General features: G+C 42.5%; 2 protein-coding genes across 2 annotated transcripts; one reads left to right on the top strand and one right to left on the bottom strand.

The window, feature by feature from the left end:
* Nucleotides 1-26,269: 26,269 nt before the first annotated feature.
* On the top strand, nt 26,270-30,354 carry LOC311237133 (uncharacterized protein; the record flags this gene model as incomplete). Its single annotated transcript, XM_084324939.1, has 5 exons — nt 26,270-26,406; nt 26,594-26,687; nt 28,481-28,604; nt 28,726-28,856; nt 30,295-30,354. The coding sequence occupies 5 exons, from the start codon at nt 26,270-26,272 to the stop codon at nt 30,352-30,354; spliced, it is 546 nt and encodes a 181-aa protein (XP_084181065.1).
* An 8,029-nt stretch (nt 30,355-38,383) lies between these two features.
* LOC311237132 (myosin heavy chain, fast skeletal muscle-like) lies at nt 38,384-116,488 on the bottom strand (the record flags this gene model as incomplete). Its single annotated transcript, XM_084324938.1, has 39 exons — nt 38,384-38,404; nt 38,567-38,698; nt 101,265-101,360; nt 101,447-101,551; nt 101,638-101,808; nt 101,928-102,053; nt 102,158-102,361; nt 102,698-103,006; nt 103,096-103,220; nt 104,415-104,580; nt 104,667-104,850; nt 104,943-105,139; nt 105,231-105,349; nt 105,450-105,576; nt 105,665-106,054; nt 107,459-107,549; nt 107,702-107,847; nt 108,517-108,693; nt 108,783-109,025; nt 109,151-109,406; nt 109,500-109,636; nt 110,592-110,715; nt 110,811-110,928; nt 111,044-111,131; nt 111,224-111,294; nt 111,511-111,811; nt 111,906-112,076; nt 112,183-112,332; nt 112,542-112,660; nt 114,052-114,190; nt 114,716-114,819; nt 114,947-115,045; nt 115,126-115,189; nt 115,277-115,369; nt 115,473-115,581; nt 115,679-115,706; nt 115,794-115,950; nt 116,048-116,191; nt 116,282-116,488. 39 exons carry the CDS (start codon nt 116,486-116,488, stop codon nt 38,384-38,386), a joined length of 5,808 nt encoding a protein of 1,935 aa, XP_084181064.1.
* Between the last annotated feature and the right edge of the window lie 27,691 nt (nt 116,489-144,179).

Genomic DNA, 144,179 nt, shown 5'->3' with positions numbered 1-144,179 from the left:
TCGAAGACTTGAACCTAGTATTGTGGATTCTCCATCCTCTGTGAACTACCTTTCTCTCTTTTCTAAATCATATGGAGGATATCTAATCCATTGTGCATTGTGACGAACCCGTGAACGGGGGGACCTTGCTCTTACTGACTGTGCCTTTCATTGCAGGCGGGAGGACATTATTGCACGCCTGGTGCTTGGAGTGCCTAAAACCCCCCAGTACAGACAGAACAGTTTTTAGCCCGAAGGCGGGAGGGGCTACGGGAGCGGAAGGGAGTGGCATCCTTCCGGCCCTCACCTTCGGGCCCCGGTCATACTTAAAACCTTTGTTTTTAGTGTTTGTCAACTCAGCCCTTCCACTGCCCAAACCTAGGCTAGGGTATGAGAGGAGTATTCTAGGCCTAGGCCCTACCCCTAGCGGTGAGCAGCCCGTGCTATTTTATCCCAGCCCCCTTAGTTACTGTGTGAACACTTAGTGTGTATTTATCTACCTATATTCTCCCTAATTATTTGCCGTGGCTCCCCGTGGGATGGTGTGATATCGATACCTATTTTAGGCTGTTTACAGTGAACCGTGTGGTGTAGTGTGATTCTAAATTAACTTTTGATAGTCATAGACCCGTGTGCAGGGCAGACCCTTTTTCCTTCACGTGTGTAGTGTCTCAGGGGCGGGGATAGGTGGCGTGGGTGGGAGTAACAGTCTGGGGGTGGGTTTACGGGGCATTGAGCGCTTCCTCCTTTTAACTACCCTAGGCTTAAGAGGCGTGGGTCTTTTAAATAGGCTAACCGACCAATTATTTATATAGGAATATAACCTTGTATTAAATATCTATTTTCATCCAATAAAAGCTTTCTTACTGTTTCTCGACGCATTCTCCCGTGTCTGTTTGTGGTCCTGGGGAAATTCATGGTGGTAGGTCAGCTGGCCCCTTTGGGAAGAGTATCCGTGCATGTGCACACCTTAGCCTTAGACCTGGATGCTTCCCGTGGGGGTCAGGTGACACACAGAGCAGAGCGGACCTTACATTTTAGAAGCTATGACATCTAGCTATTCAGCCATGCGTTCGACAGCTCTGTAACAACTCATCTCGCGAGTCACGCTGTTTCTATGTCCAATGGTCTAACATGCTTTGCATCTTCGCCATTCCTGTATAGTATACCCACGTCGCGCTAAAACGTAACTAATGTTAGCTGCTAACTCTAACTAAGCTAACCTGCTAACGCTAACTACTGTAAGCTATCCCTGGAAACACTCACAGGCATCCAATAATGAGGGAAGGGGGGGCTGAGAGTCTCTCTCAAACTCAAACCTATTTCATATTAAATATGCATACCTACTACTGTACTATTCCCCCAAACCACTACACAGCTGGGTAGTAAGTGCCATGGACAAGTGTACCAGTGTAAGTGGACCAGTGTACTCTTGGCTGAATCTTGTTTTGGGTGGTGATGTAAAAACATCTGCATCATAGCAGGCTCAGGATGGGCAAAGTAGTCTATAGCCTGTTCATCCCTGTCTCTCTCCTCCACACCCTGGCTTGACTAGACATAAGGAGAGAGAGATGATTACAATTAACTGGTACATTCAGGTCCAGAATTGTTGGAATTCCCTGACAAAGATGTGCAAAAAGCTGTACAATTTAAACAATACCATACTGGTAATGAGCAAATAGTTGTTTATTCAATTAATGCATGGAGCTGTTCCATCTTATTTCATTTGATACTAACTACTCAGTTCATACAGATTTCAAGTATTCAAATATCAATGATGAATATTGCATAAGGTTTACACAGTTAATAGATCACCTTCTTGTTTTATATTCATGTTCAGAGAGGAGTAATAGTTAGATCGTTGTATGTGATTTATATGGCAATTAAATCAACGGTGTGCTTGTTTGTTTGGGGAGTTTGACCTATAGTTAATGTGCCTACCATGTGAAGGTGCATGATCAATGGATAGCACAAAAGCAATTTGTGTAGGTGGAGACTAGAGCTACCACAGATAGTAATAAGTTATAAGAGTAAGTAATCCATACCATATATATTCTAATAGTTACCTTATTACCATACTTGGCTGAAAATAAACTTTGCTGCCTGTTGTGAATGTGTTTTTCCCTGTAGGCTAATACATACGTAGGCATACATTTTTGCAGTTGAGCAAAAATGTGCAGTTGAGTAGGCTATATGTGCTGTGTTTTTATGTCTTCCATCGCGGACCACCTTGGAAATAAGTGTTTTAATGAATGCTTTTAGGTGATATCCTAAGGAAAACAAATTGGTCAAGATCATTTGTTTTTATGATGTGTTTTTAATTTCCAAATACAAATCTAATCAAATAAAAAAAGCAGTTTTTGCAGTTGAGCTACAGGTGTTGTATATTATACAGCCTTTTCATGCATCTTTATCAAGGGAACCCTTATCCTAATGATTCTTTAAATAATAGTATGATGATACGATATGGACCTAGTAGTTGGGTCATCTGTGGCACTTCGTTTCTCAATGGATTTGTCATCTAGGAGGGTTAATAAACAAATTTAGCTGGGGTGTATTTTTTAAAAAGGCTGGGGAAATTTGTGAGAGACCAAAATCCAAAATGGCTGCAGTGGAAATTAACTTTTTAATGGTTTGACCTACAATGATGCACAATACATGGTACCAGCCCCCTCTCAGTCATGTACCAGCCAGCCCCCTCTCAGTCATGTACCAGCCTCCTCTCAGTCATGTATACCAGCCCCCTCTCAGTCATGTATACCAGCCCCCTCTCAGTCATATACCAGCCCCCTCTCAGTCATGTACCAGCCCCCTCTCAGTCCTGTATACCAGCCCCCTCTTAGTCATGTACCAGCCCCCTCTCAGTCATGTATACCAGCCCCCTCTCAGTCATGTACCAGCCCCCTGTCAGTCATCTACCAGCCAGTCATGTACCACAGCCCCCTCTCAGTCATGTACCACAGCCCCATCTCAGTCATGTACCACAGCCCCCTCTCAGTCATGTACCACAGCCCCCTCTCAGTCATTTACCACAGCCCCCTCTCAGTCATGTACCACAGCCCCCTCTCAGTCATGTACAAGCCCCCTCTCAGTCTTGTACCAGCCCCCCTCTCAGTCATATACCAGCCCCCTCTCAGTCATGTACCAGCCCCTCTCAGTCCTGTATACCAGCCCCCTCTCAGTCATGTACCTCAGTCATGTACCAGCCCCCCTCTCAGTCATGTACCAGCCAGCCCCCTCTCAGTCATGTACCAGCCCCTTCTCAGTCATGTACCAGCCCCCCTCTCAGTCATGTACCAGCCAGCCCCCTCTCAGTCATGTACCAGCCCCCCTCTCAGTCATGGCGGGGGGAGGTGCTTAGTAGGAGATGTGATTGGGCCAGCCCAGTGTCAGTCAGTACCAATTGGCCGCTCTCCCAGCATAGTAGTGGGCCGGTCATTGACCAAACATTAAAAAATTTAAATTATAAAAATATATATATATATAATTTAATATATATATCAGGGTTTCCATTAGAAAATATTGGGGCCGGTCTCCGTGTCCTGGAAGATTTCAATCTCCCGGACAAATGTGAGAAATTCCGGTCAGTTTATTGAGCTTAAAAACAATTGATAGGCAGGCTATATAAAGAATGACATCCTCAAGGCATGTAGATTTATAATATTTTAACTTAAAACTAGGCTACTTTTGCATATACAGTCATTAATATATTCCAAATAAAATAAGTCCCTCGAGACTTCGTGCTGCTGCTGACTTGAAATCAAATAGGTGTCTGTGGGCAGTCGGCCCGACATACAGCAGTCTGTTATAATCACATTTTTATAAGCTAACGAATTCCGTTATATTGGACATTTGTATTAATTATATCAAGCGAAGAACTGAGAAATTTGGCAGAGAGAGACGGCAACATTATCGTAGGGTTCAACGTTGTGTGATCGCTGAAACCAATGACAATCTCCGCCACCCAACGAAGCGATAAACGAATCCCAATAGTATGCAACTGCAGAGCCGCAGAGCCAGCGGCGCTATCAGGTCCGGTCTGGGGACCGCTCAGCAGCGCCACCCACCCAATGGCTGAATTGCCAATGGCTGAATTGGAGTATTGCACTGTGCGGGCACAACTGTGAGCTCTGCGGCTCTGCAGTTGCATGCTTCTCTCTAATCCACCATCAAGCTCCCGCCCCGCCATTCTCATCAGCAAACCACAGGTCGTGATGTACAGTTTCTACGTCTAATGTATATACTCTTTTCTTTCTGGACTCTTTTTGTATCACAAACAGTACTGTAATTGCAAATCTGGTATGTCATAAATGTATAGATGTAGCAGTACTGTCTATCGGTATGTCATGTATGTCACATATGTTACGATGAATTGAAAATGGGGGACCCTGATGTAAACAAGACGAAAGTCTTTCTCTGGTCTGCATCCCCTTAACAATTGTATGTATTGAGCTGTACTGTACTGTACCCATTCTGCAATCTGTTAATAAAGTTGTCAATCAATCAATCAAGTGAGGGAATTATTTTCACAGGACATTATGACCGGAGATACGGAAACGGAAACCCTGATATATATATTTTTTTTAAACGGCCCAAATATGCGTCGGCCCACCGGGCAAATGCCCGGTATGCCAGATGGCCAGTCCAGGCCTGAATATGCCTTTTCCAGGCAATATACAGCTCCGTGACATTGAATAGGATATAAAAATCGGAAGAAAAGTTAATGAGTTGTGAATGAATGAATGAAAACTTTATTTAACAGATTGCAGAATGGGTACAATACAGTACGGCTCAATACATACAATTGTTAAGGGGATGCAGACCTGAGAAAGACGTTTGTCTTGTTTCCATCAGGGTCCCCCAGTTAATGTCTGTCCGTTAATGTCACACCAGTAACGTCGATTTGCAGCCTCCCGTAGGTGCTCTTTAAGAGCGGTTTTGAATGTGGGTAGGGATTCACATCTTTTTACGGATGTGGGTGGTAAGGCTGAGCCGAAACGTTCAAACGTTCGAACGTTCGTTCGTTACGCTGACATTCGGACTTTAATTAATGGGTTCAAACGTTCGGTGAAAAAAAAATAAAGGAGGCGCACGGGGTTGAGGCGATGTGGAGCGGCGCGTCCCCCACGGCGCTCGGCTCAACCAGTATGGTCTGCCGGCTGTAGCTGGATACTATTGTCTCAACCAGAGCTCTCAACAAATGCAATAGAACAATTTTGATTGACAGGTGATTCTGCCAATTACGTCACACCGATTGCACCCGCCTCTGCTGTTACCACCAATCGGCAAGCGTTTATTAGTTTTTCACTTCCGGCAATGCCGCCATTGCTCTGCTTGCGAGAAGCACAACAGACTTACCGTAGCTAATACGTTAGCTCCCCGCCGAGGAAGTAAAAGTCGTAACAAGGTTTCCGTAGGTGAACCTGAGGAAGGATCATTAATGAATACCAGCCTTTTTCGGCCACGCAGCGCGAGCTTCATGGTGGGAGGTGGTTGCGTTGGAAACAACTCTGGCTGAGGGCGGACGGGCGGCAGGCGTGTTGGGAGCCCGGCGGGACCCCTCCGGGGGCCCCCCCGCCGGTGTCTCTCTGTCTCTCTGCCGTCCCCCGTTCCGAGGTAGACGGTGGACGGGTCTGTTGAGGAGCCGAGGCGCGCGCCTCTCTCCCCTTCCCGTCGACCAAGAGTGAATACCTGTTATTGAACGTGTAACACTAACTATATAACGTTAATGCCACAAAACGAATGCCTTTGTTTATCTAGCCCCTTACGTGACTGCGGTGTGCAAGGGCTATTGTTTATCATAAGTAGTAACTTTGATGCTGTAGCTTGTTTATTTTCTTCTGAGTGCTTTGTTTAATTACATGTTTACATGAACAGCCACCACTGTAAACAACATGTTTTTCACCAATAGACTATGCAATGCCCTCCGTAGGATCTATAATAATACAATATATAAAAAAAAATTGTATTAAAAAAAAAGAAAAAAAATTATTAAAAAAAAAATTTAATTAAAAAATTTAAAAAAAACGAACGTTCGAACGTTCGTTCGATAAACCCTGGCGAACGTTCGAACCCTAAAAACAGGGTTCGGGGACAGCCTTAGTGGGTAGGGCAAACTGTCCATTTAAATTCTTAATTTACCAAATTCAGAAAAGAAGTATACATTTGACGTAGAAACTGTACATTGGAGGAGGTTGGGTAGGTGGGGGGAGGGGGGGGGGTATGAGTGGGGGGGGGGGGGGGGGGTATGAGTGGGGGGGGGGGGGAGGTTGGGTAGGAGGGGTGGGTGGGGGACACTGTACAACTGTACAAAGCAACACTGTACATTGGAATATTGACAAGACCATACTTGGTCATTTTTACTGTACATTGGAGGGGGTTGTGTTAGGACATTTACATGGGCCAGTTTCGAATTGCAGTCTCCCGTAGGTGTTTTTTTAGAGTGTTTTTGAAAGTGGGTAGTGATTCACATTCCTTTACAGCTTTGGGTAGTGCGTTCCACATTGATGTGGCATAATTGCAAAACGTGTTTAGTCCCTTGTTTGAGCCGAATCTGGGTTTAACATGATTTGTGGAGCTCCCTCTGGTGTTGTGATCGTGGTATTCACTGACCTTTGGGAAGTATTTTGACATGTACATGGGTACCTTGGTCGTGTAGTGTATCTTGTAGACCAGGCCCATTGCAAGTTGCTGTACTCTGTCGTCTACTCTAAGCCATCCTAGGTTGTCAAAGTGGGCAGGGGTGAGGTGGGTTCTAGGAGTAAGGTCAAGCAGTAGTCTGACCAGTTTGTTTTGAGGTGTAATTTTGTTTTTAGCGCCTTTGAGGTGCTTTGGTACCATGAGGTGCAAGCATAGTCGTAGTACCCTTGAATGAGTGCTCCTGCCAGAGTCTTCAGGGTATTCTTGTTTACCAGTGAGGAGATCCGGTACAAGAATCAAGTTCGTTGGTTGACTTTTTTTATTACATTGGATGCCATTTTGTCACAGGAAAGATTTGCCTCTAGGATTGAACCCAGGTAGGTAATATCTTCTTTCCTTGTGACAATATTGTCACCCACTGTAACTGAGAAGCCGTCGGTCTTGCTGAGTTTGTTATTTGAACCGAAGAGAATGGGCGTTGGAATTCTTCCGAACGACACTTCCCGAAAGCCTCTTCTGTATGAATTATTTTAATATCTCTTATTACTCGGGATAATAAACCACAAAACTTAACGTTATCGGTATATATTGAAGCGCAGTCGGTTTATCTTCCCTATTTTTAGCATGTAGCAACACTTAGATTTGAATTTTTTTTCAAAATGGTTGCACCCTGGCACAAATAAAAAAGCTACTGTACATACAGTAGATTTCATTATCTGTTCTTATGCACGCCTGGTGATACTAAATCCAAATTTAACTCAGGCATTTGAAATATAAGATTTGGCACAATCCATAAATGTGTTAATTGGCTATAATAAGGTAATTTATAAGCCTGCTATTCTATATTCTATAATACTATTTCAAATTGCATTGATCTGGATGGGAGAATTCAGTACTGTATCTACAAAACCTTCTGTTTAATCATCTTCCCTTTATTCATGTTTGTACACATGATCTCAAGAAGGTACTGAACAAGATCAGTGGCAGTTTTTCATGTCTGCTCATTTTTAGCATGGTGTTATTCACCGTCAAAATGCAAAGAAAAATCATAATTCATATTATCCTTTGTTTCATCACAATTTAAGCAAGCCTAGTAATAGACACAATATTTCTGACACTGGGAATACATTCACTGAGGTCCATAGATGTCCCTAGATACCAAGAATATGCAAATGGCCCTTGTAGAAGTGGAGCAATATTCCATTTACTTAGGTATGTATTTTAGGCGGACTTTCAGAAAACAGGGCTCCGGGCTTAAGAGGTTAACTCCACAATCAGACCATTAATTAACACTTTGGGTGCCGGAGGTTAAATTCATTATATACCATGGGTTGCCAGCTCTATTTGTCTATGGAGAAGTTCCCCTTCTTTGCAGGGCTATAACTTTTTAAATCCTATTGCTAGATTGCCATTATTAGGGCCCATTCAAAGTCCTATATGTATTGTTCAGGGTGAAGCAACGTTAAACTTTTTCATTCACATATTCATACTAAAATATGATCTAATGTATAAGTATGTTTTCATCTCTTTCTGCAGCTTTCTCCAGAACGTGATTTATAGCTCCAAATGCATTATATTGATGATGAAATACAGTTTGATAGCGATCTGTGCCAGATAATAAATTTCAACGGCACGTACTTCTGGAAGTTACTACACGTCATCTGATGTTGACCGGATGGCCGAGGGGGCGTTTATAATTCCGTGGGCAGCGTTATACCATTCATCTAATGTGGGTCAAATGTTCATCATAGCAGTTAGTATCGTACACATTGAAAAATAACGCTGAATCTTACCGTAACTTCCTCGCGCCGTTGGGCGATGAGCGTGGAACAGACATTTTCCTATAATGGGATGTAGAAATATCCGGTCCATTTCCAGGTTGTATAATAATATATACGTCCAAATCATGTTGTTTTTTCGAGTTATTTGCAGCGATCGATGTTCACTGTGTGAAGACTGAGTCTCTCTAACATTAGCGAGTGCCCGGACCACATATGGAGTGAGTCCTGCCGGGTTAAAGGTAACATCCGTTTTTTTCGATCTGCCGATCGGCCACCAGGTGGCGGTCTTGAACCGCTAGAGGATTGAGAGGAGATCACACTTGTGTCTCAGGGCCCCCGGAAAGGAAATATGATTCCGATCACAGATTTTTGAAATATTGATATCAAAGACGAGTTACGGCGTCTTCGGCAACTTGAGCATGGCGGGGAAGGACGCCTAAACTCGTCCTTTGGCAACTAAAGTAATAATAATTATTATTATTATTATTTTACTCCTATATGACTTTTCATGGTCATTCGAAAACTGTATCTTTTAACACTTTGATTGCCTAAGGCTAATTTCATGATATGCCATAGGTTGCCAGCTCTATTTGTCTATGGATAAGTTCCCCTTCTTTGCAGGGCTATAACTTTTTAAATTCTATTGCTAAATTGCCATTATTAGGGCCCATTCAATGTCCTATATGTATTGTTCAGGGTGTATGAACGTTACACTTTTTCATTCACATATTCATACTAAAATATGATCTAAAGTATAAGTATGTTTTCATCTCTTTCTGCAGCTTTCTCCAGAACGTGATTTATAGCCCCAAATGCATTATATTGATGATCAAATACAGTTTGATAGCAATCGGCGCGATATAAAAAAATCCAACTGGACGGACTTCTGGAAGTTACTACGCATCATCTGATGTTGACCGGATGGGCGAGGGGGCGTTTATAATTCCGTGGGCAGCGTTATACCATTCATCTAATGTGGGTCAAATGTTCATCATAGCAGTTAGTATCGTACACATTGAAAAATAACGCTGAATCTTACCGTATCTTCCTCGCGCCGTTGGGCGATGAGCGTGGAACAGACATTTTCCTATTATGGGATATAGAAATATCCGGTCCATTTCCAGGTTGTATAATAATATATACGTCCAAATCATGTTGTTTTTCGAGTTATTTGCAGCGATCGATGTTCACTGTGTGAAGACTGAGTCTCTCTAACATTAGCGAGTGCCCGGACCACATATGGAGTGAGTCCTGCCGGGTTAAAGGTAACATCCGTTTTTTCGATCTGCCTATCGGCCACCAGATGGCGGTCTTGAACCGCTAGAGGATTGAGAGGAGATCACACTTGTGTCTCAGGGCCCCGGAAAGGAAATATGATTCCGATCACAGATTTTTGAAATATTGATATCAAAGACGAGTTACGGCGTCTTCGGCAACTTGAGCATGGCGGGGAAGGACGCCTAAAAGCGTCTTCCGGCAGTTAAAGTGTTAATTAAGCATTACATCACGCTACGGAGTGTGTTATACAAATTAGATCACGCCTATGGGTGGTTGTTAGGCCCGAGGCGCAGCCGAGGGTCGTTAGACCCCCATAGGCGTGATCTAATTTGTATAACACACAACTTCAAGTGATGTAATGTGTTTATACAATGACCGAATTCACCCAACCTTATTGCTATACAATAAACACACAGTAATTGAAGCATAATGGAGATTTATTCACAAAACCATCCACAGAGAAAGTAGATCCAATAGCAGATCCACTAGACACCAGAGGGAGCTCCACAAACCATGTTAAACCCAGATTCGGCTCAAACAAGGGACTAAACGTCCTACCCACAGCCAGGGGTGTAGCTCCTGATTCTGATTCGGAAATTTTTTTGGCCATTTTTTTATTGATGAAAACGCATAATATGGTTTTTACCTATACATTCGGATCAGCAGTTCAGCACCTGCACTGTTGGTGGGTGAGCCTAGTAAAGGATGTCGCATTGCGTTCATCTTCAATGAATGGACCAATGCAATAGTCTACCAAAGCCCCCCCTCTCTATCTCACACACACACACACACACACACACACACACACACACACACACACACACACACACACTTCAGAAACAAACATAGTATCAATGAGAGCATCAATAATACGCCTGAGTGATGTCTAGTAAAAAAAAAAAAAAAAAAAAAAAAAACGTTTTTTTTTTTTGCCCCCCCCCCCCCCAGTGCTGGGCCCTTGGAATCATCCTAAGCTACCCCCCCCCAGCTACGCCCCTGCCCACAGCTGTAAAGGAATGTGAATCACTACCCACTTTCAAAACCAAAAGAGAGCACCTACGGGAGACTGCAATTCGAAACTGACCCCTGTAAATGTCCTAACCCAACCCCCTCCAATGTACAGTAAATGTCCTAACCCAATAATACACAAGACCCTTTTCTTGGGACCAAGTAAGGTTTCGTCGATAATCCAATGTACACTTACCCCCCCCACCTCCAATGTACAGTTTCCCCACCCCACCCCACCTACCCAACCCCCCCCTCCACCCCACCCACCCAACCTCATCCAATGTACCGTTTCTTCGTCAAATGTACTGTATATACTCTCTTTTTTAGACAATTTTTGTATCACAAAACGAAAGCATGTGCATATCGGTGTGTGGAGTGAAGTTGTGGAATAATTTACCCGAATACATCAAAATGAGTAAACATGTGGCACAATTTAAAAAGCAGCTAAAAAAATACACATTAGAAAAATACAGAAATGAGTAGTGAGGATAAACAAAGTTATGGTATATTGTGTATGTAGTGATGTACTATATTCACTGCTGTCAAGTGAATCATGTTTTTTATTGTAAACTTTTAATATAAGTAAAAATAATATTATATATTGTAATATACTAAATTATGTAAATTCTAGTAAAATGAATGGAAGAACAAATACAAATGTAAGGGGGTAGGGATCAATAAGCTAAGCTTCCATCTACTCCTTTTTTTGGACATGTCTGCTAACCAAACACATTGATCTTTTGTTTATAAATGCTGTTATTTTCTTTGTTCTTTTTTAAATGTTTTTTTCCTTTAAGGATTTTTTTTAATTTGTTGTTAAGATTGTTTGGTCTGACGGATCAAGACACTGAGTTGTTTGAAGAAATAAGAAGAATAACATGTCCAAGAAATACACTTTTCATTCATTCATACTGTATTTGTAAATCTGGTATGTCATAAATGTATAGATGTAGCAGTACTGTCTATCTGTATGTCATGTATGTCATATATGTTATGATGAATTGAAAATGGGGGACCCTGATGTAACAGAATAACAGTATTTTAGAAAAAATACACATTAGAAAAATACAGAAATATTTTATTATTATTATTATTATTTTATTTTAATAATATTTTATTTTATAGAAGCATTTATATAGACATTTTAAGATAAGTTAATATACCGTGATATATATCGTTACCGTCTATGCTTCAAATTATACCGTGATATAAATTTTAGACCATACCGTCCAGCCCTAGTTTGACACCAAAATTGATCTTCTATGTTCAACATTCTAACAACAAACCTTAACCCAATGTTCGACACATTTGTACCACATGCACAAACCTGCTTGATTATTGCCCCAAATAGCATGCAAGTTGGACGAAGTGGGTATGTCTGGAAAGAAGAGGCTTGTGGGTACCTATAAAACCAATGTTCACTCTGATATATTCATGTGAACAGCCAAGGGACCTTTTGGAAGATGAGCATGGCAGTTTTTTCTAGGCGAAAATGTTACATAATTTTGAATCATTGCCTATTAAAACCCCCTTCCCAACAGTTGGGCTTAATGAAAATGATACCAATGGAAAGCTTAGCTTCTCTAGTTTACAGGGATACCAATACCTTCGTGTTCGCTCAAATATTGAGCGCGCTATGGACCAAGATATTTATTAATGGGCAGAACCTTGATTTTACATGGCGGCCATCTTGAAATCCATCATGATGACGTGGCCCCTACCCCAAAATGAAAGCTATGATGATGAGGAACACGTGGGGAAAATTTGGTGCTTTTGTCCGGCGCGTCCACATCCTTCTCAAATCTGGTGCTAAGCCACCGCACTATTAACAATTGTGTGTATTGAGCCGTACTGTATTGTACCCATTCTGCAATCTGTTAATAAAAGTTTCAATCAATCAAATCTGACAAAAAAAAATTTAATAAAATGACGGCCATCAGAATTAAGAAATGTGCATGCCATTGTATAAAATGAAATGTTCCCCTTAAATGTTAACCCCCATCTTACACGTTGAACAATCTTTGAATATTTCCAGGGAGTTTATATTTTTTTGCTTTGTACATTATTTGTGCAGTTTGATAATAATAATAATAATAATAATAATAATAATAATAATAATAATAATAATAATAATAATAATAATAATAATAATAATAATAATAATAATAATAATAATAATAATAATAATAATAATAATAATAATAATAATAATAATAATAATAATAATAATAATAATAATAATAATAATAATAATAATAATAATAATAATAATTGTAACTGAGGGGTACAATTCCCTGACTGTATTACTAGATATGATACTTACTACCACTACCTTTGTACTTAATATTCGGCCACCCAGTACTCGGCATAAATATATTATGATGAACACTGTCACGTAGATGAAACGGATCCAACACAAATGTACGAATTAGAAATAGGTATTTATTTCTACACAGCGATGGTGTGTAGAGCAAGCACTTAATCAAATCAATCACATTTATGAATGGGAATTAGTATGCACTTTTATGGCAAGAGTATTCGTCGGTATATCAATAGCGAATGTCCAATCTCTGAAGGCGCAGGTGGTACATATACGACCTGGAATAGTTAAGGAATAACAGCAATGATACTTTAATGATTATAGACTGGATACACTAGGGGGGGGTTAATCCGGTCGCTTGTGAGCCGACAGGAGTAGGAAAGGGGGGGGGGTAGAGTCCGGCTGCCTCATCCGGCCAAGGGTATCCCAGGTGAACCCACTGTAGTGCCGTTCAATGCGCCGGCGATCCTTGGACCGCAGATGAAAGCAGATGGACTCTTTGTGGGCCGGCGTCCTCCGGTCCACGGAGGAGAGACGTGAAGCGACCTCGTCTTGCAGAGCGTCTCCTCACCTTGCGTCCTCTCCAGGGGGGGGGGGGGGTTCCAACACACGGCAGTGTCGGGGGTCTTTATCCATGGAATAATCAACGTATACAAAGCATAATCCGTGCCTGGGAAGGCGGGCTGTCGTCGGTAGAATAATCCGGTATACAGGTCCACTCGCTCGTCGGCTCTGGGGCTCCTCGGGTGCAATCTCACATGGGGTCGATCATCCTGGATAAACAGCCAGTTTTCTGCCCGAAACGATGGGGTGCTGACTACGGTAGTATTCTCACCGCACGAAGCACTATATATTAACAGACTATTATTAGCTTAATAGACTACGTCCAACTCGACGATATAGTGCCAAATATGACTATTCAAATATTAATATACACGATGTCTCAATACCGATGGTAGGCCGAACTTGGCCTTACTCCCACACGTGGCGTCGCGGGGAGGCTTTACGTCTGTCACTCTATTGGAGGGTAAGAAACTGGACTGAAAAGGAAGTCCTACTTTAGTAGCGCAGTATATATACGCACTATGAACAAATAGTCCCATTAGTGGTGCGGTAGCCAGATTCCTACGCGGAACTAGGACTTGTTCGTACATGTTGAGCGGTACGTTTGAACTGGGTCTGGGGGGTATGGCAGCCTGGCACCAAGGTCTCGACCAATAGTAGAATGGAGACTATTATGGGATGTTCAGTAGGCTAGAATGGATATTCAATGCATATTGTACAAGGAATATACAAGGGATATCAAGGAATATTAGAGAATATACAAATACAATTAAATATATATATATAATAAATATATATATTCGGTTTAATCTGGCCCTTCACAACAGCCACCCCCTGATTGGTCCCAGACCTAATCAGTTAAGCAGAGACAGATTAATCGCGTTGTCTATTTACACATAAGGGTTTGCTGTAGGGGTCAGTCAACTTCACAAAGTCATAGGGTTATAGGGTCATGGTCATCATCGATTGTGTCTGGGAGTCGGGGCAGTTCTATGAGCCTCGCCACGGGACGGGTGTAAGTGCGACCCTGGACGAGCACTTCAGCTGCTCGGACCTTGCCGTCGGCACCGGTGATCACTTTGCTTACGCGGCCGGCCGGCCACATAGCTCTGGGCAGTGATTGATCAATAATCATGACGACTGTTCCTTCTGTCAAATTGTCTCTCTCCTTTACCCACTTCTGGCGGGTCTGTAGAGACGGTAGGTAGTGCAGTAGGAAACTGCTCCAAAACTTGTCGGCTAATACTTGGCTGTACCTCCACATTCGTCGGCCGTTCGCTTCTTCAGGCCGGTACATTGTCTGGGGTAATGTGGGATCTAGCCGCCCCATCAGGAGTGTGTTGGGGTCTGCGGAGATAACAGTGCTCAATCCACAGAACACAGGCTTCTTATTCTCAGCCTCCTCCTGACTGGCTTCCCTCGGGATAGGCGTGGGCCACTCTCCTTCCGGGAGCTTTAGGAATGCTGGGCCGTCACTGTAGACATTGCGACGGGTGAGGTCAACCAGGGGCATCCCCCGGGTGATGACGTCAGCTGGGTTCTGTTTTGTATCAACGTAGCGCCACTCTGTTTCTCCGGTTAACTCTTCGGTTAAGTCTTGAATCTCGGTGACTCTGACTCCCACGAAGACTTTGTACTTGCATGAGTCCGATTGGATCCAGGCGAGTACTGTCGTGGAATCTGACCACAGGATTGTTCTAGACACCGGTATGGTGAGCTCACGTTGGATGAGCGTGGTTAGGTGCGCTCCGGCTAGGGCTGCGCAGAGCTCTAGACGTGGGATAGATTGTTGCTTGCGTGGGGCTATTCTCGAGCGGGCGAGGACAAATGCTGTGTAGATCTCTCCCCCCTTTTCTTGGGCCCGCAAGTAGGCTACTGATCCGTATGCGACCTCTGAGGCGTCACTGAAGACGTGTAAGTCCATTTTACATGTCTCTGGCCTCACCGTGGGTGGGAAGTAGCTTCGGCGCATATTAACGCCTGGGAGTGAGTGGAGCTCCATCTCCCACTCTCTCCAGGTGGATGCAAGGTGTGCGGGAATGGGGTCGTCCCAGCCCTAGTCCTTGTCCCACAATGCTCGTACAATCATTTTTGCCCTGGTGGTGTACGGTAGAATACATCCTAGCGGGTCATATTGTCGGGCGAGTGTTGTGTACACACTCCGTCTGGTGGTCGGCGCTGCCGCCGGCCTTCCCTGCTCCGTAGTCAGGGGCTTGTGTCTGTAGTGAAGCGAATCTGTTTTGAATCGCCACACCAATCCCAGGGTCATCTCCTGGGCTTCTCCCGGGATTGTAGCCATCCAGGTCTCGCTGCTGGCTGCCTTGTCCTCGGAGGAGAGGCTGCGCAGTACTTGCGGATCGCTGCTGGCCCACTGCCTGAGATCAAAGCCGCCTTTGATCAATGAGGCGCGGAGTTTAATCAGGAGAGCCTCGGCTTCTTCCTGGGTTGAAAGGCTTTGTAGACAGTTGTCTTCGTAGAAGCTGTTCTTTACGCTGTGTCGGACCTCTTCGTCCGCTGCTGGGTCCTCTGCTACATGTTTCTGTAGTGCAAATGTAGCACAGCAGGGGCTGCACGTCGTTCCGAAGGGGAGGACTTCCCATTGGTAGATGGCTGGGTGCTCATCTCCTGGCTTCTCTCTCCATAGGAACCGTAACAGGGGCTTGTCCTCCTCTACTAATCTCACCTGCAGGAACATTCCTTTAATGTCCCCGCTGATGGCCACCTTTTCCTGGCGGAAGCGGAGTAGAACGCCGAGTAGGGAGGGGCCGAGTGTGGGACCGGGCAGTAACTCTTTATTCAGATTTTGGGATCCGATCTGGTAGCTGCAGTTAAATACTATGCGGTCTTTACCGTTGTGATGGACCTTGTGGTGAGGCACGTACCACGATTCAGTGGTCTGGTCAGCCTCTTTAATGTCCATCTTTGTGACGTGTCCCGCTGTGATGAGCTTCTCAATCTCAGCGCGGTATACACTCTCTTGGGCGGGGTTCTTGGCTAAGCGCCGCTCCGTGTTCAGCAGGTACCGTTCTGTGGCGTCTGTCCTGGCGTGGAAAGTAGGCATTCCCTCTCGCCGCAGGAGTGGCGTGGCGTATCTCAACACGCCGTTGACCGGGACTCTCTTGGTCCCTGTCTCGAGGAGGTGAATGGCGTAAATGTCATCTTTAGAGCGAATGTCTTTCTTTCCGTTCTTAAAGGGCATTTGTTCCAAGGTCCATAACCGCTCTACGTGTTGCAGGAGTGCGGTTTCTCCCTCTGTGACTCGGCAGTGGAGACATCTAGTGGCTGTACTTCGGTTGAGAGATTTGGCGAGCGGGCCTTGGAGAGTCCATCCCAAACGGGTCTCGACTGCTGCAGGACAGCCTCGGGGTCCGGTATGAACCCGGTCTATCGGGACAATGAGGTCTGCATGGTCGGAGCCTATCAACAGGGTCGGCATAGCATTGTCTATGAGCGGGATCGGTAACTTGCGCAGATGTGCATATTTCTCCATCAGCTTGGCGACGGGGTATGTGTACCGCGACAGTCCTATTTCTTGGCTGGTGAAAGCGTCTGTAATCTGGTACCGTCGCTCAGGCTGGCCGCTTGCTGCGATAGAGAATGAGACATTCTCGCCCTTTATCGTCTTCAAATCTCGTCTTATTGTCCGAATTGTCATTTGGGTTTCGGGAGGCGAGCAGAAGGGTCTTCTCTGACCCGTCATCGAGGACGGCGTAAGTGTCCAGGACTTTATTCTGGTAGCTTAGTGTCACACGCACTACTTTTAGGAGTACTCGGGCTCCACTGCTGCTGGCGGGATCGATGTACATGACGCTTGCTTTGCTGCTCTTTAGAGCGAATGTCTTTCTTTCCGTTCTTAAAGGGCATTTGTTCCAAGGTCCATAACCGCTCTACGTGTTGCAGGAGTGCGGTTTCTCCCTCTGTGACTCGGCAGTGGAGACATCTAGTGGCTGTACTTCGGTTGAGAGATTTGGCGAGCGGGCCTTGGAGAGTCCATCCCAAACGGGTCTCGACTGCTGCAGGACAGCCTCGGGGTCCGGTATGAACCCGGTCTATCGGGACAATGAGGTCTGCATGGTCGGAGCCTATCAACAGGGTCGGCATAGCATTGTCTATGAGCGGGATCGGTAACTTGCGCAGATGTGCATATTTCTCCATCAGCTTGGCGACGGGGTATGTGTACCGCGACAGTCCTATTTCTTGGCTGGTGAAAGCGTCTGTAATCTGGTACCGTCGCTCAGGCTGGCCGCTTGCTGCGATAGAGAATGAGACATTCTCGCCCTTTATCGTCTTCAAATCTCGTCTTATTGTCCGAATTGTCATTTGGGTTTCGGGAGGCGAGCAGAAGGGTCTTCTCTGACCCGTCATCGAGGACGGCGTAAGTGTCCAGGACTTTATTCTGGTAGCTTAGTGTCACACGCACTACTTTTAGGAGTACTCGGGCTCCACTATTGCTGGCGGGATCGATGTACATGACGCTTGCTTTGCTGCTGGATGATGCGGGTGAAGGGCGCCGTCTGTTACTGTCGTGAAGTATGTCCAGATGGGCTCCATCGCACTTGGTGCACCTTTTCTTTAAGCGGCATTCGGCTGCCATGTGTGAGCGCGCACAGCGAAAACAGCGCTTGTTGGACTTTATCCATTGACTTGCTTCCTCCGCGTTCAGCTTGGGGAAGGAGTCACATTGCGCTAGCCAGTGTTCTTTCTCACAGTAGGGGCACACTATCTTCCACTTCTCCGTTCTGGAGGGGGTACTGTGGCTCCTGCTGCTCGGTACTGACTCCGATTGGTGCATCACAGTCACCGATCTTCTTCCATCATTTAGTCGTCTGGTTCCTTCTCTGGAGCCAGGGGTGCTCCGTCCGAATGTATCTAGCCGTAGGCTGCTGACTTCTCTCGCCAGGAAGTCTGCTAGATCGAGGAGGTTCGGTTCTGGGCCATTCGGGTCTCGGTGGTCTCTCTGCCGCCTAAAACGCTCCTGTCGAGCGGGCGGCAGCTTCTCCAAGATCCTTTCCACATTTGAGTTGGCGTAAAGTTCATGCCTCCCCTTCTCTCTCTGCGCTCCCAACATCCCTACCAGGGACTGCACTCTGATGGACAGGTCGTCCAGTGCTCGATTGTCTATTGCTGGGGGTAAGCGGTCGATGTGTCGGATCTCCTGGATCACGTAATCCCATATGCGCCCATACCTCTGGTCCAATGCTACCAGCGCTGCTGTGTATGGGGTGGTGGAAGTCGCGTAGGCGAGCGCTATATTATGTGCGCGGGGTACCTTTAAGTGCTTCAGTAGGATGGCGTATTTATGGCGTTCATCCAATACATCCACCAACATGGTCTCCAGACACATGCGGAGTTCTGTATACTGGACCCGGTTCTCTTGGGTGAAGTCGGGTACCATAGGAGTGCCAATGTATGACGCTGACTGTGGATACATCGGCGAGCGTTGGGGGAGAGGCCTCCTAGGCGAGTCTCCTCCCGCTCCTTGGTATGGGCTGGTACCGGCAGTGTACCATGGCCCGCTTGTCCAGGTGCTGTTCCTCGGTGCGGGTCGTGCGTCGTGCTCACCCGGGTATAGAGTCGGGGGTCTGTAGCGCAGCTCCGCGGGAGTATAGCCTGGGCTGTACCGGACCTCCTGGTCCGGTAGAGTACTGTGCTGTCGTCGGGCGTGGTTCTCCTCCTCTTCCTCTTCGTCTTCAGTTAGGTCATCCAGTGCTTGTAGTCTCTGGTTTAGCCTCTCCACAGGATATGCTGCTCCTTCCCGGTTGCTAGGTCTCGCTTGGACCGGTGGGGGGAGGTGGTCTGTGGGGGGTATAGACCTCGTCTGTTGGTCAAGTTCAGGGTTGTTTACTCGGCTAGGGGATGCCGCCCTGGAGGTGTGTCTAGACGAGTTCCTGGAGCCTCTGGCGGAGGGAGAGGGTGTTGTCCGTCTGATCAGCTGTTCTATTAGTTGCGCTTGCTGTCTGTCGCGCTCTGCGTCCCGTAGAGCACCAGCAGCTGCTCGCTGGCTGTCTGCTCGGTCTCGGGCCACATTCTCTTCCCTCTGAATGCGTCTTATTTCTAGACGTATATGCTCTTCTTCGCTCCGCTGCTGGATCTGCAGTCGGTCGCGTTCAGCAGCGGCGTTCAGGCTGATGAGGAAGGCCTGCTGTAGGGTCCTCTCTGCCTCGCTGGGAGAAGGCGGTTGTATAGGGGAGCCTTCCCTCGGGGTACTCCTTGCGGAGCCTTGGAGCTCTATCTCCACGGTGCTCTCCCCGTCTTCTTCCGTGCCGAGTTCTCTCTCGGTAGCGTTGTATTCCTCCCGGGACTCATCGGGGACTACTTCTTCAGTACTGGCGGGGTGTGAAGTCATGTCTGGTTCCCACTGGTCCCCACCGTGAACTTGGTCAGTTACATTAGAACCCGTAGGGGCCTCTATGGTCGGGGTAGTCTGGGCGTTGGGGTTAGACATACTTTTACTTTCTAGTTTTACCGCGTTTACTGTTAGTAGAAGACTAGGTTGTTGACTGACAGCGTAAGCCTCTAAGTACTGAGGGAGCCGTCGTTCGCGCTGCGGGCGTTGGTTAGGAGGATCGTTTCGTGGAGTGTTCATCATAGGCCATTTCAATATTAATAACACTATATTAATATTACACTAATTACCCTCCGGCTCGAAGGACCAATTGTAACTGAGGGGTACAATTCCCTGACTGTATTACTAGATATGATACTTACTACCACTACCTTTGTACTTAATATTCGGCCACCCAGTACTCGGCATAAATATATTATGATGAACACTGTCACGTAGATGAAACGGATCCAACACAAATGTACGAATTAGAAATAGGTCTTTATTTCTACACAGCGATGGTGTGTAGAGCAAGCACTTAATCAAATCAATCACATTTATGAATGGGAATTAGTATGCACTTTTATGGCAAGAGTATTCGTCGGTATATCAATAGCGAATGTCCAATCTCTGAAGGCGCAGGTGGTACATATACGACCTGGAATAGTTAAGGAATAACAGCAATGATACTTTAATGATTATAGACTGGATACACTAGGGGGGGGTTAATCCGGTCGCTTGTAAGCCGACAGGAGTAGGAAAGGGGGGGGGGGTAGAGTCCGGCTGCCTCATCCGGCTAAGGGTATCCCAGGTGAACCCACTGTAGTGCCGTTCAATGCGCCGGCGATCCTTGGACCGCAGATGAAAGCAGATGGACTCTTTGTGGGCCGGCGTCCTCCGGTCCACGGAGGAGAGACGTGAAGCGACCTCGTCTTGCAGAGCGTCTCCTCACCTTGCGTCCTCTCCAGGGGGGGGGGGGGTTCCAACACACGGCAGTGTCGGGGGTCTTTATCCATGGAATAATCAACGTATACAAAGCATAATCCGTGCCTGGGAAGGCGGGCTGTCGTCGGTAGAATAATCCGGTATACAGGTCCACTCGCTCGTCGGCTCTGGGGCTCCTCGGGTGCAATCTCACATGGGGTCGATCATCCTGGATAAACAGCCAGTTTTCTGCCCGAAACGATGGGGTGCTGACTACGGTAGTATTCTCACCGCACGAAGCACTATATATTAACAGACTATTATTAGCTTAATAGACTACGTCCAACTCGACGATATAGTGCCAAATATGACTATTCAAATATTAATATACACGATGTCTCAATACCGATGGTAGGCCGAACTTGGCCTTACTCCCACACGTGGCGTCGCGGGGAGGCTTTACGTCTGTCACTCTATTGGAGGGTAAGAAACTGGACTGAAAAGGAAGTCCTACTTTAGTAGCGCAGTATATATACGCACTATGAACAAATAGTCCCATTAGTGGTGCGGTAGCCAGATTCCTACGCGGAACTAGGACTTGTTCCTACATGTTGAGCGGTACGTTTGAACTGGGTCTGGGGGGTATGGCAGCCTGGCACCAAGGTCTCGACCAATAGTAGAATGGAGACTATTATGGGATGTTCAGTAGGCTAGAATGGATATTCAATGCATATTGTACAAGGAATATACAACGGATATCAAGGAATATTAGAGAATATACAAATACAATTAAATATATATATATAATAAATATATATATTCGGTTTAATCTGGCCCTTCACAACAATAATAATAATAATAATAATAATAATAATAATAATAATAATAATAATAATAATAATAATAATAATAATAATAATAATAATAATAATAATAATAATAATAATAATAATAATAATAATAATAATAATAATAATAATAATAATAATAATAATAATAATAATAATAATAATAATAATAATAATAATAATAATAATAATAATAATAATAATAATAATAATAATAATAATAATAATAATAATAATAATAATACTAATACTAATACTAATACTAATAATAATAATAATAATAATAATAATAATAATAATAATAATAATAATAATAATAATAATAATAATAATAATAATAATAATAATAAATTGTGAATGAGTATGTTCCAGATATCCAACCTTGTGAATGATGCACACAGCTCTTTTCTGTAGGATAGTTAATGGGTGTAATGAGCATTTATAATTATTTCCCCAGACTTCAACGCAGTAAGTTAAATATGGTGAAACTAGTGAACAGTAGATAATGTGAAGTGATTTGTCATCCAGGACCTGCTTTGCTTTGTTTAAGGCTCCTTGCCAATTTAGTTTGAATATGTTTAATGTGATTTCCAAAAATAATTCCGTCAATCTGGGGAGAGACATTTTTATTTCAGACACTCTTTCAATATCCACCCCAACTATTTTTATCTGTACACATATATATTTCCTACAATTTCCAAACAGCATTATTTTTGTCTTGGATAAATGCAATGACAATTTGTTGAAATCAAACCACATTTTAAGTTTCCTTCGAAATGTCCTCCTGCAATTTATTAAAATCATCAGAACAGAACATATTTGTGTCATCGGCAAACAAAACAAATTTCAATAACTTGGACACTTTACATATTGTTACGGTTAATATACAGTATACATAATTTTGGCCCCAACACTGACCCTTGGAGGACACCACAAGCAATGTCCAAACACAATGAAGTTTCAGTTTCACATACTGTTGTCTCTTATTTAGATCCAGTCTAGTACTACTCCCCTGATGCCATACTTTTCCAATTTTTTAATTAATTATAACATGGTTAATCCAGTTGCATATAGTTTTTTGCCTATGGCATTTGTGATTTCCTCTATTGATTCTATTATTGCCAGTGACTTTGATCTGTTTGCTCTGAACCCATATTGGCTATCAGAGAGTAGTTGATGCTTTTCTAAGAAAGCATCTAACCTGTTGGTAAAGAGTTTTTCCAGTATTTTAGAGAATTATGGAAGTAAAGAGACAGGTCTGTAGTTTGTGAAGTGGTGTTTGCTCCCAGTTTTTTTTTACAGAGGTATGACTTTAGTTATTTTCATTTAATCTAGTCTAATCTAGTTTAATCTAGTTTGAAATGATAAATTGCAGATAATGTGCGTATGTAGTTGTAAATATGTATATACAATGGCTAGAGAACCTATACAGGGTAACCTACAGTTTTGGCAAATATGAATTATTCAAAAAACAGTTAAGTTAATTTTTTTCATAATAAGATTGACAATAAAACAAGCAGTTAGTAAAGTATGAATTAGTAAAGTTACTAAAGTATGATCAGATGAGTAAAAAGGGGTGGGATTAAATAAGTGTATACTTCTCCCACTCCTTTTCAAATATGTAAATTACGAAATAAATACATAAAAAATATATAATAATAAAAATAGTATATTTTTTATATATAAAAAGAAATAATACTTATGTTATCCTACTTATGATTAAAAAGGAAATAGATTTAGTTTTTGATTTCATCCAAGTCTCATAACAAACTATGTTTTTCCTCAGGAGTATCAATACAATTACCTGATGGCTAATGGTATTGTACCTGAATGTAATTATATACAAAAGGATAATTGACGATATGAGGATAAAAGTTTTACACATATTCTTTAATCTTGATGAGACAATATATTCTGAGCATATACGTCTAGAAAGTTTACCATCCTTCTTTATAGGCCTACATGAGGAATAATTTATTCAGAATGTCCTGAATATCGCAACGTAATCTATTTTGAAAAATGTATGAAAAAATTTCACCTCACTGGCCCAAGTGTGACCATTAGAGGTTTCCAAATCAAATATAATTTTAGTGAGTCTGTGCTCAGGAATTTTTACCAAATTCAAAGCATCTCTCTCACAAATATTTCCTCTTTCAAATCGGTCAAGGACAAGTATTTTATCTGAATTAATTTCCATAATTTCCCAGTAAGATCAATAATGATGGTAAACATAAATGGTATACTACACAAATCCTGAGCCTCACCTAGACTCCTGTAATCAGATCAGCAACACTGATCAAGTCAGCTTCATATTGTACACAGGAAAAACTGGGGAGTCATTTTCCCAGAGTAATTATTACGGAGTTATTATTTTCCTCTCAAGTAGTCATATTTACTCCATTTGGGGCATAATCATTGCCTGTGGCCAATAGAGTGAGAGTAAAGTTCCAGAAGAGTTTCTATTGGAGTAATACAGCATTGGTCACGCCTACTATCAATATAATTTCCAAATGTGAAGACGCCATCTTTAACTCTCTCAAGAGTTAAATTAACATTGATTTTACAATATAAATTGGGGTCCCAAAGATACAAATGCCATTAAATGGGTGCCCTTGGAATTAAAATGGTTGAGAATCACTGCTAGAGCCGTACAAATATTGTCTTATGGGGGTCCATGGCACATCTTTTCAAATGGGGGTCTGTGGGCTAATTGTCAATTTGGGGGGTCCTTGACATGAAATGTTTGAGAACCACTGCCCTATGCAACAACATACTGGGTATCAGTTTAGGCTTTCCCTGCATGTTAATTTAAGCTGTAGGCCTACAGTACAAAGCACAATCCATTTTATTTAGGATAGAGTGAACCAATCAATGTCTTACACCCCTTCCTGACAGGCAGCGACGCGAGCGAGCGTGATTGCGAAAATGATTAAAATGTATTCGTTTCAATCAGACTATCCTGACCTGCCGCGAGCGACAGCAAACTGAGCGGCGATGTCGTTCCCCCCTCAAATATTCGCTCGCTGTGTCTCTAGTTGAGCGATTACGCGGCCGAGTCACGCCCCTAAACAGTTTTTATTGGTCAAGAATCGCAGGCTGCTTTGCCCCCGTGTGCTTCCAGGTAACACACACACAGACACACCCGGACACGCGCCGCCTCATATCAGGACAGTGTCGCGCACGATTTCGTCTCCAGTTCGCACGCTCGCTGCCTGTCAGGAACCGGTGTTAAGTATGTCAATTAAGGCTGTCAATCTTCCTCATATGATCACATTTTCAGTGGCTATTTTAATATCCCATTTTATGACATTTTAATTAATACAAATTAAATAAATTGCACAACAGATTTATCAATAAGCTTGTGCAATCTTGTTTTGTCTATAGTTGCCAAGAAATTTGAAATTCCTAGTACCTTGGACTTAAAGGTCTATGATGACTCAAACACTGAAGTCGACGACGAGGCGTTTCAATTTCTTCTAAAGAAACCAGACCTGGGTGTGTTGGAGATTTGTTCACCCCAAGACTCAAATCCTGAAGGTGAGTTGCTAACATGGAGCCTTATAGCCTCATCCATACAGTCCTGGCTGCTTGAAGCCTTTTTACAACGCATCCGCGTTTCCGGGTTCCCGTTTTTTTTCACTCTGATTGGCCAGGTCATGTGACATGAGCGGCAATCGTGGGACGGCAAGTTTCTACACTGGTTAAGGGCACTCTTCGAAGTTGGTTAAGGTTAGAGTTTGTCTTAGAGCATGGCGATAGAACGCCAGGTAGTTTGCAGGCTGTTCGACGCGGAAATGGGCAAACACGCTATTGGGCGCACATGTCACATGACCTGGCCAATCAGAGCGCCGGAAACGCGGATGCGTTGTAAAAAGGCTACACGTGTCCTGGCTAACCTAAAATGTCACACAGGTACTGTATATTTTTGTACTTTGAAATGATCTTTGTATATATGCCCAATGTAACGTGTGGATCCTTCCTAATCTAATGTGGCCTTTTTACATTACACTTGTCACAAACATTCCTATCTAATCACACTTATATGTCTACATGATTGTTAGATTCAGTGAGGACCTCTGCAAGCAACTCCAGCCAAAGCTCCGTTCTCAGCTCTGGTGCAGACAATGAGGGGGAGTCTGATGACACCATCATTTTGCAGTCTAGTCCTGCTCCAAGAAACGGTGCTGACCTGACTCGTATCACTCTGGTAAGCTTTGCATATGACTGTTTGAAATGGAGATGGTGACTCTGATAAAGGGGTAGCATGGGCATTGGGGATGGCCAAGTACAATTGGGGAGAAAATGGGGGGGGGGGGGGGTCATGGTTTACATTTGTCACCTTAACCCTTTCACTGCCGCACAACAGCAGGTTAACCATTTCACTGCCGCACTACAGAAGGTTAACCCTTTACTATCACACTACCGACGGTAACCGTCAGTAGTGTGATAGTAAAGGGTTAACCTTCTGTAGTGTGGCAGTGAAAGGGTTAAATATACTTGGCCACCAAATTTAGGGGCCTGTGGGAACAATGCTTAAAAATATGACTGTCTATCCATGTGTGTGTGTGTGTCCCCCCCCCCCCCCCTTTTTACTCCCGCTTAGATGACTGAAAAGATTCTGAGGGACACAGCTGGAGGAGAGAGGATCATTGCCGATTATGCTCGGACAAAAACCCTAACGGATACCAGAAGACGCGACATGGTGAAGATATTGGTTGCGCACATGGCAAAAGAGCATGGGTAATTATGTTGTCATCTAAACATTACGCACCCAATACACATTTTTGGTTTTTACTAAGATCCTCCTTTTTGCAGAATTGGTAAATGATAAATGGTTATCCAAAGCGCTTTACATAGATTGTGCAGAAGGCATTGGCACAGCAATACTTTTGTTTGGATCTCATACTTGTGTATGTGTGCACTGTAGGACGAGTCCTTCAAGGCGTGTTAAAGAAGACTACGCAAAGGGCATCACTGCCTTATTCCCATACCTGGCCGATCCCCAGGGCAATTTGGGATATGTAAGTACATCAGGGAAAAGTGCAGAGAGACATTTCATCGGCGACTCAGTGCATGTGTGTGTGTGTTCCTGTGGGTCGCCCATCTTGCGTGTGTGTGTTAAAACTGCATGACAAATAAAGACTTCTAGTCTAACAATTATTATGTTTATAGGTCATTCTTGTTATATAATTTCTAGGGATGTTCGATATTGGCTTTTTTTTACCGATATCCGATATACCGATATTGTCCAACTCTTTAATTTCCAATACCGATATCAACCGATACCGATATATGCAGGGTTTCCCCCCCCCCCCCCCCCCCCCCCCCCCCAAAAGGAATAATTTCAGGTAATTAACATTAGGCTACATATCTCTTGTCGTGGAATTAACACAACATTATGCATAACATTATCCAATCACATGCATGGTACATAAAACACCAACCCCTTTACTCCTCACTTCTCTGGAATTGCTTAAAAGGGCTGTGCGGAGTACGATTTCAACTAAATATTTGTTAACATTTCTGTATGCTGACCATTTCTCCTAACCTCAACAATTTCAGAACCACAGATGTCCTACCTGTTGACCTTGATTTTAGCAATTCTTCAGAGAAGGGCATGTGTTAAGTTTTAAGGAGAGAAATAAACACATTTACACATGCCCATTTAAACCAAATAACACTTTTTTTTTCTCTTTACTTCTTGTGTTTTAGGAGCAGTATTACAATCCCGTAGATGGGAGTGGGTTTCTGGCATGGAGGGTGAAATCACTTCAAAAGGTAGCATCAGAGGGACAAAAGAAGAGCCGTAATGTTCAGCCACTGATCGGTATGTAATTTTGATTGTCCCAGTCCACTGTTTATCTAGCAACTGTGAAGATGGATCATTATAGTAAATGCATATCACTGGAAAGTATTGCAGCAGTATGTGTGGTTTCTACACTGTTACAGGTGGTCCAAATTCTGGCGACAGAGCCCCCTTCTCTGAGGAAAACCAGCTAACCACAGACACCCAGTTTCGTGAGGCCAGTGCACTGATGAAGCATACAACTGATGAAGCAATCATCAAGGAGAAGATGAAACAGACCTTCACCCATCGCCAAGAAATGATGCATGACCCAATCAAGTCCTCTGAAATATTCACCACCTTTCCACGATTCCTAGACATCACAGGAATGGTATGTGGCTTGCATTAAAGTCTAACTGAAATTAAAAATGACCTTTTTAAACAATTCAGATCACATCCCTGGTCATAGGGTGAACCTATTTAATAGGGCTGTCCCTGACTAAGGATTTGGATGGTCGACTAGGATTAAAAAAAAAAAAAAAAAAAAACGTATATATATATATTTTTTTTTATCATTCCATTTGGGCTGTGGGGGGTGCTTAATGTCTGAAGGAGTCAACTGAAGGCTTCTTGTCCTCTGCAAAAGCATACAATTGGTCCACTGATGAAATCCTCTTTCAGTGCCTCTGTGCCTGTTTTCGTAGGCAGTTAGCCTCTGGTATGCCTGCCATTAGCGTTAGCCACGCTTCTATGCCTCTTTTCTTTTGAAAAAAATTATAATATATATATATATATATATATATATATATATTTTTTTTTTTTATAATATTATATTCGACTAAGAGGTTGGCCAGTCGACTACGGCCCCTTTCGACCGATTAGTCGACTAATCGATTAATAGGGGTCAGCCCTACTATTTAACAATGTATGACAAAAAAATTTCAACCATGTTTTATTCCATCTTGTCTGCAGATTGAGCAGGATTTCAGTCTGATGTTTGGTGATGACATCTCTGCAAAGTTCCTGGAGAAGTGGCCTACTTTCTGCAGGCAGAAAGTCCTTGAACAAAGCTGTGGCCTCACCCAGACCGGCGACCTTCAAGACCTGCTTCAGAATGCTGAATCCACAACAGACACAATAGAACTGAACAATGGTATGCTTGAATTAAAGGAATATAATAATGGAAGGGTGAATTGTTTTTTAAACAAATGGAAACACAGCTTTTAGTCAAATGTATTTCTGATTTTTTTTTATTTAATTTTTTGTATTTTTAGCATGGGACAGTGAGATGTCCTCCCTCTTGCTCCTTGTCCACCTCCTGCCACCATCACCTCAGGGACGCAACAAGAGACCGGGAAAGCTCTCAGCCAGAGAAGCCATTGACTCCCTTGTGAAGTTCATAAAGGTAAGGTTACAGTTGCCTATATTATCGGCCGATATTGGCATTCAAATGTGATATAGGAAAATATCGGTAAAAAAAAAATTCATAATTTTTTTTACATTTCTATAACCAACCTTTATTTACCCAGGCAAGTAAGAACAAATTCTGATTTTATTTATTGTCAAAAGTATGCATAATGTTATGTTAATTCCACAACAAGACATATGTAATGTTAATTACCTGAAATTATTCCGTTTTTTGGGGGGGAAACCCTGCATATATCGGTATCGGTTGATATCGGTATTGGAAATTGGACAATATCGGTATATCGGTAAAAAAGCCAATATCGAGCATCCCTAGTTACAGTTAAATTAAAGTATAAGAAGGATCACTGTTCTGTCTAGGGGTGCACGATATTGATTTGTTGACCCCGATATCGATACCAATAACTTTCTGCTCCTCAAGGTCGATACCGATAACCGATATATATATTTATTGTATTATAATTATTAATTTTTTTATGTATATTCCTGTAGTTTTGACCTAACCAGATTTATCATGACATGAGCGTTACTATATGAACAAAACAAAGCCAAGAGAACAGTTTTGACTCTTCAAATAAAGTGACTATTTATTTTTCCAAATAAATATAATTTGAGTCGATCACAAAATTCACAATCCGTCAATGTCATTAACAATGTGTTTCCCTGAACAACTAAAAACCAACAGGTATTGTGCTTTGTCAGTAGGGATGCTGTTCACATTTGAACCGATACGGTACCGGTACCTGTGAATCGATACCGGTACCCAACGGTACTTTAGTCTCTAAAAATGTAATCTACCTACCTCAGTTGTGAGAAGAAAAAAATCCAAACGTCAAATAACCACATTTTCGACCGTTTTTGGCTTGCCATTGCCCAGACTGCTTTGTTGTTGAATCAAGTCAAATCCTAAATAAGCATATATTGTGCGTGTGAACGTTGACATGAAAAGAAAAAAGTAAAAAAAATATATATATTTTTTTTATTATCAGAGCTATCAATACTTTTATCGGGATGACGTCATAATTGCTGATATCGGCCTGATAATTATCGTGCATCCCTAGTTCTGTCCCTGATATTGACCTGCATGATTGAAATCATGCAAAGACCACGGTTTGCAAACCGTGACTAATTTTAATAGCAAGACTAATGAAGTTCTCTTGTCACAGACTGGGACCAGTATCCAGGGGCATTTGGACAGCATCACGAAGAGCCTTCAACCCTATCTGCTTGCTGTGGGGACCCAGAGGAGTGTGATTCACAAGTACTTCATTGTGATTGACAAACATGCAATCCCTTGTAAGTCACCAGACTCTCTTGCCTCTTTTGATGAGCTTTTCAAAGCTCATTTTGTCTTTGGTACCTCATACAACCGGGATCTGGCCAATATGTACAACTTCTTGCAAACCGCCATTTACAAGATCGATGCTGCTACCACTAATGTCAACCCCACGGTTAAAGAGATGAGGATGCTGCACTGATTTCTTTTTTATACTGAGAGGATATTTTATGTTGAGGCCTCTGATGCTGCACAGACTTTTGATACTGAGAAGATATTTTATCTTGAGGCCTCTGATGCTGCACAGACTTTTGATACTGAGAAGATATTTTATCTTGAGGCCTCTGATGCTGCACAGACTTTTGATACTGAGAAGATATTTTATCTTGAGGCCTCTGATGCTCCAGTGTTTTTTGATAAGATGTTGTGTTTCATTTGCAAAAACTCTCAGGCAAATGCCAATTCACTGATGAGGCACTTGAGGATGATCCACGGACTTTGTTCAGGAAGGACACTTCGTCTTAAATGTGGTCAGCCTGGTTGTTTACATGTCTTTTGCACTTTTTCTGGGTTTCGAAAGCATCTTAAAGCACGTCATCAACCATGTGATGATCCTGGTGAAGGCCGCTCTACAGCTGAACATTTAGCTGAAAGTTATGTTGATGACTTTCCATCAGGCAGTGCCCCTTCTGACCCAGTCCTTCCAGTCCTTCTTAATATTAGTCTTGTAGACAGCTGTGCTGCAACAGTAGCTGAACTTAAAGTGGCAGGTGTAGGTGAAACAATAATCAACTCTTTGGTAACTTCAATGGAAGTGATTGTTGATGATATCCATAATCAAGCAAAACAATATGTGAAGCAGTGTCTATCTTTACAGGAACAAGTGAGGTTGAGTGTAAAATTGATCAGTGTTTTGAAGAAATTGAAAATCCCTTTTGTATCTTAAATTCTGAAACTAAGAGAAGGCAATATTTTACAGAGAAGTGGGGAAGGGTAGACCCAGTTGAATATGTCCTTGGTACAAGATTTGATACCCTGCGCAATCGGACTACTGGAACTTATGATCAGGCTGTTGTTACTGATAAATGTGTTTATATCCCAATTTTGAAAACATTAGACTTTATTTACAAACACCCTAATATAGAAGAGATGATGCAGAGTGATTCCAGTTTAAGGGGAGACACTGCAGGTGAATAGGGTAAAAAAATTAACTAATAGATATCACAATGAAACTTACCCAGTTGATTACTTATATTAAGACAAGACTTTTTTGTATTACAAGTCTTCTGAAATTGTATGTTTAAATATGCAAATGAGGCAAGATCTACTTAAATATGCACTAATTTGCATATAATTCCAGGACAGAAATCTGAACATTGGATAAAGCCATTTTCAAAATTATAGTTTCATTTTGTTGACATATTAGAGCCAAAGGTTATTACAGAGGGGATTTTGGATATCTCTTTTTATCACTCCATAAATCAGAAAATACTCCATTCAGTCCATTTTTATGGTAAAATTCCATATTTCGCCATGTTTTTAGGAATAAAATGTGATATAAATCAGGGTATGAATGCGATATCAACAAACCCTTCTGTAAATACCTTCAGAACATAGATATGAATAGAACTGGAAGGTTTGGTGTATGTGTGTGCTACTGAAGTGGAGATTTCTGGCTCAGAGTATGAGGAAAAACTCTTAAAACTCATTTTTGGGAAAACGCCTTCAAAGTTCTGTATTGTAAAATGCCATACTTTTTTTTTTAAACAGATATTTACAAACACAATACCTAATCAAACCATTAGTAATAGACAACCTAAACACATGCCTGATAACTGAATAATAATAATAATGATGTTATTGAACTGAACAGAACTACACACAGGCTACAAACAGTGTAGTACAGTGTAGTACCCCCTAATAGGCAAAACATATTTGAATAGATATCACTATGAAACTTTCCCAATTTGTTATGTACATATAAACTAAGAAAAAATATATTGCAAGTTTTCTGAAATTTATGTTTATATATGCAAATGAGGCACTTCCCCATTAAATATGTGCACATTTATGGATGCAATAAGGCAAAATGATGTAAAATAAACAACTAAATGTGTGTTATTGACGTTTTATTGTCACTAGTTTCATAGAAGACATGTTTAGGAAGCAAAATATAACAAAATCTCAAAATCAACAAAAAAAGTATATTTGACTATTCACCTGCAGTGTCTCGCCTTAAGAGAAGACCTTCTTAATGACTTGTGTGATGGAGAGTTTTTCAAGAGTCATCCTCTATTTTCAAAACAGAAGCATGCAATTCAGGTGCAGCTTTTCTATGATGATTTTGAATGCGCGAATCCGTTGGGGAGTAAAAAGGGAATACATAAATTAGGAGCAATCTATTTCACCTTGCGTAATTTTTCTCCAAAGTACAACTCAATTCTGCTTAATATTCATTTGGTCGCTTTATTCCATGCCCAAGACATTAAAACACATGGCTTTTCTAAAATACTTGCTCCACTTGTGGAAGATATTAAAATACTGGAGAAGGATGGAATTAAGGTCCCATTGTATGATCAGCCAGTGTATGGAACTATTGTCCAAGTTACAGGTGACAACCTTGGTATTCACGGTTTGTTTGGTTTCGTAGAATCATTCAGTGCCAGATATTGTTGCCGCTTTTGTCTTGCTGAGAAAGAGGACTTTCAGACAGAATTCAAAGAAGATTCACCCAAGATAGTTATGCGAACTCGAGCACTTCATGCAGAACACTGCCACACAATGGAGACTACTATTGGTCTTCCCTATGTGATGGGAGTTAAACGTTCTTGCATTCTAAATTCCTTGCAGTACTTCAATACATGTGACAATTTCTCTGTCGATATTATGCATGATATCTTGGAGGGCGTGGCACAATATGAAATGAAACTGCTAATACTACACTTGATTAAAAACTACACAACATCAAAGGAAATAGACTTGAGAATTAAGAGCTTTAACTATGGTTACCTGGAACAAAACAACAAGCCACCTGCATTGAAGTTAGTAGAGACCTCAAATGACTTGGGGTTAAATGCAATCCAATCTTGGTGTTTACTTCGCAATCTACCACTTATCTTTGGAGACTTGGTTTGTCCAAATGATCAACACTGGTATTTGCTTCTGCTGTTGCTTCAAATAGCAGATATTGTATTTTCTCCCAGGTTATCAACTGGCATTACTATTTATTTAAAACACTTGATTGCAGAGCACCACAGGTTATTCAAGCATTTGTTTCCCAACAGGAGGCTACTACCAAAGCATCATTTTATGGTGCACTATCCTACATGTATTCGTAAAATTGGACCACTTTTGCATGTCTGGTGCATGCGCTATGAAGCGAAGCATAATTTCTTTAAAAAACAACTAAAAAGCTTCAAAAATATAACTAAAACGTTGGCAAAGAAACACCAAAGTCAAGTAGCATACAATTGGCAGACATTTGATCCCAACAGACTGGTGCTTGGTCCAAGTAAAATGGTAGCATTAAATGTGATGGACAGAGGCTGTGAGATAGCGGAGACTCTTCAGGTACCAAGTGACACCAAGGTGTTAAATGTTAGATGGGCCAAACACCATGGAAATATGTATCGTCCAGGTTTAGTTGTTTGTCTTAAAGTTCTTAGTGAGGTTCCAGTTTTTCACAAAATCCACTGTGTTGTTCTTAAAGATGAGAGGTTACTGTTGTTTACATTTTCACTACAAACCGTGTCTCTGGATGACCATTTTTATGCATTTAAAGTTGTGTGTACTACAGATGGACCTCATGTAGTTGATGTCAAAGAGCTTTTGTTTTACAAAGCATTCGATATACAGATGTCATACAGTGATGACGATTCAAGCTCATTTATTGTTCCATACTGTTTCCTGTGATTTAAAAAAGGAAAAGAGAAAATCACTAAGCTCTTGAACTATTGCACTGGGGATGAACACTATTAGTTTTCTTTTATTTCTTTGGGGTGAACAGATGCTGCTGTCACTTTATAGAGGCCAAAATGTAATTGATCGATTACTCTCCCCATGAAGCCTTAATTGAAGTCATGGTGATTTCTTTTTGTTGCATTCCTGAGCCAATAATTTGATGACTGGCTTGAATTATTGGCTCAGGAATGCGACAAACAAACAAATCTCCATGAATTCAAGGATTCATGGGGTGTGTAATTGGTAGATTTCTTTTTTTGGGTGAGCTATCCCTTTTTAAAAGGGTGTACAGATGCTGCTGTCACTTTACAGAGGCCAAAATGTAATTGATCGATTACTCTCCCCATGAAGCCTTAATTGAAGTCATGGTGATTTCTTTTTGTTGCATTCCTGAGCCAATAATTTGATGACTGGCTTGAATTATTGGCTCAGGAATGCGACAAACAAACAAATCTCCATGAATTCAAGGATTCATGGGGTGTGTAATTGGTAGATTTCTTTTTTTGGGTGAGCTATCCCTTTTTAAAAGGGTGTACAGATGCTGCTGTCACTTTACAGAGGCCAAAATGTAATTGATCGATTACTCTCCCCATGAAGCCTTAATTGAAGTCATGGTGATTTCTTTTTGTTGCATTCCTGAGCCAATAATTTGATGACTGGCTTGAATTATTGGCTCAGGAATGCGACAAACAAACAAATCTCCATGAATTCAAGGATTCATGGGGTGTGTAATTGGTAGATTTCTTTTTTTGGGTGAGCTATCCCTTTTTAAAAGGGTGCAGATGCTGCTGTCACTTTACAGAGGCCAAAATGTAATTGTCTTTTATTTATGACCTTTTTTCTATTGATTACTCTCCCCATGAAGCCTTGAAGTCATGGTGATTTTTGTATATAATGGAGTTGTTTGCAGAGGGGCTCACTGAATCTAACAATCACGTAGACATATACCAAGTGTGATTAGCAAGAGAGGAATGTTTGTGACAAGTGTAATGTAAAAAGATTAGGAAGGATCCACACCAAGCAAGTTCTTCCTCAGACGTGTTTTTTTTTTTTTTTTTACTATGTTACATTACATTGGGCGTATAGAAACAAAGATCATTTCAAAGTACAAACATATACAGTACCTGTGTGACATTTTGGATGAGGCTAGGCTCCATGTTAATAAGCAACTTGGGGTGAACAAATCTCCAACACACCCATGTCTGGTTTCTTTAACTGAAACGCCTCCTTGTCGACTTCAGTGTTTTAAGTCATCATAGACCTTTAAGTCCAAGGTACTAGGAATTTCAAATTTCTTGGCAACTGAAAACAAAGATTGCACAAGCTTATTGATGAATCTTATTTTATTAATGACCTTTTTTTTTCTCTATCGATCGCCCCTTGAAGTCATGATTCTCACACGCTGTTGTAAAACTGTTTGCATCCCAAAGGATATGCCTGCATGTTGCAAATAAAAGTGCATTGTTAAATACTGATTTCTGCTTTGCCCCCGTTTATTTTAAATTTATTATTCCAGAGTAAATTATTATTTAATTCTATATTGAGTGAAATATGATATTCTATATTGAGTGAAATCTATTCTATATTGAGTGAACTACAACTCCATATTGAGGGAATTACAACTCTATATTGATTAAAATACCACTCTATATTGAGTGAAATATGATATTCTATATCGAGTGAAATCTATTCTATATTGAGTGAACTACAACTCCATATTGAGGGAATTACAACTCTATATTGATTAAAATACCACTCTATATTGAGTGAAATATAACTTTAAGTATCTCTATATTGAGTGAAATATAACTTAAAATATCTCTATATTGAGTGAAATATAACTCTATTGAGTGAAATATAACTCTATATTGATTAAAATACCACTCTATATTGAGTGAAATATAACTTAAAATATCTCTATATTGAGTGAAAAATAACTCTATAGATTAAAAAAACACTCCATATTGAGGGAATTATAACTCTATATTGAGGCAATTACTGATGGGATCACAACTCTACGGAGTAAATACAACTCTGTGTTGAGTGAAATGATGTTAGAGTTGTTTATACTTTATGCTAAATGGAGTAAATTGGTATTTTGTAGAGTTAAATGTTAACACTAAATGGAGTAGAAATAACTCTGAAGATTTAACTCTGTGACAAGAGTCATTTTCACTCTATTTGGAGTCGGAGCCAATACTGTCTTTTTGGGAGTAACATTTTACTCAATTTGAGTAAATTTGACTCTGCGAATTTTCCTGTGTAGGTGAAACACCTATGCATTAGAAATATTCTTTTCCAAGCTAATCTATTAGATACATCAAAGTTGTGCTGTCAGAACAGTTTATGTTTGTATACCCTCTGTCATCTTGGTATATGCCCATGAAATCTAGTGATCAAAATCGATAATCTTTTACAGCAAATATCTTATAGTTACAGAAAGATGTGTTCGCTAACATTAAGCAACATTGTGTTTTAAACTTTAAAGGTGAAGTACCTGTATACTGTAGAAAGCCTGCTATTTGGCCAAAGAGACGGCTGGTCTAAACTACATAGGGCAGAACACCCAGTCTCTGGTGAAGGAGAGAATCCAAAACAGGATATTTTGTTTTACATCCCTTACAAGTGAAATACAAATAATTGTGCCGATTTAAGAGACATTCATGACAGAAGAAGTAGAATTGGATGTGGTGCATCATCAAGTGCACCATTATTATTCATAAATGGAGACATTCCAGTTGTGAGTGAGTGGTGAAGGAGCACTGTACAGCTGTCAGACAGCAGTAACCAGATAGGTAGGGCTTTGCTTGCTTCTGTAGGCATCTTTCTGAGTGCTATTCGAGGTTCTTATGTGTCCAGTAGTGGCTATTGATATATATCCGGGTGAAAATGTCCCTCCAGGCATCAACAATTAAAGTACTTGCTACAAAAGAAACATATTGAGATAAAGTAATTCAATTTGATGTGATTTTATGTTGAATACAAATATAATTTACTGAATCTTGAGGTGAAATGTGAATTTTAAGCATGTTTTAAATTAATAACGATCTCTGACGAAAGGGCTAAATGTAGTATTCAAATATTATATAAAAAAAATGTAAGCTGATTATCTGTTACTATTGAATGATGAAATGCAGATGTGTAGCAATTTTGAGCAAAATCTTATGTTTCTGATATGTTAACACTTTGAGTGCCAGAAACGCGTTTTGTCGTTAGTTCATGCCGCCAGTTGAGTGCCGGCAACGCTATATAGCGTTTGTTTGTCGTATTTTTTTTTATTGGCAATTTGAATTCATATTTCATCAATCGAGCCTCAGGTTATTGTTGCAGACTCTCTCTGAGCTCAATTGGGAAGATACCGCCCCCTATCATCTCTCCTTGTGTAACTGCACCCCATTACTTTAGACTGATGGGGGGGGGGGGGGCAGGCCAGTTTCCTCATTTTACTTTTCCTTCAAGCCAACTGAAGAATCCATTGTGATCGCCGGCCCGGAAAACGCATGGATTATGTATTTACAGTACCAAATGCTGAATCAATAAACGCAATCGATATTTGGAATGGCGATCAGGAATTGGAATAACTTTTTGGATAACATCTGATCTGAGGTAAGGAATTTATTTTACCTTTTTTACCAGAGCTTTTTTCACAGATATATCAACGTGTCTCATATGTGTGTGTGTGTGTGTGTGTGTGTGTGTGTGTGTGTGTGTGTGTGCGTGTGTGTCTGTGTGTGCTCGCTGATCAGGAAATGAGAGAATCCATATTTCAGCCCGCTTCTATAGCGTGCATAAGTACACATATACTATCGATAATCTAGCGTTTATTTGAAAACGATTCATAAATAGGCCAAAAAATGTCAACGTTTTTGTGTATGCCAGAATGTTCCAGTAAATGCCGATTATCACGGAATCTTTATATTTTCCTTGAAAACGAGGGCTTTTCAAAATGCTATAAAACGGAAATGAAGCGATTAAAAAACAATCCGTTTCAACAATGTTGACTGGAAACAAGTCATTGATAAGCGACGGGCAGATTAGACATATAGCCATAATTTAAGACAGAGATTATGCGTTCTCAACGCTATCATTGAAGTGGGTGGTGGCATTCAACCACGTTTTACCATGTTAACCAGTGGCACTGGAAGTGTTAAGAAAAAAAGGATTTGGAAGGCAAAGAAAGAAACATACAGTGATTTAAGTGGCAAAATAAACACGTTTATTAAAAAGCGCAATTGCCATTATTATATGATGAGAAACAGCCCAAGTGTGATTTACTCAGCTGCTTCTTTTCCCTGAAAAAAGACAGAAAAGACATATATTGTTATTTAAATATATATATATGTTTTTTTTATTAGTATATAATTTGTTAATCGTAAGTATCTGCACTAAAATATTGAATGAGATATGCATTTATTGTTTGTTATTTATGTTTTATTATAGAGTTCCTTAGTTACCTTGCCCGTGTCCCGGGTCTTAGCTCTCAGCTTGTTGACCTGGGACTCAGCGATGTCAGCACGCTCCTCAGCCTCCTCCAGCTCATTCTGAACCTTCCTGCACTTGGACAGGTGAACGTTGGCCTGCTCCTCCTGCAACATCACAGAGATAATTTAGTGTAATTTCTGAGCACAGCATCGGTCTACCTTATTCAGTATTACTATGACAATGTATTATTTCAAGGTGAAAGAAAATCATTATCCTTTTGCCCTTACCGCTTCCTCAGCCGTCCTCTTGTAGGCCTTAACCTTCAGCTGCAGCTTGTCGACCAGATCCTGCAGCCTGCCCAGATTCTTCTTGTCCTCCTCAGTCTAGGGGTAGTAGGCAAATACACAGCGGTAAGATCTTCCATGAAAGCTGTATTTGCTTAATTGAGTTTGATACATCAATTGCCAGTGGCTCTGTACCTGGTAGGTGAGTTCCTTCACTCTCCTCTCGTATTTGCGGACACCTTTAACAGCATCTACTCCATGTCTCTGCTCAGCTTCAACCTCCCCTTCCAGCTCACGCACCTTCAGAATTTAATGAAATATTGAGTCCTGTTTATTCTGTAACTGTCCTAAATCAGTTCAGCAATACATATTTATTTTATCTTACCCTGGACTCGAGTTTCTGGAGCTGCTTCTTGCCTCCCTTCATAGCCAGATTCTCAGCCTCATCCAGGCGGTGCTGCAGGTCCTTGACTGTGACCTCCAGGTTCTTCGTCATCCTCTCCAGGTGAGAGCTGGTGTCCTGCTCCTTCTTCAGCTCCTCAGCCATCAAGGCAGCCTGAAATGCCATGTCACTAGAACTTAACCCAAGTCCTGCTGAAGAGGCTATTTCTTAACACAAACTATGCTTGTAGTTAACCATGACTTACATCAGTAATGGCCCTCTTGACCTTCTCTTCAGCATTCCTGGCTTCTTGGACGGTGTCATCCACTTCACCCTGGATCTGGACCAGGTCAATCTCAATCTTCTTCTTGGTGTTCAGAAGGCTGGTGTTCTGAAAGGAAAAATTCAGTTATATATATATATATATATATATATATATATATATATATATATATATATATATATATATATATATATATATATATATATATATATATATTATATAATACCCCATCCAGTTAATAAAGAATATAATAAAGAATAAAGTATATAATACGCTATACACTATTTGTAGTGATATTATTTTATTTGTTTACCTGAGAGTGCAGCAATCCAACACGCTCACTGGCGTCCACCAGCTCCTGTTCAGCCACTTTGCGGCCTCTTTCTGTCTGCTCCAGACCAGCTCTCAGCTCCTCGATCTCAGCCACCATGAGTCCATTTCTACGGTCAACCATGGCAGCCTGCTCATTCAGGTCTTCCTGTGCTCTGAGAGCATCATCAAGGTGCAGTTGGGCATCCTGATGTTAAAAGATGGTGAAATGGAATTGATCACAAAAGATCAGAAAAGGAATACACTTGTCATAATAATGTAGTACAACTGCTATGTGCCTTACCTTGAGCTGTCCCTGAACATTCCTCAGTGACTTCTGGGCCTCAGCAGCCTGGCGGTTGGCATGACTCAGCTGAATCTCCATCTCATTCAGGTCTCCCTCCATCTTCTTCTTGATTCTCAGGGCATCATTCCTGCTCCTGACCTCAGAGTCCAGAGTTCCCTGCATGGAGTCAATCACCCTCTGGCTGTTCCTCTTGATCTGCTCCATCTCCTCATCCTTCTCTGCCAGCTTCCTGTCAACCTCACCCTTAATCTGGTTGAGCTCCAGCTGGACACGCAGAATCTTGGACTCTTCATGTTCCAGAGTTCCCTAAAATACATACAAAATACACCACATTTGAATATTATGTTTGATATACTGTATACAGTATCTATTGATTTATATACTGTAAGTACATGCTATTGAAAAACAAAGATCTGCATCAAGCTCTCTATAGTATGTTATACCTCAGCTTCCTCAAGGGCTGTCTGCATCTCTGATTTCTCAGTTTCCACTGTCTTCTTGGCCTTCTCCAGCTCATGGATGCTCTTTCCAGTCCCACCAATCTGTTCAGTCAGGTCTGAGATCTCCTCTGTAGATGCCACAAAACAGGGATTAGAAACACTACATTGCAGCTTTCCTATAGTGTTTTCATCTACCTGTAACATGGTATTAAGTAACAGTTATTTTTCTTAATGGACTCACGCTGCAGGTTATTGTACTATACTATGTAAATACTACATTGCAGCTTTCATAGTTGGTGTCTATCATGGTGGTATCTATCATGTAACATGTTTTTTTTGTTAATGGACTCACGCTGCAGGTTCTTGTTCTCGCGTTTCAGGGTCTCCAGCTGATCCAGAGCCTACTCATAGGAGTTCTTCATCTTGAATACCTCAGTGCTGAGAGAACGAGCCTCTTTCTGAGCTCCCTCCAGCTCTGCCTGGCCCTCCTCAAACTTCTGCTTCCACTCTGCCAGGACCTGCAAAGTAATTTAAAGAAATGTAACCTAGTCTTTGAAGGCTAGAATTCTTAACAAAATGTCCTCAGTTAAAGTCATGAATATCAATGTACCTGGTCAAAGTTCCTCTGCTTCTTGTCAAGGTTGGCAGCCAGACCATTGGCCCTCTCCGCATCAATCATGAGGTCCTCCACCTCACCCTGGAGTCTCTGTTTGGTCTTCTCAAGAGAGGCACACTTGGAGTTCACAGCCTCAATCTGCTCCTCAGCCTCCTGAAGGCGCTGGGCCAGCTTTTTCCTGGTGAACAGTTGTTAAATGTAACAATGTTATGAAATGTAATTAACTATGTTTGTTGAGGTGGACAGTAAAAAATAACAATATTGGCTTACTTTCCCTCCTCAAGCTCCTCTGTGCGCTGGATAGCATCAGTTTCATACTTGGCCCTCCACTGGGCTACCTCACTGTTGGCCTTGGACATTCCACGCTGCAGCTCATTTTACATTACATTTTACATTTAGTCATTTAGCTGACGCTTTTATCCAAAGCGACTTACAAGTTCTGTACGACAAGCCATCAGGAAGGGCACAACTCTATCAGCTGAGCAACAATGTTCATCAAAGTGTTGAGTGCTACAGTGTAGGTTAGTTTATTAGGACAAGTGCATGACAGTACGGTTAGTTAGGGTTAGATTTTTTTATTGTTTTTTTTTTTATTTTTTTTTTAATTCAGATAATGGTTGAAGAAGTGCGTCTTTAGTCGACGGCGAAAGATTGGACGTGATTCGGCTGTCCTAACTGGGGTGGGTAGTTCATTCCACCATTGTGGGGCAAGGACTGAGAATAGGCGACTTCTCTTTGATGACCCTCCCGGAGCTTGGATAGGAGTAGGTCTGAGGCGGCCAGAAGATGCAGAGCGTAGGGGTCTTGAGGGTGTGTAGTTAGAGACCATTGACCGGAGGTAGGCGGGAGCGGTTCCCTTTGCCGCACGGTATGCTAGGTCGAGGGCCTTGAAGCGGATTCGTGCAGCAATGGGGAGCCAGTGCAGGTCCCTAAGAAGTGGGGTGACATGGGCCGACTTCGGTAGGTTTGAGATCAGGCGGGCCGCTGCGTTCTGAATGAGTTGAAGAGGCTTAGTGGCAGTGGCCGGGAGGCCAGCGAGCAGTGCATTGCAGTAGTCGAGGCGGGAGATGACTGTTGATTGGACGAGGAGTTGGGTGGCTTCTTTTGTCAGGAAGGGGCGTATCCTTCTGACGTTGCTCAGGAGGAATCGGCAGGTTCTGGTCGTCGCTGCGATGTGAGCAGAGAAGTTCAACTGGTCGTCGAGGACAACACCAAGGTTCTTGGCGGTCGGGGACGCAGTCACAGCTGTATTCTCGACTGTGATTGAAAGGTCGGTTAGGGGGGAGGATTTGGCCGGCAGGTGGAGCAATTCTGTTTTGCTTAGGTTCAGTTTGAGGTGGTTGGACGTCATCCAGGCTGAGATGTCGGACAGACAGGCCGAGATCCGCTCAGAGACGTGGATATCTGAGGGAGGGAAGGAGAGGAAGAGTTGAGTATCGTCGGCATAACAATGGTAGGAGAAGCCATGAGACGTGATAATGTTACCCAGTGATTTAGTGTAGAGGGAGAAGAGAAGGGGTCCTAAAACCGAGCCCTGGGGGACACCCGGCCGACAGGGTCCCTCTCCATGACACTTGGTAGGAGCGGTCATTGAGGTATGATGACAGCCATGTCAGCGCAGAGCCAGCCACTCCCATTCCTGCGAGGGCCGCAAGGAGGATCTGGTGGTTGACTGTGTCGAAGGCTGCAGATAGATCTAGGAGAATCAGGACAGAGGAGAGGCCTTTCGCTTTTGCTAAGTGAAGTGCCTCTGTGACCGCAATGAGGGCTGTCTCTGTGGAGTGACCAGTCCTGAAGCCTGACTGATTAGGGTCTAGGAGGTCATTCTGTAAGAGATAAGCAGTAAGTTGGTTGGATACAGCACGTTCAAGTGTTTTAGAAAGGAAGGAGAGAAGAGAGACAGGACGGTAGTTGCCTATGACGGTAGGGTTCAGGGTTGGTTTTTTTATGAGCGGCGTGACTCTGGCTTGTTTTAGGGAGGTGGGGACCACCCCCGAGTTGAGTGAGGAGTTGATGGTTGCAGTTAGGAATGGGAGGATGTCTGGTGCTATGGTCTGGAGGAGTGGGGAGGGTAGCTGGTCCAGCTGGCAAGTAGTCGGACGGTTTGACGTTACCAGTGTCAGGGTCTCTGCTTCTGTAATGGGAGAGAAAGATGACAGAGTGAAGGATGAGGTTCTCGATTCAGCATTTGGAATGGGTGGGGGTTGGGAGAAGGAGCTGCGGATGTTCTCCACTTTTTCCTCAAAGAAGATCGCAAAGTCTTCGGCAGACAAAGATGAGGGAGGGGGGGGGTGGGGGGGGAGTGAGGAGGGAGGACATGGTAGCATGCAGTTTGCGAAGATTCTTGGCAGAGGCCTCGATCCTATGGTGGAAGAAAGAAGCTTTGGCATTAGTGATGGTTTTGGAGAATGTTAACAAGAGGTTGTGATATGTGTCGATGTCAGCAGTGAGGCGTGACTTTCTATACTTCCTTTCAGCTGCTCTCAGGACCTGTCTTTGTTCTCTCACTGGATCTGTCAGCCATGGACTGGGTGGGGAACGGCGGGCAGGTTTCTCAACGAGGGGACAGAGCTTGTCGAAGGAGGTTGCAAGGGCTGAAAGGAGGGTGGAGGTTGCCATCTCTGTGGAGAGAGCAGAGAAGGTGTCACTCAAAGGTAGAGCGGATAGTATGTCAGAGGAGAGGGTGGAGGGGGATAGGGAGGGCAGGTTGCGTCTGAGTGAGACTGTTTGAGTTGGGGTGAAGACCTTTCGGTTAAGCATGAGAGTTAGTGAGAAGGATATGAAGGAATGGTCAGATACATGTAGGGGAGTTACCGTGGTGTTAATGATGCTGGAGTTACGGGAAAATATGAGATCCAAGGAGTTGCCTGCTTTGTGGGTGGGAGGCATGGCAGTGGGAGTCAGGTCAAACGATTGTAGGAGGGAGACTACTATGACTGACTGAGATGAGTCAGGCAGGTTGAAGTCGCCCAGTAGAAGGAGAGGGGTACCATCTTCCGGTAAGGAGCTAAGAAGCATGTCCAGCTCATCTGTGAAGTGATCGAGTGTACCTGGAGGGCGGTAGAGTGTAACAATGGTGAGATTGAAAGGATTAGAGACAGATACTGCATGATATTCGAGAGAGGAGAGTGACAGTTCTGGGAGTGGTGTTACGTTTGTAGCCCATGAAGGAGATGTCATGAGGGCAGTGCCTCCACCCCGTCTGGAAGGTCGAGGTGTGTGAGTGAAGTTATAGTTTGTAGATAATGCTGCAGGTGTTGATGAGTTATTGGGGGTTATCCAGGTCTCAGTTAGAGCCAGGAGCTGCAGATTTAGACTATGGGCGTAGGCAGTAATGAAGTCAGCTTTCTTGACTGCTGATTGACAATTCCATAAGCCTCCCCGTACTGTGACAGGTGTATTAGTGGCTGTAGGAGGGTAGGAGAGATTAGCCGGGTTGCTAGCAAACTGGCGTGGATGGGTAGAGTCAGTTCTGGAGGAGCAGATTGTGGATATAGGTATGAGACACATTGTCTTGTCAAGAGTGGCAGGGAGGAAGTAGAGAGATAGCAGTGTGGGAGGGAAATATAGGATTATGGTGTACTTAGCACTGGGTGGATCGGTGGATCCCTCGGCGGAGAACTCCAGGAAAACTCCTCCTCTTTGTCCCTCTTCGTTTCTCGACGCTTCGCTGACGCTACACCAGCAAGCCTTTAAATCACTATCACTATCACTATCACTAATTAGTGCTGTCTTAACACCTGGCCCTTAATGGGGGCACTTAACAAAACAAAATGGCCGTTTTAAACACGCCCCTTTAATCAAGTCAGCTGGTTCCTCACTTTTAAGATTCACTAATAAACTTAAAATGGCTTACCCTAGTTTTCAGTATAAAGCAATGTTTCTCAGTGAGTGTGTCCTGTCCTTCCTTAACAGAGCCCAGTACAGAGTGATTTCAACACAGTGTGGACCTCTGCTTTTAAACAGGGCAGGGTCTTAATGGCTCACTCAGCAAATCAGATGCTACTAGTAAACAGGAAACAGTCCCTTAATGGGGGCACTTAACTAAACAAAATGGCCGTTTTAAACACGCCCCTTTAATCAAGTCAGCTGGTTCCTCACTTTTAAGATTCACTAATAAACTTAAAATGGCTTACCCTAGTTTTCAGTATAAAGCAATGTTTCTCAGTGAGTGTGTCCTGTCCTTCCTTAACAGAGCCCAGTACAGAGTGATTTCAACACAGTGTGGACCTCTGCTTTTAAACAGGGCAGGCTCTTAATGGCTCACTCAGCAAATCAGATGCTACTAGTAAACAGGAAACAGTCCCTTAATGGGGGCACTTAACTAAACAAAATGGCCGTTTTAAACACGCCCCTTTAATCAAGTCAGCTGGTTCCTCACTTTTAAGATTCACTAATAAACTTAAAATGGCTTACCCTAGTTTTCAGTATAAAGCAATGTTTCTCAGTGAGTGTGTCCTGTCCTTCCTTAACAGAGCCCAGTACAGAGTGATTTCAACACAGTGTGGACCTCTGCTTTTAAACAGGGCAGGCTCTTAATGGCTCACTCAGCAAATCAGATGCTACTAGTAAACAGGAAACAGTCCCTTAATGGGGGCACTTAACTAAACAAAATGGCCGTTTTAAACACGCCCCTTTAATCAAGTCAGCTGGTTCCTCACTTTTAAGATTCACTAATAAACTTAAAATGGCTTACCCTAGTTTTCAGTATAAAGCAATGTTTCTCAGTGAGTGTGTCCTGTCCTTCCTTAACAGAGCCCAGTACAGAGTGATTTCAACACAGTGTGGACCTCTGCTTTTAAACAGGGCAGGCTCTTAATGGCTCACTCAGCAAATCAGATGCTACTAGTAAACAGGAAACAGTCCCTTAATGGGGGCACTTAACTAAACAAAATGGCCGTTTTAAACACGCCCCTTTAATCAAGTCAGCTGGTTCCTCACTTTTAAGATTCACTAATAAACTTAAAATGGCTTACCCTAGTTTTCAGTATAAAGCAATGTTTCTCAGTGAGTGTGTCCTGTCCTTCCTTAACAGAGCCCAGTACAGAGTGATTTCAACACAGTGTGGACCTCTGCTTTTAAACAGGGCAGGCTCTTAATGGCTCACTCAGCAAATCAGATGCTACTAGTAAACAGGAAACAGTCCCTTAATGGGGGCACTTAACTAAACAAAATGGCCGTTTTAAACACGCCCCTTTAATCAAGTCAGCTGGTTCCTCACTTTTAAGATTCACTAATAAACTTAAAATGGCTTACCCTAGTTTTCAGTATAAAGCAATGTTTCTCAGTGAGTGTGTCCTGTCCTTCCTTAACAGAGCCCAGTACAGAGAGCCTCAGCCTTGGCCTCCTGCTCCTCCTCGAACTGCTCCCTCAGAAGGTCACAGTCATGTCGGGCTGATTGAACACCATGAGCAAGGGCATTCCTGGCCTAAAAAGGTTATTAAAATAAGTACAATTAAATAACAGACAAAACAAGACAAAATAACAGAAATCGATCTGCTTATTTTAAAGAAGATTTTTCTCACCTTAACCTCCTCCTCAACCTGCCTCTTCAGCTCATCAATCTGCTGAGTGAAGGCCTGCTTTCTGGTCAACTGGGATACAAGGGCTTCTTTCTCCTCAAGCTGACGACCAAACTCACCTGGTTTTGAATTTAGATTTATTTTAGATAGAGTAAAAAAAAAAAAAAAAAATCTCAGACATGTATTCTGCACATGGATATGGATGTACTGTGTACATTTATCTGGTACATTTATAATTAGTATACCTTGGCCTTAGCAACAGCTTCCATGTTGCTGGAGTGGTCATCTATCTCCATCTTGTATTCACTCTTCTCCTTCTCCAGCTTCTGCTTGACACGCTGGAGGTTGTCGATCTGCTCTCCCAGCTCTGCAACACTGTCAGCCTGCTTCTTGCGGAGAGCAGCAGCGGTGGCTTCATGCTGCAGGGTGGACTCCACAAGGTCACGACGCAGCTTCTGGAACTCAGCCTCACGCTTCTTGTTCATCTCAATCTGAGCTGCAGTGGCTCCACCAGCCTCCTCAAGCCTCTCACTGATCTCCTCCAGTTCCCTGGAGAGGTCAGCTCTCTGCTTCTCAACCTTGGCACGAGCAGCACGTTCAGCCTCAATCTCCTCCTCCAGCTCTTCAATGCGGGCCTTTAAAATGAATAAAATATCATATAATGAATGCATGCAATTCATACATTTGACAATAAGTTCATTCAAGGAAAATTAAGGAGTGGTCCGGTGTTATACACTTTAATGTCATGGATTCCACATTCAACTGTGTAACTCCTGTGCCCAAGTTTACAGCTTACCATCAAAGAATATAATTTTTACAAAAACCTGGATAATATGGACTTTTTAAATTGAAACCTTTAGCTAGCAATATCTCTGAAGGTCTGACTAATGAATGGAAGATTTTATTATTTTGCAATGGAAACATTATTTACTGTAAATGTTCCAGCTAATAGCTACACATTAGCAATGACATAGTAACTAATGCTTTCACAATCCCCAGCACATTATTGCCTTGGCAATTTTGGACTGAAACTTAGCTACCACATAATACCAAAATTATTAGCACCAGCACTGTTGTATGGCAATAATAACATTTATTATTATAATTGTTAAGGTTAGAGGTTCTATGTAGGATTGTTAGTAACTGTCTAACTGCATATATAACTGTTTCCACTATAGGGCGCTCTAGGCGGAGCCACTCCTGATACCACCAGGTGGCGAGTATAAATAGAGATGTCTCCTCCCCCTCTATCTCTCTCCCCCACCTACCTCTCACGGAGAGGAGGACTCATGTGCTGCTGAATTACCATGTGAATGAATAAACCACACCGTTTAAAGGCTAAAGATAGAAACCATGCCTCTTGACCACATTATTGTCGCCCCATAGCCAGATTCTGTCAACAATAATTATAAGTGAATACAATAGCAAATGAATAGTTAGTTGCATTATTAATGTGGGCATTGTTTTAGAAAGACAACTACTTGTTGGCACTACTTTGATGGATTCTAGGAATATGAGCCATCAGAATCGGATGTTTAGCAAAGATGTACAAAATAGTCAAAATAGAACATTACTCACCTGCAGCTCCTTGATCTTCTTCTGAAGCTGAGCACCCAGGGACTGTTCATCCTCAATCTTGCTAAGCAGCTGGGCGGTTTCAAAGTCCTTCCTATACGATTTGCACAAAAAACAGAATAGTCATATTTCTGTGTGTGTACCTAATCTTCACACACATGATATATGTCATCCATGAGGAAATATACAGTATATAAGTGAAACCCAATCTATATTACTTCTTGATCTTCTCATCAGACTGCTGCTTGTTATTCTCCAGATCCATGATGGATTCTTGAGCCAGTTTCAGGTCACCTTCAAGCTTCCTCTTGGTTCTCTCAAGGTCCATGCGGAGCTTCTTCTCTTGCTCCAGAGAACCTTCAAGCTGTGAATTTAAGTTTAGAAATTGGTCAACAATAGGATTTTTAGATGCAACCAAGCAGCTAGTATAAGTTTGTATATCGGTTGGACCGTCCCAAAATGTTAATAAATAGTTTGCCAAGACATAATGATAGATATTGGTGTGTCAACGCATCACATCACATTTCATGCCAGATCGTGGCGCAACATTCAAAGATAAACACCGTAAATCTGATTGACACTAGACTTTGTGCTCATCGAAGCTATCCTTTTTCTACAACTTCACCAGTAGGACGACCCATGTCTGCCATATTGCATTTTCTGCCATTTAGTATCTTTCCACCACTCTTCCAAGCCTGACTATTCACCTGATTCTCACAATGCTTGCTGTGTATGCCACACAGCAAGCGTTGTGAGAATCACAGCTTCTTGAAATGTGTAATTCTGAACGTTTCTAGGTCTTTCTGTATGATGGCTATTCCTAATCGAATTTGGAAAAGGCATTTTAAACAGGAAGTGCCACCACACTTGACACACATGCTTGCTCCATGATAGTAAAGAGTAATGAGACAATTCAAACTGATGTATAAGGAAATCATGTTCACAAGGTACATGGATGAGGAAGGGACTTGATATTCACGGGTGTTTACATCTTTATTTTATTTCTTTCATGTTTTACATATATAGTTTTTGTTTTTTGTTTGGCATATATATACATATATATATATATATATATATATTTTTTTTTTTTTTTTTTATGTTTTAAAATAGTACACTCATTTGAGTAGTGGAAAAGGGGTAGGATTAAATAAGTGTATACTTCTTCCTACTCCTTTTCGAACATGTAGATTGAGTTGTGTTTCGCTTTTGTTAATGTTTGTTTGTATTCATTGCATGTTCGAAATAAAGATTTCAAATAAAAAAAAATTAAAAAGAGATGTCCAAAGGTTTGTGTGAATCAGTCACATGATGGTGATATTCACGAGAATCATATTATAGAGACATTCAATTTGCCACAGACTTTGTACATATATCCAGCTATCATTAGTCTACAACACTGGTCCACCAATTGCATAATTGCATAAAGATAATGGATCCCGTGTTCAGCATTTCCAGGCAGCAAGAAACTGTAAAAGTAACATTTCCTGAAGACAAATTGGTCACAGCTCATCTCAAATTTCCTGCTTGTTTTCTTCAACATTTTGATAGAACTCATAACTCACATCATCCACTTGCTGCTCAAGCTTGGTCTTGGCCTTGGTCAGAGTGTTGACTTTGTCTTCCTCTGCTTGCAGGTCATCAAGAGTCTGCTGATGTGCCTCTTGGAGCCGCTTTCTTCTCCTTTGTCAGCTTACCAACACTCTCATCCTGAGCGGCCATCTCCTCAGTCAGGTTCTTCACCTGAATAAGGAAAACAAATCATGTTATCAAAAATGAATGATCATCTTGTTATTGTTTGATCATTTAGATAGAGAGAATACTTATTAACCTTATTCTCAGTGGCATGTTTCTCCTTCTCCACTTTGGCCAAGGTGAGCTCCAGGTCATCAATGTCCTTCTTGAGCTCAGAGCATTCATCCTCCAGTTTTCTCTTCTTGGCAGTCAGCTCACCATTCATTTCCTCCTCATCTTCCAGTCTCTCAGTTGTCTCTTTGAGTTTGGCCTCAAGCTGGATCTTACTCTTGATAAGTCCCTCACATCTCTCCTCAGCATCTGACAGAGTATCTGATTCCTAGGGCACAATACAAATGATAATATTATTCTCTATATGACAAAAACAGCAAGACAGTTTATAATTTACATCAACAGTTTCTAGACAGTTGAAGTCTACTTACAGATGCCGCTAGCAGCAACAGATCATTCTTCTCTTGGAGAAGAGACACCATCTTCATCTCCAGCTCCTTCTTCTTAGCCAGAGCAGTGGCCAGGGCCCTCATTCATCAACGTGACGTGGAAAATGTTCTATTTCCACACGTAAGCACAGAATTTAGAATCAGTGCACGCACAGAAATATTGGGATTCATCAACCGTGCGTACACAGGTCCTATGCTCCTCCGTGTTGATGAATACCACTTTGTTCTACCGTCAATGCTCGTGCATGATTATCCATATATGGTCATGAAAGTGATGAAACACCCCCCATGGGATGTGAAATAATGGACTGACCCGAGCGGAACTCTGAGAAACTTCACGGAGATTGTTCACTGCTGTCGAACCAAGAAGACACAACGCGTGTTATGGGATAAATAAAAGGCGGACTTGTAAACGGTGATGTCAGATATCAACGGCTCCCTAAGACCATTGCTGCAATTCTGCCTGGACAGCTCAAAATACTAATAAAGACCGTTTGTTGACCACTGTTTGGCGTTGGTTGTGTGTCATTATAACCGTGCTGTAATATGAATGCCTTTATTAGTTGTGTTCGATTGGCTATATGATTTTTAGAGGCATCTATTTTGTTGTCGGTATTACCGACAACAAAATAGATGCCTCTAAAAATCATATACTATTAGGTAGCCTATATGAATTACATATAATAGCAGCCATAGCCTACATTATGCAACAGTAACTTGCGCATACCAGTGTATGCGACGGACCAGTGTATACCTTATATCATATCATATACATATAATAGTTTACTCTATCAGCATACCAGCATGTAATATGTTCTTTGTTAGAACTCAACTCGTTATTATTTTGCACATAGAATGCAGAAATACGGGAACGTTTTGATTTACATTAAAAGGCTTTGACATTGTAAAACTAAATACGTGGAATTCTGTAAGCATAATACAAGTCATATCACCCACACGATATGCTCTGTGTCCAGAGCATGTATGCTTTTCATTCATTTAAGACACATTATTGCAATGGTTTTGTAATACACATACACCCTGGTGTCATTGCAATGCGTTTTTTATTCTTTCTTATACAGTAAAAAGGGGGAAGAACACTATATCGTGGGTGTTCATATGACTTGTATTCTGCTTACAGCTTCGAAATTCCACTTGTTTCGTTTAACGTAAAGCCTTTTAAATATAATCAAAGCGTTCCCGTGTTTCTGCGGTCTGTGCGCAAAATAATAACGAGTTGAGCTACGCGGAGCGCAGTCAGTCAGTACACCCCGTATATTCCGATAACGCTATATAAACCATGCTGCATTCATTCTGAGAGAAAGATCTATTATTCCAAATGCTATTTATAGGGTTTTGACCATAATTACACTACTGTTGCTATTTTACAATGAACTATAATGAATTACGGTTCATACAGAACATGCCAGTGTTGAAACTAATGCACAGAAGCTCATTTCCTTGTTGTAATAATATATTCTACCACTGGGCGTCAGCTAAGTGTGGTCCGAGCTGTGCGTACACATACGCACGGAGTCAAGTTCAAGTTGAAATTGATGAATCCCACTCTTTGCTTAGAAATGGTCGTACGCACAGGTTAAGCACAAATCTGTGCGTAAGACACGTTGATGAATGAGGGCCCAGGTCTGTCGTCATCTTCTCATAGTTGTCCTTCATGTTAGCCAGCTCCTTCTCAGTCTCAGCAGAGACAAGAAGAGGCTTGATCTTGTAGTAAGATCCATGGCCAGTGTTTGACATTCATGAATGAGCGGATGTTGTATTGGATAGTATAAACAGCATCCCTGTGAATAAAGAGTTATTGTTATTTAATAAAAGCATGTTAGCATGTTTTTTTTAACGTAACAATGTATTTAGAATGTGGCTGTTTTCAACATGCCTTGTCGCCGTCATCTTCACAAACTCCCTCCTCATAAGGAAACCACGGCAAAGAGACTGAGTCATTCCAACCAGACTAGCCAGCTTCTCATCTCTCATCTCTTCAAGGACACCCAGCAGACCCGCTTTGAAGAACACCTGAATAAGAGTCCAGATAAATTACATATTCATATATGACTTTGTTGGTTTTTATTCACGGGATAATGCCAGCATTTTTAAATACAATTTTTCATAGATGACATTATCACTGAAACTGTTATCATGTGATTAATTTCCCTACCTACTCGATGCCATTCATTTCATAATCTTCTCCAACAATGTAAAAAACTAACTTAAGATAATTAAAACGTAGGTTGCTTTCACACCTACGTTTGTTTGAAATTGTCAGAATCAAAAGTGAAATAAAAATTATTTTGGCAATTTGCTTTTGTTTCATGTTGCTAATTAAAAAACAAACATTGGACATCATTTTGAATGCTAATGAACCTATATAATAGTGTGATCTCCGCTTTGGCTTGCACAAAACATGCACAGTTCTGAGCTACTTTGTTTTCCAATTGATCTTTCCCAGCCTTCACCCTCTTTTCTTGACCCTCCAATCACAACTGTTGCTTTCCTTTGACAATTTCTTTTGGTGATTATACACTACTGTGATCTGAATTATGCATGCAAGGTTTGTTTAGTATCACAACATTATATGGCTATTTTAATAATATAATAACAGTGTGATTGGTGTATATTTGAAAATACATGGAAAACTGTCCAATCAGCTTATTAAATGTTCAGTTTTTCAGGTATATTTTTCAGATTGCTTTCAGACCACCTCAAACAGGTGGACCAGGATGTGGTTGTTTGCACCCGAGTTCGATTCCGGTGTTCACACCAACCGAAATTAATCAAGGGGGTAAATTATCCAGCGTTCCATTCAACTGGACTAAACAAACCTGGTGTGATTGCCCTAGTTACATAATTTATGGGGGAGGTTTGTGTGTCAACAAAATCTTCACATGACCTTGCCTTATGGCGCATTAACAGGGGTGACAGTGGCTCAGGAGGTAGAGAGGTTGTCTGGTAATCAGAAGGTCCTTGAGCAAGACACTTAGGGTGTGTTCACATCTGAAAGTCCGGACTTTCCGTGGATAGTCCGGACTTTCTGGTCGACCAAATGTGAAAATGATACATTGTTTGCTTTTGGTCTGCGTTCACACTACCCTGTTTGGTGCGGATCTCATTTGTAAACAAAGGACATGCTGTCGCATCTATTGGACTATAGCACTCACAAACGTAATCAGTTGCCGGCAGCGTAATGAGAGAGATACTATTATGAGCACGGCGCTAGTCGACGAGAGAGAGAGAGAGAGAGAGAGAGAGAGAGAGAGAGAGAGAGAGAGAGAGAGAGAGAGAGAGAGAGAGAGAGAGAGAGAGAGAGAGAGAGAGAGAGACCGACCGACCGACCTTCTCTTCCATTCCTGCGTAAGCTGTCAACTACTAGACAGCTGCATAGAAGCAGCTCGAGATGCGTTGTTGTTACAGAGCTGGTCCACGCTGCTATTATGAAATTACCCAAAAAGTATGTAAGCTTTTTTTTCTTTATCTGAGAGAATGTCCGCAAATGTCCTCCTCATGCAGGAGAAAGTTGGGGGGTGCGCGCGGCGTGAGTCTATAGAGAGAGAGGAAGAGAGAGACTGCGTCTAGAGAGGAGAGAGAGAGAGGGAGGAAGAGAGAGACTGTCCGCGTGCGGCGCCAGTCTAGAGAGGAGTACGCTACTTTGCTTCCTGGATTAGGTACTATAGTTCGATTGAAACGAACCGAGTCCCAACTTTTCAAGAGGACCATGGTTCGGTTGTTTGGTCCTCATTATAGTTCGGTTTGCGTTCACACCTGTACAAACCAAACGGACTATCGATCTAAAGGGACCATGGTCCACTTAAAGGGACCATGGTCCACTTAAAGTGGACCAAACAGAGTAGGTGTGAACGCGCCCTTATTCCCCAGCTCCCAATAAACAGGTTGACACCTTACATGGTTGCCTCTGCCATCGGTGTGTGAATGTGAGTGCATGGATGAATATGAGTATAAATTGTAAAGCACTTTGGATAAAAGCACTATATAATTGCAGTCCATTTACTAGGGCTGTACCCGACTCAGAAATGTCTTCAATGGTAAATACGGTGATGATTTTTTTTTTTTTTTTTTGTATTATTTTTTAAACAAACACATAAACAAACATGACAACACACGATAAGATATACAAGAATTAGTTGACAGTGCACATCCAATGAAATCACCATTTAGTTAATTGTCTTATACAGGATATACCCCTAATACCTGTTATCTAAAAACCTATTCACATATGCTCTAGCTCATACCCCCCCCTCCCGGACCCCCCATTGGATAATCCAACCATTATAACTTGTTCCTAACCATACACTACCATTATATGCTAGCTTTTATTCTCTCCACCACTTCTAACCACATTGTCATTTTGGATTCATTGAGACCCAAAATTCTTGCTGTAGATATGTCTTGATAAATCACATCGAGATATGTAAGAATCCAGACCTTCCGGCAAATTTTTTCCGGTTGAAACCATCATGATGCTATCAGCTTTTTAGCCACTGTGATACCAGATAAAACCAATCTCTTTCGCTGTGGATGTTCTGCATACTCAAAAACATCATTCAGCAGTAATACAGAGGGGTGTACAGGTATATTCAGAATTAAGAGATTTGATAATTGCTGGGTCACTTCTTTCCAGAATATCTTTTTTTTTGTATTTTATTTTTTTATTATTTTTTAAACACACATATAAACAAACATGACAACACACGATAAGATACACAAGCATGAATAACAGTGTATATCCAACGAAATTACCATTTATACCAATGTCTTATACAGGATATACCCCTAATACCTGTTATCTAAAAACCTACACACATATGCTCCAGCTCGAACCCCCCCCCTCCCGGACCCCTCTTTGGATAGTACCTCCATTATCCCTCGCTCCTAACCAGACACTACCATTATAAGCTAGCTTTTATTCTCTCCACCACTTCTAACCACATTGTCATTTTGGATTCATTGAGACCCAGAATTCTTGCTGTAGATATTTCTTGATAAATCACATCGAGATATGTAAGAAACCAAACTTTCCGGCACATTTTTTCCAGTTGAAACCAGCGTGATGCGATCAGCTTTTTAGAATAGAATAGAATAGAAATACTTTTATTATCCCGTGGGAAATTAGACACTGCAAATCGCTCAACATTTAAACATTTAGACAGGACAGGTCACAAATTAGAATAATAACACAATCAAATCAAGTTGCCTAGGATAAGAGTAGAGTAAAATAAAATAGGATAAAATGAAATTAAATGATGCTGATAAATGCCACTATTGAGCTGCTGCTCTGTGCTCAGTGATGCAGTGAGGCACAGTGATGCATTATATAGTCTGATGGCTGTTGGAATGAAGGACTTCCTGTGCCGTTCAGTGCTGCATTTGGGTAGTGTGAGCCTAGCACTGAACATGCTCCTCCTGTCAGACAAGTATGTGTATAGTGGATGGGTGGGGTTTTCCCTGATGGCCTGGAGCTTAGCGAGGCTCCTCCTCTCCGCCACCCTCGCTAGAGAGTCCAGCTCAACCCCAACCACGCTGCTGGCCTTCTTGACCAGCTTATCCAGCCTGGTTGTGTCCACTGCTCTCAGTCCGCTGCCCCAGCAGGTCACAGCGTACAAGAAGGCGCCCGCCACCACCGACTCATAAAACATCCTCAACATCCTTGTACAGACATTAGCTACTGTGATACCCGATAAAACCAATCTCTTTAGCTGTGGATGTGCTGCAAACTCAAAAACATCATTCAATAGTAATACAGAGGGGTGTACAGGTATATTCCAAGATAAGAGTTTTGATAATTGTTGGGTCACATCTTTCCAGAATATCTTAACTGGTGGGCAGTCCCAGTACATGTGCATGGTGCATGGTACATGGTGCCAGGACAACAGCCTGCTCCTGAACATTGGTAAAACCAAGGAGCTGATCGTGGATTATAGGAGAGGACAGCAGGAGACACACACACCACTGATGATTAACAGGGCTACCGTGGACAGGGTGAGCAGCTTCAAGTACCTGGGGGTCCACATCTCAGAGGATCTGACATGGTCAACACACATAGACACAGTAGTAAAGAAAGCGAAGCAGCGCCTCTACCACCTGAGACAGTTAAGGAAGTTCAGAGTATCGGGGAAGATACTCCAGTCCTTCTACTCAGGAGCTGTAGAGAGCATCTTGACCGGAAACATCACTGCCTGGTATGGGAACAGCACGGCACAGGACAAGAAGGCCCTACAGAGAGTGGTGCGCTCAGCCGAGCGTACCACGGGTATTGCGCTACCTCCCCTGCAGGCTCTATACAACAAGAGGTGCAAATCCAGAGCCTGCACGATAATGAAAGACCCCCACCACCCCAATAACAGCCTGTTCCAGCTGCTGAGGTCAGGCAGACGCCTGCGAACCCCAGCTACTAGGACGGAGAGGCTTAGGCTAAGCTTCTTCCCCCAGGCCATCAGAGCCTTGAACAATGAACATTGAGAGACACAGAAACTGAACTATCCACACACAAGCACACACAAGCACATACACGACACGCACGCTGAGCACGCTCACACACTAGCAGCCACTTTAACACTCATGCCGCACACACGCACACTTATGGCCAGAGGAAAGGCCACTTTAAAGTAGTATAACAACAGGAACAGTGTATTGCACTACTAAAGCTACCTAGCATGTCCTATATGCTCTGTAAATACTATGTACAGATACCGAGATGGCACACCATGTTACCTGTTTATTGCACTGTTGTTTTTATTGGATTCTATTATATGTTGTACCACTGTATTTTTATTGGATTCTATTATATGTTGTACCACTGTATTGCACATCGTCGCGGGCAAGACCAGCCGCATTTCATTGTATACCTGTATGCCGTGACAATTAAAACTCTTGACTTGACTTGACTTGACTTGACTAAATGTCCCCTCGTCCCCTGTACATAAGGAGCATTTGGAGTCTTGTTTAAGACCCATTCTGTTCAGTCTTATAGGAGTCAAGTATGTCCTGTGAATATAGTTAAGATTGATTTGTTGATGGTCCGGGTTCCTTGATGTAAGTTGGACATTTGCCCAGGCTTCTTGCCAATCAAAGTCACTTTCCAGGTCTGGTATATCCCTCCTCCAGACAGAGTCTAGTTGGAGGGTTTCATACGAGGACGTTAGTAATTGATGATAAAAATCTGAAACAAAACCTCTCGATGTCTCTCTTTCATAGAAGAATTTGTGGTATCTGTGGTGTTCAATTGGTATGTCTAATGGAACACCGTGAGACTTCAAACATAGCCGTAACTGTATGTAAAAAAGCCATGTGGACTTGGTGAGATACATTTTTTTGCATATTTCTCCATAACTACAAAAACCCTGTTTGTTAAAAACATCCCCTAATGAGTGTATGCCTTGCTCTTCCCATATAGGGAATCTTATAGGTCGTTTTTCAATTAAGAGTGCATTGTTATTAAATAAGGGAGTATGATTGTGCCATTTATGTGGGTTGGGATATTTTTTGTGTTTCACGCCATATCTGGATCGCATGAGTGATTATGGGGCCAAATTTCCGTTCGCATTGCTTAATTGATAATTTGGTGTATACTATGTCCTTCAGCCTATATGGAGCTACTATATTTTCTTCAAAATTTCTCCAGGATACTGATGCTTGGGGATCAAACCATGTTGTTAGTGTTCTTAAAGTGTACGCCTTAAAATAGTCGTAGAAATCTGGAAATGCCATACCACCGTCTGCTTTGTTTACGATGATTTGTTTTATATATTATATTAGTCAGTATTGAGACTTATCTCAGGCCATGCTATCAAATGAAGTTAATCAACATTTAGTATTTTCTTTACCTTAGTGTGCCCAAACTTGTAGTCTTCGTGTTCCACATCAATTGAACCAAGCAGCTTCTCAGAGGCCTTCTTGTTGTCCATGAACTGACCATCAGGGATGACACTGGCATTCAGTATTTTGTACCTTTTGTGAAAGAGTTCAAGGAGTTATATTCATGAATTCATGTTCAGCACTTAGATAGTACGTTTCAAAGTTTGTTGAAAGTTAATGGATACCTCTGCTTTAAGTCAGCATATATAATCCTGCTGGGGAATCCCTTTCTGCAGATTCTGATACCCTCCAGTACACCATTACACCTCAGCTGGTGGATAACCAGGAAGTTCTCCATCAGACCTACAGAGAAGATGTTTTTGATGAAGATGATTATTACAACAATGTAATGAATCATTACCACTACACTACACTAAATCACTAAAGCACATCATATTAAGACACAAACATTATGTTAACTGTTATTGTACCTGGAGTCTTTGACTCATTGGGAATCAGGCAACCCACAAAGTGAGGATGGGTGGCCCTCAAGTTGGTCATCAGCTTGCCCAAGTTCTCCTGTAGATACATATCGAAACCAAATATTATTTATGAAAAGCAATTATTTGTATTTAATTCCAAAAAGTCAATGTTGTTGTTACATCTTACCCTGAACTGGGAGGACACAGTCTGCATGGAGCCACCCTTCTTCTTGCCTCCCTTCTTTGCACCAGCAGCCTCTATTCATTTGATAATACATCATCAGTTTATAGATTCAACATTATTATCTAAATCGAATTATGCTGGACATTTATCTGGACAATGTAATTGAATTCATAGTATTGAAAATTCATGTTGTATGACACAGAGGATACTTAGAAGTTGAGATAATTGTCTCTTAGACCAAAGTAAAAATTGTAATAATCACACTTAAAAGTACATTTCTCATAATGACGTACCTTCAACTACAGCAGGATACAGTACAGGCAGCAGTTTAACGGAAGACTTCTGGTAAAGCTGCATCACCGAATCGTTCAGTGGATCCTTGTTCTTGTCCAGCCATCCAGTGACATTGTAATCCACAGTTCCAGCATAGTGTACCATGGAGAAGTGGGCCTCAGCCTTACCCTTGCCAGGTTTAGGTTTCTCAAATGCTTTGTTCTTGCCCATATGTTGGTCATACAGCTTGTTCTTGAAGCTAGTGTCAGAAGCCTTGGGGAACATGCACTCCTCTTCAAGGATGGAGAAGATGCCCATGGGCTATATAAAAGTGGAAAAGAGATATACAGATCATTTAGACACACCTTGTGGCATTCTAAAGATTATTTTAATAAGTCACAACGTTATGATGTACCTTCTCAATGAGCTCAATGCAGGCAGCCAAGTCCATGCCGAAATCAATGAACTCCCAGATAATACCCTCCTTCTTGTACTCCTCTTGCTCCAGGACAAACATGGTGTGGTTGAAGAACTGTTGCAGTTTCTCATTGGTGAAGTTGATGCAAAGCTGCTCCATGCTGTTGTACTGTCAGTGGGGGAAGCTATATTAGCCTAATCTCCTACATTACTTGAGGAAATGTCTTTCCACGAAATTAGGCAGTCCATATATTGCTATAATTGCATACTTACATTAAAGATCTCAAAACCAGCTATGTCCAGCACACCAATGTAAGACGATCTTGGCATCTTGGTGTCCAGCTGTTGGTTGATACGGATGACCATCCACAAGAACATCCTCTCATAGATGGACTTGGCCAGGGCCATAACAGAGTTATAGACCTGAAAAGTTATTTGATTTAATGTATCTACATTAGCACTCCAATGCTGTCAGTCTGCCACTGGCACACACTCTCCAAAATGTTACTTTGGAAATAGTGTACAGGAAAATGTGAAGCAACATATTTGCTGTGACCTGTGTGTGAAATACATATAAGGGGAAGTAATGTAATGGGGAAGGTATGTAATGTATCTTGCTCGCCTGAGGCACAGTCTGTCCCTTGGTGACAAACTCATTTCCGACCTTGACTCTGGGGTAGCACAGACCCTTCAGCATGTCAGCAGAGTTAATGCCCAAAAGGTAGGCGATTTTGTCAGCCTCTGAAAATTGGTATAAAACGCATTCAGGAGCAATATCCAGGAATATTGGATTCACGATTCATGCCATAGTGTCACACTAGCATAGCAAAGAGAAAAAAGAATGCCATAGAGTCACACTAGCATAGCAAAGAGACACCATAATGCCATAGAGTTTCACTAGCATAAAGTGACATAATAATGCCATAGAGTTACACTAACATAGCAAGGAGACAACATACTGCCAGAGTTACACTAACATAGCCAAGAGACATGTTAGAGGCAAGAAGTGGGGACAGAATGGGTTGGAAAGTGATAGGCAACCTTCGGAACGAAGAAGCCACCTAATGATGATGATGAGTATTGTAACTGAGGGGTACAATTCCCTGACTGTATTGAGAGTATGGTATCATTAAACCACTACTTAGTTATGTACTTTAATTACTGGCCATACAGTACACGGTATATATGGTGAACACCCACACAATAATACGGCTTATCAAAGAAAGTCATATTTAGAAGTATTTATTAGCAGAGCAGCAATAGTAGGTTACAATATTGAGAATTATGAATTGCGCTTATATGGCGAAGAACACTTAAGTAGGTCAAGAGCGTAAGTCCATGAGCATATTAAGATGGGTATAATTAATACCACCTGTAGCATAAGAATTATATAAGGCACACTCGTAGTCAGCTGGAGATACTAAGGGGGTTCCCTCCGGTTGTAAGCCAGCAGGGGAGAGGAATTGTCGGGAGCAAAAGTCTGGATCAACGAGGAATAAAGAGACTCCAGATACAGGAGACGGTGGGTCCGTAGACTAAGCAACAGCTATACTCCGGTATGCATGGCAGCATGGATGAAAGCTAGCCAGCCTCTGTGGGTCCTAGAGGCGGGCTCGACGGTGCTCCTCACAGGGTAGATCCCACACAGAAGTGGGGTAGACGATTCTCTGCTCCAGCAGCCACAGTACCAAAGCAATATAATCCAGCCGGAAAAGGCTCTGCATTCGTCGGTGTAGGTTCTCCGGTGTACATATCCACACGGTTCTCGTCTAGGACTCCTCGGATGGCGGCACGAGGTTAGGCCGCCCAGCCTGGATAAGTGCACTAGCTCGGTACGACGAACCGGTGGTAATGCTGGTCACTGTAGCCGCACGATACACTATACATAATAGACTATTTCTTTACAATAGAATAAGTCGAACTCGACGATACAGCGTTAAACTCTGACACTTTAGCTATCAATTCGCACACGGTTCTCAAGGCTCTATATAGGGGCAAAGGGGGCCCACTTCACGGCACGTTGTATCGTGGTGAAGGCTTCAACGTTTTGGTCTAAGTCACTTTTAGGCTAAGTGCTTCTGTATCCACCTGCGACGTATTTATACGTAGGGTGAATAATCTAGTGCCAACCTCAGTTCTGTCTCGTATTACTGCGCAAACCTGGGCATGTTGAGACATGTCTTAGCGGTAGCTTTGAACTCGACATTGGGGGTATGGTCGTTGGCGCCTAGGGGTCGCTGTCCAATAGGAGAACGAATATTATGGTCTGGCCTGTACCTAGGCAAAGGGATATTCCGTGTAGATGTACAAAGAATATACAAGGGATGTCAGACGATATACAAATATTATACAATATATCTCAAGTAATAAATATATATATTCGGTTTAATCTGACCCTTTGTAACAGCCGCCTCCTAATTAGTCCGCACCTAATTAGATAAGCAGAGACAGATTAACCGTCTTGTCCACTACTCAATGTCCGTTGTGAGGAGTAGGGCAATTCACAAAGTCAGTGGGTCATGGTCGTCATCAAGGGAATCAGGTAGCCTTGGCAACTCTATCAGCCTCGCCACGGGTCGGGTGTATGTCCGTCCCTGGACGAGCACTTCTGCCGCTCTGACCTTTCCGTCGGCACCAGTGATCACTTTGCTTACGCGGCCGGCCGGCCACATAGCTCGGGGTAGTGACTGGTCTATAATCATGACGACTGTGCCCTCCGTCAAATTGTCTCTTTCTTTTACCCATTTCTAGCGGGTCTGTAGAGACGGTAGATAGTGGAGGAGGAAACTGTTCCAAAACTTGTCAGCCAATACTTGACTGTACCTCCACATTCTTCGGCCGTTCGCTTCCTCAGGTCTGTACACTGTCTGTGGGAGCGCGGGGTCCAGCCGCCCCATCAAGAGAGTGTTGAGGGTGACTGGGTCGACATCTGCTACATCACTTGAGACGTAACCGAGGGGCTTTGAGTTCAATACTCCCTCGATCTCCGCGAGGACTGTCGTGAGGACTTCTTCCGCCACGGTCTGGGCCCCAAGCACGGCGTACAGGGCTGTCTTTATTGAACGTACTTCTCGTTCCCAAGTTCCCCCGAAGTGAGGGGCGTTCGAGGGGTTAAACTGGAAATCAATCTGAGAGGGAGCGAGGTGGGTCTTAAGTTCTGGGCCCATAGCTTGGAAGCTCTCTCTCAGCTCTCTTTCTCCGCCTTTGAAGTTTGTCCCGTGATCAGACAATAATATAGACGGTTTTCCTTTCCTCGCTGTGAATCTCCGGAAGGCCATAAGGAATGAGTCCGTGCTCATGGTTGGAAGGAGTTCTATGTGTATCGCTCGGGTGGTCATGCATTTGAATACAATACCCCACCGCTTCTCCGTCCCTCTTCCTTTCTTCACATACAGCGGGCCGAAGCAGTCCATACCGGTGGAGTGAAAGGGCTTGTCGCCGAATCGGAGGCGACAGGGGGGTAGGTCAGCCATCCTGGGTATACTGGGCTGTGCTCGCCACTTGCGACAGTCTAGACATGTCCGCTGGAAGCGTCGTACTGCTTCTCTTCCTTGCAGTATCCAATAGCGACGTCTGATCTCAGCGAAGACTCTCTCTGCCCCAGCGTGGTGCACGTCCTCGTCGTATTTCTTTATGATGAGCTCTGTGACCTTGTGTCGGCTGTTGAGAACTATCGGGAACTTGACGTCATCCGTTAAGTCCGGGGCCCTTCTCAGACGACCACCCACTCTGATGAGATCATGGGCGTCGCGCTCAGGGGCCAAGTGGAGCAGTCTGCTGTCTGACGGGACTGGCTTTGATCCCTGCAGACAGTCTAGCTCGTCGGGGAACGAGTCTCTTTGGGCTCGCTGTAGTAGAAGGAGTTCTGCTTCTTCGTAATTAGCTGCATTAATGTCAGTGGTGGAGGGAACCTCAGGGTGGTGCCACAGGAATGTCTTTAACTGCGCACTCTCAAGGGTAGGGCAGTCGTCTATGTTGGGATCTGTGGGGACTGGTGTGTGCGTCAACCCACAGAACATAGATTTCTTCATCTCTGCCTCCTCTTGACTAGCCTCCCGTGGGGTGGGGTTAGGCCACTCTTCTTCCGGGAGCTTGAGGAACTCGGGACCGTCACTATAGAGATTGTGACGTGTGAGGTCATCCAGGGACATTCCCCGTGTGATGACGTCTGCTGGGTTCTGTTTTGTGTCCACGTACCTCCAGCATGCTGATTCTGTTAAATCTTGGATCTCTGTGATTCTGACTCCCACGAAGACCTTGTATCTACACGAATCGGACTGGATCCATGTGAGTACGGTCATGGAGTCTGACCACAGGATTGTTCTTTGCACCGGAATGGTGAGTTCACGTTGGATTAACGTGGCGAGTTGCGCTCCTACTAGGGCTGCGCAGAGCTCTAGACGCGGGATCGATTGTTGCTTGCGGGGGGCTATTCTTGAACGAGCCAGGATGAAGGCGGTATGTATTTCTCCTCCCTCCTCTCGGGCCCGCAAGTAGGCCACCGAACCGTAGGCTACTTCGGAGGCGTCGCTGAAGACGTGCAGGTCCATCTGGCACGTCTCCAGCCGCACTGTGGGTGGGAAGTAGCTGCGGCGTATGTTGACACCTGGGAGCGAGTTGAGTTCTGTTTCCCACTCTCTCCATGTGGAAGCAAGGTGGTCGGGTATGGGGTCGTCCCAGCCCTGGTCCTTGTCCCACAGCTCTCGTACAATCATCTTTGCCCTGGTGGTGTAAGGTAGAATACATCCCAACGGGTCATATTGTCTGGCGAGTGTTCTGTATACACTCCGTCTGGTGGTCGGTAGTGAAATCGACCTTCCCTGCTCCTTGGTCAGGGGTGTGTGTCTATAATGGAGCGAGTCTGTTTTGAAGCGCCAGACTAGTCCTAATGTCATTTCTTGGGCTTCACCTGGGATGGTCGCCATCCAGGTCTCGCTGCTTGCTGCCTTGTCCTCTGGGGAGAGGCTGCGCAGTACTTGAGGGTCGCTGCTGGCCCACTGCCGGAGATCAAAGCCAACTTTGATCAGGGAGGCGCGGAGCTTGAGTAGGAGGGCCTCGGCCTCTTCTGGCGTCGAGACGCTTTGCAGACAGTTGTCCACGTAGAAACTCTTCTCTACACTTTGTCGGACCTCCTCGTCAGCTGCTGGGTCCTCTGCGACATGTTTTTGCAGTGTGAACGTAGCACAGCATGGGCTGCATGTGGTTCCGAAAGGGAGGACTTCCCATTGATAGGTGGATGGTTGCTCATCCCCGATCCTCTCTCTCCATAAGAACCGCAGCAGGGGCTTGTCCTCTTCCACTAGTCGCACCTGCAGGAACATCCCTTTGATGTCGCCGCTGATGGCCACCTTGTTCTGGCGGAAACGTAGCAACACGCCTAGTAGAGAGGGGCCGAGTGTTGGGCCGGGCAAGAGCTCTTTATTCAGATTTTGTAATCCGATCTGGTAGCTGCAGTTAAACACAATACGATCCTTGCCGTTGTGGTGGACCTTGTGGTGGGGCACGTACCATGATTCGGTCGTCTGATCGGCCTCTTGAATGTCAATTCTCTTTATGTGTCCCGCTGTGATTAGCTTGTCAATCTCAGCGCGGTACACAGTGGCTTGAGCGGGGTCTCTGGCTAGGCGCCGCTCGGTGTTCAGTAGATATCGCTCCGTCGCTTCTTTTGAGGCGTGGAAGGTGGGCATACCCTCTCGCCTCAAGAGTGGAGTTGCGTATCTCATCACTCCATTGACTTTGACTCTCTTTGTCCCCTGCTCGAGGAGGGCTATGGCATAAATGTCTTCCTTGGAACGAATGTGTTTCTTTTCGTTCTTAAAGGGCATTGTCTCTAGTGTCCATAGCCTCTCGACGTGCTGTAAGAGGGTGGTGTCTTCTTCTGTCACTCTGGAGTGGAGGCAGCGAGTGGCTGCTGGTCGGTTGGGAGACCTGGAGAGGGGGCCATGTAGTGTCCATCCTAGGCGGGTCTCGACTGCTGCTGGACAGCCTCTGGGCCCAATGTGGACCCGGTCCGTCGGGACGATGAGGTGTGCGTGGTCGGATCCTATGAGCAGGGTCGGGGTGGCGCCGTCTATGAGCGGTATAGGTAGTTGACGCAGGTGCACGTATTTTTCCATCAGCTTGGAGATGGGGTAGGTGTACCGCGACAGGCCTATGTCTTGGCTGGTGAAAGCGTTAGTGATCCTATACCGCCTCTCTGGCTGCCCGCTTGCTGCGATAGTGAAGGAGACGCTCTCACCCTTTATTGTCTTCAGGTCTCTTCTTATAGTACGAATCGTCATCGTTTCTTCGCTCCTCCGCAGACCCAGCTGGGCTGCAGCGGATGCGAGGAGGAGAGTCTTTTCTGACCCGTCGTCAAGGACGGCCTAAGTGTCCATGACCTTGTCCTCGTAGCTTAATGTCACTCGGACCACCTTCAAGAGCACTCGGGAGCTCCCGCTGCTGGCGGGGTCAATATACATGACGCTTACTCTGGTGCTGCTTGGGGGTGCGGGTTTCTTCCTGTTGCTGTCATGCAAGACGTCCAAGTGGGCGCCGTCACACCGGCTGCACCTCTTCTTCAAGCGGCACTCGGCTGCCATATGGCTGCGCGCACAGCGGTAACAGCGGCGGTTGGACTTCATCCATTGACTCACCTCGTCGGCGGTCATCTTCTTGAAAGTGTCACATTGTGACAGCCAATGTTCTTTCTCGCAGTACTGGCATACAATCTTCCACTTCTCTTTCGTCGAGGGGGTGCTGTGGTTCTTGTTCCGCGGTACTGATTCGGCTTGGTGCATGACGGTCACCAGCCTGCGGTTATCGTTGGATCTCCGAGGTCCATCTCTGGGGCTTGGTCCACTCCGCGCGAACGTATCCAGTCGTAGGCTGCTGACTTCTCTCGCGAGGAAGTCGGCCAGGTCTAGGAGGGATGGCTCGGGACCGTTGGGATCACGGTGGTCTCTTTGCCGCCTGAAGCGCTCTTGTCGGGCGGGAGGAAGCTTCTCTAATATCCTTTCTACAGAGTTAGCATACAGTTCGTGTCTACCCTTTTCCTTTTGTGCCCCCAGCATCCCTACCAGGGATTGTACCTTGATAGAGAGGTCATCCAATGAGCGATTGTCTGTGGCTGGGGGGAGACGGTCAATATTCCTTATCTCTTGTATCACGTAGTCCCATATGCGTCCATAACGTTGGTCGAGGGCTACTAGAGCCGCGGTGTATGGGGTACTTGAGTTGGAATATGCCAGCGCTATATTATGCGCTCTGGGCACCTTCAGGTGCTTGAGGAGGATAGCATATTTGTACGTCTCATCGGGGACGTCGGACATCATAGTCTCTAAGCACATCCGTAGTTCCGTGTACTGTGCTCTGTCCTCGTGTGTCAAATCCGGGAACGTCGGTGTGCCAAGGTACGATGCCATGGATGGCTGGCACATCGGTGAGCGTTGGGGGAGAGGCCTCCTGGGTGAGTCTCCCCGTACGTGTCGTCATGGGCTGGTACTTGGTGGCTACCAAAGCCCGGGTACCCAGGTGCTGTTCCTCGGGGCTGGCGGTGCGTCAAACTCACCCTTGAGTTCAGTCGGGGGTCTGTAACGCAGGGCCTCGGGGGTAAAGTCTGGGCTGTACTGGACCTCCTGGTCCTGTGGAGTACGATGCTGCTGGTGGGCTTGACTTTCCTCCTCTTCCTCTTCCTCTTCCTCTGCTAGGTCTTCTAGATCTTGCAGTCGTCTATTCAGTCTCTCGGCGGCATAGGCCGGTTCTTCCCGGTTGCTGGGTCTCGCATGGACCGGTCGGGGAGGGGGTTCGGAGACGTGGATAGGCTCTTTCTGTTGGCCGGGCTCCGGGTCGCTTGGTCGGGTAGGGGAAGGTGCCCTAGACCCTTGTCTTGACGATGCCCTGGAGCTCCGTGCTGAGGGAGGGGGTGTCGCCCTGGCAATCAATTGCGCCATTATCTGCGCTTGTAGTCGGTCGCGCTCGGCTTCGCGCTTGATGTGAGCGAGGTCGCGCTCTGCTTCGCGCTGGGCTTGGGCTGCGTCGCGCTGTGCATTGGCGGCGGCGCGCTGTGCATCGGCGGCGGCGCGCTGGGCATCGGCGCGGTCTCTTTCAATATTCTCTTCCGTCTGGAGGCGTCTGGTCTCCAGGCGTATGCGGTCGTCTTCACTCCTTTGCTGCGCCTGGAAGCGCTCTCGCTGGGTCGCAGAGTGTTCGCGTTCACTAAGGGCTTGCGCTTGGAGTTGCGCGTGAAGGCGCTCTCTTTGGTCTGCAGATTATTCGCGCTCACTCAGTTGTTGAGCCTGCAGGCGTTCTCTTTCCATGGTAGAGTGTTCGCGCTCACTTAGCTGTTGCGCCCGGAGGCGCTCTTGTTCCATGGAAGAATGTTCGCGCTCGCTAAGCGTCTGTGCTTGGAGTCGATCGCGTTCGGTGGAGGCTGCCAGGGTGGCGATGAATGCCTGCGCCAGCATCTTGTCCGCCTCGCTGGGGGAAGACACTGATGGAGGTGATCGGCTTCTGACAGTGCTCGTTGGAGATCCGTTCTCCTGGCGCGCTCCGGGGAGGTCTATCTCCTGGGCGCGCTTCTCTTCTGGTAGTGGGTCGGGTTCCGTCCCTGGAGCGCTTTCTTTATCCTGGAGCTCTCCGGGGACCATCCCGTTGACGTTGTCGGGGGGTATAGTCATGTCATGTCCCTCCTGGTCCCCCCCGTGAGCTTGGTCAGTTACGTTAGAACCCACTAGGGTCTCTACTGGCAAGGTCGCCTGGTCGGTAGGGTTTGACATGCTTTTACTATCCGCTTTTCCCGCATTTAATGTCTGTATAAAGCTAGGTATTAGACTGGCAGCGTAGTCCTCTAGGTAAGGAGGTGCCTGACGTCTGCGCTGCGGGCGTTCTAGCTTAGGAGAGCCGTTTGTGGAGTGTTCACCGCTGGCCATGGTTAATATCAATATTATATTTAGATATTACACTGATATTCATCCGGCTCGAAGGACCAATTGTAACTGAGGGGTACAATTCCCTGACTGTATTGAGAGTATGGTATCATTAAACCACTACTTAGTTATGTACTTTAATTACTGGCCATACAGTACACGGTATATATGGTGAACACCCACACAATAATACGGCTTAACAAAGAAAGTCATATTTAGAAGTATTTATTAGCAGAGCAGCAATAGTAGGTTACAATATTGAGAATTATGAATTGCGCTTATATGGCGAAGAACACTTAAGTAGGTCAAGAGCGTAAGTCCATGAGCATATTAAGATGGGTATAATTAATACCACCTGTAGCATAAGAATTATATAAGGCACACTCGTAGTCAGCTGGAGATACTAAGGGGGTTCCCTCCGGTTGTAAGCCAGCAGGGGAGAGGAATTGTCGGGAGCAAAAGTCTGGATCAACGAGGAATAAAGAAACTCCAGATACAGGAGACGGTGCAATAATCCTTTGGTCCGTAGACAAAGCAACAGCTATACTCCGGTATGCATGGCAGCATGGATGAAAGCTAGCCAGCCTCTGTGGGTCCTAGAGGCGGGCTCGACGGTGCTCCTCACAGGGTAGATCCCACACAGCAGTGGGGTAGACAATTCTCTGCTCCAGCAGCCACAGTAACAAAGCAATATAATCCAGCCGGAAAAGGCTCTGCATTCGTCGGTGTAGGTTCTCCGGTGTACATATCCACACGGTTCTCGTCTAGGACTCCTCGGATGGCGGCACGAGGTTAGGCCGCCCAGCCTGGATAAGTGCACTAGCTCGGTACGACGAACCGGTGGTAATGCTGGTCACTGTAGAACGGTAGCCGCACGATACACTATACATAATAGACTTACTTTACAATAGAATAAGTCGAACTCGACGATACAGCGTTAAACTCTGACACTTTAGCTATCAATTCGCACGCGGTTCTCAAGGCTCTATTTAGGGGCAAAGGGGGCCCACTTCACGGCACGTTGTATCGTGGTGAAGGCTTCAACGTTTTGGTCTAAGTCACTTTTAGGCTAAGTGCTTCTGTATCCACCTGCGACGTATTTATACGTAGGGTGAATAATCTAGTGCCAACCTCAGTTCTGTCTCGTATTACTGCGCAAACCTGGGCATGTTGAGACATGTCTTAGCGGTAGCTTTGAACTCGACATTGGGGGTATGGTCGTTGGCGCCTAGGGGTCGCTGTCCAATAGGAGAATGAATATTATGGTCTGGCCTGTACCTAGGTAAAGGGATATTCTGTGTATATGTACAAAGAATATACAAGGGATGTCAGACGATATACAAATATTATACAATATATCTCAAGTAATAAATATATATATTCGGTTTAATCTGCCCCTTTGTAACAAGTATAATGCCATAGAGTTACACTAGCATAGTAAAGAGACAGCATAATGCCATAGCGTTTCACTAGCATTGTAAAGAGACAGCATACTGCCATAGGGGTACACTAGCATAGCAAAGAGATAGCATAATGCCTAGGGTTCAGCATAGCAAAGAGACAGCATGATACCATAGAGTCACCCTAGCATAGCAAAATATTGAATATAATACTTGAACAAAAACAGAACCCAAGGCAAATGCCTTTGTGAAAGTCAGGATTGTTTTACTGAAGATGTTTTCTTCCAAAAATTCTACATGATACTTGCTCAAACGATCATATATTCTTATTTTAGAACAAGATAAAATAAATTACCACAATAGATTGTGAATGTACGTCTTTGAGGTGTAAGCAGCATCCTCCAATAATTGCCCAATCTGAACCCATTCATCATAACCAGGCTGAACACTGTCCCTCGACCTAACAGAGTGTGATTTTCTCTTGTAGTATGTACACAGTATGTATTCGATTGGAGTTACGGCTAATTCTAAAAAGTTTGTAAATTTGTCCTTCCTTTGATTAAACTATATAGTTTTTCCTCTTGGGGGAGAAAAATGTAGGAACACAATTTCTGCATGGATGTAGCCAAGGGAATAGATTTACAATATTAAGTCAATATAACCTGATAGAAAGCATGGTTTGTGTTTCAGTCAAACGTTTACTGTAAACATATACTGTGAGTTCAAAAAGTAGATTTGTCATAGTTTTTGAAGGTCTAACTATTAAACTAAAGCCCAATTGGACTGAGACTGAATTAAGTCCACAGAGAAGCTGCAGTACTGCTAGTGGAGGGATATGTTTCTCAACACTAAATCTATCAGTGAGATTTTGTAATGCAGGATTCTAAATGATGGGAAGTGTGGGATATTTGTAGATATCCTGATGAAGAATGTCTCAGTCAACCGAGGCTTGGATAATAACAAGGGTTTATTAACCAAACAGATAGAATACATAGAGAGAATGGCTGAGGCTCTCGCCCCAGGTGATCAGCTGAAATGACCCAGGTAAGAAGCCTTGATTGTGGTCGGGAGGAGCCCTTTATAGTTCAACAAAGGGGGTGTGTGGTCCCATTTGATAGGTCAGATGGGGGGGAGGGGGTACAGGTTTGGGGACACAGGGGAGGGGGGTGATTCCACAGAGAGGGGGGGGGGCACAGGTAAGGGGAACATATTTACATGAGGACATATTATACCACAATACTCACTTTTCTTTCTTATAATGTGGGTGAGATTAATGTATAATATACCAGGATTGTTTGGAACAGGTAAAAGTGGGGACCGATGTAATCCATCGGTTATCAGATAATGAAAAAATAGAAAATAATTAAAATAATGAAAATGTTGGCCAATGTGTTCTGTTGGTTGGCCTAATAATTTAAACTAGTATTATTTATATACATGATTCATGACATGATCGACTGGACTGCGGTCTGTGTTATTTTGATATCAGAGATGTGGGAATAGATGTCACCCTTTTCTTTTATTAATCGCTCAAAATACCTATATCAATGAGTGGTCCTCATCTCTGATATCAAACAACAATTAACATAATCATTAGAAGCTATCGCTGTGCAAATATCTTGGCATACCTTCAGTCGTTCATGTCGTGACTCTGGGGAGCTAATGTGATCGTTGTGCATACAGGCATCGTAATAAACCAATTAAATACATGCACTGTCTGTGTGGTCAGAGTGCACAGGGTGAAAAAACAAAATTGTGTTCATAATTATTAGGAATCGGATTTACACATAAGGCTAATGTGTACAAAAACATTTTAACAACCGTTAACCTGGTGGTTAATAAAACTAACATGATTGATTATGGGAAACTGTTCACAAATATATATATATATTTTTTGCACATTTTGTGATGATTCTTGATGAAATTACTTAGGATCCAGTTGTATTTAATCTGAGTTTGAGTGTCACTTTCATCTGTGATTGCCTCAGCTTTGTTGGTCTTTACTTAGAATCAGGCAATTTTCTCCATTTCTTCTCTATAAATGAGGAGATAAAACGTCTTATGCATCGCTTCTGTATGTAATTCTAGTGCATATACTATCAATGGTTCACCATACAGGTGCAAAACAACGTTACATGTCCTCTTCTATGAGAGAATAAAACAACTGATTCTTTCTTGTCTGACAATACAATTTTGTAACCTAAGTAATTCTAATGTGATGTAATGTGATCATGTGGTCACTTCTTCCTTCAGCAATACATTTTAGCTTATTATTACTAACCATTGTTAATGCTTTCTCATTGATTTCTTTTCATCACATCCCTAGTTCATCGTTTTGCAGATACATACAATTGTGTGAAAAGTTTCCTGCTTGTGAAGGTATTAATCTGAATGATGTTGCGTCGTTGTTGACAAGGTGTTCTCTGTCGGTCGTGTGGCAGGGCCAAACAGTAACACATAAAAATTAAATAAATACATACAATAGACATTACCTTAGTGGCTAATGTGTCAAAATAAAATTGAAAACCGTTAACCTAGTGGTTAATATAAAAGGTGATTATGATAATCGTTATGCATTGTTCTGTGGTGCATACTATCAATGGTCAAAAACAAACTTGGTGTCTTGGAACAATCCAACTGGTTCTGCCCTGTTAACAATATAATTTTCAATGTGACTCTGTGATCATTCCTTATTGTTATTATAAATTGGTTATTGCAATCTTATTGGTTGTATTTCATCATATTCTTAGTTCATAATTTTCTTGATACATATGAACTTTGTGAAACATCTCTTGTTTGTGAATCTGACAGTTGCTGCGTCGCTGTTGACCATCTGTTCTCTGCCAGGGATGTGTCCTTCTGTGGTGACCTGCTGTGTGTTGAACGTATCGTACATTCAGTTGATGTTTCTGTGAGCCTGTCGTGTGGCAGTAAGACAGTAAAAGTAAATAAATACATAACAATTTTGGACAATGTGTATTCAGAAGTCTCTTGGTCCACAGGTCTCATTTGCTATGTGTCTCTTCTTGACGATGCAGTCGGGAATATTCACTGGTCGCCGTCCATTCCCTGTCAATGGTCACTTGTCTGCGCTGCTCTCCATCACCACCACATGTCTGCCACTGTGCTCACGCTTGGCCCCCATCAGGCCCAGAGACATGGTGGTCAGGGCGTTTTTGAATGTGTTGTGCTGGTTTCGCTGTCCTCTCCTCGTCATTGCGGTACCACTTGATGGAGGGCGAGGGCCCGCCGGTGTAGTGGCTAGTCAGTAGGACGCTCTTTCTCACACGGATGACAATCTTGTCATGGGAATCCACCTTGATGGTCGGGGCTTTGGTTCCCATCTGCAGGTGATGGGTTTGGTCTGCAGTGCCGGGGTGGAGGCCGTCAAAGGTTGATCTCCTCTTCGTCAGTGTCTCCTTGGTCAGTCTCCTTCGTGGTCCTCTGCTCCACTTTCTTGGGGATGTCTGTGGGCTGGGTTGGATGGTTCTCCCACGGTTGTTGTCGTCGCCTCTGGTTGTAGTATGCTGTCGTGGGTCGCTCAGGTCACTGGGTTGTGTTCCTCTCTGTCTGGTCCTGCCGTCGTTCGTGGTTCAGGTCACGCGTCGTCTCACTCGTCCTGTCCTCTCACCAATTCGTGATCTGAGGGTGATAAACACTGCCTTAGAAAACTCCTCACATAAATGATTCAACGCCTTTCTGCTAAAGTGGAAAATCATTTTGGGATTAATTCAATTCATTGTAAATAAAATCACTTAATTGACAATAGGAAATGCAAGCCAATTGCATTAGCAGTGATTCCTTACGTCAAGAAGGTCACATTCACTACAATTTTATCAGATTTTGTATCTAACTAGATCTTACAGCATTAGGCTTTAAATAAAATTTGTAAATGAATGGCCAAAGTTTTGAATCAGATAAAATAGCTCCTTGTCTTCATATTCTGATGGTCTTAAATTGAAGTTGATCTTACCTCAGGATGCGTACGATGGTGTGCTTCTTCAAGATACTTACCTCGCCATGACTTCTCGGTTGTTCTTCACATCTCAGTGTGGCTCATCATAGCATAGCATGGGGAAAAAACATAAAATCTAGGTAGCCAGTTCATTTTGCATGAAAAACAATCATTCGTTTTGTCATCTAACCCTAACTAACCTTACTGTCATGCATTTGTCCTAATAAACTAATCTACACTGTAGCACTCAACACTTTGATGACCATTGTTACTCAGCTGATAGAGGTGTGCCCTGCCTGATGTCCTGTCGTACAGAACATGTGAGTCGCTTTGGATAAAAATGTCAGCTAAATGATCAATGTTGTTGATATCTTGTACATTTAGATAATTGTGCTGCAATTTTGGTGGTTGATAATTTTGCAGTCGTGGAAAGTACTTGAAATTTGCAAGGAGTTAGTGGTTAAGCAGAGAATAGAAGGAGGGGGATAGTATGTTAAATTGTTTTCATCATTGATCTTTCATCTCAGGCACTTCTACTTTGTTTGGTTTTATTCAGAATTCATATCTCTAATTCGTGTGCCTCTTGAAAAGAGATGATGAAAACAACTGGTTAGTTATTGTTAGTATGGGAATTAGGTAGACTTTCATGACTGCAACATCATCATTTGTGTCTGATTTCATGTTTAACTAAGTGGTTCTCTGTTGGTCCACCAAGTCTGTGGTCAGAGTGTAGGCATACCCTGTGGGTTTCAAGTGCCCATCCAATGGTGTCTGCTATCGTCGTCTCTAGGTGTGGTCAGAGTCCTCTCTAGGCATTTGCATTGTTTTGTCTCCCAAGTGCCCACTCTGAAGAAATTTACATGTGGGTATTTGGATGCAGATTTGTTCCAAATGGTCAATCGATTGTCTCTCAGCTCTGCACTGTCTCTCGGTTGACATGCAAATTGTTGGAGTTCAGTCTTTTGTGATACGCTTTGGGTGTAGTCATGCACTGTTTTGCATCTCGCCTCAGAGCCAGATCTGTAAATACAAACACATGTTAATTTTTCCACTCTTTTCTAAGACCATCTGAGTGGGTTCTCCTTGATTCTCTGTGAGCTTAACAAAACATCAGCTATTTCTCATCCATCCCGTCCTAGGATGTAATGATAGTGTTATCATTTATCAATCATATCGCATATGTACACAAGCATCATATGAATGTGGAACCACACATTTTGAAATATGTTTAAAAATGTCTTACAATGGAAAGGGCTAGTTATCTTTCATTGGTTCTTTAGATAAACACATTAACTCAAGTGAATATAACCTAAACATCTTACTTTTAAACATAATCTATGTTGTTTGTGTTCCAAGTTTTCAACATTGAAAGCTTATAAAGTCTAATCTAACGCTGTTTATGTGGACTACAATTCCTGTACTGCCATATACTGGGAACCGGAAGTGTTTGTTTAGCTCCCATGGTCAGTATGACCGGTACGCCCATAGATGTATTATAATTCTGAAACAGACATTGTAATTAGCTTTATGTGACTTATAATGTGTAAATTAAAGCAACATAAACACTCAAGTGATCTGAGATAGTTGTAATTTACTGTAACTGAGATGATAGTTGTGTACCACAAACAGTACTGAATTTGCAAATCTGGTATGTCATAAATGTACAGATGTAGCAGTACTGACTATCTGTATGTCATGTATGTCATAATATGTCCTGATAAATAGAAAATGGGGGACCCTGATGTAAACAAGACAAGAGTCTTTCTCTGGTCTGCATCCCCTTAACAATTGTGTGTATTGAGCTGTACTGTATTGTACCCATTCTGCAATCTGTTAATAAAGTTTTCAATCAATCAATCAAAGCATCTATATTTATGATTTTCATACTCACCGGGGAAAGCTGCAATGTTCGGTTCGTTTCTCCGGTGGTCTGGGATGGTGCAACCTGCATCTCGCCACTGCAACTCAACATTTTCCAATGGCAGCGCGCACATATATATACAAATAAAACATATACTACACGTGGATTTCACGCACCCTTGGCCTTGGGTACATTACACTTTACGTTCGCTTATGGATAGTTTAATATAAAATAATAACTTCACGGCGCGCATAGCGTCACGTCATTGCTCCATGCGACGTTCGTGTGTTCTCATTCGCCTCGGAAATAACGCTTTGCAATTCATACAGTATTTTTCCACGAGCTCTCAATAGCCTGGAATTCCTATACCAGCGTTTTGTTACCGAATGAATGCGCCTGTGCATATGTGAAACGTAAACAAACTGAAACGATAAAACTATACTTCCCCAAATGGCCGTTCCCGTGGGCCGGTGTTCTGCGGAATCCGGAAATTACTATCCTAGTTTGTTCCCGTGAACTGCACTTCAATGTTATTCTTTGTATAACGGTAACTCGTCTCTCAATGCTCGTCGCGCTATCCGCAGCCGGTTCTTGACTCAATAAAGCAACGCGACGGGTCCTATAATACTTGTGCACATACAAACGAGACTTAAACAGACAAACAAACATTAATACATATAAGTTAACGTGTGTATATATCTGACTGTATTGGATCGCTGTACGTTTAGTCGGCCAACATCTGTTGCGACAAGGCATTCATACCCTTGATATATAACTACACATCGTTATTAAAATCATAACGACCGAACCTGACTTCGAAATTTACCAGCGATATATTAGATTATATATACCTTTTAATCACACTCTCGGCCTCTTAACCCGCGACTAACGTCCTGTTTAATGTACTTTCCGCGACTGATGTCCCGTTTAATGTACATTTACGTACTCCCGGGACATCGCGTAATCATGTACTAACTAGGACATCGCGTGATCATCTTCCCGCTATCTGTATTGATCAATTGGTTAATTTAATCCAAAATACATCGTTTTCAGGAATGGAAGAGATTGTGAGCTTAGTTTGAGGTTGAAACAATGAATATTATGACGTTACTCTGGTAATTTCTAATTATGATTCCATCAGCTTCTCGGTCCTAACTTCCCGCCTCTTTGCAAAGGAATCACAGAACGTTTTTAACAGAGTAGCGTTTTCCAAGGATATCACATCATAATAAGCTCACGTATCTTCTTATTTTGTTGCCTATATTTTTAGTCTGCATCAGCTAGACTAGGGGTAGCAATCCAACAACCTGTACTGTGTGCCTTAGCTTTTGGTCGGCTCCGACTCGACCAGGAATAGCACTTCAACCTTTGTGCCTAAACTTTTTGGGACTAGCACATATAACCCATCCTTTCAGAACCTCCTGATAAGGACCCAGGTGCACGCGCGCCCTGGTAACGATTCTCAATACAGATCAGATATATTAATGCACATTATTCTTACTCAGCCATGATCTCAATATTTGACAACATTCTGTAATATTCACCTGGCACAGAGAAAAGCGGGAAAGTTTTAATTCCTTTCCATACATTTTTGGTCGACCAGTCTATATACTCACTTTTCTCTGTATAGATGAAACGATACAGCATGCCGGGAGGACGCAAAAAGTCCGTCACAAGTTCGTAGACGCCAATTGTGGGATATTTGTAGATATCCTGATGAAGAATGTCTCAGTCAACCGAGGCTTGGATAATAACAAGGGTTTATTAACCAAACAGATAGAATACATAGAGAGAATGGCTGAGGCTCTCGCCCCAGGTGATCAGCTGAAATGACCCAGGTAAGAAGCCTTGATTGTGGTCGGGAGGAGCCCTTTATAGTTCAACAAAGGGGGTGTGTGGTCCCATTTGATAGGTCAGATGGGGGGGAGGGGGTACAGGTTTGGGGACACAGGGGAGGGGGGTGATTCCACAGAGAGGGGGGGGGCACAGGTAAGGGGAACATATTTACATGAGGACATATTATACCACAGAAGCAACATAAGGGCTGGTTTGAAAAATAGTGAACCTATATTTTAATACTCACCCTCTGTGCCATCAGCCTCAGCCTGCTCCTCACGCTGCTTCTGCTTGAACTTCATGTTGCCATGGTGAAGCACAGCACCAGTCAGCTTCCAGATATAATTCTTCTCCTCAAGATTGAAGCCCAGAACATCAATAGCATCCTGTATAAAAAGAAGTTGAAATAAGTAAAAGAAAAGAATATATAAGAATGTCAACAACATGCAGACAAGTGACCAAGAGCTTTATTGTGGACTAGGGGGATAAACCATCTGACGGGTCATGTTAATTCTAAGTAACGCGCCTCTATCATTTATCATCTTATGGCAATTTGAGAAACTGCATAATGTAATGTAATTATTCTTAAATTAACATTTAAACATATAAAATAATATAAGTATCTGTAGGTAGATACTACACATCACTCACATCAGTGGCATCCAACTCCGCTTTGTCATCAATGCTGGCCACAGTGATATGACCCTGACTGCACATGGGGAAGTCATAGGGGTTGCTGGTGATGAGACACATTTCTGGTGTGGAAACACATAGAATCAAATAAGTTAGACTGGATCTGCTTCCATCAAATTAAGATTAGTTACATCAGTTATCAGTTATTCAGCTCACCAATCAGCTCGGGCTTGTGGTTGGTCATCATCTGATAGAAGATGTGGTAGCCTCTCTCATCTGCAAGCTGGAAGCTCACTCTGGACTTCTCCAGCAGATCTATGAGGTTTGGTCATAATTAATATCTAGCCTAGTAATAATATCACTTGTTTAATTTTTTATGTGAATGTTATACTTACATGTTTCAATATCAGCACTGGACAGTTTGCCAGTTGGGAGGAAGTGGATTCTGATGAATTTACCCTTTTCAGAATAACACAACAGTGTTATTATTGTATAACCAAGTAATGCCCAAGTGATATTTGATAGAAAATGTAATATTCAACTTACAAAGCGAGAGGAGTTGTCATTCCTCACGGTCTTTGCATTACCATAACTCTCCAGCAAGGGATTGGCTGCAATGATCTGATCCTCCAGTGAGCCCTGTAATTACATTTTCACATTTTAATGATCATATCAGTCAATTTCCACTCTTTGTTAAAATGTCTGTGGTTTCCATTTTCAGTATATTCTCTCAGTATTTTACCTGGATCTTTGATTCTTTCTTCTTCTCTCCACCAGGACCCACTGCGATTGTGGCAAAGTACTGGATGACACGCTTGGTGTTCACAGTCTTTCCGGCACCAGATTCTCCACTGTGTATAGATAATTGAATTAAGAGAAACTCACAAACGAATTTAAATAATTTTGATTATATTGATATTTTTGATGAACAATAGATGAGAAACTTACGTGATAAGAACAGACTGGTTCTCCCTATCTGTGAAAGGTAAAGCAAAGACATATTTATTATCTGTTTAACCAAAATTAAACATAATAATTCATAGGATTTTCTTGACCAGGACATACCAGTAAGCATGTTCTGAAAGGCGTTGTCAGAGACAGAGAAGATGTGGGGTGGGGCCTCCATACGCTTCTTGCCTCTGTAGGCATTTACGACCTCCTGGTCGTACACTGGGAGCCACTTGTAGGGGTTCACGGTGGCACAGAACAGCCCAGAATAGATCTGAAGGGGAATAGAGATTCAGAAAAATGTACAGTAGGCTATAAGGGTCATTATTTAATATTGCACCTTTTACTCATATTTGAGAATATCTTACGTAGATCATCCATGCGGCATAACGCTCTTTGAGGTTATACAACACAGAGGCTTCATTGAGATGGGTCATCATGGCCATGTCCTCAATTTTGTCATACTTGGGAGGGTTCATAGGGTGAACATCATCCTCCTTAACGGTTCTCTCCTGAAATACAGAAACACAATTTCAGTTTACCGACTCATCTGCAAGTTGTATTGTTTTGAATTCTGTATGAAACACATCAGCCTACTTTACCTCCTTTGACAGTAGTTTTGCCACCATCTTTCTTCAGGATGGTACATTTGAGGTACAGCTCACCAGCATCAGCCACGTAAGCAGCAGTCTTGGCATCAAAGGGTGAGGTTTGAGCCGCAAGCCTCTCTGCCTCTGGCTTACGCAAGTAAATTGAAGCCTTGCCGTAAGCGGCCATCTCCGCATCCGTACTCATGGTGATGGCTTATTTCTGTGAATCATTAACAATAAAGTAGTCAGGTCAATGCCCCTACCCAGTAATTTACATTACTGACCTTCACTTTATCACCCGAAAGTACAGAGTATCTCATAATGGGAAACTTGATTAATTTAGTAGAACGTGATTCGGCCATAAGCATCTTCCCTGTCGAAGCCTTGTTTTCACAGCATCTCCCTTTGGGAAGGAGATGACATGTCAATTTGATGCCAGCCTTTCCCATAGAACAGTTTTTCAATTAAAATTGTCAAAAGAGGAGGGGAGTTTGAATCTCCTGTTAACCACCCTCAAAGCCTTGTCTCAAAACGTGCACATTTGTCTTTGTTTCTGCCAAATTTTTTGTGAATATCTCCCCTTCTTGAGCACTGATCATTGATTTTGTGACCTAGCTTACTTTCCACTCTTTGTCTCAAAAAAGGTTCATTAAATGTATCGTAACTTCTGCAGTCACTAGTTACGTTTAAAAGCTCACTCCACCGGGCGCACCACGTTAAAAAAAAGCTCACTCCACCCAAAAGGATAATCTGATTTATTCTGGTTATAATCTCACATATCCAAAACGACTATCTTGATAATAGCTTTTAATGCCCGTCTGAATAAGAGACGCTCAACATGCCATAATGAACTGACTTCCCTATTAAAAGAGATTGATCATAAACACTCAGCCTCACCAGCCACTGACCTCTACAAGGAGAGAATTACTCTGCAGACAGAATTTGACATCCTGTCCACTGTGGCAGTGGAGGAGCTTCATCTTAAATCTCGCCAGGAGTTTTATGAACATGGGGAACGAGCCAGCAAATTACTATGTCACCAGCTAAGACAGTCTGCAGAGGCCGGACTTATTGCAGAGATTGACACTTCAGATGGAATAGCTACCGATCCCAAAAAATCATTAACAACTAATTTAAGGAGTTCTATGAGAACCTTTACACCTCTGAGAAGAGGGAGGATATACAGATGGCGCAGTTTCTCGATATTCTTGATTTGCACACCTTAAGTGACCAGGATAGGTCTGATCTCGACCGCAATATCTCTGTGGCTGAAATTAATCGAGCTATCAGGAAGATGAAGGCTGGCAAAGCCCCAGGGCCAGACGGCTTCCCAAATTATAGATTTTTTTTTTAAACATTCTCTCTCAAACTAATTCCTATTTTAAAAGATGTATATGCAGAGGCATTGGAACGGGAGTCACTCCCACCCACAATGACTCATGCCACAATTTCAGTCCTTCTTAAAAAAGGAAAAGACCCTCTGAAGTGTGAATCGTATCGGCCAATCAGTTTGCTGTGCTGCGATTATAAGATTAACCAAAGTTTTAGCCAGTTGGAGTCAGTTATTCATACAGTGGTACACCCGGATCAAACAGGCTTTATTCTGGAGCGTCAACTTTTTGGTAACATACGTAGGCTGTTCTATATCATATACTCTCCTGAAGCCCCGCCCACGGCAGAGGTTCTGTTATCTCTCGATGCTCAGAAAGTGTTTGATCGCATCGAATATGAATATCTTTTCACAACTTTAGAGAGGTTTGGGTTCGGGCCCACTTTCCGCGCTTGGATTAGGGTCTTGTATGTTTCACCACAAGCCTTGGTCCGAACCAATAAGACTATTTCCAAATACTTTCAGATAGGGAGGGGCACTAGACAGGGTTGCGGATTGAGTCCCTTATTGTTCGATCTCGCCATTGAACCACTGGCGGTCTCTCTGAGGAGCGATGCGGGCCTCACAGGTATTGCTAGGGGCGGCCAAACACATACACTATCACTTTATGCAGATTACCTGATCCTGTACCTGTCCGATCCCCATGTTTCCATCGCGAAGGCACTGGATATTATCTCAAATTTTGGCAAGTTCTCAGGATACAAAATTAACCTCTCTAAGAGCTTGTTGTTTCCGGTTAATGATTTAGCTTGAAGGATGTCGTTCAGGGCGTACCCACTGAAGATCATTTCTGAGTCTTTCACATACCTGGGAGTGACTGTGACACGCAAGTTGTTGTGAAGGGCCAGATTAAAGCTGAGAATCTACATTTATTGTTTATATACCTTGTATATTATTTATATATACACGTTATATCCCTTTAAGCCTGCGTTTGAATCCTAGTAATATTCGCTTTCCTTATTGGATAAAGCTATCGGCGCCAGACCGCAAGCCCCCAAAGTCAGGTTCAAATGTCGCAACATGCCCGGAGACGGCGCATTGATTCGAGACGAGAACTGAGGTTCGGCACTAGAACGCCACTTAAATATATATACGGCGGCAGGTGCGAACAGTAGCTGTTCATCGTTCATCACGCAGTGTGATTCTAATGTAGTGAGAAGCAGTTCGTCTAACAGAGCGTTGAGAACCACGTGCGAAGTGAATAGTAAAAGTGTCAGATTTAATGCAGTAACGTCAAGTTCGACTTAGCTTAATGTGAAGTAAAGAGTCGTTAATTATTGTGTATCGTGCCAACAGCAGTTCGTTCGTGTGTAGCATTACCCAGCAGTTCGTTCGTTTAGCTAGTGGACCTTAGCCAGGGTGCGTGGACTAAATACATTGGTGCCAGTACCCGAGGAGGCCTAGTCGGAGAACCTACTGGACATGTGCACATTGGAACCGACGGCGGCGATTGCAGAACCAGTATTGGTTGGATTATAGTGATTGTGGAACGTACTACCCTTGGAGAAGAGCATCGTTAATCTCCACTGGTGTTTGGATTTAACCACCGTGAGGACCTACTTCGGGCTGGCTTCGTGGATTGAGGCTAGCTGGCTATCATCATTGCTATCGTGCAATTGGATTACAGTTATTGCTTTGATGCTGAGCTTTGGATTACAAGGACTGGATTCTGTACGTGAACCCCCTTCTTCTTCAATTGATCAGACTGAGTATCCGAACATTCCTCTCTCCTCCAGAGCTTACATCTCTGGGAGGAACCCCCTTGTCTCCAGCGGTACCAGCGTTTCCCCCTATAATTGCCATCCTACGCCAGGCGGCGTTAGCCTAGTACCCCATCGTAGGAATTATTCTATTCCCACTGACTTTGCTACTGACTGACTTATGCATATTCTTCGCCATACAAGCGCGACCCTAATTCTCATATATGTACAACTTGATGCATAACAATAAATACCCTCAATGATATTTCTTTGTCACCGTGCCGTGTTATTATGAGTGTCTGCCACAATTAGATGTACTGTCTGGCAAGTAATACTAAGTACATAACTAGCAGTGGTTTAATCTATCACAATCTTTAATACAGTCAGGGTTTTGTAACCCCTCAGTTACAATTGGTCCTTCGAGCCGGAGGGTATCAGTAATCTTAATATCATATTAATATTGATATGGCCAGCGGCGGACACTCTCCAGACGGCTCCCCTAAACTAGAGCGCCCTAGGCGCAAACGTCAGCCCCCTCCAAACCTGGAGGACTACGCTTTCGTTTTACCTCCTAGCTTATCTAAAAAGACGTTAAGCACGGATAAAACTGATAGCTTAAGCATGCCCAATCCTATCGACTTGTCGGCCCCACCAGTAGAGACCCCAGTTGGTTTCCAACTAAACTGACTTAGCTCACGGGGGGGAACAAGCGGGACATGACGTGACTATACCCCAAGACAGCGCCACCGGGATAGACCCCGGAGCGCCCAAGGATAAAGAAAGCGCCACCGGGATAGACCCCGGAACGCAAGAGACCCAAGAGCGCGCACCCGAGATAGACCTCGGTGCGCACCCAAGAGAAGAGTACCGCTCTCAAGAGATGGACCTCGGGGCGCGGGAGAAATCAAGAAGCAGCGCTCAAGAGATGGACCTCGGAGCGCGCCAAGAGAACAGGTCCCCACCAAGTCCTGTCAGCGCCAGATCACCTCCATCAGTGTCATTCCCCAGCGAGGCTGACCAGCGACTAGCACAAGCCTTGATTGCCACACTAACTGCATCAACCGAAAGAGACCGTCTCCAAGCACAGACACTTAGTGAGCGCGAACACTCTGCAGCGGAACGAGAGCGCCTCCAAGCGCAACAACAGAGTGCGCGCGAACAGTCGGCAGTGGAGCGCGAACGTCTCCAAGCGCAACAACAGAGTGCGCGCAAACAGTCTGCAGTGGAGCGCGAACGTCTCCAAGCGCAACAACAGAGTGAGCACGAACAGTCTGCACTGGAAAGAGAACGCATCAGACTGGAAGAGAGGCGCCTCCAGGCTGAAGAAAACATTCAGCGAGACCGCACCAACGCGCAACGCGATGCACAGCGCGACGCCGCCGATGCACAGCGCGACGCCGCCAATGCACAGCGCGAAGCGGAGCGAGACCGTCTGCAGGCGCAGATGATAGAACAATTGATCCAGAGGGCGACTCCCCCCTCCTCCACACGGAGCTCCCGGAGATCATCACGACACGGGTCGAGGGCACCTTCCCCTACCCGACAAATCTACACGGGACCCAGCCAACAGGAAGAACCTGTCTACGTCGCCGGGCCCCCTCCCCGACCGGTCTATACAGGACCCAGCCAACGGGAAGAACCTGCCTACGTCGCAGAGAAACTAACTAGAAGACTCCAGGACCTAGCGGAGGACGAGGGAGGACAGCAAGCCTACCAGCATGAACCTACTTTGGACCAGGAGGCCCAGTACAGCCCCGACCTCAGCCCCGAGTCACTGCGCTACAAACCCCCGACCCAACCCATGGGTGAGTTTGATGCACAGTCAGCACCGAGGAGCAGCACCTGGGGGCCCGGCCTCTGGTACCCACCCAGCACTAACCCACGACCACCCGTACGGGGAGACTCGCCCAGGAGGCCTCTCCCCCTACGCTCATCAGTGTCCCAGCCATCCATGGCATCTTACCTTGGAACACCGACGTTCCCAGACTTTACGCGTGAGGACAGAGCACAGTACACGGAACTACGCATGTGTTTAGAGACTATAATGTCCGATGTACACAACGAGTCTTATAAATATGCCATCCTCCTCAAGCATCTCAAAGTGCCCAGAGCGCATAACATAGCGCTGGCATATTCGAACTCAAGAACCCCCTACTCAGATGCTCTGGTGGCCCTCGACGCGCGCTATGGACGCATATGGGATTACGTGATCCAAGAAATACGAGATATCGACCGCCTCCCCCCAGCCAAAGACAATAGAGCACTAGATGACCTCTCTATCAAGGTACAATCCCTTGTGGGAATGCTGGGGTCACAAAAGGAGAAGGGAAGATATGAACTGTATGCAAATTCCAACGTAGAGAGGATACTGGAGAAGCTCCCTCCAGCCCGTCAAGAGCGTTTTCGGCGGCAGAAAGACCACCGTGACCCCCACGGCCCAGAACCATCCCTCCTAGACCTGGCTGATTTCCTCGCCAGGGAGGTCAGCAGTCTACGATTGGACACATTCGTGTGGAGTGGCTCTAGCCCTAGAGATGGACCGAGGAGGTTCAATGACAGCCGCCGGTCCGTGACCGTTATGCACCAGGCCGAGTCAGTGCCGCAGCACAAGAACCACAATACCCCCCCCCCCCCGCGAAGGGAAAGTGGAAGATTGCCTGCCAGTATTGTGAACATGAACATTGGCTGACTCAATGTGACACCTTCAAGAAGTTGACTGCTGACGAAGTGAGTCAGTGGATCAAAGCGAACCGCCGCTGCTTCATGGCAGCTGAGTGCCGACTAAAGAAAAGATGCAGCAAGTGCGACGGCGCCCACCTGGATGTCCTACACGACAGCAACAAGAGGAGACCCGTACCACAAAGCAGCTCAAGAGTAAATGTCATGTATATAGACCCTGCGAAGAGCGGGAGCTCCCGAGTGCTCTTGAAGGTGGTCCGAGTGCTCCTAAGCTACGAGGACAAGGTCCTGGACACTTACGCCGTCCTCGACGATGGGTCTGAAAAGACTCTCCTCCTCGCTTCCGCCGCAGCCCAGCTGGGCCTGCGGGGTACCGAAGAAACAATGACAATCCGTACTATTCGGCGAGACCTAAAGACCATAAAGGGCGAAAACGTCTCATTCACAATAGCAGCGGTCGAGCAGCCCGAGAAGCGGTACAGCATCACTAATGCCTTCACAAGCCATGACATAGGTCTGTCACGTTATACCTACCCCATCCCACAGCTGATGGAGAAATACGTGCACCTACGCCAACTGCCTATACCGTTCATCGACGGCACCACCCCGACCCTGCTCATAGGCTCCGACCACGCGGACCTCATCGTCCCAACGGACCAGGTCCACATCGGACCCAGAGGCTGCCCAGCAGCGGTCAAGACCCGCCTGGGTTGGACGCTACAAGGCCCCCTCTCCGGGTCTTCCAACCGACCGACAGCCACCCGCTGCCTCTACACGAGGGTAAGCGACGACGACACCACCCTCTTGCAGCACGTCGAGAGACTATGGACATTAGACTCGATGCCCTTCAAGAACGAACGGAAACTAGTTCGTTCCAAGGAAGACACGTATGCCATAGCCCTCCTCGAGCAGAAGACAAAGAGGGTCGAGGTCGACGGAGTGATGAGATACGCAACTCCACTCTTGAGGAGAGAGGGGATGCCCACCCTCCATGCATCAAAAGAAGCGACACAACGCTATCTACTGAACACCGAGCGGCGTCTAGCTAAAGACCCCCCTCAAGCCACTATATACCGCGCTGAGATCGACAAACTTATCACAGCGGGACATATAAAGAAAATCGACGATCAAGAGGCAGACCAGACGACTGAATCCTGGTACGTGCCCCACCACAAGGTCCACCACAACGGCAAGAACCGCATTGTATTCAACTGCAGTTACCAGATCGGACTACAGAACCTGAATAAATTGCTCTTGCCCGGCCCGACACTTGGCCCCTCCCTCCTCGGCGTACTACTACGTTTCCGCCAAGACAAAGTGGCCATCAGCGGCGACATCAAAGGGATGTTCCTGCAGGTGCGACTGATGGAGGAGGACAAGCCCCTGCTGCGGTTCCTGTGGAGAGAGAGGATCGACGATGAACAACCCTCCATCTATCAATGGGAGGTCCTCCCCTTCGGCACCACATGCAGCCCATGCTGTGCCACGTTCGCACTACAAAAGCACGTGACCAAAGACCCTGGAGCTGACGAGGAGGTCAGACAAAGCGTAGAGAGGAGTTTCTACGTGGACAACTGTCTACAAAGCGTATCAACGCCAGAAGAAGCCGAAGCCATCCTACTTAAGCTCCGAGCCTCCCTGATCAAAGGCGGCTTCGACCTTAGGCAGTGGGCCAGCAGTGACCCTCAAGTACTTCGCAGCCTCTCCCCAGAGACAAAGGCAGCAAGCAGCGAGACCTGGATGGCGACCACCCCAGGTGAAGCACAGGAAATGACATTGGGCCTCGTCTGGCGCTTATTATAAACACACACCCCTGACCCAGGAGCAGGGAAGGTCGACACCTCTACCGACCACCCGACGGAGCGTATACAGAACACTCGCAAGCCAATACGACTCGCTGGGGTGTATCCTACCTTACACCACTCGGGCGAAGATGCTTGTGCGAGAACTGTGGGACAAGGAGCAGGGCTGGGACGACCCCATACCCGACCACCTGGCTTCCACCTGGAGAGAGTGGGAGGGAGAACTCAACTCACTCAAAAATGTGAACATTCGCCGGAGCTACTTCCCACCCACAGTGCGGCTGGAGACGTGTCAGATGGACCTGCACGTCTTCAGCGACGCCTCAGAAGTAGCTTACGGTTCGGTGGCTTACTTGAGAGCCCGAGAGGAGGGAGGAGAAGTACACACAGCCTTCGTCCTGGCTCGCTCAAGAATAGCCCCCCGCAAGCAACAATCTATCCCGCGTCTAGAGCTCTGCGCAGCTCTGGTAGGCGAGCAACTCGCCACGCTGATACAACGTGAACTCACCATAACGGTGCAAAAGACAATCTTGTGGTCAGACTCCATGACTGTGCTCACATGGATCCAGTCCGATTCCTGTCGATACAAAGTCTTCGTCGGAGTCCGAGTCACCGAGATTCAAGACTTGGTAGGATCAGCGTGCTGGAGGTACGTTGACACTAAGCAGAACCCAGCAGATGTCATCACACGGGGGATGTCTCTAGACGACCTCACACGTCCCAACATTTACAGTGACGGTCCTCAAGCTCCCGGAGGAGGAGTGGCCTACCCCCACACCACGGGAGGCTAGTCAAGAGGAGGCAGAGATCAAGAAGTCTATGTTCTGCGGGCTGACGCACGTCCCAGCTCCAACGGACCCTAACATAGACGACTGCTTAACCTTTGAGAGTGCTCAGAAAAAGACATTCTTGTGGCATCACCCTGAGGTTCCCCCCACCACAGACATTGTGTTCGGTGTTGTTGTCCGATCAAGGGACAAACTTCAAAGTCGGAGAAAGAGAACTGAGAGAGAGTTTCCAGGCCATGGGTGAAGGACTTAAGACCCACCTCGCTCCCTCTCAGATCAAATTCCAGTTCAACCCCCCGAACGCCCCTCATTTCGGGGGAACCTGGGAAAGAGAAGTCCGTTCTATAAAGACTGCTCTGTACACCGTGCTTGGGGCCCAGACCGTGGCGGAAGAAGTCCTCACGACAGTCCTCACGGAGATCGAGGGCGTCTTGAACTCGAAGCCCCTCGGTTACGTCTGAAGTGATGTAGCAGACTTCGACCCAGTCACCCCAAACTATCTCTTGATGGTGCGGCTGGACCCGGCCCTTCCACAGGCGGTGTACAGACCTGAGGAAGTGAACGGCCGAAGAATGTGGAGATACAGTCAGGTATTGGCTGACCAGTTTTGGAACAGTTTCCTCCTCAACTACCTACCGTCCCTCCAAGCCCGTCAGAAGTGGGTAAAGGACAGGGACAACCTGAAGGTGGACACAGTCGTTATGATCATAGACCAGTCACTACCCCGAGCTACGTGGCCGGCCGGCCGCGTAAGCAAAGTGATTACTGGTGCCGATGGGAAGGTCAGAGCGGCAGAAGTCATAGTCCAAGGGCGGACCTACACCCGACCCGTGGCGAAGCTGATAGAGTTGCCGGAGCTCCCTGACTCCCCTGATGACGACCATGACCCACTGACTTTGTAGATTGCCCTACTCCTCACAACAAATATTGAGCAGTTGACTGGACTATTAATCTGTCTCCCTTAACTAATTAGGTGCGGACTAATTAGGAGGCGGCTGTTGTGAAGGGCCAGATTAAAGCTGAGAATCTACATTTATTGTTTATATACCTTGTATATTATTTATATATACACGTTATATCCCTTTAAGCCTGTGTTTGAATCCTAGTAATATTCGCTTTCCTTATTGGATAAAGCTATCGGCGCCAGACCGCAAGCCCCCAAAGTCAGGTTCAAAGTCGCAACATGCCCGGAGACGGCGCATTGATTCGAGACGAGAACTGAGGTTCGGCACTAGAACGCCACTTAAGTATATATACGGCGGCAGGTGCGAACAGTAGCTGTTCATCGTTCATCACGCAGTGTGATTCTAATGTAGTGAGAAGCAGTTCGTCTAACAGAGCGTTGAGAACCACGTGCGAAGTGAATAGTAAAAGTGTCAGATTTAATGCAGTAACGTCAAGTTCGACTTAGCTTAATGTGAAGTAAAGAGTCGTTAATTATTGTGTATCGTGCCAACAGCAGTTCGTTCGTGTGTAGCATTACCCAGCAGTTCGTTCGTTTAGCTAGTGGACCTTAGCCAGGGTGCGTGGACTAAATACATTGGTGCCAGTACCCGAGGAGGCCTAGTCGGAGAACCTACTGGACATGTGCACATTGGAACCGACGGCGGCGATTGCAGAACCAGTATTGGTTGGATTATAGTGATTGTGGAACGTACTACCCTTGGAGAAGAGCATCGTTAATCTCCACTGGTGTTTGGATTTAACCACCGTGAGGACCTACTTCGGGCTGGCTTCGTGGATTGAGGCTAGCTGGCTATCATCATTGCTATCGTGCAATTGGATTACAGTTATTGCTTTGATGCTGAGCTTTGGATTACAAGGACTGGATTCTGTACGTGAACCCCCTTCTTCTTCAATTGATCAGACTGAGTATCCGAACATTCCTCTCTCCTCCAGAGCTTACATCTCTGGGAGGAACCCCCTTGTCTCCAGCGGTACCAGCGTTTCCCCCTATAATTGCCATCCTACGCCAGGCGGCGTTAGCCTAGTACCCCATCGTAGGAATTATTCTATTCCCACTGACTTTGCTACTGACTGACTTATGCATATTCTTCGCCATACAAGCGCGACCCTAATTCTCATATATGTACAACTTGATGCATAACAATAAATACCCTCAATGATATTTCTTTGTCACCGTGCCGTGTTATTATGAGTGTCTGCCACAATTAAATGTACTGTCTGGCAAGTAATACTAAGTACATAACTAGCAGTGGTTTAATCTATCACAATCTTTAATACAGTCAGGGTTTTGTAACCCCTCAGTTACACAAGTATAGTGACTTATTTAAGCTAAACCTTAAACCTGCCCTGGATAAGGCTAAACAAGCTCTTGCTCGCTGGTCAACACTTCCCCTATCACTAGCTGGCAGGATGAACTCAATCAAGATGACAATTATGCCCAGGTTCCTATTTTTGTTTCAAACGGTGCCCGTTTTTATCCCCAAATCCTTTTTCAAAGAATTAGACAAATTCATCTCAACCTTTATCTGGAATAAGACCACCCAGCGTATTAGAAGGGCATTCTTGGAAAGATCAAAAGAGGATGGAGGATTAGCACTCCCAAATTGTTTGCAATACTATTGGCCGGCAAACATCCATAAACTGACATATTGGATGGCTGCATCACACGGGGAGGCGGAATGGTGAGGGTTGACATGGAACAACACTCCGCTCACTCAAGTGAGCAGGTTTAAGGTTTTTGCGGACCTCCCAAACTTTCAAACTTTAGACTGTTTTCTTTATACGTTTTTCTTTTTCTTTCTTTCTACCACAAGACGCGGCCACTGATGGGTCCATGGGACTTGGATAAGTCCTGTGGACCCAACTCTGGCCACTGACCACATGAGCGAACGGGTACATACGCACACAATACACGGCCACTGATGGATCCGTGGGACTTGGTAAAGCACTATGGACCCAACTATGACCACTGATAAAAACGTAACTACACTAGCATTATAAGACCTAAACATTGCTACCTACCATACAAGTGCATTGGTTTAGTGCACTTCCGGTTGCCACTGAGCGGAAATGTTTGTGCGGACCTGTTCTCCCAAACTGGTAAGCAAATGACTGTTTTTACGTTATTTTCATTTTTACGTTACTATTATTATTATTATTATTATTTTTTTTTTTAACATTGATCTTAACTGATCACTATGACTTTATTGCTTTTATCGTTATATATGCCTATAATTGTGTACAGCACTTTGAGCTACATGACATGTATGAAAGGTGCTTTATAAATACTTACTTACTTACTTACTTACTTACTTACTTACTATCCTTATTAGTGTGTGCTCCACTGCCACTCAGTAAAAAGCGCCTCACAAATAACCCCATGGTGATTGGCTCACTCCGTATATGGGCACAGTTTAGGACTCACTTCAAATATAAACAAGCCTCACCCTGTCTCCCAATTGCATCTAATGCACTTTTTACGCCCTCACTTATGGATGCAGCATTGAAAACATGGGCCGGAAAGGGGCTAAAGAAGATGAAGGACCTGTTTAAAGAAGGGCTGTTTATGTCCTTTGAACAGTTGGTAGGCGGGTATGACATTCCCTGCTAAAAAAAAATCAGATATTTACAGGTGCAGGGTTTTGTAAAGAAATATTTTGCTTCTTTTCCTGTACTTCAACCGGATAGGTGGCTTGATAAGTGGCTGGAGGGAGACCCAGTGAGTTCACTATACAGTGATATCCAAGAGATGGCATCCCCATCACTAGACTGCATCAGGGAGTCAAGGGGTAATGATATGGGAATTGAAATCCCTGACGATTCTTGGCAATTGGCAATTAAAATAATACACTCATCATCTGTCGGCATCAGACATGGATTACTCCAATTCAAGGTATTTCATAGACTACACCTCTCTAAGAGCAGACTTGCCGAGATCTACCTGGATGTCGATCCGACCTGCTCCAGGTGCCATCAGGCTCCAGCCACTCTCTGCTATATGTTCTGGTCATGCCCATCACTATCCCGATTCTGGCCTTCTGTTTTTGAAACCTTTTCCTTCATCTCATCCCTCAGAAACATATCCAGACTCCGACCATCACTTTCCGACTCCACAGCTGAGACCCTCATCCATGCCTTTGTAACCTCCCGCCTGGACTACTGCAACGGGGTCCTGTCCGGGGTCCCAAGCAAAACCCTGGACAGGCTCCAATATGTTCAAAATTCAGCTGCCAGGGTTCTAACCCGCACCAAACCCTGGCAGCACATCACCCCCACCCTCATCCACCTCCACTGGCTCCCCATCAAATCCCGCATCACCTACAAAACCCTCCTGCTCACCTACAAATCCCTTCACACTCTGGCACCTCAGTACCTCACCGACCTCCTCCACCCCTACACTCAGTCACGGTCCCTGCGATCCACGGACACTGGTCAGCTCTCCATCCCCCGAACCAGACTGCAGACCTTCGGGACAGAGCTTTCAGTGTGGCAGCTCCCACCCTCTGGAACTCCCTCCCCGCAGAACTCCGCACCGCCCCAACTCTGGACTCATTCAGAAAACTGCTCAAAACCCACCTCTTCAACTTGGCCTTTAACCCCTAATCTCTCACTTTATATTATGTTGTGTCTGTCCACTGTCAGTTACTTTGTTATTCCCCCCCCCGATATGTAAAGCGACCTTGGGTCCCTTGAAAGGCGCTATATAAAATGAAGTTATTATTATTATTATTATTATTATTATTATTATTATTATTATTATTATTATTATTATTATTATTATTATTATTATTATTATTATTATTATTATTATTATTATTATTATTATTATTATTATTATTATTATTATTATTATTATTATTATTATTATTATTATTATTATTATTATTATTATTATTATTATTATTATTATTATTATTATTATTATTATTATTATTATTATTATTATTATTATTATTATTATTATTATTATTATTATTATTATTATTATTATTATTATTATTATTATTATTATTATTATTATTATTATTATTATTATTATTATTATTATTATTATTATTATTATTATTATTATTATTATTATTATTATTATTATTATTATTATTATTATTATTATTATTATTATTATCTGTGACAGGGAGATCAGCCCTAACCACTTGGTTGCAGTCTTTGGAGTGCTCCCTGGCGAAATTAGGGTATCTGTCACTCAATCAGATGCTGTGGCCTTCTCCTCTTTGTTGGCTAGAAGCCTTATTTTGCTTACAGTAACTGGAAGTCAGCCATTCCTCCATCACATCGACGCTGGGTCGAAGATATGATGGCACACCTAAAACTTGAGAGACTTAAATACTTCACCAAGGGCTCTACCCAGACCCTTTTTCCAAGTTTGGCAGCAATTTTCTTGATTATTTTAATCTAAAATTCCCAGCTGAGGATGCTTAGGCATAAGACAGTGATTTATTAGATAGGCAATTTCTGTATGGCAAGTGACAACCTGTATAAGAACGATGCAATTTTCTTTTATTATTATTATTACTTTTCTTTTTCTCTTTTTGTCTACTTTATTTTTCATTTATTTTAGGTATTATGTGGTTATATGTAGTCATGTATTGTATTGTATGTATATAATGTCGTTGTTGAACCTTAAAAAAAAACAATAAAAACTATTTAAATAATACTATCTTGTACAACTTAATTTAGTTTCATAGTCATTAAATAGGTGAATGTATGATGTCACATATTCAAGGACATATTAATTACAGCTCAGTCAAATTATGAAATATAAAAAATATCAATATCAACAGTTCCTGGAAAGCCATAGCAAACCTTGTTATTTCTTTCATTTTCATAATTTCACTCAGCTGTCTTAATACTTTATTATAATTGTTGTAGGACCATTGGGTCCAAAAAGTCTTTGTATAATAAAATACAATGCATGAATAAAATAAGGAGGCCCATACCTGACCCTCTCCTCTAGTCAAATGTAGTAGTCCGATATTACACAAGCCTGTAGAGAAAAACATGTTATGCATGTTTATTATGTGCAATAATTTTACAAGAAGCTAGCTTGCGTCTTTCAAGAATTTAAAATGTCTTTAATGAATATGAGTATTTGATCAAGATTGTGTCAAGGTAGATTTGCGGTTACTACAATTTCAAATATCTTATCTTATCACTTTTACAGGCCATTTTACAGGCCAAACATCACACATAGGGTCTTGATTGTCCCTTTTCTCAAGTTCAAGTTCAAGTTTCTTTAATAGTTGTCATACAGAAGTACAGAGTACTTTTATACAAAATGCTTCTTACTGTTATGCTCCAGAGACTGTGCAAGACAAGATAAGTATGAAATAAAATAACATAGTAAAATTAGAAGGAAAAAAAAAAAAAAAGTCACAGTGTTCAGTTTAGACATATGTACAATGTTCGATGCAGAATAGACGTAACTGAGTTACCATATAATATACAATACTGTGCAGTGTACTAATATACAATACTATATAGTGCAAGGCAGAAATGGGATGAGGTGCAATTTAGGTACAATTTACAGTAGGTGTACGAGTTGTAGTGCAAATCCTTTATCAATAAATATAAAGTGTAAAGTGTGTTTGTGTGATCTAAAGTGTGGAGAGTGGGTGCTGCAGTGTGTTGTTTGTTTGAGTGAGTGTGTGCGTGTGGGTGTGTGTGCTGTGTGCATTTGATGGTTGTTGCATAGTGTTTATTGTTCGTTTAGCAGCCTGATGGCCTGGGGATAGAAGCTTCTTCTGAGTCTTTCTGTGCTCGCCTTAAGACTCCGGTATCGCTTGCCTGACCGCAGCAGTTCAAAGAGGCAGTTGTTCGGGTGGCTCGAGTCCTTAATAATTCTCTTAGCCTTCCCCTTGCATCGCTTGTCAAAACAACCCTTGAAATCCTTAGCTGGGTTGGATCACCACTTGACCACTTTTAAGTAGAAAAGCCTAACCAGGGACAGGGGTTGCAAATGAGCCTTGGCTAGAAATCCTACATGCTATGCATCCGTATCCTGTTATTGTAACCTGCTACAATGTTTTCTTTTGCATTGTCCTTGACAAATAAATAAATACATTTGAATTTGGAAAACTAGGTCTATTTTCAAATCAACATTCAGTATTGTGACTGTTCTGTGAGTGATAGTTTACTCTTTGAAATCACTCAAATGCCTACATTACATTTGGTTTAATTATTATCCCGAGACAGAGTACAGGACACAAACTTAATGAAAAGTTAACAGAATGACCCCATTAACTCAAGTGAAGCAGAATTGTTAATGGTTTGTTCTCGTCCTCGGTTATAGGATAAGAACATCTCACCACACGGTGGAACTGGTCAGGCCTCCTCTTCTACCATGTTCTCAGCTCTGTCAGGGGGGTCCTTTATATATTGGTTTGTTCTGCCAGCAAAGCAGAAGTTAAAAATGGAGAACTCATGTCAAATATGGTGAAAGCCAAGCTATCGATAGTTGACATCGATATCAACATTTGTTGCTGGCACTCTGGTGTCTGTCTAGCCGTCCAGGTGCCATTTACTTCTCAGATCAAATTTCACACATTTTGGTCTTTACATACATCTTTGCAGCAAAGAAATTTGACATTTATGATTTGTGTAAATAGGAATGAGCAAATAAATCTGTGTTTACACTTGGGATTAGTGTAAATAGGAATGAAAACCTTAAATGTATGCCATTTTTATACATTCTGTAAATCAGCAGATTTGATTAATTTGGATCAATCAGTAAGGGACATTAGAATCTTATACATTATTCTGGTATTTTTGTATTGCTTATTAGGAAAAGGTTTTATTAAGTGTGTATTTAATCTAAAATGGTCTAAGTATTGGTTTCAAATCAATACCATAATGAATATCAATGAATTAATCAAATAAAAAACCGATCCATGTTAAATTAAAGTACCAATATTCCGTCCATTCTCAAATTCTCAGCAGATTTAATTAATTTAGGTTTATCATTATTGCTTCTTAAATTATTGGAAAATATGTATATGCCTGGAATCATTAATTTTAAGTATTAATGTAATGCAGATATTGGGTTTAGAGTAATTGGATGTAAAGAAAATTAAGAAACACAATCAACAAATACTACAAGTTTAATTATTTCCAAAGAAATATAATACAGGTTAATTGACCACTACTAAGATTAAACAGTAAAAGATCTGTCTCAAGTATCAACATGTAAACTCCAACCATTTAAAAATGACACTAGAAGCATATAGTGCAACTCCTTTTTTGGCTTGCCAACGGCTGCATTGGGACTGCATGGTCAGGCTGGGGCAGGAGGTCTTTACAGCGCAGCTGTGTGTGAATCAATCACTAATGTATTTGCTGTTTGTTTTGAATAGCTCTCACATTCTGGATGCTTTAACATTGCCAGGCATCTTCAATTGGAGAGTAATTTTATGGCTGTGGGTAAATCTTGGCAGTGCTATTTGTCTCCGATAGCCTATACCCTAAGCGCCTCAAGGAATGGTTCCTTCATCATCAACTTAATGGCACTTTAACTTTAACAGTTGATTTTATCTTGTCACGTTAAGATGCTTGTTTACATTCTCAGACTGTTGAAATGAATGCCACAACATGCGTCTGTAGTTACAGTGGGCAGATGACGCAATTAACGTCACTTTTACTGTCTTGTCCTGAGTATTTATACATAAATGTTTGACATTGATTAGACATGCCTGGGATTTCTGTTTGTGTTTCTTATTACTTGTGGTCATAAAAACTCCAGGCACGCTGTCATCACGTAACCAAATGCTATATATTTAACACTTTACTACCGTTTTCTAACAACGTTTTCGAAGCTGAGAAGTGGGAGGTTTTGACTAACTTATATACTGAAATAAATAATTGTATCAGAGCTATTGGTTTGTTTATTTGTTGATCTGTGCTTCATTTTGGTTTTATTAATTTATTTAACTTTGTCATTGTGTTTGTTACTTGTTTATTTATGCTGCATTTATTTCAGATAAAGAATTTATCTTAATGTATTGTTTAATACACAACAGTCGAAGTTCAGTCACTATCAGTGCATGCTTGTTGGTTGGATACCTTGATTTGCAGTGTCATAGGCTTCTCACAGCTGTCACTGCTTCTCACTACTGTCAACAAGACAAATGTTTCAGAGGATAGCCAATCTATTCCTGTTCCACTTTGGAATGCCAATTTGAGACGTGTAACAGAATATCCTTTGCATGTACCTGAATGTAATTGTGCACAAAAAGGATAATTGCCTTGATGTTGCATAACATATATGGTTCTCTGAGCAATAGTTATTCTTGAAAGGAAAATTAATTGTAGACTGTCAGAGTAAGGCAATCTTGAATCCAGGAGAGACTTTAGAGCTTTAGTCCAAAGTAGAGTCAAACCGTGTGGGGAGACAATCATTCACTTATATACCCCCCCATAATTAGGGATTCATACAGCATAGACTGTAAAATTAGGGGTTGATAGGCTGCACCTATAGGGTTGTCAATCAACCAATAAAGGAAAATAAGAAAAAATTATAACAAATCCCTATTCATGACATTACATCAGTAACCATATACAATAAACTGTAAATCGAAATAACATGTTATATATCAAAATAACTTGTATTAAAACAATCTACTAGTTATTCTTTATAAGACTATATATTTTAATTCCGGTTTACTATCCTTCTTTATAAATAATTAATAATTTATTCGGAATGTCCTCAAATTTGGGTCTCATTCCCGAACGAATTTACGACCAAGAATGTCCTCTTAGGCAGATTTCTGCCCATTTAAGACATATTAGGGCTGGTAGCGTGAGTCCCCAAATTTTCCTGAGATCAGATTTGAGCGTGGCTGAGAGCAGATTTAAGAGTGCTGAGGAGCACACTTATGATTGATTGACTAATTGAAAATTGTATTAACTTGACAGACTGTGTTCTCATAGTGATTCCTTCATGTTAACGCTACAGGCCTCCTTGGAATTAATTACTTAATCATAATTAAAATAAATATGACAATATTTGTAAGATAAGAAATTACGCATTTTATGTCGGAAAAATAAATAATATGGATTCATCTGATCACAGGGCAGCTGCTTAACCATATCTGAACCAGGTATTTTGGACAAATGTATAATTACTTTAATTACTCATATTCAAACACAATTATGCAATTTTTGTGAAATGATTGAAAATAATAATTATTTAATGCCTTCTGTGGAATTTGTATTTCTTATTTGTTACATTAAAACGTATCTGTTTTAATGATTAATTATATACATTTGAAAGAATGCAGGTCAACATGCAATATATCCCATTGATTGGTATACAATGGGACAGACCTTTGTTTGATTGATTGATTGATTGATTGATTATAAACTTTATTAACAGATTGCAGAATGGGTACAGTACAGTACAGCTCAATTACATACAATTGTTAAGGGGATGCAGACCAGAGAAAGACTTTCGTCTTGTTTACATCAGGGTCCCCCATCTTCAATTCATCATAACATATATGACACACACGACATACAGATAGACAGTACTGCTACATCTATACATTTATGACATACCAGATTTGCAAATACAGTACTGTTTGTGATACAAAAAGAGTCCAGAAAAGAGAGTATATTTGACGTAGAAACTGTTGGAGGAGGTTGGGTAGGTGGGGTGGGGTTGGGTGGGTGGGGGGGGGACTATACATTGGAGGTGGTTGGGTGGGGGGGGGGGGGCGGATTGGGTAGGAGGGGTGGGTGGGGGACACTGTACAAGCAAAACTGTACATTGGAATATTGACAAAACCATACTTGGTCATTTACTGTACATTGGAGGGGGTTGATATAGCTATAAACCTGCATTCCTTCGAATATATCATTAATCAATTAAAGTTATATTGAAATACACTATATAGCCTATACACAACACTGAAATGACAGTGGATAAATAAATAAGAACTAAAGCTAATCGCATGGAAATAGACTGCATTAATATTCCATAACAAGTCTTGTGTGCGCCAGTATGGCCTACCTGTCTAATGAACAGTATAGGCTTAATATATTCTAGTTACTTGTTTCATTAGGATTTAGTAGATACTATATATATGCTCTGCCTCTGCCCTACATACAGTATAGTACAGACTGTACCTATACTGTACGTAGGGCAGAGCATAGTATCTACTAAATCCTAATGCAACAAGTCATTAATGGAATAATAAGCCTATCCTGCGTTCCTTCATTACGCTGTAGGCATTAATCGAATAATAAGCCTATACTGCATTCATTCATTATGCCGTAGGCTACAGTATACTGCGCGCGTGCGTGTGTGTGTGCGCGCGCGCTGCGGCAGGTGTACCACAAGCTGTACTATATATGATGACAATAGATTCATCTAATCTCATTTCGATGGGTGGTGCAAGACTCGCAGGGCACTTCCGCATCCATTTCCACACAGCTGCGTCATTACGTTGCCTTATAAGGAGCTCTGGAGGCGTTGTTTTGTATGCAAATTACCTGAACGGGAACGCGCTTTCGAGTTTAAGACATAATGCCATTCTCCAAGCAGATATCAGATCAGTTTGAGCCACTTAAGACATATTACCAGCACGTTCGGGACTCAGAGTGAACTTGTCATTGATTCTGTCTCAGTCGGTTCCAAGATAAGTCTTCCAAGAGAACTCTTTGAAAAATGTTGGAGAATGAGACGCATATCACCTCGTAATATATTTGAAAAATGAATGAGGCCCAAGGGTGACCATTAGAGGTTTAAAAATGAAATATTATTTTAGTGAGTGGGCTCAGGAATTCGTGCACGTCTATTCCAAAGTCAAAGCATCTAACATGTATGACTTAATATTTGGAGGTTCCCAACCCATAACTCCACTAATAGCCAGAACTGGCATGAGCTTATGAACTACCATGATTGAATGGCTCTGTATGGAGTTGTATTACAGGTGGCATGTTCAAGAAAACCCCATGAACCAGAAGCATAATCTGAAACAGGGCACATACAGGGCACACAGAATTGTATGTATTGTAATAATAAAATGTATTGAATCCTAGTTCTTTAAAGGCTTTAACTTTGTTCAGTACTGACCACAGTGCTCTGCCAGCTAGTGGTTCAGATAGCAGTTAATGAAGCTGGGTCTCTCCCACACGCTCAGTACTGATTTAGATTTGATTTTTTTCTATTACAGTTCCATACAGTTCAATACGTGTTTGAGAAGGGACAAGGGGAAGTAAAAAATGAAATGTATCAAGCCCTGCCCCTTCCTTACAATAGTTTAGGCCTACATTATAATATAATACAAATAAAAAATAATGTAACAAATAATGAAAAATAAAATAAAAGTACAGTTTTTTATATCCAAATATCCAAATGAGAAAATATATATTAGGCAGTCACATTACTGCTCAAGCTCCTCTCTCTTATATGTGTCCATAAGTGCTTGTTTATAGATTCATTCATGAACTTAATCAAATTCAAAACTGCAGAAATTATGGCAATAAAAAACAAATTACCAAGCAACATGCATGGCTAGAGAGAGTGGTTATAATTCCAGAGGGACATTAGCTTTAAAACAACCTACTATACGTACAACTCTTCATCATGTGCATTGCAGTTTGTGGGGTATCACTCTGGCAAAGAAAAAACCATACAATGATTGAAGTGTCAAAATATACATGTTTATTCAAAAGAGCAATTTCCATCATATTGTATGATAACAAACAGGCTCAAGTGTTTTTTACTCAGCTCCTTCTTTTCCCTGGAAAAGACAGACAAAAATGTTGGTTATTTAAACAATACAATACAAGTTTTATTTTAAATTATAATATTATTGGTTCAACTTAAGTATCTGCACTACATTATTGAATGTGATATGTATTTATTGTTTGATATTTATGTTTTATTATAGAGTTCCTTAGTTACCTTGCCCGAGTCACGGCTCTTAGCTCTCATCTTGTTGACCTGGGACTCAGCAATGTCAGCACGCTCCTCAGCCTCCTCCAGCTCATTCTGAACCTTCCTGCACTTGGACAGGTGACCATTGGCTTGCTCCTCCTGCAACATCACAGAGATAATTTAGTGTAATTTCTGAGCACAGCATCGGTCTACCTTATTCAGTATTACTATTATAAAGCATCTTATTATTTCAAGGTGAAAGAAAATCATTATCCTTTTGCCCTTACCGCTTCCTCAGCCGTCCTCTTGTAGGCCTTAACCTTCATCTGCAGCTTGTCGACCAGATCCTGCAGCCTGGCAACATTCTTCTTGTCCTCCTCAGTCTAGGGGTAAATACACAGGGGTAAGATCTTCCATGAAAGCTGTATTTGCTTAATGTTTGATACATCAATTGCCAGTGGGTTTGTACCTGGTAGGTGAGTTCCTTTACTCTCCTCTCGTATTTGCGGACACCTTTAACAGCATCTACTCCACGCCTCTGCTCAGCCTCAACCTCTCCTTCCAGCTCACGCACCTTCAGAATTGAATGAGGTATTGAGTCCAGTTTATTCTGTTCACCAATACACATTTTGACATAATATGGCTATTATTTTATCTTACCCTGGATTCCAGTTTCTGGAGCTGCTTCTTGCCCCCCTTCATGGCCAGGTTCTCAGCCTCATCCAGGCGGTGCTGCAGGTCCTTGACTGTGACCTCCAGGTTCTTCTTCATCCTCTCCAGGTGAGAGCTGGTGTCCTGCTCCTTCTTCAGCTCCTCAGCCATCATGGCAGCCTAGAAAATAAATCATTTGTATTCACTAAAAATGTCATGAGGAAATGTCACATTGTTGTCTGAAATTAAACCAAATCTTCTTGGCCATAAATAAACTATCATATGAAATGTAAACCCACATCAGTGATAGCCTTCTTGGCCTTCTCCTCTGCATTCCTGGCTTCTTGAACACTGTCATCTACTTCACCCTGGACTTGGACCAGGTCAGTCTCAATCTTCTTCTTGGTGTTCAGAAGGCTGGTGTTCTAAAAGAAAAACAGATATAGTTTCAATGATGGCTCAAACATAATCCTAAGAAACAAATGACTGAAAAAAAAGTCATATAATTCAGACAATTTAGTGTATTTACCTGAGAGTGCAGCAGTCCAACACGTTCACTGGCGTCCACCAGTTCCTGCTCAGCCAGTTTGCGGCCTCTTTCTGTCTGCTCCAGACCAGCTCTCAGCTCCTCGATCTCAGCCATCATGAGTCCATTTCTACGGTCAACCATGGCAGCCTGCTCCTTCAGGTCTTCCTGTGCTCTGAGAGCATCATCAAGGTGTAGTTGAGCATCCTGATGTTAAGAGATGGTGACAGAAATTATCAGAAAATATCAGAATGTGGCTACATTTAGTATGAGGGGCAACGGGCACTGACGTTATTTTGAATGGGAACACTAAAGTTGAAAGCATCATGCCATAAAGACAATGCTTTCATGCTTTTAAGCAGCTGTGGAATTGGATCACTTTATGTACAGCATCCCATGCAAGTGGGGGACACCAACACTAATACAAACACAACTGTAAAAAACAATGAAGGATATTTAATTTCCAATTTGGATCACTGATTAATTAGCATATAGAGGACTATACTGTGACAGCGTAATACAAACAAGTAACTCATCCAGTACCTTGAGCTGTCCCTGAACATTCCTCAGCGACTTCTGGGCCTCAGCAGCCTGGCGGTTGGCATGACTCAGCTGAATCTCCATCTCATTCAGGTCTCCCTCCATCTTCTTCTTGATTCTCAGGGCATCATTCCTACTCCTGACCTCAGAGTCCAGAGTGCTCTGCATTGAGTCAGTCACCCTCTGGCTATTCCTCTTGATCTGCTCCATCTCCTCATCCTTTTCTGCCAGCTTCCTGTCAACCTCACCCTTAATCTGGTTGAGCTCCAGCTGGACACGCAGAATCTTGGACTCTTCATGTTCCAGAGTTCCCTAAAAATACATTCAAAATAAAGCCCTGGTTGACTTTTGAATGTAATATTGGATATACATACATTATTTGATTAACTTTGAACTTTTACCTCAGCTTCCTCAAGGGCTGTCTGCATCTCTGATTTCTCAGTTTCCACTGTCTTCTTGGCCTTCTCCAACTCATGGATGTTCTTTCCAGTCTCACCAATCTGTTCAGTCAGGTCTGAGATCTCCTCTGTAGATACCACAAAACATGGATGAGAAATACTACATTGCAGCTTTCATCATCATCTACATTTATCATGGTATTATTATTATTATTATTATTATTATTATTATTATTATTATTATTATTATTATTATTATTATTATTATTATTATTATTATTATTATTATTATTATTATTATTATTATTATTATTATTATTATTATTATTATTAACACTTTGATCGCCATGGGTTAAATTCATAATTTACCATCCCTCGCCATCTCTATTTGTCTATGGAGAAGTTCCCCTTCTTTGCAGGGCTATAACTTTTTTAATTCTATTGCTAAATTGCCATTATTATGGCCCATTCAATGTCCTATTATGTATTGTTCAGGGTGTAGCAACGTTAAATTTTTTCATTGATATATTCATACTAAAATATGGTCTAAAGTATAAGTATGTTTTTATCGTTTTCTGCAGCTTTCTTCAGAACGTGATTTATAGCCCTAAATGCATTATATTGATGATCAAATACAGTTTGGTAGGAATCTGTGCGAGATAAAAAAAAATTCAACTGGACGTGGTTCTAGAAGTTTCTACATATCATCTGATGATGACCGGATGGGCGGGGGATCGTTTATAATTCCGTGGGCAGCGTTAGATGATTCATCCAGAGTGGGTCATATGTTCATCATAGCAGTTTATATGGAACACGTTAGAATATAACGCTGAATCTTACCGTGGCTTCCTCGCGCCGCTGGCAGATGAGCGTGGAACAGAATTTTTTCTATTATGCGATGGAGAAATGCCCGATCCATTTCCAGGTTGTATAATAGTATATACGTCCAAATCATGTTGTTTTTTCGAGTTATTTGCACCGATCGATGTTCACTGTGTCAAGACAGAGTCTCTCTAACGATAGCGAGTGCCCGGACCACATATGGATGAGCACTACTGGTTCAAAGGCCCATTTCCGGTTGGCGATCTGCCGATCGGCCACCAAATGGCGCTCTTGAACCGCTAGAGAGTTGAGTGGAGCTTTGCAGTGTGTCTCAGGGCTCCGGAGGGGAAATATGATTTCGCTCACAGATTTTTTAAATATTGACATCAAAGACGAGTTACGGCGTCTTCGGCAGAATGAGCATGGCTAGGAATGACGTCTTAACTCGTCCCTGGCGATCATAGTGTTAAGTAACAGGTCTTTTTTGTTAATGGACTCACGCTGCAGGTTCTTGTTCTCGCGTTTCAGGGTCTCCAGCTGATCCAGAGCCTCCTCATAGGAGTTCTTTATCTTGAACAACTCAGTGCTGAGAGAACGAGCCTCTTTCTGAGCTCCCTCCAGCTCTGCCTGGCCCTCCTCAAACTTCTGCTTCCACTCTGCCAGGACCTGCAAAGTAATTTAAAGAAATGTAAGATAGACTTTGAAGAATTCTTAATAAATGTCCTTAGTTAAAGTAATGAATATCAATGTACCTTGTCAAAGTTCCTCTGCTTCTTGTCAAGGTTGGCAGCCAGACCATTGGCCCTCTCCACATCAATCATGAGGTCCTCCACCTCACCCTGGAGTCTCTGTTTGGTCTTCTCAAGAGAGGCACACTTGGAGTTCACAGCCTCAATCTGCTCCTCAGCCTCCTGAAGGCGCTGGGCCAGCTTTTTCCTGGTGAACAGTTGTTAAATGTAACAATGTTATGAAATGTAATTAACTATGTTTGTTGAGATGTACAGTAAAAAATAACAATATTGACTTACTTTGCCTCCTCAAGCTCCTCTGTGCGCTGGATAGCATCAGTTTCATACTTGGCCCTCCACTGGGCCACCTCACTGTTGGCCTTGGACATTCCACGCTGCAGCTCAGCCTTGGCCTCCTGCTCCTCCTCAAACTGCTCCCTCAGAAGGTCACAGTCATGGCGGGCTGATTGAACACCATGGGCAAGGGCATTCTTAGCCTAAGAAGGTTATTGAAATAAGTACACTTACATTAGAGACAATAATAATAATAAAAAATTAAGAAATATTTTTTAAGAAGATTCTCCTCACCTTAACCTCCTCCTCAATCTGCCTCTTCAGCTCATCAATCTGCTGAGTGAAGGCCTGCTTGCCTCTGGTCAGCTGGGAGACAAGGGCTTCTTTCTCCTCAAGCTGACGACCAAACTCACCTAGTTTTGAAATGAGATTTTTTTAGACAGGTTGGAGCAACAAAAAAAAGACAAGATGAACACAAAACATATTTTTTATTTTTTTTATAGTAAAACTTACCATTCTCAGTCAGAAGTCTTGCTCTCTGAGTGCCGACATCATTTATCTGGCGCACATTCTCATCACTTTTGGCCTTCAGTTCACTAAGTTGGTCCTCAAGGGTGCGGCTCATCTTCTCAAGATTTCCCTGTTAATTAACATTGAATCGGTTGAGTACTTTTTTCATGTGACTTGTGTTCTGCACATGAATGTATGTACTGTGTAGATTAGTATACCTTGGCCTTAGCAACAGCTTCCATGTTGCTGGAGAGGTCATCAATCTCCATCTTGTATTCACTCTTCTCCTTCTCCAGCTTCTGCTTGACACGCTGGAGGTTGTCGATCTGCTCTCCCAGCTCTGCAACACTGTCAGCCTGCTTTTTGCGGAGAGCAGCAGCGGTGGCTTCATGCTGCAGGGTGGACTCCTCAAGGTCACGACGCAGCTTCTGGAACTCAGCCTCACGCTTCTTGTTCATCTCAATCTGAGAAGCAGTGGCTCCACCAGCCTCCTCAAGCCTCTCACTGATCTCCTCCAGTTCCCTGGAGAGGTCAGCTCTCTGCTTCTCAACCTTGGCACGAGCAGCACGTTCAGCCTCAATCTCTTCCTCCAGCTCTTCAATGCGGGCCTTTAAAATGAATAAAATGCAATGAATGCAAGCAATTCATACATTTGACAATAAGTTCATTCAAGGAAAATAAAGGAGCAGTCAGGTATGACACACTTTAATGTCACGCATTTCGCTCTTCACAAAGGGCATTTAAACTGTGTAACTACAAGTCAATTTTAATACAATCACTAATCAAATAATATAAATTCCACAGAAACCTGGATAATATGGATTTGTTTACTTTTAGCTAGCAATATTTCAGTTTTCCTGGCAACACCTGAAGACCTGACTAATGTGTGGAACACAATTTGTCATAAAGATTTGATTCCTATGCAATGGAAAAACATTTTACTATTCATGTTCCAGAAAATAACTACACATTTATCAATGACCTAGTAACTAATGCTTTCATAATCCCCAGTCTGCAATACTTTATATTAATGATATGTGCAATGTAGCTGAACTGTTAAAGTTTGTTATTTTTGCAGACGATACAAATTTATATTGCTCAGGAAGTAATTTAAAGGAACTTTTGTTTGATATTGAAAGAGAGCTTGAAATTCTCAAAACTTGGTTTGATGTTAATAAATTGTCTCTTAATATTAAGAAAACTAAATTAATGGTTTTTGGTAATCGAAAAGAAATAGAGGGGGATATAGAGTAAAAGATTATGTGATGTAAAATAGAAAGAGTTTCTGAGATAAAATGTCTAGGGATAGTTATTGACCAGAAATTAACATGGAAACAACATGTTAAAAGGAGGTGTATTTCTATTATTGGCGTTAACTTGTGGAACAATGCTGATATACAGTTAAGAATGAGTCATTCGCTTTTGGCTTTTAAGAAAATGGTTTGTAAAGCTATTTTTGAAAACTACTAAAAGGTGAATAATACTGTTTTTTGCTATATTCTTTTTGAATACTGTTTTGGAGTCTTAATTTAGTTAAGAATATATGACAGGCATGTATAAGCATTATGCTTCAGTCTGTACCTTTTCAGTCACTGTAAAACCAAATATTTTTAAATGAGTGTGCATATTGTATTGTGTGAGATGAGACTGAATAAACTACTACTACTACTACTACTACTACTACTACTACTACTACTACTACTACTACTACTACTACTATTACTACTACTACTATTTCCATAGCGATTTTGCACTGGAACTTAGCTACCACATAGCAAAATGATTAGCATCAACACTGTTGTATGGTAATAATAAAGTATCTTGTATCTTGTATAGCCTTAGATTTAGATGCTCTGTTGTTACTTAGTGTAATTTCAAGTTAAATACAATTGGAAATCAATCTAACTACTTGATGCCACTAGTTTGATGGATTCAAGGAATAAATTCCCACCTCTCAGCCAATCAGAATCTGATGTTTTAGCTAAAATGTACCAAATAGTCAAAATACTCACCAGCAGCTCCTTGATCTTCTTCTGAAGCTGAGCACTCAGGGACTGCTCATCCTCAATCTTGCTAAGCAACTGGGACGTTTCAAAGTCCTTCCTATAAGATTCATAAGAAAAAAACAGTATTGTCATATTTCTCAGTGTATCCACCTCATCTTCACACACATTCAAGATTCAAGATTCAAGACATGGTATATTATGTCATGCATGAGAAAATATACAGAATATAAGTGAAACACTATATCTTACTTCTTGAGTTTCTCGTCAGACTGCTGCTTGTCATTCTCCAGATCCATGATGGATTCTTGAGCCAGTTTCAGGTCACCTTCAAGCTTCCTCTTGGTTCTCTCAAGGTCCATGCGGAGCTTCTTCTCTTGCTCCAGAGAACCTTCAAGCTGTGGATTTAAGTTTATAAATTGGTCAACAATATGATTTTTAGATGCAAAATGTCACACCTTAAAACTGATTGACACAAGAATTTGTGCACATTCAGCTACCTTAATCTACAACTTCAACAGTGGGACCACCCATATCTGCCATATAGCATTTTAGGAAAATAGCTTTTTCTCCCAACTCCTTCAGCCTGACTATTCGCTTGATTCTCACAACACTTGCTGTGTGGCATCTAGAGCATAGCTTCTTGAAATGTGTAATTCTGAAAGTGTCTAGTTCTTTCCATATGTTGGCTACACCTAATCAAATTTGGAAAAAGGCATCGTATGTCTTACATTTTGGTGTGGCAATTTCTCATTGATTACCCAGATGGTGGCGCTATTATAAAAAGCCCAAATGTTCAACGTTGAAAAGCAATGACTTGTACACTACAAGTCCCTTACTCCATTCAACATGAGACTTTGTACACATATCCAGCTATCCTAGTCTACATTGTAGACTCTACAACACTGGTCTTCCAACTACATGATTGCATAAAGAGAATGGATACAGTGCTCAGGTTAAAGCACATACATTTTCTGTAAATGTAACATTTGAAGACAAATTGGTCGCAACTCATCTCAAATGTCCTGCTTGTTTTCTTCCACATTTTGGTAGAACTCATAACTCACATCATCCACTTGCTGCTCAAGCTTGGTCTTGGCCTTGGTCAGAGTGTTGACTTTGTCTTCCTCTGCCTGCAGGTCATCAAGAGTCTGCTGATGTGCCTCTTGGAGGGCTTTCTTCTCTTTTGTCAGCTTACCAATGCTCTCATCCTGAGAGGTCATCTCCTCAGTCAGATTCTTCACCTGAATAAGGAAACAAATCATGTTATCATAAATGAATGATCATCTTGTTACTGTTTGATAATTTAGCCAGAGAGAATACTTATATGAACCTTGTTCTCAGTGGCATGTTTCTCCTTCTCCACTTTGGCCAAGGTGAGCTCCAGGTCATCAATGTCCTTCTTGAGCTCAGAGCATTCGTCCTCCAGTTTCCTCTTCTTGGCAGTCAGCTCACCATTCATTTCCTCCTCATCTTCCAGTCTCTCAGTTGTCTCTTTGAGTTTGGCCTCAAGCTGGATCTTACTCTTGATAAGTCCCTCACATCTCTCCTCAGCATCTGACAGATTATCTGATTCCTAGGGCACAATAATAATATTAGTTTCTAGATGACAAAAATGGAGAAAAGAGAGAAATGTGTCAACAGTAATCTCATAATTTAGATGATATATCAACAGTTTCTAGACAGTTGCAGTCTACTTACAGATGCTGCTAGCAGCGACAGATCATTCTTCTCTTGGAGAAGAGACACCAGCTTCACCTCCAGCTCCTTCTTCTTAGCCAGAGCAGTGGCCAGGTCTGTCTTCATCTTCTCATAGTTCTCCTTCATGTTAGACAGCTCCTTCTCAGTCTCAGCAGTCTTCAGAAGAGGCTTGATCTTGAAGTAAACCTTCATCCATGGCCAGTGTTTGACATTCACGAATGAGCGGATGTTGTATTGGATAGTATAAACAGCATCCCTGTGAATAAAGAGTTATTGTTATTTAATAAACGCATGTTAGCATGTTTTTTAACATAACAATGTATTTAGAATGTGGCTGTTTTCAACTTGCCTTGTCGCTATCATCTTCACAAACTCCCTCCTCATAAGGAAACCACGGCTAAGAGACTGAGTCATTCCGACCAGACTAGCCAGCTTCGCATCTCTCATCTCCTCAAGGACACCCAGCAGACCAGCTTTGAAGAACACCTGAATAAGAGACAAGATAAATGACATATTCATATATGACTTTGTTGGTTTTTATTCATGGGATAATGTCAGCATTTTTAAAGAAAAATCAGGCATTGGTTTTTCAAAGATGTCATTATCACTGAAACAGCTATCATGTGATTAATTTCCCTACCTACTAGATACCATTCACTTCTATGCATCTCCAACAATGTCAAAATCAAACTTCATAGAATCCAACACTTTCACACCCTAAAAAAAAATCTTGACCCTTCTTTCTCTCCTTCACGTGAAGTTAAATCTACTCTACTACTAGAAATGAAAGAGAAACTTAAGCTGCTCTATAATATACTCACACACTTTAAGTGTATAATGTTGTCTGACTAGGACTAGGTGATAACACTTTTTATTTGATTAATGTGGGCAATGGTATGCAAAAATATATTAGAATTATTTATATATAAATATATATATAATTTTTATTTTGAAAAATAAATTGTTAAAGAAAAGGCCAAAAAAAGACGGCTATATGAAAAGCGCTATATGATTGCGGTCCAGTCATAGACATGAAGTAAATTGCCATGCCTGTGAGCCGAAACTAGGGGCAGAGTGGCTGACAGTCAGTGACTGAGTGACTAGTTACAATGCCTATGAGGTGCTTTGCATCTAAAAAGCCACTGTTTTGATATTGAAAAGTATTTCCAAAAGAAAGTTGAGCCTTTTTGAAACCATTCAGAATGTCCTTACTGGATGAATGTATAGCAAATATGGCTTTGTGCTTGTGAACACCATTGATTCCACTATTCAGAGTTCCATAATAAAGGAAGGGAAATTAAACTGCTAACAATTAAAGAAGATTCTGGCAATTATCTGGTTATTATATTATATACTGGACACCCTCCAGACAGTCAATATTGAGACTTCTCTCAGGCCATGATATCAAATGAAGTCAATCAACATTTTGTATTTTATGTACCTTGGTGTGCCCAAACTTGTAGTCTTCGTGTTCCACATCAATTGACCCAAGCAGCTTCTCAGAGGCCTTCTTGTTGTCCATGAACTGACCATCAGGGATGACACTGGCATTCAGTACTTTGTACCTTTTGTGAAAGAGTTCATGGAGTTATATTCATGAATTCATGTTCAGCACTTAGATAGTTGTAAGTTTCAAAGTTTGTTGAAAGTTAATGGATACCTCTGCTTAAAGTCAGCATAGAGGATTCTGCTGGGGAATCCCTTTCTGCAGATTCTGATACCCTCCAGTACACCATTACACCTCAGCTGGTGGATAACCAGGAAGTTCTGCATCAAACCTACAGAGAAGATTTTTTCATGATTATTACGACAATGTAATGACTCATTACCACTACACTACACTAAATCACTAAAGCACATCATAATAAGACACAAACATTATGTTAACTGTACCTGGAGTCTTTGACTCATTGGGAATCAGGCAACGCACAAAGTGAGGATGGGTGGCCCTCAAGTTGGTCATCAGCTTGCCCAAGTTCTCCTGTAGATATCAAAACCAAAACCAAATATTATTCATGAAAAGCAATTATTTGTATTTAATTCCAAAAAGTCAGTGTTGTTGTTACATCTTACCCTGAACTGGGAGGACACAGTCTGCATGGAGCCACCCTTCTTCTTGCCTCCCTTCTTTGCGCCACCAGCCTCTATTGATTTGATAATACATCATCAGTTTATAGATTCAACATTATTATCTAAATCTCATTATGCTGGACATTTATGTTGGACAATGTAATTTAATTGATAGTATTGAAAATACATTTTGTATGACAGAGGATACTTAAAAGTTGAGATAATCAACTCAACTCATCACTTGTATTGTAATAATCACACTTAAAAGTAAATTTCTCATAATGACGTACCTTCAACTACAGCAGGATACAGTACAGGCAGCAGTTTAACGGAAGACTTCTGGTAAAGCTGCATCACCGAATCGTTCAGTGGATCCTTGTTCTTGTCCAGCCATCCAGTGACGTTGTAATCCACAGTTCCAGCATAGTGGACCATGGAGAAGTGGGCCTCAGCCTTGCCCTTGCCGGGTTTAGGTTTCTCAAATGCTTTGTTCTTGCCCATATGTTGGTCATACAGCTTGTTCTTGAAGCTCATGTCAGACGCCTTGGGGAACATGCACTCCTCTTCAAGGATGGAGAAGATGCCCATGGGCTATATAAAAGTGGAAAAGAGATATACAGATCATTTAGACACACCTTGTGGCATTCTAAGCAATATTTTAATAATTCACAACGTTATGGTGTACCTTCTCAATGAGCTCAATGCAGGCAGCCAAGTCCATGCCGAAGTCAATGAACTCCCAGATAATACCCTCTTTCTTGTACTCCTCTTGCTCCAGGACAAACATGGTGTGGTTGAAGAACTGTTGCAGTTTCTCATTGGTGAAGTTGATGCAAAGCTGCTCCATGCTGTTGTACTGTCAGTGGGGGAAAATATATATTAGCCTAATCTCCTACATTACTTGAGGACATGTCTTTCCATGAAATTAGGCAGTCCATATATTGCTATAATTGCATACTTACATTAAAGATCTCAAAACCAGCTATGTCTAGCACACCAATGTAAGACGATCTTGGCATCTTGGTGTCCAGCTGCTGGTTGATACGGATGACCATCCACAAGAACATCCTCTCATAGATGGACTTGGCCAGGGCCATAACAGAGTTATTGACCTGAAAAAAGTGATTTGATTGAATTCAAATGCATGTATATATACATACATTAGCACTCCAATGCTGCCAGTCTGCCACTTGCACACACTGTCCAAAATGTTACTTTGGAAATTCTGTTAATAGTGTATACAGGAAAATGTGAAGCAACATATTTGCTGTGACCTGTGTATAATACACAGAAGGGGAAGGATGTAATGTATCTTGCTCACCTGAGGCACAGTCTGTCCCTTGGTGACATACTCGTTTCCGACCTTCACTTTGGGGTAGCACAGACCCTTCAGCATGTCAGCAGAGTTCAGGCCCATTAGGTAGGCGATTTTGTCAGCCTCTGAAAATATGTATAAAACGCATTCAGGAGAAATGTCCAGGAATATTGTATTCACGATTCATGCCATGGAGTCACACTGGCATAGCAAAGAGACAACATAATGACAGAGTTACACTACCATAGCCAAGAGACAGTATAATGCCATAGGGGTACACTAGCATAGCAAAGAGACAGCATAATGCCATAGAGTTACACTAGCATAGTAAAGAGACTATGCCATAGGGGTACACTAGCATAGCAAAGAGACAGCATGATGCCATAGAGTCACACTAGCATAGTAAAGAGACAGCATACTGCCATAGAGTTACACTAGCATAGTAAAGAGACAGCATACTGCCATATAGTTACACTAGCATTATCATAGTAAAGAGACACCATACTGCCATAGGGGTACACACACTAGAATAGCAAAGAGACAGCATAATGCCATAGAGTTACACTAGCATAGTAAAGAGACAGCATAATGCCATAGAGTTACACTAGCATAGTAAAGAGACAGCATAATGCCTATGGTTCAGCATAGCAAAGAGACAGCATGATGCCATAGAGTCACACTAGCGTAACAAAGATGGAATATAATACTTGAACAAAAACAGAGCCCAAGACAAATGTGCCTGTGTGAAATCAGGATTCTGCATGATACTTGCACAAACGATCATACTGTATATTGTTATTTTGGAACAAGATCAAAAAAGATTACCACAATGGATTGTGAATGTATGTTTTTGAGGTGTAAGCAGCATCCTCCAATCTGAACCCATTCATCATGACCAGGCTGAACACGTTCCCTCGACTTAACAGAGTGTGATTTTGTATCTTGTCTCTTGTAGTGTATGTATTCCATTGGAGTTACGGCTAATTCTAAAAAGTTTGTAAATGTTTCCTTCCTTTTATTAAACTATAGTTTTTCCTCTTGGGGGAGGAAAATGTAGGAGCAAAATGTTTGCTTCTTGCGTGGATGTAGCCAAGGGAACAGATTTACAATATTAAGTCAACCTGATAGAAAGCATGGTTTGTGTTTCAGTCGAACATATAATATAAACATAATACTGTGAGTCCAAAAAGCAGATTTATCATGGGTTTTGAAGGTCGAAACTCTAAAACTAAAGCCTAATTGGACTGAGACTGAATTAAGTCCACAGAGAAGCTGCAGTGGTGGGGTATGTTTCTCAACACTAAATCTATCAGTGAGATTTTGTGATGCATGATTATAAATGATGGGAAGCCCCTGTATAGGCCCATCTGGGTCTCGTGCCTCTACTCAGCATCTTATACACTTTCTGTCATGGTCAATGTTTTTATTTTTTACTGTTTTGCTGAAATGGTGTGAAATAAAGAAAGCAACATAAGGGCTGGTTTGAAAAATAGTGAACCTATCTTTTAATACTCACCCTCTGTGCCATCAGGCTCAGCCTGCTCCTCACGCTGCTTCTGCTTGAACTTCAAGTTGCCATGGTGAAGCACAGCACCAGTCAGCTTCCAGATATAATTCTTCTCCTCAGCATTGAAGCCCAGAATGTCAATGGCTTCCTGTATGAAAATAAGTTGAAATAAGTAAAAGAAAAAAATATATAAGAAAATGCAGAAAAGTCACCAAGAGCTTTAATGTGGACTAGGGGGTTAAAAGCACAGTTGTAGAGCAAGGAAAGCTGGATATGTCAGTAACGTTTCTTGTCAATTAGAATTGTGGTGTAGAAATGAAGGCCTTCTAAATTTGAGCTTCATAGTGCTTCCTTCAGGCCAACTAGGTTTTGTATTTAAATGTTTTGGATAAGTGGTTAAGCAATCATTGCTGTTGCTTTAATGCAATGTATTGTCTTGCATGAATGCATGCTAACTACTTACTTCCAAGATGGTTCTTCTGTGTAACAAACCATTTGGCGGGTCAGGTAAATTCTAAGTAACGTGTCTCTATCATTTACCATCTTATGGCAATTTGAGAAATTGCATACTGTATGTAATGTAATTATTCTTAAATCAACATTTAAACATATCAATAATAATATAATGAGATGGAACATCTGTGTAAAAAGGTAGATTATACACATCACTCACATCAGTGGCATCCAGTTCATCGTTGTCATTAATGCTGGCCACAGTGATCTGACCCTGACTGCACATGGGGAAGTCATAGGGGTTGTTGGTGATGAGAGTCATTTCTGGAAGCACATAGAATCAAATGAGTTAGACAGGATCTGCTTCTGTCCATTGATTATGGACCCTTGTTGTTAACAGTTAAGATTAGTTATAATAGTTGGTTGGTTGGTTAATCAGTTTTCAGCTCACCAATCAGCTCAGGCTTGTGGTTGGTCATCATCTGGTAGAAGATGTGGTAGCCTCTCTCATCTGGAAGCTGGAAGGTCACTCTGGACTTCTCCAGCAGATCTATGAGGTTTGGTCATAATTAATATCTAGCCTACTAATAATATCACTTGTTTAATTTTGTATGTGAATGTTATACTTACATGTTTCAATATCAGCACTGGACAGTTTGCCAGTTGGGAGGAAGTGGATTCTGATGAATTTACCCTTTTCAGAAGAACACAACAGTGTTATTATTGTGTAACCAAGTAATGCCCAACTGATATTTGATAGAACATTTTATATTCAACTTACAAAGCGAGAGGAGTTGTCATTCCTCACGGTCTTTGCGTTACCATAACTCTCCAGCAAGGGATTGGCTGCAATTATCTGATCCTCCAGTGAGCCCTATAATTACATTTTCACATTTTAACGATCATATCAGTAAATTTCCACTCTTTGTTACAATTTCTGTGGTTTCAATTTTCAGTATATCCTCCCAGTATTTTACCTGGATCTTTGATTCTTTCTTCTTCTCTCCACCAGGACCCACTGCAATTGTGGCAAAGTACTGGATGACACGCTTGGTGTTCACAGTCTTTCCGGCACCAGATTCTCCACTGTGTATAGATAATTGAATTAAGAGAAACTCACAAACTAATTTCAATAATTTTGATTATATTGATATTTTTGATGAACAATAGATGAGAAACTTACGTGATAAGAACAGACTGGTTCTCCCTATCTGTGAAAGGTATAGCAAAGACATTTATTATCTGTTTAACCAAAACTAAACATAATAATTCATAGGATTTTCTTGACCAGGACATACCAGTAAGCATGTTCTGAAAGGCATTGTCAGAGACAGAGAAGATGTGGGGTGGGGCCTCCATACGCTTCTTGCCTCTGTAGGCATTTACAACCTCCGTGTCGTACACTGGGAGCCACTTGTAGGGGTTCACAGTGGCACAGAACAGCCCAGAGTAGGTCTGAAGGGGAATAGAGATTCAGAAAAATTTACAGTAGGCTACCTTAACGGTCATTATTTAATATTGCACCTTTTATTCATATTTGAGAATATCTTACGTAGATCATCCATGCGGCATAACGCTCTTTGAGGTTATACAACACAGAGGCTTCATTGAGATGGGTCATCATGGCCATGTCCTCAATTTTGTCATACTTGGGAGGGTTCATAGGGGTAACATCATCCTCCTTAACGGTTTTCTCCTGAAATACAAAAACACAATTTCAGTTTACCGAATCATCTCCAATTTGTATTGCTTTGAATTCTGTATGAAACACTTCAGCCTACTTTACCTCCTGAGTGTCATGCACTTTGACAGTGACTTTGCCACCGTCTTTTTTCAGGATGGTACATTTGAGGTACAGCTCCTTAGCATCAGCCACGTAAGCAGCAGACTTGGCATCAAAGGGTGTGGTCTGAGCCGCAAGCCTCTCTGCCTCTGGCTTACGAAGGTATATGGAGGCCTTGCCATACACGGCCATCTCCGCATCCGTACTCATGGTGGCGGCTTCATGTTGACAGTCAAAAATTATTTGTCTATTAAGGTGGGTGCGAGCACAACTCAAACTTTTTCAAACAGTCTCTTACCGGGTGCATGGTCTTGAAGAGTACAACAATAGAAGGAACTATACCAGCACTCAGAAAATTACCCTATTGAAATTTGGTGGATGGGCAGCAAACTAACAAACCGGCTGTTCATGCTGTGCATGCAATACATGTATTATAAAGACATAATAATAATAATAATAATAATAATAATAATAATAATAATAATAATAATAATAATAATAATAATAATAATAATAATAATAATAATAATAATAATAATAATAATAATAATAATAATAATAATAATAATAATAATAATAATAATAATAATAATAATAATAATAGATTGGTTTTATATAGCGCTCTTCATGACACCCCAGTGACCCCAGAGCGCTTACAGAGTCCATTATTCGTTCATACACAGTCATACCAGTAGTGGTAAGCTACAATTGCAGCCAGAGCTGCCCTGAGGCAGACTCACGGAAGCGTGGCCAATAATCATCGCCTACGGCCCCTCCGACCACCACCAACATTCATTCACATGCATACACATTCATACGAGGCAAGTAGGTTAAGTGTCTTGCCCAAGGACACAACGGCAGTGGGATGGACATGGGCTTGAGCGGGATTCGAACCACCAATCCTTCGATCATTGGACGACCCGCTCTACCCCTGAGCCACGCCGCCCCGTGAGTGTCGTACTGTGAGTGCTGGTTGTTTACTTTTTGTCATTTATCTGACGCTTTTATCCAAAGCGATTTACAAGTTCTGTACGACAAGTCAACAGGAAGGGTACAATTATTTCAGCTGAGTAACAATGTTCGTCAAACAGTGCTGAAACTTGGGTGCTGCAGTATTGAGTGCATAGTAGTAAAGACATTATTAGTATAGTATTAAGTGCATGGTAGAAGGTTAGTGTATTATTTTTTACATTTTTATAATTATTTTTATTATGGAAGTTGAACCAAAACTAAATTCACCCTCAACTGGTGTAAATATTACAGAAGACTATTGGATATATAGTGGCAGGTTGGAGGATGTTCTGTTCTTACCTTGTTAAACTACCCAATCACAGAAGAACTTTTCACAATGTAGAACCCTGCATGAGAGAAAAATCATGTTGTAGGAGTGAGCCAATAGAGCCAGAGAACTACTTGTCTTTCTTCAGGATGGTACATTTGAGGTACAGCTCTACAACCAACCTACCTACTGTATGTAGGAGAGAGCCAATAGAGCCAGAGAGCCACTTGTCTCATGAATTGGCAGTGAGTCTCTAACTAAAACTGTCAAAAGTGGAGGGGAGTTTAAATTGAATCTCCTGTTATCCACCCTCAGAGCCTTGTCTCAGGAGAGGAAAATTAAAGTACACATTATCTTAGTTTCTGCCACATATGCAGTCATTTTTGTGAATATGTCCCCTTCTTGAGTTCATATGAAATCCTGTAGTGAGATTTCCATTTGAACAAAACCATATTCATGTATAATTCGAGGTGGCCTATCTTATTTTCCCCTCTCTTATTTTCCCCTCTTTGTCTAAAAAAAGACTCATTACATTTATCTAACATCTGCAGTCACTACCTTTAAAAGCACACTCCACCCAAAAAGAGAATCTGATTTATTCTGCCTATAATCTCACATATCCAAAACTACTATCTTCTACAACTAAATTTAGTTTCAGAGTTTTTAAAGAGTTGGAATGTATGATGTCACATATTGCAGGACGTATTAACAGCTACTGTACGTCAAATTATGAAAGTGAAAAGACTTAGTTAGTCCAACAGTTCCTGGAGGCCTTGTTATTTTTACATTTTCATGATTTCACTGAGCTGTCTTTTATACTTCCTGGAATATATGACATCACACTTTACAACTCTTTAACTCGATCAACTGTCAAACCATTTGAATTTATACGAACAGTTTGTAGTTTTGGGATATGTGTGAGATTATGAGCATAATCTCTGTAGCCCATTTGACCATTGGGTCAAAAACATATTTATATAATATGCATGAATAAAATAAGGAGGCCCTCTCCTCCAGTCAAATGTAGTAGCATGATATTACGCAAGCCTGTATAAAACATGTTCTGCATGTATATTATGTGCAATAATCGATATCATAATACCCATTTTATAAGAAGCTAGCTTGTGTCTTACGTCATTTAAGATAGTAGTAGCATGATATTACGCAAGCCTGTATAAAACATGTTCTGCATGTATATTATGTGCAATAATCGATATCATAATACCCAAGAAGCTAGCTTGTGTCTTACGTCCTTTAAGATATTTTCTTTTCTTAAATTAATGTGGGTACATTTTCAAGATCTTATCACTTTTACAGGTCATTTCAAATGATCTCCAGTGAACACATCACAAATAGATTTGGTCTTGTTTGGCCTCTCAAAAAAACCAACTCTTGAAATCTTTCTAGTTAGTTGGGTTGGATACTTTGAATTTGGAAGACTAGGTCCATCTGCAAATCAGCATTAGGTATTGTGACTGTTCTGTGAGTGAGAATTTACTCTTTGAAATCACTCAATTAATTATTATCCTGATACATAGTACATTGGACACAAGATTAATGAAAAGTTAACAACATGACCCCAATTAACTCAAGTGTAAAAAATGTGTTTCCATTCTCTGTTATAAAATAAGAACATCTCACCACACGATGGAACTGGTCAGGCCTCCTCTTCTACCCTGTTCTCATCTCTGTCAAGGGGCTCCTTATATACCAGCAAAGCAGAAGTTAAAAATGGAGAACTTGTGTCAAATATGGTAAAAAGCCAAGCTATCCTTCCAAAGCCAACCTATCCTTCCAAGAACCCCAGTGTCTGCTATCTAGACTTCCAGGTGGCATTTCCTTCTCAGATCAAATTTCACATATTTTGGTCTTCACACACATCTTGTGCTGTTTTGGGTTTGGAGCAAATAAATCAGTGTTTACATTTGGGATTAGGCCTAGTGTAAATAGGAATAGGAATTGTATACATGCCATCCATTTTATTTTATTCATTTAGATTCATCATTATTGCTCCTTTAATTATTGCTCTATTATTATTGGGTTTAGAGTAGTGCAGTCCATTTACCATATAGTAATTCCATTTTGGAAATAAACAAGTACAATTATTTCCAAAGGAATATAATACAGGTGAATTGGCCACTACTAAGGATAAACTCAAGTATCAACACATAAACTCCAACCATTTCAAAATGATACTAGAACAATTGTGACAATTCCTTTTTTGGCTTGAGACCAACTGCTGCATTGGGACTGGTCAGGTCAGGCTGAGGCCGTGGGTCTTTACAACAGCTGTGTGTGAATAAATGTATTTGCTGTTTGTTTTAAATAGCTCTCACCTTCTGGATGCTTTAACATTGCCAGTCATCTTCAATTATTAATTTATAACTTAATGTGGGTGGCTGTGGGTAAATCTAGGCAGTGCTACTTGTCTCCGGTGTATAGCCTACCCTAAGCGCCTCAGGAATGGTTCCTTCATCATCAACTTAATGGCACTTCTTTAACAGTTGATTTTATCTTGTCACGTTAAGATGCTTGTCTACATTCTCAGACTGTTGAAATGAATGCCACAACATCCGTCTGTAGTTACAGCGGGCATATGATGCAATTAATAGTACTTTTATTATCTCATTCTGAGTATTTATAGATAAATGTTTGACATATACTAGATATGCCTGCAATTTCTGTTTGTGTTTGTTATTACATGTGGTCATAAGAACTCCTGGCACACTCCTGGTCATTTCACAATGAAGTAATAGATATTTAACACTTTACTACTGTTTCCTAACAACTTTTTTTAAGCTGTGAAGTGGGAGGTTTTTGTTTATTTGTTGATGTTTGCTGCATTTTGGTTTCATTCATTCATTTATCTCTTTTATGCTTTTTTTGTCACTTTGGTACTTGTCCTTTTAGGCTGAATTTATTTAAGATAAATATATTGTTTTACACCTAGTTTACTCTGTAGTAACAGGCAACGGTCAGTCACCATCAGTGTTTGCAGTATAATAGGCTTATCACAGCTGTCAACTACTGATGCCCCAAGACAAATGTTTCAGTGAATAGCCAAACTATTCTTGTTACACTTTGGAAGGCTAATTTGAGATGTCCTTTCCATGTGGCTGTGTTGAATTGCCAAAGTGTCCTTTATACTTTTAATGATCTACTTAATCTAGAACAAATACTAGTACATACTAATATATATAGATAGTATGAGTGGTTGATACATTAAGTGAAGAACCATAACAAACAAAAACAAAAAGAATTATGATAATAATTAGTTAATCCCTAATTATTAACTGTCACAATGTGTGGTGGCGCAACAGGACACAGGAGCAGACAAGACGAAGGCGGGAACTAGCGAGTCCAGCGTTTTTTTATTACAAGATACTTGTCTTGTCGTACAGAACTTTATTTATTTATTTATTTATTTATTTATTTATTTATGTATGTATGTATGTATGTATGTATGTATGTATGTATGTATGTATGTATGTATGTATGTATGTATGTATGTATGTATGTATGTATGTATGTATGTATGTATGTATGTATGTATGTATGTATGTATGTATGTATGTATGTATGTATGTATGTATGTATGTATGTATGTATGTATGTATGTATGTATGTATGTATGTATGTATGTATGTATGTATGTATGTATGTATGTATGTATGTATGTATGTATGTATGTATGTATGTATGTATGTATGTATGTATGTATGTATGTATGTATGTATGTATGTATGTATGTATGTATGTATGTATGTATGTATGTATGTATGTATGTATGTATGTATATGTATGGATGGATGGATGGATGGATGGATGGATGGATTGATTGATTGATTTATCCACTCTGTTTGGATGGTGTATTGTACTTGTGCTGTATAATAACAATACATTTGAATCTAATGCTTGGGTGTTCAGCCTAAAGACTTGTTCATGTTAAATCATCACTACAGTCTTGTCTCTTGGGTGTTCAGCCTAAAGACTTGTTCATGTTAAATCATCACTACAGTCTTGTCTCTTGGGTGTTCAGCCTATAGACTTGTTCATGTTAAATCATCACTCTTGTCTCTGGGGTGTTCAGCCTAAAGACTTGTTCATGTCAAATCATCACTACACTCTTGTATCTTAACACTTTCAGCGCCAATCACGTAATATTAGGTGTTTGCTCGCCAACCGTTGAGTGCCAAAAACGTAATATTACATTTTTAGATTGTTTTTTCTTTTTTTCGATTTTAATATCCTATACACACTCTCACGGACCTCTGTGTTACCATTGGAACTCATTCTGAGACCTCGAGAGTGCAATGCCGGCCGAATCCTGTTACTGTAGGTGGCAGTATCGCCTACCCTTTGAAACCTTATTTCACACTGTGTGTTACATTTGATATGATCCGGGCGGAGAATTTGGACCCGGTCAAGTGAAACGGTTCATTCGAGCAACTTGGAACGCGTTTAGCACACTTGGAACGCATTTAGATCACTTGATGTATATTTTGTGCCATTTCATGTCAGGGACCCAATGGACATCAATACTGGAAATCGCGATCAGACAATTGGAATATTCATTTTGGGATACCTCCTAGTAAAGGTAAGGACTATATAATAATAATAATAATAATAATAATAATAATAATAATAATAATAATAATAATAATAATAATAATAATAATAATAATAATAATAATAATAATAATAATAATAATAATAATAATAATAATAATAATAATAATAATAATAATAATAATAATAATAATAATAATAATAATAATAATAATAATAATAATAATAGATACAATTTCTATAGCGCCTTTCATGAAACCCAAGGTCGCTTTACAATCACAACAAAAATAGGGCTAGGGAAGTAGGGAAAAAAGGGGGGGATGAGGGCAGGTAAGGGATAATGAACCTAATCTAAACTAACTAATGGGGAAAAGCCTTGGTGAAGAGGTGGGTTTTGAGAGCAGTTTTGATGGTGTCCAGGGTTGACATCAGTCCGACTTTGATCCAACAATGATTTCACATCGATCGCAACGATCAACCTATGTAGTATTTAAAACGTATGCTGTTGCTGATGATCAGAGCATAAAAAATTTACCCCCCCCCTTTTGATGCATTCATGATGAAACATAATACCTATTATATACCTTTGATTTGGAAATAGTAACGTGTCCAGACGAACAACGTGAACGACTTTAGCAAAATTCACATAGCGCTCCATAACGCAGCTTCTAGGAATTAGCCTGGATCACTCTGAAACTTTATACAACGGCATGCAAATTTCTCGATTCTGATTGGCTGAAACAGTCAATTTACACGTATGTATCTGTCACAATTCCACGCTCTTGGTCCCAGGACCCGCCCACAACCGAATCACTATCACTCCGCCGTTCGACTTTGTAGAGGGAGCGGAGAACGGAGAGGGGAGGAGAGGAGAGGGGACAATAATCTTTACAAATGGATATGTTGATAGCGTCATAACGACTAAATATAAACAGATTCTGTCACGGCGAATGTCTTAGTCTCTTACACAATGTTGGATTGTGTAATCTATGGGTCATGAGTCATTGTGGACCAAAAGAAAAATCGCGGATTGATTGATTGATTATTTGCAATTTTATTTTAAATTTCTTCTTCCTTGCTCACTCTCTCACACTGTCTGGCACCGACCTACCCACCCACCCCCCCCCCCCCCACACACACACACACAACGGCGGAGGAGAGTCAGACTGAGAGACATAGAAGCAGCAGCGCTGTTTTAAGTGAGCATGGCCTATTGAATTGATTGATTGATTGCTAATTTTATTACTGTACGCCTGGTTTCCAACTGGTTAAGTTTAGGCCCTCTAAATTAGGTTTAAAAAAATAAAAAACATCTAAGAATGAAGTTCTATAGAAAGTAGGTCTGCATCCCGTTAACAATTGTGTGTATTGAGCCGTACTGTATGTACCCATTCTGCATCTGGTAATACAATTTTCAATCAATCAATCATTCCAATAACACACAGTTGGATGTGTTAGTTTGTTGGATGAGAACCGTTGGATGCACTTCCGAGCTGCTTCCACATGGAGGCAACTTGTCTTTTTTGTTGTTGTGGGAACTACTTTTTCTGGCGGATGGTTTTTTCAATAAATCTTTGATTAATGTGTGTTTATTGTATAGCAATAAGGTTGGATGAATGTGGCAGTTGTATAAAAGCATTACACCACTTGCAGTCGTGATTTGTGAAAAATAAACCATGCCTAGGGGGGTCTAACGACCACCCCTAGGCATGGTTTATTGTTCACAAACCACTCCTGCGCGTGATGTAATGCTTAAATACAATATTCACCACGGGATAACACGCAAACGTACATGAAAATTAAAAAAAATGTACATGTTGGATGAGAGATAGTGACTGTCAAATGAGCCATAGTATTGTCTCCATAGCTATTATAGAATATAGATATAGCTCTGCAAACATCGTGACGCACAGTGAAAATGCCTATCTTTTAGCGTGGCCCATTGACTACAGGATGAGGATAATAGCTATCGCTGAATGAGTTAAAGCAGTGGTTCTCAACCCCGCCCCCGCCCCCAACAAAATAGTCATGAATTGGGCCAAGTTAAAATGTATTGAAATAACATCAATACCATGCGCTTTCAAATTGTGTAACTACTTAACAATAACATTCAGTAACAATAACCAAAAACTGAGGTAAAAAATATGAAATGTGCAATCCCTTTGCTAGAACAATAACATACATAACAATACAGTTCAGACACTCAGGGCGGAATCCACAAAGTGTTTGTGCAGCTTTTTTCGACGCAAAGCCCGTGCAAATAGCGCTGAAACACAGTTTGCTATCCACAGAGGACACGCAACGGGTGAAATGAGGTTGTAACTGTGTTCCGTCCTGTGGTGAATATTCATGGAGGCTGTTACGCACCCCCGTAGGGAGACGCAACACAAGGCCACAGACAGGGTAGGTGAGGGTGCAGTGACACAAAACTCGAGACAATTTGCAAAATAATAATATTTATTTTACAAAAACACTAATCAGCAACACAGAGAGCAAGGAGGACTTACCAGTGAGCACCAAATGAAATATCAAAACCAAATTAAAGCCCACCCCCCCTTACAGGCGCGGACGCCCAAAAGTACAGGTGGTGGTGCTCACTTCTAAGGCTGGTGTCTTTAACAGTAGGTCACCTACGTGATGCAAAATGTAGACCCATGGTATCTTCCTGTCCTCAATGTCCCTGTGTGCGAAACAAAAGATTAATACAAAGCAAAGCAATCACCATAGGCTGGGTGACACAAGGGAAACAAATATACAAAGGGTTACTACAGAAATGTACAACAAACTAAAGAAGACCAAAACACACTGAAGTGAACCAGAGCTTTCGCCAGCGCTACCAAATGTACCGTTTATATAAAGAAACACCACTCTAACCATGTAGCTCATAGTGTAGGATGAACACCACTTTAACTCCAAAGCTTAGTGTAGGATGAATCACCACTCTAACTATAGCTCACAGTGTAGGATGAATCTAAAATGGCCAACAATATACATACCCCACACACAAGACACAATCAAGCTCACCTGTTTATATAAAGAAACACCACTATAACCATGTAGCTCATAGTGTAGGATGAACACCACTTTAACTCCAATGCTTAGAGTGTAGGATGAATCACCACTCTAACTATAGCTCACAGTGTAGGATGAATCTAAAATGGCCAACAATATACATACCCCACACACAGTGGCAAATGGCAAAACAGGGCCAACAGTATATACTGTACCCCACACAGGGTTTGGTCCACGCAGGCACACACAGAATTATCACCAAAGACAGAGAGACACCCACCACCACACTGAGCCAAAAGAGCTAACCAACACTGCACACAAAATGGGTATATGAAGGGAGAGTGGATGTTGATTGCAGAATCAGCTTCACCTGCCGTTGCACTGGGGTGAGTTGCTGATTGACCAGCTGGCTGCTGGTGCTGCAACTGGGAGACACCTGAGAATGGGATATGTTACACAGGAGGGAGACAAAAACAGAACAACCAAAACATGCCTATATACACACACACAACAAATAACATACATTACTCCCTCTATATACATACATAAGGACACCGTCCGTAACACTCCCCGCCATAAAGCGTCAGCCCATGGCTGGCGATAACACAACACATAACATCCATTACTCCCTCTATATACATACATAAGGACACCGTCCGTAACAGAGGCCAATGTGGTAAGTTCCACCCGGTCCTGCCTTCGTCCCCCCTCGCATTCCTGGACTTATCCCTGCACCTCACCTCCCCTCTCCTTCCCTTGGACAGTTTCCCTCACAGCCCCCACCTTTTCATGGACTTCTACCTCCACCTGCTGCACAATTCCCGTCATTGCCCCTTGAACTCTGTATACATTTATGTCTGGTCAAATTGTCCATGTTTGAGTGTTTCAGTTTCAGTTTATTTTTTTAAAAGGACAGTACACATTGATAAACATTTCTGTAAATGTGTCTGTTTTTGCCAGCTGGCTAATTTGCAACTGTAGTCCTTTTGGCAAGATGTTATGAGACCGACAATACACCTAGAACGGAAACATTAAAAGTACAACACAGTATTTACAACATAATCCAACATAATAATACAAATAATAAAATACACAATGAAATGATTAAAAGTGATTACATGTTTGATTGGTTAATAACCAGGTATTGAGTTTTTTGTAAAGGTGTGGTAGGTAGCACAGTGTCTTATTTCAGTTGGTAGGGTGTTCCAGAACTGAGTGGCTCTGACTACAAAACAGGACTGACTGAAGGAGCTGGACCTAAACGGCACAGAGTTCCCTCTCTGGGTAGATCTTGTGGACCTATTATAAGATGTTTTTTTGATAAAAGTACTGAGGGGTGGGGGGGCCTTGCCTTCTATCTTGAATAGTAGGCAGGCATCAGTGTATTTTGTGAGGTTTTCCCAGCTATGGATTCTGTACTTGCTGAGGATGTGACAGTGGTGGTAAGTATATGGTTTTCGGTCCTTGAGGTCCTGTTTATACAGAGAGAGAATGAGTGTCATGGTTGTGTTTTTTGCATGGGTCCAGCTAGTCATACAGTACATGAGATGGGAAATGATCATTGAGTTCAGATAAAGAAGGGCAGCAGTGGATGTTAAACAGTTCCTCGTGAATCTGAAATTTGACAAATTATATTTGGCAGTCTGTGTTACTCTTTTTACCTGCTTTTTGAATGATAATGTCAAGTCAAGGATAATACCAAGATATTTAAATTGAGAGACTACTTGAATTGGCTCTCCAGCAACAAACACTCCAGGATTATCAGATGTTGTGTTATGGTTTGTAATGCGACCCCAATTGCACGACACAGACAGGTAATCAGAGTTAGCCAAAACAAGGGCATGATTTATTATATACAAAAGCGGCACTCAGCCTTTAAGGGGGAAAAAATACCAAAGTCCATGAACACAAAAAACGCGGCACTGTGTCTTTAAGGGGCGCACAGGCAGGAATCCTCTAGCACACAAGCAAAGAGGTACACAGGACATCTTCCAGAAACACGGGCAAAAATACACAGGATTCTTCATTGAACACGGGCATCCTCCCGACCAGAATGCTGCCGACGGGCAGCGCAGCAACCAGGGGGTCCAAGGGGAATGGGGTGAGAGCACGGGCATCCTCCCGTGGAGTAATAGAGAGCGATGGCGAGCCTCACCCCAGGAACGGGTCCATGTAGAGGGAGTTGGGAAGTAGCCGGCAGGACATCTGGAGTGGGAACACTGGGATCCTCCCGTGGAGTAATAGAGAGCGAAGACGGTGTCCTACTCCAGGAAACGGCGACAGGTGGTGATGTACAGGGGTGGCACAACGTCTCACACCGGAGACGCGGCAGTAGATGGTGGTAACAAGAACGACCCGACAAGGAGTGGAGGGGAGTCTGCAATACTAGTACTCTCCCGAGCTGATTGCAAACTCCTCTCAGGTGCGTGAAGCAGAAAAACGGCACGCCCCCTCGTTGGGCTGCATGCAGAATTCCTCCAGCCCTCACATGTTGGATTGGATTTTGTGAAGTACATACAAACTGTCTTCTTCACATTAAGACACAGTTGAGACTCTGTGAGCCAGTTGCTGACATTCACCATTGCAGCGTTTAGTTTAACAGCTGCCAGTTATTTGGTTTTTGCATGAATATAAATAACAGTGTCATCGGCATACATTTGAATTTCACACTCTGTGCAAACAGACGGAAGATCATTTATAAATAAACTAAATAGGAGAGGCCCGTGTTCTTCCCATCTTGCTGTCCCTCCCAGTGTACTTGTTGCCTTTTGTATTCCCTTGTCTGGTTTAGTGTTATGTCCCCAGTGTGTGTTTTTGTATTTGTTATCAGTCTTGTATTAGTGTGTCTTTAGTCTGGCAGTCTGTATTCCCTCCCAGGTGTGTCTCGTTTCCAATCAACCCTCATGTGTCAATCAGTCTGTGTATATAAGTCTTGTCTGCCCTTCCTTCCTTCCTTGTCGGGTCATTACTCTGGTTTTGCTGTTCCTGTCGTTGCTGTATTTTCCCGGCCTCCTTGTATTGCTATTTAGTTTGTGTAAAGTGTCACAGCCAACTAAGTGACACTTTGTATAAATGACATCCTGTTCTCTCTGTCCCTTGTATGATTTAATAGGTTTATTGTATATATCTGTTTTAAATCTAGGCATATGTTACTGTAGGTGTCTAGATGTGATATGTATTCATATATATATATATATATATACATATATATGTGTATACGTATATATATGCATATACGCTTTGAACAAGTATCTAGGCCTGGGCTGGTAATGCCCAGTCAGAAAGGAGTGGAGAAGAGAGGGGCCCCTTCGGAATGCAATCTCTGAGCCTGCAGTAGGGAGTTTCCGGAGCTCTCCGGCCGGCAGACGCATTAAACTGGTTAACCCTTTGTGGGGTCTGAGTGAGATGGGGCCAGAGAACAAAGGGAGTCTGTTCCAGCGAAAAACGTTACAGTTACTTTCAAGTTACAGCCTAGTGGAGTAAAAAGGGAGGAGAGCCAGTCCCCACGAGCCGTGCATTGACTGGCTGGTGAAATGACATCACGGTGACAGCGCTGTATTTGGACCAATAAGCAGAAGAGATCTGGGGGCTTTATAAGGGCCAACGGGCGAGAGAAAGGGAGAGATTTTTACACTGACTGGAGAGAGAAGAAGAATGTTACTTAGAGACTTTTTTGAGAGATTTTGAGGAGAGGACTGAAACCTGATATATAGTAAGCTGAAAAACCTGTGTACTTTTATAAATGAAACTGAACCCTTAAATGTAATTTTCTACTGTTAAAAAATAAAAACAATCTTCTTTTGGAAACCACGTTTTGCCTTCTATTTTTCCCAAAAAGACGGGTAAGGATGGAGATGTATTTTTGCATTGTAACTTTACCAGTAATAATAATAATAATAATAATAATGATAATGTGCTGCAATGTGCCTGTATTGTGCCTAATATATGATATAAAAAAGAACTTTTTCCCCAGACGGAGGAGGAGGAGAAAGGCTTTATACCTATGGAGTAAAAGGAGACATAGGATTATGAATAGAATGAAATAGAATAAGTGGCTTTATCCCTAGCTATAATGGGATTATCAAGTAAAGCCATATAGTGGTAATACGGCCAACCTAGTAGATTAAAGCAAAATAAATAAAAGTAAACTCTACGGCCAACCGAATAGATTAAAATAGAATAGAGTAAATACACCCCGCAACTCCAATCCATCAACTGTATGACTGGAGGGGACGGGGGGGTGTCTGTGTGTGAGCCGAGGTCGGCTGAGTTTAAGCCCTGAAGTTTATAGACACAATTGAGTCCTAGACGTCCCAAACTTCGCAGGACGCTGCTTGAAGCTGGGATTCGGACCAATGAGTTATGGGATAATCAATCTGACCTCGGTTTGCGACCGGTACTCAACATGGCGTCCCTGGGTGGGCATGAACCACCAACCTTTCGGTTAACAGCCGAAGAAGACAAGACTACTGTCAAAAGACTCTGGAGTAAAATTAAATTACAGATTTGGCAAAAATTAAAGTAGAAAGCTCTACTGGCGACTCGAGTGGAAGGCTGTACTCGGGGATATCACAAATGAATAGAAAGCTCTATCTTGGTGATTAAAGCAACGTTTACTCACAACTAAAGGGTAACATAATGTTTATAGAGCTCTGGGGGGAGTTACAAGTGCAACATAATTTCGTGCTTTGCCCACAGGAAGCGAACTGGCCCTACCCAAGGCGAGGGCTCCCTAGCCCAAAGACACTGTTTGTAAGGAGGGGAGACTGGATGTGAAGCGAAGCCAAAACGGCCGTTCACAGAAAGGCGAGGGCTCCCTAGTCCGGAGACACTGTTTGTAAGGAGCGGAGTGTGGATGTGAAGCGAAGCCAAAACGGCCGTTCACAGAAAGGCGAGGGCTCCCTAGTCCGGAGACACTGTTTGTAAGGAGCGGAGTGTGGATGTGAAGCGAAGCCAAAACGGCCGTTCACAGAAAGGCGAGGGCTCCCTAGTCCGGAGACACTGTTTGTAAGGAGCGGAGTGTGGATGTGAAGCGAAGCCAAAACGGCCGTTCACAGAAAGGCGAGGGCTCCCTAGTCCGGAGACACTGTTTGTAAGGAGCGGAGTGTGGATGTGAAGCGAGCCAAAACGGCCGTTCACAGAAAGGCGAGGGCTCCCTAGTCCGGAGACACTGTTTGTAAGGAGCGGAGTGTGTATGTGAAGCGAAGTCAAAACGACCGTTCACAGAGAGGCGAGCTGGATGGCTACCTAGCCCAAAGCTACGTGACACGCAGCCAAGACGACCGTTCACTGAATGTTCCCTGGATGGCTACCTAGCCCGAGGCTACGTGACGCTAGCTAAAACGGCGCGTTCACTGGAACATGGGCTGACAAGCCAGGAGTGAACTGAATGCTAACTGGATGACAACCTCCAGCTCCAGGAGACGCTGAGGCAGCGGGAGCGAGAGCTCACGGCCCTGAAGGGGGCGCTGAAGGACGAGGTGGCCACGCACGACCGGGAGATCCGAGACCCTCAGGGAGCAGTACAGCACCGACATGGAGAGGCTGAGGAGCAGCATGGAGCAGGTGTCCCAGTCTCAGGCAGGTATCGAGGCAGAGCGGCAGCGTGTGAACACCTCGGTGAGCTCCCTGCAGCAGCAGCTAGAGGACTGCAGGGACGAGAGTGCCCACTGGATGGAGCAGTTCCACACCACCAGAGACGAACTGCGAAGCACCAAACAGGAGCTGCTGCAGTCTCGTCTGGAGAAGGAGGAGTTTGAGGAGGAGCTGAAGGAGCTGCAGGAGCGAGATCACTCCCTGCAGTGCATGAGCCCAGGACCACGTGGTCACGAGGAAGTGAGGCAAGCGAGAGCAACCTATATATCTCCCCGTGGTGAACACTCAGGGGTGAGAGTGACATCTACAAGGTCTCACAGACAATCACCAAACATAACAGTCACTAACTACCCAGTCTGGACCGATAACTCTGAGACACCATGGTCAATCCTCACCTTCACTGGTCCGTCATTGACGAACTATGGTAGATGGGAAACAAGCATGGTAACGGCAGGAGGCTCTTACTACCGGAACCTGAGGAAACAGGTAATGGAAAAAAGGACCAAAAAGCCCCTGAAACCAGGCAAGGCAGTAATCACAGAGTGTGATTATGAGGTGTTTCACGCGGAGAAAATTGTCCATGTGACACTAAGTCAAGACCAATACAAGGAGATAGAGTCCTCACACATAAACTGGGACAGACTGGTGTCCCGTATAAAGGAACTACTGCAGAAAAGGGAAATCTATGCTGGCCATGGTACTAAGGACATGCCCTACCGACTAGCCATAAACCTGATGTGGGGCAGGTCTCGAGGATATGGCCAAAGAGGCATATGGTTGGGGAAAGCCATAATCAGCGCGATCTCAAGCCTAAGGAGTGCAGGGCACACGGAGATCCGTCTAATGATGGAACCTAGGGACCATGAGTCAATAACCCTGGCCGTGGATAGAGCCGGGGAGGGTGAGGAAGACGAGGACGATGAGCCTGCATTGGTACCTCTCACTCCCCCTCCGAACCCTAAGGGATCGGGACCCGTACCCAGGAAAGAAAGGTCCAACTCCCAGAACTCCTCCCGAGCAGCGGAGAGAGGGAGATCATCCACACCCAGGAGACCGACAGTACCGTTCGAACCTGAAAAGGCGGAACCTGCGCGATCTCAGGCCAGGAGTATCCATAGACTTCTAGGCCGTCCCCCGGACTCAGGGGACGACCCAGCAAGTAGCGAACAGGAGTATACTGATCTAAATCAGGACTCAGGAATGGAGGGAGACCGGGATAGGTCAAGCTCCAGAGCATCCTCCAAGTCTTCATCTCGATCAAGATCTAGGGAGAGAGTTCGGTACCCGAGGGGCAAACCTCCTAGACCTCGAAACAAGAGAGCGAAACCGGTCAAACTGAGACCTATAGGCAAGGGGCCTACTCTGAAAGGCACCACCTTTCAGTCACCCTCGGGCTTGACCTGGAGCTCAGGATTGGAGGACGTCTCCGAAGAGAGTGAAGGAGACTTGGAAGGAAAGAAAACAGGGGATATTATGCCAGCATATCCCGTGAGATGGGGAACGGCTCAGGCCTTAGCCCGGTCACCCGTGGCTGAAAAAGTGTTGTCTCACCCTGGGGTAACAGACCCATACAAGCATGCACACTTACATGCAGACTATGACATACTACGTGAACAGGTGTACAAGCTAGACAGGGCCATGGCTGAAATAGCCAGGAGAGAAAGAAACTGGTTGAACGAGGCCCCGTCCATAAGCCCAATCCGAGCCCTGAGACACAGCACAGAGGAACACCGACCGGAAGTGAGCCCTCACTCCATACTAGCCCAATCTCCCGGAGACATTTACCGACCGAGAGGAAAGAGTTCACATACAGGCAGGAGTCTGCGTGACAGCACCCAATATGGAGAAAGCAACAAAGCACAAGAATTGTTAAGCAAAACCCAAGTGCTCAAAAAACTGGCCCCAGAAATGCTTCGAGGGGAGACCCAGGCTGCTTATATCCATAAGTGTGCTCAGATTTTCCATGGGTCACCTCTCTATGATGACCCGGAGGCCGCTCGCATTTTGAGACACCTCAAAGGACTGGAGGTCCCCGAAGGGGCTTCAATGGCCCAAATGATGGAAATGGAAGTAAGAATCCCCGGTCAAGATCCAGGGGAAAATATGGTGGAGAAACTAATCCCACAGGTGCGAGACGGGAGCTTGTCTCTCACTGTTGCAGCAGAATCAGTCATACGTGGAACGCCTAGGCGAAGATCAGGCTTACTGCTTGAAAAGCTATTCATCGGTGTACCAGGTGGTAACCGTCTTGCAGCCAAATGCGCAGCATGGTCCCGAGACCAGTTACGGACGGAATGCATGCTGTATGACCAAGTCAAAATGCTTTCTCAACACAAATACTGTAAAGATGTCCGTCTTTTCTCTAAACCAGAGTAGAGAGGACGAAAGAATTTGTAATCTATTTCATGCAAAGGGGATTTCCTGACAGCTACCATCTGGTAGGTTAGCACCTGTACCAACCATATCAGCTGCGTGAGATGTACACTCACCAGCGCCTATGGATAAAAATTGAGACTCTGCAAACTCTCATCAAGCTTAGCACCTTGACGCGGGGGGACAGAGCGAGCATCAGGGTCTCTATATCCGACGGGCCTATCAGATTTGTGGGGACTCGGAAGCTTCAGCATACAGGACGCTGTGGTGCTTGGGCGGCCGAGTCACTGGTTTATAGGTCTGTCAAAACGGATTGGAGGTTCTGGGGCTTAGAACATTCGTGAGTTGGGCTTTATGCTAATTGAATAGGTATCAAAAGCCGAAAGAATATGAACTGAAATAACTGCGGTCAGGGGCCTCTGGAGTAAAATTTATTACAGATTTGAGTTAAAACCTTACTCAAGTGTGATCTTATCAGCAAGCAATCCTCTCCAACCAAGACTCCTCCTAAGTGCTCGAGATCTGGAACAATGAGTGACGTAGAGGTCTGCAAAGCGCAGCAGACAGCCTAAGAGGTAAAAAATCTATCAGGAACAAGAGAGGGTTCATAAGAAACCACTTGAAGTGGCGTTTACTCGCGACTAATAGGGCTAGGGAGCCCTAAAGTCACTTGAACTTGAAGTAACTAAATGCTTACTTAAAGTCAGAACTTAAGTAGAAAAAACTCTACTTTGTGAATAGCAGGCTGAAATAGCCATTGCGAATAGCAGGCTGAAATAGCCATTGCGAATAGCAGGCTGAAATAGCCATTGCGAATAGCAGGCTGAAATAGCCATTGCGAATAGCAGGCTGAAATAGCCATTGCGAATAGCAGGCTGAAATAGCCATTGCGAGCAGGCTGAAATAGCCATTGCGAATAGGAGCGAATAGCAGGCTAACTAGTCATTGCTAACAGGACGAGGCTACTCACATGATCAGACAGGTATATGATAACCTTGGACATGCCGGAAGTAGGAGGATGTTGGTATACCTGAGAACTAACAACATTCTCATACATAAAGCCAAACAAAGAGCGATAACAGTCCGAAAGGCCTGTGAACAATGTGCGCTGGTAAAGGTGCGCTGGTAAAGGGACAAAACCTGAACCAGTGCCGCATTCTTAGACAAGGGGGGGGGGTCCCCCGGAGTCAGCGGACGACGCAGCGAATGGCAAGAAGGAATATACTGACTCAGGTCAGAAATCGGAAATGGAGGAAGACCGGGATAGGTCAAGCTCCAGAGCATCCTCAAGGTCCTCATCTAGACCTCCCAGACCTCCCAGACCTCCCAGACCTCCCAGACCTCCCAGACCTCCTAGACCTCCCAGACCGGACAGAGAGACATCGGCCTGGACCCGGGTTACAGGGCGACGAGAGCCCTGAATGGACCTGAAAGAGAGAAAAGAAATGAGTCCTCTGTGGACTGTATCTGTGATGTCCTGCGAGGCCTACGGACAGGGTCACAAGACCAGGCCAACCACACTTCAATAGAGGACTGCTGCTACAATTCTCGGGGACCCGTGGGGGTCGCCCGAGAAGTGACAAATCAACCTGCCCCAAACTATGGGAGAGATCCAAGAGGTCAGAGGGGGTGACCCCAAGATGACCAAGGTGACCCCGATGACCAAGATGACGAAGACGACAACAACCTGGGTGCATCGGCCGGGAACAACAGATGCAAGTCTTCCCGCCGGATACCAAGCAACAACGTGACCCCTATCCTGTCGAGCCGTCCAGCCAGGGAACAACAGATGCAAGTCTTCCCGCCGGCTACCAGGGTAACAAGGTACCAAGATGGCAGAGGGGGTGTGGAGAGTCACAGCCACGTGACCCCACAATCGCCATCTCGTCCCCCAGTACAGACGCTATTAAGACAATGGAAAATGACCGACCAGGATGACAGAGGGGGTGTAAAGTGTCACAGCCAACTAAGTGACACTTTGTATAAATGACATCCTGTTCTCTCTGTCCCTTGTATGATTTAATAGGTTTATTGTATATATCTGTTTTAAATCTAGGCATATGTTACTGTAGGTGTCTAGATGTGATATGTATTCATATATATATATATATATATATACATATATATGTGTATACGTATATATATGCATATACGCTTTGAACAAGTATCTAGGCCTGGGCTGGTAATGCCCAGTCAGAAAGGAGTGGAGAAGAGAGGGGCCCCTTCGGAATGCAATCTCTGAGCCTGCAGTAGGGAGTTTCCGGAGCTCTCCGGCCGGCAGACGCATTAAACTGGTTAACCCTTTGTGGGGTCTGAGTGAGATGGGGCCAGAGAACAAAGGGAGTCTGTTCCAGCGAAAAACGTTACAGTTACTTTCAAGTTACAGCCTAGTGGAGTAAAAAGGGAGGAGAGCCAGTCCCCACGAGCCGTGCATTGACTGGCTGGTGAAATGACATCACGGTGACAGCGCTGTATTTGGACCAATAAGCAGAAGAGATCTGGGGGCTTTATAAGGGCCAACGGGCGAGAGAAAGGGAGAGATTTTTACACTGACTGGAGAGAGAAGAAGAATGTTACTTAGAGACTTTTTTGAGAGATTTTGAGGAGAGGACTGAAACCTGATATATAGTAAGCTGAAAAACCTGTGTACTTTTATAAATGAAACTGAACCCTTAAATGTAATTTTCTACTGTTAAAAAATAAAAACAATCTTCTTTTGGAAACCACGTTTTGCCTTCTATTTTTCCCAAAAAGACGGGTAAGGATGGAGATGTATTTTTGCATTGTAACTTTACCAGTAATAATAATAATAATAATAATAATGATAATGTGCTGCAATGTGCCTGTATTGTGCCTAATATATGATATAAAAAAGAACTTTTTCCCCAGACGGAGGAGGAGGAGAAAGGCTTTATCCCTACGGAGTAAAAGAAGACCTATGCTTATGCATTAAGGCAAATAGAAGTATGGCTTTAATACGTTAGAGTAAAAGAAGACCTATGCTTATGCATTAAGGCAAATAGAAGTATGGCTTTAATACGTTAGAGTAAAAGAAGACCTATGCTTATGCATTAAGGCAAATAGAAGTATGGCTTTAATACGTTAGAGTAAAAGAAGACCTATGCTTATGCATTAAGGCAAATAGAAGTATGGCTTTAATACGTTAGAGTAAAAGAAGACCTATGCTTATGCATTAAGGCAAATAGAAGTATGGCTTTAATACGTTAGAGTAAAAGAAGACCTATGCTTATGCATTAAGGCAAATAGAAGTATGGCTTTAATACGTTAGAGTAAAAGAAGACCTATGCTTATGCATTAAGGCAAATAGAAGTATGGCTTTAATACGTTAGAGTAAAAGAAGACCTATGCTTATGCATTAAGGCAAATAGAAGTATGGCTTTAATACCTTAGACGGATTAGGGAAATGGACCTCCTCTGAATATAGAGAGTCCTTCCCAGTGCAAATATAAATTAAAAGATTCCGCAACTGCAATCACTCGACCTAAGGTCGATGACTGACGGGGGTCGGAACGGTGCATTCGCTGTCTCTTGTCGGTCAGTGGTAACAACAACATTTTGTAGACTCGGTTGGTCCTGCGTGTCAACCACTTCACAGGACGCTGTTTGAGGTGTAGATAGGCAGACCAATGAGTTATGAAGTTATCGATCTGACCTAAGAGCGAGCGTGGGCATTCAACAGTTTGTCAGCCGTTTGCTGAACACTACCGTGAGTAGTCGTGTGTATCATTGTGAAGGACTTATCACTCCCGTCTTGGAGGACAAGCTCCTTGCCGTTATTAGTATTACCTCGCTTGCATCCTTGTTTGTAGATCTATACTGTTATGTGCTTATGTAGCACCGACGTCTTTTGTTTGTGCCTCGTTTTGGAGTCAGTGTGTCTTCTCTTTACTTTCCCTGTTTTGTCGTTTAGCTCAAGTATAGGATTTACGTATTTTGGAGACAGTGCTGTCTCCCGTTATGTTCCGTGTTTGTTAGAGACAAGAGTAGTCTCTCCTTTTCTTTATTCATCCGTGTCGGCGTGAACGCCTTATTGCTTAAAAAAATAAATATATTTATATATATATATATATATTTTTTTTTTATATATAGTTTACAATCATAAGAAAATCATTATTTTTCATCTCTGTGTTATAATAATTTTCTCCCTCCTGGAGAAATGAACCGAACGAGCGAAACTGCGCCCACTCTCTATAACAGTGTTTCTCAACTGGTGGGTCACAACCCAAAAGTGGGTCGCGGGGCCATTTCGAGTGGGTCGCGTATGTGTGTGTAAAAAAAAATAATAATAATAAAAAAAACGTTTAGAAACGTTTTTTTTTTTTTTTGCAATTTTCGTTTTTAGCACTACCTATCTTTGTGAAAGTGGCTTCTCAGCTCTGGTCCAGCTGAAGACAAAGCAGAGGAACAGATTGGACATTGAGCACAACCTCAGAGTTGCTTTGTCTACCATCACCCCAGACGTTGAGACTCTTGTCAAGAGCAAACAACATCCCCAGTTATCCCATTAGTTCCCTGGGATGTTAAGCTAAGAAGTCTGCTAAGAAGCATATATTATTATTATTTTATACTTTATTATTACTTTATACTTTTGTTGCAACCCCTTACCCCAGTTATCCCATTAGTTCCCCCAAACTTAGGTCTGTTATGTTAAGCTAAGAAGTCTGCTAAGAGAAGCAGCATATATTATTTATTATTATTTTATTTCATTCGGTTTTTAGCCCTAGTTTACGGAAGCCCTAAGAGGCCGTACATTCATACATTTCATTTACTCCGTTTTCCCATGATAACGAGTTAATTTAATTAGTTTTCTTGTGATAACGGGATAATCTCGAGAAAACGAAACGATAGTCTAGTATATTAGATCACTGCAGGAAACATCATTCAGTGTCGCAATGTCAGAGGAGCAGGTAGCCCCTTTCGTGACTGTGATGAAGGGGCTAAAGGCGCAGGAGGATATTGATCACTGCGTCACATATCTCTTCAATCAAGGCCTGACACAGGCTGAAATAGCTTTATATATATATATATATTACACATTAGTGTGCGTCAAAGTGCAATCAAAGTGAGCTCTCAAAGAGCACCTGGGCTGGCTACGGGAGGCTGCAACTCTAAACTGGCCCCTGTATGTCCAAACCTCCCCCTCCAAATGTATACAGTTTCCTCCCCCTCATATGTATATTTTCTGTTAGGATCTCTGTTTAACAGTACTGTATATTTCATATCTTGTATGTCACAAATGTAACAGTACTAATACCTGTATGTCATGTACCCCCCTGAAATTAATTAATCCGTTATCACGAGAAAACGGACTTCATTTTCTCGAGATAACGAGATAATAAGTCGTTATCACGAGAAAACTAATTAAATTAACTCGTTATCACGGGGAAACGGAGTAAATAAAATGTATGAATGTATTATGTGTTAGCCAATCAGATTCGAGCTTAATTCAATGGGGTTGGTCTTTGCATATCAAAACACCCACCAGCCTGGTGACCAGGGGGCGTCTATGCCAAATACAACGCAGTTCGGTTTCCGGGTTCCTCTGATTGGCCACTAAGCCCACGTGACCGCGGCTAGCACGCCCCCCTTATCGCCCACTGCCGCGCTGTGAAGCGGAAGAGCCAGCTAGGCGGTGGTTTCAGCAGCAGCGGCCGTCTTCTTCCGAGGCGTCTCGTTCTTATTAATCCCTAATGTCATGTATGTTGTGTATGTCATAAATGTCGATATGAATTGAAAATGGGGGACCCTGATGTAAACAAGACGAAAGTATTTCCCTGATCTGCATCCCCTTAACAATTTTCATTCATTCATTTCTCCCCCACTACTCCCAAAAGTAACACTAAATAGATAAAGTACAACAACGCCAGACTCAAGAAACTGTGTTCTCTTTGGCGCAATACACACAATTGTTAAGGGGATGCAGACCAGAGAAAGACGTTTGTCTTGTTTACATCAGGGTCCCCCATTTTCAATTCATATCGACATTTATGACATACACAACATACATGACAGCTTTGGCTGTTTGTACGATGAAACAAAGAACTTCTAAGATATACATTAACTTGGATTTCAGGACTAAGGAACATGGTATTTTTTGCATGTGTTTGCATGTGGTTGCATGTGGTTGTATTTATTCCGTCACTTTGTAACACTTTATTTTGTAACACTGTGAGCTCTGTAGTGAAACGATGCCGCTATCGGCCTTATAGCATAATGGTCCCATTATTGCAACGTTGATCTAATAATGCATTATCAAAACATAGGTTTTAAAAAAAGAAGAAAAAAAAACATTCTGACTTGCCATCCTCAGTAATTTTACCCACGCAACGCCACTGGTTCCGTCAGCATTGCCTCCAGTGCAATTAGCGCATATTTAAATGAGGTAATATGGGCGGAAAATGACCCCTTTCTATGCAAATGAGTCTCGTCCAAAGCCGCTCCTAATCCACAAAGCCCGGCGCAAATTGCACCAAGTAATTAACGAGACGCAACTACCGTCTTCACAGACATGGTGGTAACTAAGCACAAAGCCCTAAGCGCTATAAATGGGCATCATGCCAGCGTCACTGCCAGCGTCACAGGTGATCATGGCAGCAATCATTGTTGGCAGATGCAGGCATCGTAATGCCAGGTGTGCCAGTGAAAGAATATTTCGAAGGAGAATATCACCTTTTTTATTTAAGTGAGACCGAAATCATGCCGAGACACAGGTTGCCAGCTCAAGCAATGTTTTATCTACTGGATGAAATCAAGGATGATATTGAGCCAGCCGCCTTGGTTCTAAACCCTGGTTCTCTTTTGGATTATTGAAATCGTCCATAAAAAAACATAAATTATATAAAAGATACTTGTCTAACCCAACACAGAATAATGCTGACACTTATAAAAAATAAAAAAATAAATATACACATCTACTCCGTATAGCAAAGAAAAGGTACCGTTGGGTACCGGTATCGATTCACAGGTACCGGTACCGTATCGGTTCAAATGTGAACGGTACCCATCCCTACTGAACACACAACTGCAGGGCAAGGACATTTTTGCTCATGAAATGCATAGCCATGTGAAAGCCTTCATGACAAAGTTGCAATTAATTTCAAGGCAACTAGGCAGCAACAATCTCAAACACATGAAAACCCTGAAAGAAGTCAAACCATCAGCTGATCACCGGCACAGGTACTCATCCATGTTGGGAGCACTGCATGATGAATTTTCAAGGCGTTTTCAAGATTTCAAAAAGGTTGAGGATGAAATGCAGCTGGTTTCCTCTCCCTTTACCTGCAGTGTTGATAGTGCACCCACTGATGTTCAGCTTGAACTCATTGACCTGCAGTCTGATTCACTACTGAAAGAGCACTTTAAGTCAGCATCACTGCTAGAGTTCTACTCTGCTCTCAAGGAGGAGAACTTTCCAAACATGAGGAGACATGCTCAGAAGATGTTGGTTCTCTTTGGATCCACCTATATGTGAACAGACATTCTCAGTCATGACGTTTACCAAGTCCAGGTACAGATCCTCTCTCACTGATGAACATCTGGCAGCTGTGCTTCGCATCTCCACCTCAGACATGCAACCTGACTTTGTTGGACTTGTTAAAGCTTAACAGAGACTGGATTTATCACACTGAATGAAAAAAAAAATAGCTGAAGAACACTAAAATGTGGAAATATAACAAGTGAAATGGGACACTTGATCTTTTTTTTTTTCTTTTTTTTTGCACAGTTCTGAAAACATTAAATGTTTAATATAGGCATGTAAAGTAAAAAAGGCTACTGAGACACTTTTCTTTACACAGTGCAGTGACATGTCTTGTTTATTTTGGCTATAAGATGATGTGATGTCTTTAGAAAGCTAAGAAAATCCTTGTTTCAATAGTATATGAAACTCAAAATAATAACTTTATTTGTATAGCACTTTTTCATACATGCCCTTTGTTATTAATGTTTCACATTTTGTTTATCATTTTGGAAATAAATTCTATTTGAATAAATGATATTTTTGAAAGCTAACCTCACCTTTTAATAGCCAAATAATAACATACACTCTTACCAGGGGTCAAAACAATGCCATTTACTGCTTTTTATATAGAAATAAAATGTATATTATGCATAATTGTGTTTGGAATTTTGGCCCGGCCCTCCAACATATTTTCAGTTGCTCATTCGGCCCCCCGGGAAAAATAATTGCCCACCCCTGTTTTAGAGCATTGGCGTGGTAGGAACAAAGCTGCTCTAGGCTTCCGGCACTGATTGAGTTAACAGTCGTCTATTATAATCACATTTAACATTTGAAGCATTTTATGAGCAGACACAATTCGTTAGATTGGACATTTGAAAACTCTCTCGAATGGCCAATACAAAATGAAGATTATAGCCTGCTAACGTTACCACGTAAACTTATTTTTTCACCAGTTAACCTAATAAGCGTGCTGATCAGCAGTAATGCAACGTCATGAGTGTCGATTGATGGGATTAAGCAGCAAATATAAATGACGAAAGATAGTGACAAAAACAAAGGATGCAATGGGTCATGAAAATACAAATTAAGCAAGCTCTATACATTCCGAAGTAAACAAAATAAAATACGAAATGAACGGAATACTAATAGTGAAAAATACTGTTATGTCTATGCCTCTTTTCGGGTTTATTTTTCCCCTTTCTGATACATTATGCCAACAGCGCTGTCAGGTGCAGACTGCTCCACGAGCAAACTGCGCTGGAGCAGATCAGGAGCAAACTGCACTGTATCTCATCCGCGCAATGTCCTTTGTGGATAGCTCGCAAAGACGGAGCAGATACCGTGTTCAAAACCCGCGCAGTTAACACAATGGCCGCCAACAACGAGTCAACTTGTTATAGCCCTCCAATCGAATTCTGCCAACAACAAGTATACTCGTTATTGGATCATTATTTCTTTTATTCGCTATTTCCATTCATAATTCATCCTGCTGTGCTGTGGAAATGTGTGGCACTCTGTCTGAGATCGCAACTGTCCGATACCGCCGCCTGGTGGTATACGGCCGATGTTGCACTTACTTTCTTTTTTTGATCCACTTTTTCTCCCATTTTCTATTTTTCTCCCATCCCAATTTTTCATATCATCCAATTCAACCCTCCCCTGTCTTTGAACGCTGTTTCATGCCTCCCACAAGCCGGCTGCAATGTGGACTAAGTCATACATAGCACGAGTCCCCTCCGATACTTGAGGTAACAGCAGTCGCATCTTTCCACCTGCGCGGCTCGATCTTTCAGCGTCAGGGGTCTGGGCTTTGGAGGGGCCCCGCCCCCGTCGCTTCCTGATTCTACTGCGCAGGCGCACCAACCGACCTGTAGGAGTCGCTGTCCACAACGCCCGATCCCCACCCATCAGTTTCTCTCCCCCTAATACTGCCAATGTGTATTAGTGCGGACGACCAGCTAAACTGAAAGCAATGTGGAGCGCTGGGCTCGAACAGGGAGGCGAACCTGTTCGAGCCCAGTCTCAAGTATTTGTGGTGAGCGCCTTGCCCACTGCACCACGTAGCCGCCCCTTGCACTTACTTTCTGAAGGAAGTTTGACTCTGTGCGTCATTGAATGTCTTCCGGGCAGAGTTATCTTGTAACGTGGATCAAGATACACACTCGATTGCATTGAATCGCCTTCGGGATGCCAGAATCATTATGCTTTTGGGGGTTATGGTGTAGGCCAAATGGACATACGATCTAGCAGATGGCAATCAAATAATTGGAATATTCTTTTTGCAGTCTCATCGGCCACAGGTAAGAGCAATCTAACGTTAATTTCAGCTTGATTGTCCATTGCCATCAGAGCCATCGCTCTGATCAACGTATGCTGTTGTACTAACGAATGCCGTTATTGACAATCAATTAATCATAAACGCCCCCCCCCCCCCCCTCCTTTCACGCATACATGATGGAACATAATATACCGATCTTATGCATTTGAATTGTTTATTGTAGCATGTATAGGGACGAAATGCCAATGGATTAAGTATAATATACGTTGCGGCCTATTACTAGCGTTCCAGGAATTATCCTAGACCACTCTAAAACTATACTTATATTCACCACGGTATAAAACAACAATGTATGGATGGAAAAAAGATTCCTTTTTCACATCTTGAACAATAGATACCCGATGTCAAATGGGCCATAGTATTGCATATATAGCTATAATTAGGGATGCTCGATATTGGCTTTTATACCGATACCGATATACCGATATTGTCAAACTCTTAATTTCCGATACCGATATCAACCGATACCGATATATGCAGGGTTTCCCCCCCCCCAAAAAACGGAACAATTTCAGGTAATTAACATTACATATCTCTTGTCGTGTAATTAACACGACATTATGCATACTTTGACAATAAATTAAATAATAATTTGTTCGTACTTGCTTGCCTGGGTAAATAAAGGTTAAATAAATGTAAGAAGAAAAGAAAAAAAAACGTTATTTTTGAAAACCGATACCGATATTTTCCGATATCACATTTGTATGCCAATATCGGCCGATAATATCGGTAGGCCGATAATATCGGACATCCCTAGCTATAATATTTAAATATTGTGCTTTATATAAAAAAAATAGAGAGAAATCTCATCAAGAGCGAGATAAGCTTCATCGTATTTTCTTGACTTGAAAAAAGATGCATGTAAATCAATATCTTCCTTTTGAATAAAATAGGCTCAGGAATCAGGATTGTTAAAGCTATTAGCCTAATCCATGTCAAAAAGAGTAGCCTATTGTAAATTACACTCACACACACAAGTAACATACACACACACACACACACACACACACACATTTTAATACTTTATTTGGTTCCACAAATTATATTACATAAACAGGGAATCAAATGTATCGGGGCCAAGCAGCACTGAACACTTAAGGGTACACATAGCACCTCCTTCTCCACGTGGCTAAGCTGCCAATAATAGCTGAGTCATGGTGGATTTGTGTACATGGCCAAGACTTCCGAACACAAGTACAACATATCTACACCTATACCCAAGGTCAGCCATCACACTGAGCAGTGGTTAATATTT

The sequence above is a fragment of the Notolepis coatsorum genome, assembly GCF_963971535.1.
Source record: "Notolepis coatsorum genome assembly, chromosome: 11".
NCBI classification, from domain to species: Eukaryota; Metazoa; Chordata; class Actinopteri; order Aulopiformes; family Paralepididae; genus Notolepis; species Notolepis coatsorum.
This window is presented reverse-complemented; position numbering and strand designations above follow the sequence as displayed.